At 38.4% G+C, this 144179-nt stretch overlaps 1 protein-coding gene across 1 annotated transcript; it reads left to right on the top strand.

Annotated features, from left to right (window-relative positions):
• The first annotated feature begins 43186 nt into the window (after positions 1 to 43186).
• Positions 43187 to 100795, top strand: LOC128662188 (aminopeptidase N). Its single transcript, XM_053716011.1, has 20 exons — positions 43187 to 43840; positions 58873 to 59015; positions 62752 to 62888; positions 64231 to 64360; positions 65183 to 65337; positions 65542 to 65655; positions 66114 to 66257; positions 69177 to 69242; positions 71263 to 71328; positions 72984 to 73156; positions 73494 to 73567; positions 73835 to 73968; positions 75424 to 75479; positions 81853 to 82000; positions 92686 to 92777; positions 93082 to 93189; positions 95099 to 95266; positions 98170 to 98310; positions 99960 to 100041; positions 100247 to 100795. Exons 1-20 carry the CDS (start codon positions 43188 to 43190, stop codon positions 100400 to 100402), a joined length of 2940 nt encoding a protein of 979 aa, XP_053571986.1. The 5' UTR covers position 43187; the 3' UTR covers positions 100403 to 100795.
• The last annotated feature ends 43384 nt before the right edge of the window (positions 100796 to 144179 follow it).

The raw sequence follows: 144179 nt of genomic DNA, 5'->3' as shown, positions 1-144179 counted from the left end.
TCAGCAACCAAATTATAACAATATGTAGATCTCATCAGTGAAGACAAGGTGGTCCAATAGGAAAGCATCTATTTCCAAGTAGGGAGGAAGACGTCATCCGAAAGGAGGGACTTGAAACCTTTTAAATAACCAGCAAGTGAGCGGCGCGCTCACCCTTTGAGAAAGCCGTTAGGGCGAAACATGTTAGGGACATTAGGGAATTGGTGAGGAGTCCTGGAGCTCCTGTATTTTTAGATTAGCCTTAGAATGCTGTATTACTAAACCTGTTCAAACTTAATTAATACACTAGCTCAAGTTGGTTATTATCTCTGTCATAATCCAATAATATTTGATCTTATATGCTCAATATTCAATAGACAGGCCCAAAGGGCAAATGATACTAGAGTAGTATACCTGGGAGTGGGGCTTAGTTGTAGCAATCATTTGACACAGACCGTGTACCGGAAACTCTATCTCACAAATTAGTAATTTAAATACAAAATACTGGCAGAGGATTTAACTAATACCGGGCAAGAGTGCACTTATTGTACCGGCAAAAAACTGAGCAGTGTGGTCAACAGTAACTCCAATCGAACTGCGGGAGCCTGTAATATGTATGTGTGCTGAAATTTGATAGCATCTGTGGTCGAGTCAGCTGCACTTAAAACTCTCTATTTAATTAATGAACATCTCTCTCACTTATCTGCAAATAACCGTTACGCTACAGTTATAAGCTTACAACCAACTTGTGGTATTATTAATGTTTTAAATTACAATACACCATATTAAAATCGATTGGCTCTAGTTGAGTAGTTATAGCTTGTATTTTGTATGTGTGCTGAGTTTCTACTTATGTTAATGGCCACTGCTCTAATACACGGTATACAAACTTTGCGCCATTAGCTCCAATTGAACTGCAGCAGCCTGCAATATGGATGTGTGCTGAAATTTGACAGCATATGTGATCGAGGTAGCAGCACTTAAACCCTCTATCAAACTAATGAATATCTTTCTCACTCATCTGAGAATAACTGTTACGCTACAAATATACGTTTAAAACTAGCCTGTGGTATGATAAATATTTTTAACTACAATGTGCTACATCAATTGACTAGCTCTACCTGAATAGCTATAGCTTGGAATCTGTATGTGTGCTGAGTTTTTACTTATGTTTATGGGCACTGCTCCAGTACATGATATACAAACTTTGCGCTAAACATATGAACCTACAACAAGTGTGCTGAACTTTGTCTGACTTGAGTTGACATGCTCCTGTACATGGTATACAAGTGTTGTGCCAAATATACAAGTTAATAAATAATGTGCTGAATTTGGATTTACTTTAGCGGGCACAGCTTTCAAATAGGGTACCCAAGTGTTATGCCAGACATATGATATTATAATAAGCATCCCAAGAGAGTGGGCACTGATCTAACATATGATATTTAAGTGTCATGCCAAACATACGAACCCATAACAAGTGTGCTGAACTTAGATTTATTTGAGTGGGTATTATCAATTCATAGTATACAAGAGTTACGCCAAAACACAAGAGCATATAATAAATCTATCAAGCTGTTTTAGCACACCCAACTCATCATAGTGCACAAGTGCTACGCCAAACATATGAGCCTATATTAATCCTATGAAGCTATTTCAGCATACCCAATTTACGGGTCACAACAGAATATTAAGAGCTTACAACTAATGTTTGTGAATCACAATATTGAATATTCCAAGCATAAACACGGAAGCCATCCAAACAAGTGTGGGTAATATTAAGAACACACTATTGGATAGAATATAGTAGGGGCTCCTCTTTACGTGGAGTACCAATCTGACATTTAAAGATTAACACATTAGGTTAAAAACCACCAGCTACAACAGTATTAATCTCTTTAACAGGATACATGGTACTCTTACCACCCTATTATAATATACAGAGTATGCTACCCATAAGTAGACAGTATTGAGTTGAATTAGAAGGATAGAGCTGTACTAATATATGGTCAATCTGTAACATACAGTGACAGTTGTGTATAATAAATTGATATTTCATCAATATTATTATTAGTAAAGATTACAGAGTATCTTACTCTGTTGTGTTTTTTACACATATATACACACAATTATTCTATAAGACTTCTGGCTATGAGTCTGTATCAGTTTATCAGTCTGTTGAGTTAGAGTTTCTCTCTACCAAAAAGTTTCAGAAATAAAAGTTATGTCTACACCTAACACCCTAAAATGAACCCTGAGTCTAAACACCCCTAATCTTACACTTATTAACCCGTAATCTGCCGCCCCCGACATAACTGACACCTACATTATATTATTAACCCTTAATCTGCCGCTCCGGATACTGCCCGCCACCTACATTATACTTATGAACCCCTAAACCTAAGTCTAACCCTAACCCTCCCTAACTTAAATATAATTTAAATAAATCTAAATAAAATTACTACAATTAACTAAATAATTCCTATTTAAAACTAAATACTTACCTATAAAATAAACCCTAAAATAGCTGCAATATAACTAATAGTTACACTGTAGCTAGCTTAGGGTTTATTTTTATTTTACAGTCAACTTTGTATTTATTTTAACTAGGTAGAATAGTTATTAAATAGTTATGAACTATTTAATAACTAGCTAGTTAAAATAAAGACAAATTTACCTGTAAAATAAAACCTAACCTAAGTTACAATTACACCTAACACTACACTACAATTAAATTAATTACCTAAATCAAATACAATTAATTACAATTAAATAAAATTATCTAAAGTACAAAAAAAAAAACCCACTAAATTACAGAAAATAATAAAGAAATTACAAGATTTTTAAACTAATTACACCTAATCTAATCCCCCTAACAAAATAAAAAAGCACCCCCAAAAAAAAAAGCCCTACCCTACACTAAATTACAAATAGCCTTTAAAAGGGCCTTTTTGCAGGCATTGCCCCAAAGTAATCAGCTCTTTTACCTGTAAAAAAAATTACAATTCCCCCCTCAACATTAAAACCCACAACCCACACAACCAACCCTACTCTAAAACCCACCCAATCCCCCTTTAAAAAAACCTAACACTAACCCCCTGAAGATCACCTTACCGGGAGACGTCTTTACCCAACCGGGCCAAAGTCCTCAACGAAGCCGGGAGAAGTCTTCATCCAAGCCGGGCGAAGAGGTCCTCCAGACGGGCAGAAGTCTTCATCCAGATAGCATCTTCTATCTTCATCCATCCGACGCGGAGCGGGTCCATCTTCAAGACATCCGACACGGAGCATCGTCTTCCTCCGACGGCTAAACACAGAATGAAGGTTCCTTTAAATGACGTCATCCAAGATAGTGTCCCTTCAATTCCGATTGGCTGATAGAATTCTATCAGCCAATCGGAATTAAGGTAGAATTAAGAATTAAGAAGAATTAATCAGAATTAAGGTAGAATCCTATTGGCTGATCCAATCAGCCAATAGGATTGAGCTCGCATTCTATTGGCTGTTCCAAGCAGCCAATAGAATGCAAGCTCAATCCTATTGGCTGATGCAATTTTTTTCTACCTTAATTCCGATTGGCTGATAGAATTCTATCAGCCAATCAGAATTGAAGGGACGCCATCTTGGATGATGTAATTTAAAGGAACCTTCATTCTGTGTTTAGCCGTCGGAAGAAGAGGATGCTCCGCATCGGATGTCTTGAAGATGGACACGCTCCGCGCCGGATGGATGAAGATAGAAGATGCTGTCTGGATGAAGACTTCTGCCCATCTGGAGGACCATTTTGCCCGGCTTGGATGAAGACTTCTCCCAGCTTCGTTGAGGGCTTCGGCCCGGTTGGGTGAAGACGTCTCCTGGTAAGGTGATCTTCAGGGGGTTAGTGTTAGGTTTTTTTAAGGGGGGATAGGGTGGGTTTTAGAGTAGGTTTGGGTGTGTGAGTGGTGGGTTTTAAAGTTGGGGGGGTAATTGTAATTTTTTTCAGGTAAAAGAGCTGATTACTTTGGGGCAATGCCCCGCAAAAGGCCCTTTTAAGGGCTTTTTTTAATTTAGTGTAGGGTAGGGCTTTTTTATTTTGAGGGGGATTTTTTTATTTTGTTAGGGGGATTAGATTATGTGTAATTAGTTTAAAAATCTTGTAATTTCTTTATTATTTTCTGTAATTTAGTGGGGTTTTTTTTTGTACTTTAGATAATTTTATTTAATTGTAATTAATTGTATTTAATTTAGGTAATTAATTTAATTATAGTGTAGTGTTAGGCGTAATTGTAACTTAGGTTAGGTTTTATTTTACAGGTAAATTTGTATTTATTTTAGCTAGGTAGTTATTAAATAGTTAATAACTATTTAATAACTATTGTACCTAGTTAAAATAAATACAAAGTTGCCTGTAAAATAAAAATAAACCCTAAGCTAGCTACAATGTAACTATTAGTTATATTGTAGCTAGCTTAGGGTTTATTTTATAAGTAAGTATTTAGTTTTAAATAGGAATAATTTAGTTAATTGTAGTAATTTAATTTATATTTAAGTTAGGGGTGTTAGGGTTAGGGTCAGACTTAGGTTTAGGGGTTAATAACCTTATTATAGTGGCGGCGATGTTGGGGTGGCAGATTAGGGGTTAATAAATGTAGGTAGGTGGCGGCAATGTTAGGGCCGGCAGATTAGGGGTTAATAATATTTAAATAGTGTTTGCGATGCGGGAGTGCGGCAGTTTAGGGGTTAATATATTTATTATAGTGGTGGCGATGTCCGGTTTGGCAGATTAGGGGTTAAAATATTTATTTTAGTGTTTGCGATGTGGGAGGGCCTCGGTTTAGGGGTTAATAGGTAGTTTATGGGTGTTAGTGTACTTTTTAGCACTTTAGTTAAGAGTTTTATGCTACAGCGTTGTAGTGTAAAACTCTTAACTACTGACTTTAAAATGTGGTACCAGTCTTGACAGGAGAGGGTTTACCGCTCACTTTTGGTCAGACTCGTAATACCGGCGATATGCAAGTCCCTTTGAAAATATAGGATACGCAATTAACGTAAGTGGATTTGCGTTATTTCCCAGTCTGGCCAAAAAAGTGAGCGGTACACCTGTACCTGCAATACTCGTAATACCAGCGGGCGTTAAAGAGCATTGGGACCGGCCAACGCTGCTTTTTAAGCCTAATTCAAGACTCATAATCTAGATGTAAAGTTACTATTAAATTTAAAAAAACTAACACTACTTTAAAAATACAAATAAACTAAGTATAAATTAAATGGACAGTCTAATCAAAATTCTGGAGTAGACTGTCCCTTTAAGCTTGAATTACAGAAAATAAAAAAATCTAAGATTACAGAAAATAATAAAGAAAATTACCAAATTTTACAAAAATTATACCTAATCCCTATGAAAATAAAAAAGCCCCCCTAAAATAAAAACACCCCATAATCTATTAAAATACCAGCAGCCCTTAAAATGGCTTTTTGCAGGGCATTGCCCCAAGATCATCAGCTCTTTTTCAAGAATATACACAACCCCCCCAACAGTAAAATCCCCCACCTAGGAGCTGATGACCGATGACCGCGGAGCTGAAGACCGGCAACCCTGGAACTGAAGACCGGCGAGCCTGGAACTGAAGACCGGTGACCACGGAGCCATGGAGCGTGGAGGATCCTCTTTATACGATCTCCACCGTACACTGAATAGGAATTCAAGGTACACAATTAAAAATGGTGTCTCTTGATGTTAAGGGGTATGTCAATGGAAGCGTGTATTTTTTTTCTGCAGGACCACTCAGTCTCACATCAAACTGTAGGTTCATAAGATTTAACAAGAACCTTGTTTTTGCTCATAGATCTGAGGGTCACTACTGCATGGAAACAGAGTGAGAGATAACATATATGAGAGGGTGGAATAATATAGAAATACTGGACAATGAAACCCCTGCAACTCTGAGGTGCAGATGGAATCAAGTAAATCTGCAGAGAGGCTAGAGGTCTGTACACAGGATTAAGCACAGTTTATACGGTAAACACAGCAGCAGCAGTTGAATAAACACTGATCACTGAGGAGCACACAGAAACCCACAAAAGCACAGAACTTAGCGTGTTATACACAGTCAGGTTTATATAGACAGCATGTGCAAGCAGGAATATGGTTAGTTTAGTAAGTTGGCAGCAGATCACATTAGAGCTTCACAGAAGAGTATAGACTACGGCAGGAGCAGTTCAATATACAGCTCTAAAGCTTATGTACGTTACCAATTTGATCGTCCTTGTAACAAGCAGCAAGATTCCGGGATCTGTAGTGGCAGTGTTGTTTGTAATCTGCTAGATAGGCTCCGGTGAGTCCGTGCAACCGGAGGTGGGGAGGATGACGTCAGGCACCGACAGCGTTTGCTGAGTGTGGCCGCTGACAGCTGTAGAGACAGGAAGGTAAGACAAGGTACTTATCTGCCAACGACGCTCTCAATAGTAATCCTAGAGATTACTGTCTGTCGCTCTATGGTCAAAGATGAGAACGAGTAGGGACTGAATCTGTAAGGCAGGGAGGAGTCATCTGAACAGGAAACTGGGCGAGGTCTCTTCACGGAAGGCTCAGGTAACACCTGAGTACTGTAGCAAATTACTAAGCACAGGTAATCTGAAGGAGGGAACTTAAGTAGGGAGAGAACTCATTGATGATGCCCAAATTAAAGGTACAGGAGTAGACAACCATGACACTTGAATTCCTATTGGCTGATTTGAGCCTTCAAATTCAAATCAGCCAATAGGATGAAAGCTACTGAAATCCTATTGGCTGTTCAAATCAGCCAATAGGATAAGAGCTACTGTAATTCTATTGGTTGATTTGAATAGCCAATAGAATTTTAGTAGCTCTTATCCTATTGACTGATTTGAATTTGAAGGCTCAAATCAGCCAATAGGAATTCAAGGGACGCCATTTTTAATCGTGTACTTTAATAGGTGTATTGAGTTGTGGGCTTTGTCGGTTTAGGGGTTAATACTTTAATAGGTTTATTGAAGATGTGGGGGTTGGCGGATGTAGGGGTTAATAATTTAGTTATTACTTGCAGTGTGGGTGTGATGGCGGATATAGGGGTTAATAGTTTAATTAGGCTTATTGCGTTGTGGGGGGTTGTCGGTCTAGGGGTTAATACATTTATTAATAGTAGTGAGAGGGGGAATTGCGGATATAGGGGTTTTTACATATCAGGCTTATTTTCGTGAGGCGTGTTAGACTTTTACGGTGATTTGTTATTTTCTTTACTTTTCTTAGGCGCCGGCAGTTTCTAAAGTGCCGTAAGTCACTGGCGACTCCAGAAATTTGTATTTCTGGACATCACTAGTTTATCCTACTTACAGCACTTTATGCGCTGCCTACGCCGTATATGTAATACCCTGATGTGCGAGGTGAAATTACGGGCGGCGCGGGTTGCATCGCTTGCACTGAAGCCTGCATTGTATATGTAATCACGCCCCATGTCTCTATTAAGGATCACAACCGCTGAAATATGTATTACCAATACGTTGTACAACTAAATGAAGTACATATAGTGAATGCGTACCAGAAAAGTTTTTACACTTCCTATGACTGGAATGTTTGTATATTCCAGTAGTAAGATAATGAGCTTTCAGGTAAGTTAATACGTAGGTGTTTTACCTTAATTGTTCTGTAAGCAGTTGCTTACTCTGCTTCAGCGAAGTTGGTCTGAAGTCTAAAGCACTAAGAGGCTGCAGCATACACAGACAGATGGAAGGAGATCTGTGCATGGCAGCTGTGTTCCAGTGCAGTGCAGTGCAGGAGCAAGAGTCAGGCTGGAGGCTGAGATCCTTTGCGATGTGAGGCTGTAGCATACACAGACAAATGATACGTGATCTGTGTATGGAGGCTGTGTTCCGGTGGGGTGTGGGGGCAAGAGTGAGGCTGGTCACTGTGATTCCATTGCCGTGTGAGGCCACACCCCCTAGGTACCTCCGGGAGCAGTGAACGGAACGGAGTTCTGTGAACAAGCAGGAACAGCTTCTTGCCGAAAGAAGACTCCAGGAGCTGAGAGGCTGTTTAGCTGGGAACAAGTAGATCAACAGGTATGATTTAGAAGTGTTGCTGTTTGCTAGACTACAGTATTTCAGTAGCGAGGCTCTCTATAGCAATCAGTAGAAAAGATTGAATACAAAGCAATGAGGTAACTGCTGGTGGAAGGATTTATAGGTGAATGTTTAATAGTCCCCTCCTCCAAGAGGCGTAGGTTAGTAGGTTTCTGCTCCGCGGATCAAGGCCAAGGGCGATCAGGATGCCTACGGTGAAAAAGGGAGACCAATCGTGGAGCTGATATATTAGTGGAAGGTTCCCATGAGTCATTTTTTGGAACGGTAACCAGACCAATGCACAAGGTATTGGAATACACCTTTGTACCAGCGAGAATCCAGAATACTGTCAACTTAATATTCTTCATCAAAATGTATAGTAGTGTTTGATGGCATGTTATCAGGAAGGGGTGCATGTGTGAAGCGATAGGGTTTAATCAGGGAGACGTGGAAGGTTGGATGTATCTTGTAAGAGGATGGTATGTCTAGGGTGACAGAATAAGGGTTAATTAGTCAGAGTATCCTGAACTGTCCAACAAACAGACTAGATAATTTTTGGCAGGGTGTGTGAAGATGTAGGTTTCTGGTGGATAACCAGACCAGATCCCCAATTGAGTAATTAGGAGGGGAGCGTCTTTTAGAATCGTAATAAATCTTTTGTCTGTGCTTTGCATCATCAATATTGCTTTGGATAGTCTTAAATATCTGAGACATGTTGTTGAAACGGTCTGGACTACGTTGTCCAGAAAAAGCCGTGCTGTTTGAGAAGGTGAGGGTAACCAATGGTAAGGGATAAAATGTACCACTTTGATGAAGAGATCCACAACCACCAGTATGGTGTTATTGTTTTCAGACTTTTGTAGTTTGACGATAAAGTCCATGGCAATCTCCTTCCATGGTTCTGTAGGAGTGTCTAGAGGTAGAAGCAAACTGAAGGGATATTGTCTATCAGATTTTGAAGTAGTGCAGGTGTGACATGATTGCACGTAACAGATGGTGTCATTAATGATAGTAGGCCAACAGAAGGTCCTTTCGAGTAGGTGTATAGTTTTTTTAGCTCCAGGGTGTCCTGCTAGAGGGTTGTCGTGAGTAAGTCAGAAAAGATCTTTACTCATTGATTGAGGGACATATAATCTGTTGTCATGGTAGAATAAGCCATCTTTCGCCTTTGTAAGTTGTTCCTTAGGTAGGGTGGAATCAGTAGTCAGTAGCCAACAACTCTTTCTCCCCTATGGGGTAATTAAATTCTGTGGGTGACAATACACGTGAGTAGTAAGCAATGGGGTGTATGGGTTCTTGTAGAGATTATTTCTGGGAGAGAACTGCCCCAATTGCATGTTCAGACACTTCCACCTCTAGAATGTATTGTTGAGTTGGATCTGGGAACTGGAGAATTGGTGCTGTAGTGAACCTTTTCTTAAGATAGTCGAAAGCGTCTTGTGCTTTAGTGGTCCAATGGTAGGGGTAATTTTGTTTAGTAAGATCGGTGAGAGATATGTGTAAATCCTTTAATAAACTTTCTGTAGAAGTTGGCAAACCCCATGAACTTTTGAACTTCTTTCTTAAAGGTGGGACTTGGCCAACGTAAAATTGTATTGATTTTTTCGTCTTCCATATGTATTCCTGTAGGAGTTATCCGATAACCAAGGAATGATACGTTGTTACTATAGAAAATGCACTTTTCAGCCTCTACATATAGACTATGTAGACGTAACCTTGTGAGGATGAGGACAGTTCTAACATGAACTATATGTTGCTGAAGATTCTCAGATTATATTAGTATGTCATCAAGGTAGATGAAGACGTCAAGCAGGTCAAGAAATATTTCATTGATGAAGTTCTGGAAGGTTGCAGGGGTATTACATAGATCAAATAGCATCACAGTATACTCAAAAAGGCTGTATCTTGTTCTGAAGGTGGTTAACCACTCATTCCCAGGTCTTATTCGGATAAGGTTTTAAGCTCCTCTGAGGTCAAGTTTAGTAAAGATTTTTGCTCCCTGCAACCTTTCCACAAGCTCCGGAATCAGAGGCAAGGGATGTCTGTTTTTCAAAGTTCTTTTGTTTAGCTCACGGTAGTCTTTGATTGGGCGTGGTAAAAGCAGTGTAGAGTGAGTGCACCTAAAATATTAATAAATTGCTCGACCCTAAAAGACAGTGGTTCCTTCAAACAACTGTTAGTAATTGGTTATGTGTAAGCAGGTAAGGGGAGCTGGACTGTGAATAAAAAATTATAATATGTGGTTTACATGAAAAATAAATATAGGCTATGCAAGATGGTTATAATAAATTGAAAAAAATTTTTGTAAGAGGGTGAAAATATTATAATATTTAATAATAACGCTAAAATATGATCAAATCACATCGAAAAGTACAATGTATAAAAATAAAAGAAACTATTAAAAACGGTAAAGAGCTCTATTACCTTGCTATCAATACATTTGAGTAAAATATGTTTAAGTAAAATATAGAAAAGAAACAGTGATATCTAGTGATGATCTAACAAGACAGTAGTACTAAAGTTCTTGTATATGATCGTATGTTTTTAAAGTCTAGTTTTTATGGAGCTCCGTTAGTGAGTATTTGCAAATAGAAGACACACTGAATGTGGTGTCATTTATGATATTGGGATCCGATAGTATATATGTTAGTACTCACAGTTAGGAGGAGTGTCCAATGATCAATTATTGGGTATCGAAATTCGAGGTACCTGATTGGTTGAAAAAGCTCAGCCTTTATATAGTGGAAATGATATTTATTCTTTGCCGTATTTTGTTCTAGCAGTAGCTAATATTTAGGAAACAAAAGTCCTGAAGTGTTGAGGGCAATCTTTCATGAGGTTGCTGAAACTTTTACCTTCGAAAAGGTTTGTAGGAATTTGCAGGAGTTTCAAATTACTAGATAAGATTGAAACGTTTTCCGTTGAGTTACTGAAACTGGATACCTTCAAAAGGTTTGCAGGAGTTTCAGGTTGCTAAATAGGGTGAAAATGTTTTCTGTAAAGTTGCTGAAACTGTGTACCTTCAAATGGTTTGCAGGAGTCTCAGATTGCCAAATTAGTAGAGGCGTTTTCCGTATAGTTTCTGAAACTATGTACCTTCAAAAGGTTTGCGGGAGTTTCAGGTTGCCAGATATGATGAAAGTGTTTTCCGTTAAGTAGCTGAAACTGTGTACCTTCAAATGGTTTGCAGGAGTTTCAGATTACCAAATTAGGTGGAGGCATTTTCCGTATAGTTGCTGAAACTATGTACCTTCAAAAAGGTTTGCAGGAGTTTCAGATCAAAAAGGTTTAAAGGCCACAACATTTTTTCTAGATAAAGATCATGATTTAAATAAAGAACAAAATGCATTCATTATAAACTGCATCAACTTCATATTATACAATAACTCCTTTCTTTTTAACAAAGATATTTATCTACAACATAAAGGTACCGCAATGGGCACAAGGTTCGCCCCCAGCTACGCCAATTTATTTATGGGATATTTTGAAAACTACTATATTAATTCCAGTCCCTGGGGGGCGAACCTTGTGCACTATTACTGATATATAGACGATTTGTTCATCATCTGGAAGGGGGAACCAGAATTACTAGAACTTTTCATAGAAGATATAAATAACAACACACTAGGCCTCAGTTTTACACATGAATCAAGTGCCAATATCATTCATTTCTTAGACATAGAGATAAAAATAATAGACAATGAGATCACTACAAAGACATTTTTCGAAAAAACAGTCGCAAATAAATATATTCACAATGACAGTTGCCACCTAACCAAATGGAAAACAAATATTCCCAAATCAATACATTAGAATTAGAAAAAACTGTTCAGACATAAATCAATATGCAATACAATCAGAAATATTAACACAAAGGTTCAAAGAAAAGAAATACGACCCACATTTTCTGGAAAAAAACAAAAATAGGAGTTCAAGAAATGAACAGAGATCTCATACTCAAGCCAAAATCAAAAACAATTCCTGTTAATATAACGGATGACCCCCTTTTTGTACCTTTCATAACACAATCCGACAGTGCGGATCAGGTCCGCCAGACCTTGCTGAATACAGCGAGCAATAAGCTCGCCGTATTAAGCATTGCACCAGCAACTCACAAGAGCTGCTGATGCAACGACACCCCCTGCAGACTCGCGGCCAATGGGCTGCCAGCAGGGGGTGTCAATCAACCGGATCGTACTCGATCGGGTTGATTTCCGGCGATGTCTGTCCGCCTGCTCCGAGCAGGCGGACAGGTTATGGAGCAGCGGCCTTTGTGACCGCTGCTTCATAAATGCTGTTTCTGGTGAGCCTGCAGGCCCGCCAGAAACACAGGGCATCAAGCTCCATTCGGAGCTTGATAGATAGGCCCCTAAGTCTCAATTAAGGTTCACAGCTGTTGAAATATGTATTACCAATACGTTGAACAATTAAATAAAGTACATGTAGTGAATGTGTACCAGAAAAGCTATTACACTTCCTATGACTGGAATGTTTGTATATTCCAGTAGTAAGGTAATGAGCTTTCAGGTAAGTTAATACATAGGTGTTTTATCTTAATTGTTTTGTAAGCAGTTGCTTACTCTGCTTCAGCGAAGTTGGTCTGAAGTCTGAAGCACTAAGAGGCTGCAGCATACACAGACAGATGGAAGGAAATCTGTTTATGGTGGCTGTGTTCCAGTGCAGTGCAGGATCAAGAGTCAGGCTGGAGGCTGAGATCCTTTGCGATGTGAGGCTGTAGCATACACAGACAAATGATACGTGATCTGTGTATGGAGGTTGTGTTTCGGTGGGGTATGGGGGCAAGAGTGAGGCTGGCCGCTGTTATCCCTTGTCGTGTGAGGCCACACCCCCTAGGTAGCTCCGGAAGCAGTGAATGGAATGGAGTTCTGTGAATAAGCAGGAACAGCTTCTTGCCAAAAGGAGACTCAAGGAGCTGAGAGGCTGTTTAGCTGGGAACAAGTAGGTCAACAGGTATGATTTAGAAGTGCTGCCGTTTGCTAGACTGCAGTATTTCAGTAGCGAGGCTCTCTATAGCAATCAGTAGAAAAGATTGAATACCAAGCAATGAGATAACCGCTGGTGGAAGGATTTATATGTAAATGTTTGATAGTCCCCTCCTCCAAGAGGTGTAGGCTAGTAGGTTTCTGACATAAGTTTCTGACAATTATAATAACAAGTTCTCAGAAACCACAATATCAGTGTTGGATAATTAGGTGATAATAAGTACCATGTATGTGGTCCCTACAAGTTAGTTTGTTAACATTAATATTTATTTCTTGGTCTAATCAAGACCTCTTCCTTCAAAATAAGAGATGCAAAAAGTTAACAATTCTCAGATAAAAATGGGTTTTTCATCCTAGAGTATGTGAATAGGGAACAGCATTTGCACTGGGAGCTCATTTGTGAACATATTTTATTTGGTATAGTAACAAAAATGCATTCAAGGTGTAGTATAGCCTACTGGTAAAGAAGAGCGCCAATGCCTCTAAGGCTGGATGCTCTTTAGTTTTGGCTCAGAGCTTATCCAAACAGGGATGTGGCAGTATTGCTACTGAAGGGGACTTGCAAGGGTTTCCAGATCCCTGTGTCGGGTAAGGTAAAGAGAGCTCAGCAGCATAGGAATCTGAAGTCTGCTCATGAGCATTCTCAGGTGGTCAGGGAAAAGTTGGAGAAGAAGCTATGTTTAGGCCGTATGGCTGGCCCCTTTTGGGAGCACCCTCTTATTGGTCTGGATATTTCACCTTTGGAAATAGTTCCTAAGAAGGAGACAGGGAAATTCTGTTTAATCCAACATTTGTCTTACCCAAAGGGTAGATCGGTTAATTACATTATTGACCCTGAAATTAGTTCTGTTCATTACCAGTCTTTTGACCAGACCATGGCCTTGGTCCGTGAGGCAGGGTGGGAGCTTTAATGGCAAAGTTAGACATAGACTCAGCCTTTCGTTTGCTCCCAATTCATCCGGCATCCTTTTACTTGATGGGTTGATGGTTTGAGGTTTCTTACTATGTTGATCATTGTCTATCTATGGGCTGTTTAGTTTCCTGTGCATTCTTTGAGAGGCTCAGTACATTTTTGCCCTTGACGACTTTCTTTTAGTAGGATGAGTGGGGTTGAACAAATGCATGAAACTCATGTCTGTAATGAGAGACCTGCTTCCCATTTTGGAGTTCTCTTAGCAGAGCAAAAAACCCAGGGCCTGGCCTTTTTGGGTATTGAAATCGATACTCCAGAAAAGTTAAATGTCGCTTGCCCAGGGAGAAGGTAGAATGCATGCTTGATGCGGCTACATTGGCTGAAGCGGCAAAATGGCTGCCGGTTAAGAAGTTACAGTCGCTTTTGGGTTTATTGAACTTTGCCTGCTATGTTATCCTAATGGGAAGGATGTTAAATCGCAGGTTGGAGCTCAGTTGAAAGGAGGAGGTAGAGAGCAAAAGAAATGTATGATTTCTGATGACATGAGGGAGGATTTGAAAGTTTGGGTTTTGTTTCTGTCTGTCTGGGTTTTTAAGGTATGTTGCTGTAGAGGGATCGGCCGGTGTCTAGTCAATCCTTGCACTTATTCCTTGATGCGGCAAGGGTGCATGGCTATGGTAGCGTACTTTGGAGGTGCTTGGAGCGCCGAGCCTTGGCCTCATTCATGGTCGGAGCGGGGCTTGACTAGAAACTTGACTTTGCTAGAACTGTTTCCTATAGTAGTAGCTATCAAGCTGTGGGGTGAACATTTAGGTAACAGATCAGCTAGTTTCTAGTGTGACAACATGAGTTTAGTTTTTGCTATCAATTATCTTTCTGCTTCCTCCCCAGTGGTTGTTAGATATTTGCAATGTTTTGTGCTACATTGTTTGCAGCACAATATTAACTTATCGGCTCATCATGTGCCTGAGGAAAGAGTGCTATAAGCACTTTGAAACGCATTGCAGATTATATTCAAGTTTTAAATATATTTTTTTTGCTCCAATAAATAGTCCTCTATGCATAGAGGTTATTTTGTTTTTTATCATAAACTGATTGTTTTTTTTACTTTTATTTCAACTGTGGATCTGGTACCTGTTTGCCTGAGTGAGCTAGCTGGTGGGATCATATTAACCCAGCTTGTTTGACTTGCACTACAATACAGTGCGCCACTTTTCAACCATTGATATATCCACGATCTGGAGTGAGCCAGCAGGTGGGCTCTGATCTATCCAGCTTGCCTGATTTGCACTGCCACATAGTGCTCCGCTTTTGTAAGTATCATTCTGTAGAGTGATGTATTGATACAAATTGTGATTTTCTGCACCATTGGAGCGCCTTTTTCTGTTTTTTTCATATTTGCATCTTCTTGCCCTTCATTTCTTTGGCAGGTGGCCAAGGGTGGCATGTGCTGAGTTCCCTGGCGAGGGCGTCGCTGGCTCCGGCTACTTAGCGTCAGGCACTGGGTGGATTGGAAGGCCTTTCGTGTGGGTAAGGGAGTTTCCCCATCAGTTAGTTCCGCTACAGTTTTGTTGGAGTGGATACAAAAGACAAAGGGGCGCCTCATGTTTAGATCAGAGATGTAACAAATCCCACACTGAATAGAAAGCCAAATGGATACTCACAATTAGCTGAAGCACACTTGTGTGCTTGTGGTAGCAGGCTAATAACTCAGGGTGTATCAGCTAACCCAGGCAGCAGGTAACACTCAGGAACACCAGATGCAGTACCCAGATAGAGTACTCAATGCAGTTCGCCCCAAAGAGCGATAGGGGTAAAAGTAAGGTGCCAACACTTGGCTTATGTAACACAAGGTTTATTAAAACTCACATAAAAACAAAAGCTTCAAGTGATAGGAGGGCATAGACATTTAGCCCCCCTAATGCAACTCGATTCTCGGCTATAAAATCGCTGTTTCCTCAGGCATATAGGCACCTTACTATCTCCTAAACCTTTATACAATGAATAACCAATTAGAACAAAGGATAAAACACACACCCTTGGAGGCATGATTAAACACATGTGTGTACAATTAAAGTTTATTTGTGAAACAGTACCTAATAACAATTACAATGTATAACACATATTTGAAATCTGATGGAACACTTACAGTATAGCACCCTAATCACACCTTTATGCAATATCTGATTGTAATATTGCGTTGTGTCCACAAAGTTAAGTTTTATGCAAAAATAAAAGCTATTTTTCAAAAATACCTAAATTGGGAGACCAGCCTCGATACTGCTTTATACTTAGTGGAATATATGGTATGTTTGCTTACTTTATTTTAAAATTGTTGTGTCATAGATCCATTGCTCTCTTTCATGAGTCCCTGATGTTTTATCTAATCTGCAGTGTGCAGCTTGTGTGGAATAGACCCCTATTGGATTGTTAAGGTGACATGTGTATAGAGACCAATCATAAAATCTTATAATTAAAACATCACTAGTTACTAGGCAGTTCTATTATTGTCCCCTATTGGACTGTTAAGGTCACATGTGTATAGAGACCAATCATAAAATCTCATATTTGCAACATCACTAGTTACTAGGCAGTTCTATTATTGAACCCTATTGGACTGTTAAGGTCACATGTGTATAGAGTCCAATCATAAAATCTCATATTTGCAACATCACTAGTTACTAGGCATTTCTATTACTAGGCTGTTCTATTATTGGCCCATATTTAACTATTAAGGTCACGTGTATAGAGACCAATCATAAAATCTCATATTTGCAACGTCACTAGTGACTAGGCAGTTCTATTATTGATGCTCATAACATCGCCAAACAAGTCTTTGCTCTTGTTAATGATGCCTAGTAGCTAAATGGTTAGATCTAAAAATATGTGTAGTATGTATATTATATTTAATCCATACTATTATGTATGCTATGTGACCCAAGCATATCTTCTTGATCCTTATATACACTCCATTATGTGCTTATAGGGCACCTGATTGGAGTCTTATTCTGCCATGTGATTAGCAATCGACCAATCAAAGAAAATCCTGTCAGGTTCGTCACTAGTTGCTAACCAGGAATATTTTCCAATACTCTAACCTGTCAAAATAATTGTCATCAGTTGTTAGGGGATTTGCCTGTTATAAAAAACATCATGGAGCCTTATATCTGACGTTAGCTATCATATATTAAACATAAGTATATAATCTAAATATATCCTCTTTGTGTGTGTTATAGGGTAATATTGTTTGAAATATAAATGTGTAGTAATACATACAGTAAGGTAATCTCTATGTAGTGGAAACATCATCCACATACATCTATCTACATGTGTTTATGTGTAAAATATAGTAAAAACCTAATTTGGGAATCTTGTGTGTAATCTCAAGTGTGTAGTGTAATCATCTAATGTGATTATCTATAAATGTGTGAAACATAATCAGTGTATATCTATATGTGCATATAGCTGAATGGTTGTGGAAAAAAATATTAAATGATAAAAAAAGAAATATATAATAAAAGTGCATTCTTCCTTGTTGTGTAATGATAGGTAGTGTTAATTCTATCTATATGTCTAGAACTCAAATATTGATATAGCTCGCTAACGGAACTATTAATACCCTAACAATAATATAAAATAAAAAAAGTAAAATTAATCACTATTATTGGTGCATATATGTGTGTAAAGGCATCATACTAAAAATATTCCATCCATATCTTATACAAATGGAAAACTATATAATCGCTCTCTCTAACTATATAAATATGTGTATCATTACAGTAACATATAAACAACATAAATATAACTTGGCTCTAAATGTGCTATCATCTCCTCACCTATAGTGCAAAAACTAAAAGGCAGCCAAATCTAATACTTCATTTAGGCCAGAGGGAAACAAGGATTGGAAACAATATATCCAAAAGGTTTCCCTCTGGCGTAAACGAGTGTATCTATTGTGTCCAGATGTTCGTGGAATACTCTCCAAAGGGGTAATTTCAAATGTATTATAATTTCGATTATGTTTGATTGTGCTATGTCTGGAGACACTGTGCTTCATGGAACATTTGTTTAGGTTGCGCAAATGTTCACTCCATCTTGTTCGCACCTTTCTACATGTGTGGCCCAAATATTGTGAACCACACTCACAGGTTAGAACATATATAACGAAGTCTGAGTTACAGCTAAGATGTGATTTGATGTTGATTGCCTCTCCTGTGGTGTTACATGTGATTGTTTTGTTCCCATGGGTGATGTATTTGCACATCAGGCATCTAGGTTTGTTACACTCAAAAGATCCCAACTTGCCTTGATGTATACCTAGATTTTTCTTTGTTCCATTGTGAATATTTTTCTTAGAGACTACCACCTTGCTAGGTGCAAGTTTTTGTTTCAATGTAGGTGCCCGTCTGAATACTAGTCTCTGGGTTTTTTCCAAAGTCCCCTTAAGGTAAGGGTCTTTGAGAATTATAGGCCAATGGGTGTTCATAATTTTCCTGATGTGTCTATGATCTGTATTGAATTGTGTAATGAATGCTGGTTTCTGCAAAGAAGAATTTTCCTGGTCATCTTTAAATTTGGCTCTAGGGGCTAAAATTGATGTTCTATTCAAGTTTTTTGCCTTATTATAACTATCCAGAATTATATGGTTAGGGTAGCCCTTCTCGCTAAATCTTTCAATCAAGATCTGAGATTGATTTTCATAGAGATCCATCGTACCACAATTTCTACGGATCCTTCTGAATTGGCTATAGTGGATGTTTGTCTTCCAACTATTCAAATGATTGCTCTCAAAATGCAAAAAGTTGTTAGTGTCAACACTCTTGATATAGGTGGAAGACAAAACACCCCTATTAGGACCCCACTCCAGGACCACATCCAAATATTCTATTCTTTCTGACTGTATATTGTGTGTGTGAATGACAGACCCATTGTATTATTATTAAGGCCATTTACAAATTGGACCGCAGTGTCCAGGGAGCCCTCTCAAATAAATAACAGGTCATCTATATAGCGACCATAGAATACCAGGTTTGCCCCCCAGTTCGAGTTATAGATAGATTGATCTTTGAACACTCCCATAAACAAGTTGGCAAAACTGGGGGCGAACCTGGTACCCATGGCCGTCCCCTTTGTCTGCAAATAAAACTCATCCAGAAACTGAAAATAGTTGTGAGATAAAATAAAAGAGATGTTGTAGTATGAAATCCTGTTGAACAATGGGTAAATAGATATCATTATCCAAAAAAGTATGTGTGGCCTCTATTCCTAGTTTATGATCAATATTGGAATAAAGGGCCCCAACATCACAAGTGATCCAAAAACATTCGTCTTTCTTTCGAATGTCTGATAGTTTATTTAATAGATCTGTTGTATCCCTTATATAAGATGTCAAATTAACAACATATTTTTGCAGAAAGAAATCAATATACTCTGATAGCTGATCTGTGAGGCTATTAATGCCCTCAATAATGGGCCTCCCTGGTGGATTTAAATGGTCGTTATGAACCTTAGGCGGGTGGTAATAGAAAGGTATGTTGGGATGATTGGGAAGTAAATATGCTCTCTCTTTTTTGCTTAAAATTCTCTTTACGAAACCTTGTTCTATAATACCTTTTAGAATCTTGCCAAAAGCCAGAGTGGGGTCATTATTTAATTTCATGTAATACTTATGATCTAATAAGATACGATTAGCCTGTTGTATATAGTCCTCGTAATTCTGCAGTACTATTCCCCCACCTTTTTCAGCCTGGCCTAGCACTAGGTTCCGATCGTTCATAAGGTTTTTTAATGCCCTTCGTTCATTTGGCCATAGATTCTTTATTTTACCAATCTTAGATGAATTTCTTCCTTTATTATTAACTAAGGTTTTTTTTAAAATCATCAAGTACTAGTTGCTGATAAAGATCAACATACGAATAGTCTTCCTTCTATTTCTATTTTTTGCTTTTTAAGCTGTTTGGCCACAAAATAACTTTGTAAGGCCAGCTTTCTAGTGAAAGCATTCAGAGCTACATATAAACTAAAAATGTCAGGCTTATTCGGGGGACAATAAGACAGACCTCTCCCCAAAATCCTCACTTCATCATCTGAAAGTTGGGAAGGATCTTTTTTTGGAATTCGCAGGGGTAGAGGGCCTGTTCCTGTTCCATAAGGGGGCTAATGGTCTCTCCCCTAAAAAATGATTCCCATTGTTAGAGTTTGATGTAGAGGGTCTTTCCTCTCTCAGATTCTGGGGTTCAGAAAAAACTTATGTGTTTCTGTTGTTAGATATATGTTCAGAGTGAGGTGGCTGTCTATTATATGTAAAGTTCTCTGTCGAAGGCTGATATTTATTCTGTGTTATGAACTGACGATTTTGATTATGTGAGTTACCCCCACTGAATGGTCTATTGGGCCCATATGTTTGTTGTTTCATTTGATAGGGTTGGCGATTATACCCCCAGTTGGATGATTTCATATTGCGCCAACCATTGTCATTGGGGTTAATATCTCTTACTCTCCAATTACCATTGCTATATATATCTTGATAATTACCATTGTCACTTTGTTGTCTGTGTTGATGTGAATGTGAGCTAACTGTATACTTTGATTCATTATTGCGATTATAATATTATGTCCTCTATTTTTATTTTTGTTCTTATTTTGTACTACTACCCAATCCTGTTCATTGTTGTCTACCACATTAATAGAGCCTTTCTTATTATAGGTATAAACAATGCCTTTGGCATATTCCATTTTTAAGTTTTTCTTTTCGATTATTTCCTTCTGAAAACTATCCGTCATTTTGTGTGATTATTCAATTTCAGATAATCTTCATGTTCCTTAAAGTTATGTAACTTCTTTTGTACTGTTTCAATCTCAATGGCAATCCCATCTACTGGTTTTTGCCTATGAGTAATTAGGAGATCAATTAACTTAAAGGAACAGTCATCTAATACAGAAAACCAATCCTTCAACAATTTGTCATCCTTTTTGAAAGAGCACTTTTTGAATACTCTCAGGTCTCTAGGGATTTGTTTTTTCTCTTTTATATTTCTTCAATGTATCAAGATCCCACCAGTGCCTGTGTTCAGTTTTAATTAACTCCTCCAAAGAGGAAAATAGACTACCAATTGATTTGTCTATAATAGGGCTAGGTAAATCTTGGTTTGGGCTATTATATGAGAGCCTTCTGGAGGATCTTTCTGTGGCTGACAACATAATGCTAGAAAAATTAGTTTAGCTGTCTCCCTTAATTTAAAGAACTAAAAAATCCAATAAACAGAATATAAAATTAACCAAGCTAGGGGGCACTCTCTACTACATAAATGAATATATGACCATCTAAAAGTAAAAAAAAAAAAACACAAAATAAATTAAAACAAATAAAATAAATAACATATAATCAATCACAAATGACTCAGATCAATTGCAAATGCATCAAAAGTAATATAAAATATTGCAACTACAGTACAAGTCCAATATATGAGAGGACAAGTCAGAGATATTCTTATCTCACAAAACGGTTAGTCCATAATTTCCAGATACAGGGCTGCTCTCCATCTTGCAGATCACTCTATGATCAGACTCTAGACAAGAGACCAGAGATGTAACAAATCCCACACTGAAAAGAAAGGCCAAATGGATACTCACATTTAGCTGAAACCACCCCTTGTCGTGCTTGTGGTAGAAGCTTATAACTCAGGGTGTATCAGCTAACCCAGCAGCAGGTAACACTCAGGAACACCAGATGCCAGTACCTAGATAGAAAACTGAATGCAGTTCGCCCCAAATGAGCGATAGGGGATAAAAGTAAGGTGCCAACCACTTGACTTATGTAAAACACAAGGTTTATTAAAACTCACATAAAAACAAAAGCTTCAAGTGATAGGAGGGCATAGACATGTAGCCCCCTAATGCAACACGTTTCTCGGCTATAAAATCGCCGTTTCCTCAGGCATATAGGCACCTTACTATCTCCTAGAACCTTTATACAATGAATACCAATTAGAACAAAGATAAAACACACCCATTTGGAGGCATGATTAAACACATGTGTGTACATTAAAGTTTATTTGTGAACACAGTACCTAATAACAATTACAATGATAACAACATATTTGTAATCTATGGAACACTTACAGTATAGCACCCTAATCACACCTTATGCAATATCTGATTGTAATATTGTGTTGTGTCCACAAAGTTAAGTTTTATGCAAAAATAAAAGCTATTTTTCAAAAATACCTATATTGGGTGACCAGCCTTGATACTGCTTTATACTTAGTGGAATATATGGTATGTTTGCTTACTTTATTTTAAAATTGTTGTGTCATAGATCCATTGCCTCTCTTTCATGAGTCCCCTGATGTTTTATTCAATCTGCAGTTTGCAGCTTGTGTGGAATAGACCCCTATTGGACTTTTAAGGTCACGTGTATAGAGACCATCATAAAATCTCATATTTGCAACATCACTAGTTACTAGGCAGTTCTATTATTGACCCCTATTGGACTGTTAAGGTCACATGTGTATAGAGACCAATCATAAAATCTCATATTTGCAACATCACTAGTTACTAGGCAGTTTCTATTATTGACCCCTATTGGACTGTTAAGGTCACATGTATATAGAGATCAATCATAAAATCTCATATTTGCAACATCACTAGTTACTAGGCAGTCTATTACTAGGCAGTTCTATCATTGACCCCTATTGGACTGTTAAGGTCACATGTGTATAGAGACCAAATCATAAAATGTTATAATTAAAACATCACTAGTTACTAGGCAGTTCTATTATTGACCCCTATTGGACTGTTAAGGTCACATGTGTATAGAGACCAATCATAAATCTCATATTTGCAACGTCACTAGTTACTAGGCAGTTCTATAATGATGCTCATAACAACGCCAAACAAGTCTTTGCTCTTGTTAATGATCTAGTAGCAAAATGGTTAGATCTAAAACATGTGTAGTATGTATATTATATTAATCCATACTATTATGTACGCTATGTGACCTAAACATATCTTCTTGATCCTTATACACTCCATTATGTGCTTATGGGGCACCTGATTGGAGTCTTATTCTGCCATGTGATTTGCGATGGTTTGTGCTACATTGTTTGCCATACAATATTAACTTATCGGCTCATCATGTGCCTGAGGAAAGAGTACCATAAGCACTTTGAAACGCATTGCAGATTATATTCAAGTTTTAAATATATTTTTTTGCTCCAATAAATAGTCCTCTATGCATAGAGGTTATTTTTGTTTTTTTCATAAACTGAGTGTTTTTTTTTTACTTTTATTTCAACTGTGGCTCTGGTACCTGTTTGCCTGAGTAAGCTAGCTGGTGGGCTCATATTAACCCAGCTGGTCTGACTTGCACTACAATATAGTGCGCCACTTTTCAACCATTGATATATCCACGATCTGGAGTGACCCAGTAGGTGGGCTCTGATCTATCCCAGCCTGCCTGACTTGCACTGCCACATAGTGCCACCGCTTTTGTGAGTATCATTCTGTAGAGTGATGTATTGATCTTCTGCACCATTGTAGTGCCTTTTTCTGTTTTTTTTTTCATATTTGCATTGTCGCTGGCTCCGGCTACTTAGCGTCAGGCACTGGGTGGATTGGAAGGCCTTTCGTGTGGGTAAGGGAGTTTCCCCAGCAGTTAGTTCCGCTGCAGTGTTGTTGGAGTGGTTGGTGTGCTTGAAGGAGAATGGGTGTAAAAAAAGGGAAGTTCTTATCCTTTTTCTGCAGGTTGCAAGGTTTCACAGACCATAAGAGCACCTTCCTAGTTCGTCAAGTAGTTATAGGTTGGGGCAGAATTGAGGTGCGTTCAGTGGATCATGGGGAGCTGATTACTGTACAGAGGTTATGTGTGCTGTTGGTGGTGTTGCTGAATGTGTGTGCTGATGAGTTTGAGATTAGTTTGTTTTGGGCTGTGTTTTCCCTGGCATTTTTTGGGGCCCTTAGAGTTCGTGAGTTGGTAATGCAGTCCAGAGTGTCTGTGGGAGCGGGAGTGAAAGTTCAGCATGGGAGATTTGATTTGGGTGCCCTGCTGTTGTATATTCCATTGTCCAAGATGGATCAGGAGAGCAAGGAGGGTGTGGGTGTCTATCCAGGAACAGGTTTGTCAGGAGTGTTGCCGAGTGAAATTAGTATGTGAGTACTTGAGCAAGCAACAGCTATTTCTTGTTCATGTAGATGGTTCCAATTTATCAAAATTTTATTTTAGGAAAGTCCAAAGCTGGGCAGCACAGAAAGATGGGCTTAACCCTGATTTCATTGCCCCACATTCATTTCAGATTGGCGCAGTTACTAGTGCAGTCACAGCAGGGTTGTCCGCTCAAGTGATTTAGAGATTAGGCATATGGAGATCAAGGAGATATAAGGTGTATATTGGGGCACTGGTCAGTGATAGTAGGTCACCGGCTAATGTCTAGGAGCAGTTTTCATTGGTTAAAGTTGTTATTTATTTCTTGTTTTGTTCTAGGTGTAAGGAACCCACTGGTTAGGGCGTGGATCATAGGACATGCATATGTCCATTGGGTGGCCATACACACATTTAAACGCCTTGGCGGCCAGCAGCTGGGACTTCAACCAGATGTGGTTTCCATTAGGTGGCTAGGGCATAGGGGAATGCTCTGGAAAGATCTGCTGGGGTGTCTTCACGAAGCCTTCCACTGTTGGGGCAGGCCCTCCATTATTGTCCTGCATTTGGGGAGCAATGATGTAGGGTCAGTTCCTGTGCTTGAGTTACCATCCATTAGGCAGTCTGTTGAGCATCTCCTAGTTGCATGGTTAAACACGATTGCTCATTTGCATTGGAGTAATGTGAGAGTTCATAGCTCTGCCTATAGAATTAGGAAGAAGCTCAATTGGGATGTTGGAAGGATGATCTTGGAGGAAGTTGGCTTTGAGATCAGGCAGAATAATATTTTTGGGAATTGCATATGCCTATATAGAGAAGACGGTGTGCATTTATCAGAGGAACATTTGGATTTGTTATTAGGTAATTTGAAAGAGGCCTTTGGTTATTATGTCCTCTGAGGCTTGGTGGCAGCAAGAGCTCCATTTAACTGCTAGGGGAATGTATCTCTTGTGGCGGGTTCTGGCTAAATTATTTTTTGTGGTCAAGCAGAAGGGGCAAGATGTTACAAGTCGTGGCTTGTAGGGCCTCTCTCCCCATGGGCCTGCTGACCTATAAACCCCTAGCGGTTATACCATCCAAAACATTAGCAGGAGCTTTGCAATCATCAAAATTGGGCCATTGACTTCTAAATGTTAGTTGTAATTTATTATTAATGTATTATTATTTATATTTAGGACCTCAGATGCTGCCACCTAGTGTTTCAAACCTTAAAAGTTTAGCAAAAATGTTATTGCCTAATTATCAATAAATGTGACCTTGTTTCATGGTCTTATTCTTCCAAATGTTGTCTGTGTGTTTATTGGGTTAAGGGAGGTAATGGCGATTTAACACGTATGTGCTGTAAAGTTGCATTAACAGTGCAGTTTAAACGATTGTTTAGTGTACCTTGAAGTATGTATAGTATACAGCAAGAAATGGAAAAAAAATCTGCATATGAAATAATACTTTAAAATAGGTAATTTTGTTAGCAAATTGTGCTGGGCTTTGTTATTGCAAAACAATCCAGGGATAGACCCCTTAAAAAAACATGTTAATTTGTGTGTTAATTTGCTTAGGGCAATGTGGACTTTGAGACTTGCTGTAGCATTGCCCTATATGCAAACAATAACACCAGCATGCACTGCAAAGTCTCCAGTCCTTACTAATAGAATGGAGAAGAACAATTAGCAGAGGAAAATTGCAATAATTGAAAGAAAATTAAATAATTAATGAGCATAGATATTTGTATGTCTTATTAAATAGTTTACAGGGGATTAATTTTGGGTTTATTAAGTTTTTGTTATATCATAATAACATGTTTATAAAGTTGTGGAATTTGTTTCAGGTGCTCAACATTTTTCTGACACCTTGTGGTCTATTGTGAGTATTGCATGTCATCAGCTATTTCTTTTAATGTACAACAGACATTAAACACTTTTTGTTTTTGTGCCACAATTGTGCTGATTCCATCCTTCCTAAAGAGGTCAAAAATTACATTTTTTAAAGTAGGTTTTTATCAAAATGCTTCTGCAGTATTGTGAAGAAAACCTTCGTTTCAAAATTTGCTTTTTGGCCAGGGAGTGTTGGACAAGCAGAAATTGTAAACAAAAGCAAAAAATGATCGTTTAATGCCCCTTTAAAGTATTTTACTATGTTAATGCTTCAGTCCCTAAAACCTACTTTTATTTAGCTTTGCAGCGGAGGAGAAGTGGAAGTCCGTGGAATCAGTGGATACTGGCTGCGGCTCTGAGATGGAGACCAGGAGCGGCATGGAGGTCATTGGTGACCTGGAGGAGGCCTGCGGTGATGGCGGAGCAACATGCTGTGAGACAACGGAGCAGCACCAGAAAGATGTGGATCTGATGTGCACAGAGACCGCAACTCGACATCCCTTTGCATTTTATGGGTATATTGCTCTTTACTGTCCGGTCAATATGATCAGTCAGCTTATTTTCCAGTTTTTATGGGGACAACAGCAGATATGGCAAAGTGTGGGGAACTTTAAGTCTGGGGTGGGATAATCTGCTCACTAGGCCCAACATTGCGCCTAAACAATGGTGCAGGACGTTATAAATGTTATCAGTCTGCAGTTTGTGTCAGGCAGTATTCTATGCTCTCCTGACTATTACACGGAATAGACTTTTACAGGCATTTTTCTTTATCTATTACAAGTTCATTGTTTATTATATGTAGATGTTTGTCTCCACGTTTGACCACTATATTTGTGTCTTTACTGGGGAATTATTTATATACACTTTCTTGCTTAAAGGGACAGTCTACACCAGATTTTGTATTGTTTTAAAAGATAGATAATGCCTTTATTACCCATTCCCCAATTTTGCATAACCAACACAGTTATATTTATATACTTTTTACCTCTGTGATTATCTTGTATCTAAGCCTTTGCAAACTGCCCCTTTATTTCAGTTCTTTTGACAGACTTGCAGTTTAGCCAATCAGTGATAGCTCCCAGATAACTTCACGTGCATGAGCACAGTGTTATCTATATGAAAAACATGAACTTACACCCTCTAGTGGTGAAAAACTGTTAAAATGCATTCTGAAAAGAGGTGGCCTTCAAGGTCTAAGAAATTAGTATATGAACATCCTAGGTTAAGCTTTCAACTAAGAATACCAAGAGAACAAAGCAAAATTGGTGATAAAAGTAAATTGGAAAATTGTTTAAAATTACATGCCCTATCTGAATCATGAAAGTTTATTTTGGACTAGACTGTCCCTTTAAGTTTGCCAGTTGTGAAATAAGTTTCTTGATAGTCATCTCTAATTGCTTTAACACTACCTTTATGGACCTAATCAGAGAATATATCTGTAGACCCCACTTACATGATTGTAACCATTCTATTTTCTCTGAGACCAGAGTAATAACACTAAGAATCATAGCCACCTTATTGTGTTAGAATTGAATGGAATTATCTCACTTTTTGGTATTCAACCCAAAAGTTACCCTCTCTACCTTATTCATCCACTTTGCTGTGCTTTCAGCAGCCGAGGTAGCATGGCATTTATACTATTTATTTGAGAGGAGTTTAATTTGAGCCATTAAGTGAGACTAACACCTGTTGTATTATATGACTTAATATTGGTTTGGTCACTACCCTGCTGTGATGCCTGGTCAAGATATATACATAACTGGGAAACTTTTACCCTATATTAACCCAACACCCAAAAAAAAACAAAAAACTTGATATCTAGTCTCCCATTAGTATATACTTCTATTAATTCCCATGAGTGTTGCTTGAACTCCTTCATATAGCACCTACTGGGCCCATCCCAAAATTAGCTTAAAGTGAAAGTAAATTTTTAACCTCTGCAACACCTAAATTTTATCTTTATCAATAATATATAAGTGTCGCTATGGTTTTTTTTTTGTTTGTTTTTTACAATTTGACGTAATTTTTTTATATCTTATTTCCCTACCGTGTTCGTCCTTGCTCCACCCATCCTCCTCTTCCTGTATTTTCTGGCTTTTACGTATAGAGTGGTCCGACCCGCTCTATACGTAGCTGAAATGCGCGTTCACGATCACCGAACGCATTGCGCATGCGCGAATCGGCGATCAGGGCTGCAATGCACATGTGATTTTGTTCTCACCCAGTCAGAATGAATGGCATTTTATCCAACACTTTCCGTATATCCAATGGAACCAGACAGAGGTGTCCTCAGTCCCCACTCTTATTTGCATGTGTAGTAGAAGCATTGGCCACAAAGATAAGGGCAAACAGGGACATAACCGGCATCACCGTTAATGGCATGGAACATAAAAATCTACTATATGCAGATGACATTCTTTTCTTTGTTACACACCCAGCAACATCGGCACCACAGATTATAAAAGAATTGGACCTTTTTCACGATGCCTCAAATTTCCTCATTAACAAACAGAAATCTAAAATGCTACCCTTACAATGCAACACCAATCCCACTTCACAGATACAAGCCATTTGCCCTTTTCAATTACAAAAGAATAATCTTTAATATCTAGGGATCATGTTAGCCCCCACACCTCAGGAAGTATTCTTGTTTAACTACAAAACCCTTCAAAAATCTATTATAACGAATATGTCCTCCTGGTGATCCCAACATATTACTTGGTTGGGAAAAATAAATACAATAAAGATGAATGTTCTCCAAACACTACCCATCCCACTTCCTCGAAATTTCTTACCTAACCTGCAAGACAACATTCTCGACTTTATTTGGGACAAACGCAAGGCTAGAATTAACAAGAGACTCATGAGCGTGCATATTAGGAGCGGTGGGTTGGGGGTTTCCAATCTTATAAAATATAGGCAGGCGATCTTCTTACAGAGGGTGGTGGATTGGTTCACAAGTTACTGCCAGAAGGCTTGGGTGAAACTGGAACATGATATATCAAATAGGAGGCACCTGGGGGATTATGTTGGCAGAGAAGAGCGGTATTGCCTTTAAATATAACACAAAGTGATTATTTCCGAGACATTCAAAGTTTTGGGATAGAACCCTTATAGAATACCCACATGTGTCTTCTAGATTCTCCCCCATGACCCCCTTGAGTGAAAACATTGACTTTATTCCAGGGCTCAGACTTTTGAAAGATCTTCAACCCTTAGAAAACTCTCGAGCTTTGATGATATTTCAAGTGGGAAATGACTAAATATTGTACTCTGCAGAGGAATTGTTTGACAGTGGGCTATCCATGCTAGGTGACTGGTTCCTTTTGTGACAATGCCACTCTTACATACAAAAACATAGCGACAGGAAGAATCTCTTACACTCACTAACCCCATTCAAAGTGTCATGCAAATCCCCGACCCCCTTGAAGAAGACTCTTGCGCTTACCTACTCCATATTACAAGCAAATATAAGCATTCCAAACTACATAGACAGTTGGGAAAAAGAACTCAATATAGAGTTGACACACAGAGATAGAACATGCATGTACTCTAATATAGCCAAGGTCTCAGCCTCTAGTAAGCTAATTGAGCTGAACCTTAAAATCTTCTAGAGATGGTACTTCACTCCAGCTAGAATTCATAAAATTTATCCAAACAGTAATGAGGGATGCTGGAGATGTGGTAAGTCACCAGGGGATATGGCCCACATATGGTGGAACTGTCCCCCACTAGCAAAAACATGAGAAATGGTAGTGAGGGAGACCTTGAATATACTGGAGGTGGCACTGCCACCAGACCCAACTGTTTGGCTATTTAATATCACTCCGCGCAGGTTACCAATTCATAAGAGGAACTTATTATTCATAGCCAGTAATAGTATAAAACTCCTAATTGCAAAGAAATGAAAACATAGGGAAACCCCTACTTTAGTTCAATGGAGGGACACATTTTGGCAAATACTAGACTTAGAGGAATATGTATACATTAAAAACAAAAGAAGGGACACATGTACAGATGGCGGTGATGTGGGACACGTATACAAATACAATAAGTTAGTACGAGATGGATCCAGGGTACAGACGTTATGCTTTAACAAATGAATGGGGGGGCAGGAGAGACCACTGTTACTTATTTTTAAAGATAATTGGGGGGAGACGCAGCTCCATTAATCTGACAAGTATCATACGTGTTTAAGGTTAACTGTTACGTTTTAATTTCTGTTAGTGTTTATATGTTTAAAAGAAAAAGAAAATTTGACAGCAGACTTCGAAATGTATATCATGCCCATGCTTTGTAAAGGTATACTTGTGGCTTGTTTATATACTGTACTTGAATTTAACTACAATAAAGCTGTCTTCGAAAAAAATAAAAATAAAGTAATGTCTCTATACTGCTAAAGTGGTTCAATAGAACATAGTAGCTGACTCAACTGCTTGAGAACCGTCACAGTACATAAACTGCTGTAAGGTTTTGTGCCTTGACGATGATTGAGTGTAAGCTGCTATTTAAAAAGACAGGGATGTTGAACCTGTTGCTATCAGTAGAGGTAAGAATAGCATCTGGCCCAAAATCTATTAAAATCATTTACATAGATCCTTAGACTTCTCTGTCTTCATCCTGCCTGATAGATAGATAGATAGATAGATAGATAGATAGATAGATAGATAATTAAGAGATGCTTTTCAAATAAATCTTGAAAATAGCACTGCTATTATTGTTATTAATAATAATACTAATAATAATTTAGGATTTATTGTTTACTTTAGATGAAACATATAAACAAAAACATACACTGTTTAGTTACTATAAATAATTGTAAAATTGACCAATCCACAAGAATGAAAAATCTGAAAACATAACATTGACAGCAAACTTTTACTGTATACTTGAATAATATATTTACGACACCATGCTGTGTGTTATCTGGATGAGCATTTGTAATTTTCCAGGAGTGTGAAAATATTTTGAAGATATATTAAAATAATTGTAATAGCTTTTCTTGCCTTCAGTATAGGCGATTCTGCAGGTAAAATATTTAACCCTTTTCTTATTGCAATGCCTAGTTGAATGAAATTGCATTAACAAATGGATTGTCAAAGTGAACACAGGACCCAACCATTTTCCACAGTAATAGAATATATTAACTTTAAAAAAATAGACACCCCCAACAGTAAAACCCACCACCCACACAACTAACCCTCCCAAATAAAAACCCTATCTAAAAAACCTAAGCTTTTTGTAACTTAGTGGGGGGGGTTGTAACTTAAAGGGACAGTAAACCTTAAAAATAATGTTATATAATTCTGCACAGAGCGGGTCTGTAAAAGCGCTGTCATTTTTACATTTTAAAAGGTAAAAAATTGTTTTATGGCTATAGCACCTAAATAATGTTATATAATTCTGCACTATGTGCAGAATTATATAACATTATTTTTAAGGTTTACTGTCCCTTTAAATAGATTTAAATAATTTGAGTAGGGTTAGTTTTTTTTTTAATATGTAATATAGATAATTTAATTGGTAGTTTAATGTAATTGTAGTATAATAGTTAGGGTAGGTTAATTAATAGTTTAATACAGTTTAATTTAATTCTACAGGTAAGTTTTAATTTATTATAAGATAAGGACGTTGTAGTTTTAATGTAAAGTTAGTGGGTTGTTAGGTTTAGGGGTTAATAGCTTAATTTAGTTTATGGCGATGTGGGGGCTGGTGGTTTAGGGGTTAATAGGTTTAGTTAATGGTAGTGACGTGGGAGGCCAGGGGTTTAGGGGTTAATACTTTTATTTAGTTGCGGTGGGGTCCGGGAGCGGCGGGATAGGGGTTAATACTTTTATTTAGTTGCGGTGGGGTCCGGGAGCGGCGGGATAGGGGTTAATACTTTTATTTAGTTGCAGTGGGGTCTGGGAGTGGCGAAATAGGGGTTAATACTTGTATTTATGTTACGGCGATGTCGGGCGGCAGATTAGGGGTGTATAGACTCGGGGTATATGTTAGTGTGTTAGGTGTAAACTTTACTGGTTTTCTACCTTAGAAATCAATGGGATATCTGGCAGCATCGAACATAAGTTTTCGCTGCTTTCAGACTCCCATTAATTCCTATGGCGTCCGCGGCCTCCAGGGTGGCGGATTGAAAACCAGGTATGCTGGGCCGGAATAGCCGCAAGCATATCTGTTAAAAATTTGATAACTTGGAAAAGTTGTCAAATAGAGCCGAATGTGTATTCGGAACATCTGTAATGACGTAAGCATCGATCTGTTTTGGATTGAGACCGGCGGATCGTATGTTACGTCACAGATTTCAAATTTTGCTGGTCTGTAGGCTTTAATAAATAGGTCGAATCAAGCTTGCCACAATTACGCTGCGAAATTCCGGCGTATTTGCAATTGACAGCTTGATAAATATCCCCCAATGTGTTCAACCAGCTCCCAGTAGTGCACTGCTGCTTCTTCAATAAAGGATATTAAGAGATTGAAGCAAATTAGATAAAACAAGTAAATTGGAAAGTTGTTAAAAATTGTATTCGCTATCTTAATCATGAAAGAAAAAATCTTGGGTTTCATGTCCCTTTAACAAAAACAGAAATTCCGATTATCCTAGTTTTATGAAGAAATAATCTGGATTTTATTAAAAAAAGACAGAGACAAATATTTGCTTAATCTTGTCTTTTGCTGCTCGTTCAGCAATTTAAAGCATGAGTTACATTAAACAAGAAAAACATAAACAATGGAAAACAAAGAGTGTAACAGAGAAAGTAGTCCCTAAATAATAATACCAATCCGGTATGTCCCATGAACCATATAGCGACCATACATCCAAAATCCTTCGTCTTTGCTCTTTGATGCTAAAGAAGGAGAACAAGTTTCAATCTGAGAAAACCTGAATAAAACAGAAACAAGTTTAAGAACAAACATCACGAAGAGAAACTTGAAACTGCAGAAGTTCTTCAAAACATCCAAAGGAGGAGATGGAGAAAAAACTTGAGAAGGAACTTGAAAATCCTCAGGAACTTTAGTTGATTGAAGTAGAGGTACTGTAACTGTTAATTGGAGGTTTTAGTAGGATCAGAAGTTTGGTGTAGAAGGATTAGGTGCTAAAATAAATAACACAATATTAAAATATATATAAAATATAAATAGAAAAAGGGAAGGTAAAGAAGGGTGGGAAATATCCGTCTCTGTCGTTTTAATAAAATCCAGATTATTCCGTCATAAAACTAGGATAATCTGATTTTTATTCCAAAAAACAGACACCTAGATTACGAGTTTTGCGTTAGGCTTAAAAAGCAGCGTTGGCCAGTCCTAACGCTGCTTTTTAACGCCTGCTTGTATTACGAGTCTTGCAGGTACAGGTGTACCGCTCAGTTTTTTGGCCAGATTTGGCAATACCGCAAATCCACTTACATAAATTGCGTATCCTCTTTTTTCAATGGGACTTGCATAGCGCCAGTATTACGAGTCTGCCAAAAAGTGAGCGGTACACCCTCTCCTGTCAAGACTGGTACCGCATTTTAAAGTCAGTAGTTAAGAGTTTTACATTACAAAGCCGTAGCATAAAAGTCTTAACTAAAGTGCTAAAAAGTACAGTAACACCCATAAACTACATATTAACCCCTAAACCTAGGCCCTCCCACATCGCAAACACTAAAATAAGATTTTTAACCCCTAATCTGCCAAACCGGACATCGCCGCCACTATAATAAATATATTAACCCCTAAACCGCCGCACTCCCGCCTCGCAAACAGTTAAATATTATTAACTCCTAATCTGCTGTCCCTAACATCGCCGACACCTACCTACATTTATTAACCCCTAATCTGCCGCCCCCAACATCGCCGCCACTATACTAAAGTTATTAACCCCTAAATCTAAGTCTAACCCTAACCTCCCTAACTTAAATATAATTAAAAGAAATCTAAATAAAAATTACTATCATTAAGCTAGCTAATAGTTACATTGTAGCTATCTTAGGGTTTATTTTTATTTTACAGGCAAGTTTGTATTTATTTTAACTAGGTAGAATAGTTACTAAATAGTTTTTAACTATTTAATAAATACCTAGCTAAAATAAATACAAATTGACCTGTAAAATAAAACCTAAGCTAAGTTACACTAACACCTAACACTACACTATAATTAAATTATTTCCCTGTAAATTTTGATGAATCAGTGCCCGGTTTTTAATAATCCTATTAAACACATGGGCACTTTCATACATCAAAATTTAAATTTCACTGCTTTTCTAAAAATACTTACCTTTTCTTTCTGCAAGCCGCTCCAGCACTTCCTCCGCCCGTCGCAAGCCTCTGCCGACGTCAGAAATGATGATTCCGGCCTTCCACCAATCCCGCCGTTGCTTTAGGCAATGATTCCCCTGGGGGGGAAGCTGTGATTGGAGGATGCCGGAATCGTCATTCCTGACGTAAGAAGAGGCTTACGACGGGCTGGAGAAGCGCTGGAGCGGCTTGCAGAAAGAAAAGGTAAGTATTTTAACAAAAGCAGTGTAATTTAAAGTTTGATGAATAAAAGTGCCCCTGTTTTTAAGAATCTCTTGAAGAGAAACGGAATTAGAAAAGGCTTTAGAAGCTGCTGCTCCTCTAATCAAATGAGCGGAAAAAGAATTCTCAATAACAGCCTTAGTAATGACTAACTTAACGCACTTAGCTATAGATGTAGAAGATACAGGGAGGTGGGGTAGAGTGAAAGAGATGAATAATTGCTTAGAAGTATTATTTCGGAAATTAGCCATTCTTATTTTATATTCTTTTAAATATAAAATAACACATAATTGGGGTTTCTTTAGGAATGTAAGGGTAAAAGAGGTTAGTGGAAGAAGTTTTAGTTCTGCGAGAAATAGGAAAGATAACCCCTTGGGTGGAAAACATTTTGGAGTCATAATCAATGCCCCAAACATCTGAAACTCTTCTACAGGATAGGAGGCATAATAAAGTAGCGAGTTTAGCAGATAACTGTTTCAATGAAAGGTTAGAATTAGATGGCCATGATCTAAACAAAGAATTGATGAGGTTAACATCCTAAATGCGTATATTTAGGTAAAGGGGGTCTTTTAAGGCTAATAGATTTCATTAATCTACAAACTTGTAAGTGTTGCCCAATGGGAGCATTAAGGAGGCGTTTATGGCTAGCCAATCTAGCTAAATTGATGGATCTGTATGCCAATCCATCCTCAAACAAGGAAGTAGAAAAATTAAGCACTTCACTCAGAGAGGCTGAAAAAGGATCCAGATTACTTTGATCGCACCAGCTAGATCACTTTTTCCAAGAAGAAATTTAGGATTTTCTGGTTCCTGGTGACCAGGAGTCCCGGAGGAGATATCTAGCTCCTGCCAAAACCGATTAAATTGTCCAAGCAACTAGTCTGAGAGAGCCTGAAAGAACGAGATTCTGAAAATCTCCTGATGGATTTGACAAAATGTCCTTCTAAAGGGGTAATAGGATTGGAAGAAGGTAGGATATCTCCAGAAGGCTGGGATACCAGGCCTGGGCAGTCCACCAAGGTGTTATCAAAAGAAGAGAAATCTGATCTCTCCTGACTCTGGCTATAGTCCTGGCGATCATGGAGAACAGGGGAAAGGCATAAGCTCCTTGAATTTACCATTTCTGGAGAAATGCATCTGTGGCTAGAGCTTTTGGATCCAATCTCCAACTGAAAAAATGTTGAAGTTGATGGTTGAGGCGAGACGCAAACAGGTTTATATGAAAAGGACCTCTGAGTGCAAACATTTTTAAAAAAATGTTGGGATTCAACATCCAATCGCTGGATTCTGTTAGGTACCTTGAACCCCAATCTGCAGCAATATTTGAAAAACCTGGTATGACTTCCACTAAAATAAAGATGTTTTGAGCTAAACAGAAGTGAATAAAGTGTTTGGTTAGATCGTATAAGATTCTTGGAATTCGTTCTCCTAATTTGTTGATGTACCTGACCACAGAAATGTTATCCATCCTTAGAAGGATAGATCAAGGAGAGGAATTTTTAGAGAAGCCCTTGACAGCAAAAGAACCTGCTATCAATTCTAAATTAATGATATGTAGTTGTGGTTCTGAATGGTTCAATTTGCCAAATTGCCACCTGTAATCAGAGAACCGCATCTGGCACCCCATCCTGTCTTGCTAGCATCTGATTCTATAATTATATTGGGGGAAGTTCCAAATATTGCTTTCCCATTACATGTCATAATATTGGTTAACCACCAGCGTAGTTCCTTCCTTGCTGAAGTATAACTTTTTACACAGGACTTATCTTCCTTTTTTACATAGAGATGCTCAGGTGATATTTTCCTGTCATCTTTTTACAGTTATACTGCATCAGTTTCAAGTGATTTAGCATATGAGTATTATGTCCCTTTAAGCAAATATGAAGTCTCTGTCTTTTGTAATAAAATCAACAACTACCTCTACCATTAAGAACCATAACAACTGCAGCATGAATTTTTTATAATTATGAGTAGAGTTGGAAGCCTTCCGCATTTGCCAGGTTCTTCCGTATTTTCATTATTTTTTTTCCTGTCTCCCTGCTCTCCTATTATGTCCCTCCTAAAGCTCAATCTTCCGTGCTATGTGAGGCAGGTCAGGCAGCGTCGCAATGAAGAAATATTAAGCAGCAGCCACAAAACTAAGCATAGTTACTTGCTAGATGCCAAACAAGCCGATGCTTCTTCTAAAGCGCTATTGCTGCCTACCTGATGTCAAAGTGGGAGGAATGAGAAGTGGGAGGAGGGGAGGTGCAGCCCATTCTCCTAAATAGGTCAGTGAAAGAGGGTTCAGTACCTATTTTTTTCATTGGGAACTTTTAAAAAAATATATTAATTGGTGGTGGGCCTACACCTACATGTCAGTCTGCAAAGAACATTTTCATACCTTCTAAGGCTCAGCTTATAAGGTAAGTGGGAAACATGGCTATCCAGATACAATGGGAGAAAAAATTATACTAACAGACAGCGTTTCTCCTGAGACTTTGGGGCCGAATTAACAATGCATATGCTGATGGAATTAAGCATTGCACAAGCAGTTATAGTGAACTGCTTGTGCCATGCTGCCCCCTGCAAATTCGCAGCCAATCGGCCGCTAGCAGGGGGTGTCAATAAGCCTGATCATATAGGATCGGGCAGATTGATGTCCTCCGTCTCAGGGGCGGCGGACCAGTTAAGGTGCAGCGGTCTTAAGACCGCTGCTTCTTAACTTCTGTTTCCAGGGAGCCTTAAGGCTCGCTCGGAAACAGGGGCATCAGGGGCCATTTGGCCTTTGATAAATCGGCCCCCATGTATTTTTTATAATGACCTTCAATTTAATTTCTACTCTACCTGGCAAGTAATGTTGTATAGGATATTTACCTTGCTCAGATCAACTCTAAAAAGTAATAGACTGTAAAATGATTAATCTTTATGGCCTCTAGCTCAGTACTAATTGCTGTTATCCTCATTCTGACATGCAACAAATGTTCTAAATAGTGTGTCTGTGTGGTTGTTAGCATGTCTGTGTGGTTGTTAGCATTTCTGTGTTAGCGTCTAAGTATTTCTGTGTGTTAGTGTCTATGTGTTAGTGTGTATCATTGTGTCTGTGTGGTTGTTAGGATGTCTGTGTGGTTGTTAACATGTCTGTGTGATTGTTAGCATGTATGTGTGGTTGTTAGCATGTCTGTGTGGTTGTTAGCATGTCTGTGTGGTAGTTAACATGTCTGTATTGTTGTTAGTGTGTATTTGTGGTTGTTAACATGTCTGCGTGGTTGTTAGCGTTTATGTGTGGTTGTTAGCAGGTCTGTGTGGTAGTTAACATGTCTGTATTGTTGTTAGTGTGCCTTTGTGGTTGTTAACATGTCTGCGTGGTTGTTAGCGTTTATGTGTGGTTGTTAACATGTCTGTGTGGTTGTTAGTGTTTATGTGTGGTTGTTAGCATGTCTGTGTGGTTGCTAGTGTGTCTGTGTTAGCATGTAAGACTTTATGTGTGTTAGTGTCTATGTGTTAGTGTGTATCAGTGTGTCTTTGTGGTTGTTTGCATGTCTGTGTGTTTGTTAGTGTGTCTGTGTTAGCCTATATGTATTTCTGTGTGTTAGTGTGTATTAATGTGTCTGTGTGGTTGTTAGCATGTCTGTGTGGTTGTTAGCATATCTGTGTGGTTGTTAGCATGTCTGTGTGGTTATTAGCATGTTAGTGTGGTTGTTAGTGTGTCAGTGTTAGCATGTAAGGCTTTCTGTGTGTTAGTGTCTATGTGTTAGTGTGTATCAGTATGTCTGTGTGGTTGTTTGCATGTCTGTGTGGTTGTTAGTGTGTCTGTGTTAGTGTATATATATTTCTTTGTGTTAGTGTGTCTGTGTGGCTGTTAGCGTGTCTGTGTGGTTGTTAGCATGTCTGTGTTAGCATTTAAGTCTTTCTGTGTGTTAGTGTCTATGTGTTAGTGTGTATTAGTGTGTCTGTGGTTTTAGCATGTCTGTGTGGTTGTTAGTGTGTCTGTGTTAGCGTATATGTATTTCTTTGTGTTAGTGTGTATTAGTGTGTCTGTGTGGTTGTTAGCGTGTCTGTGTAAGCGTGTAAATCTTTCTGTGTGTTAGTGTGTATTAGTGTGTCAATTTGTGTGTTAGTGTGTCTTTAGCACAATGTTAGACAAATTAATTTAAGAACAGAGTGTGTCATCTTCAGCTTCATTCTTCATGTAGAAACCTGGGAATCAATCAACCCAGAGTAAGTGGAGTGTATTTATCAGCAACTACTGGCGAGTTTGATGATTTCCTGAGAATTTTGTCAATTCCCAAGTTTCCCTTATTTTTTTCAACAAAAGTTGGAAACCTATTTATGAGTGCTATAATTTTAAATTCTTTTTTTTATAAAGATTTATTTCTAAATATATGTATATTTATATGAGCACATGCTGAATAAATACACTTATGAACCCTGCAGCACAAAATGGGGGCCTAGTTATCAACGTGTCTACTTTTCCTGCCTTCGCCGGCCCAATACGCCCGCCTAAGCTCGCCTCACATCGCCGCCGCGGACCTGCAAAAATTCGCCTAAGTTATCAAAAAAGCTGTCAAAAAGCTGCGCACCAAGTACGGGGCGATGAGCAGCGGACTGTGAGAGTTATCACTCATCCGATCTCGCTGCTCTTCGGCTTTTTTACAGCTTTTTTGCTAGCCTGTCACTAAGCACCCACACTAAACTACACTGTTCTACCCCCTATACCGGCGCCCCCGGAGCCCCCCGCAACTAAATAAAGTTAGTAACCCCTAAACCGCCGCTCCTAGACCCCGCCGCAACTCTTATAAATGCATTAACCCCTAAACCGCCGCTCCCGGACACCGCCGCAACCTATATTATACCTAGTAACCCCTATCCTGCCCCCCCTATACCGTCGCCCTCTATAATAAAGTTATTAACCCCTAAACCACCGCTCCTAGACGCTGCCGCAACTCTTATAAATGTATTAACCCCTAAACCACCGCTCCTAGACCCCGCCGCAACTCTTATAAATGTATTAACCCCTAAACCGCCACTCCTAGACCCCGCCGCAACTCTTATAAATGTATTAACCCCTAAACCGCCACTCCCGAACACCGCTGCCACCTACATTATACCTAGTAACCCCTATCCTGCCCCCCCTATACCGTCGCCCTCTATAATAAAGTTATTAACCCCTATCCTGCTGATCCCGCACCTCGCCGCAAATAAATAAATAGTTTAACCCCTAAACCACTGCTCCCTGAACCCGCCGCAAACTATATTAAATTTATTAACCCCTATCCTGCCCCCCTACACCGTCGCCACCTATAATAAATTTATTAACCCCTATCCTGCCCCCCCTAGACCGTGGCCACCTATAATACATTTATTAACCCCTATCCTGCCCCCCACTACACCGCCGCCACTGTAATAAAATTATTAACCCCTAAACCTAAGTCTAACACTAACCCTAACACCCCCCTAACTTAAATATTAATTAAATAAGTCTAAATAATATTTCTCTTATTAACTAAGTTAATCCTATTTAAAACTAAATACTTACCTTTAAAATAAACCCTAATATAGCTACAATATAAATAATAATTATATTATAGCTATTTTAGGATTTATTTTTATTTTACAGGCAAATTTCAATTTATTTTAACTAGGTAAAATAGCTATTAAATAGTTATTAACTATTTAATAGCTTACCTAGCTAAAATAAAGAGAAATTTACCTGTAAAATAAATCCTAACCTAAGTTACAATTACACCTAACACTACACTATACTTAAATAAATTATTCCTATTTAAAACTAAATACTTACCTGTAAAATAAACCCTAAGATAGCTACAATATAATTAATAATTACATTGTAGCTATTTTAGGATTTATATTTATTTTACAGGTAACTTTGTATTTATTTTAGCTAGTTAGAATAGTTATTAAATAGTTATTAACTATTTAATAACTACCTAGCTAAAAGAAATACAAAATTACCTGTAAAATAAATCCTAACTTAAGTTACAATTAAACCTATCACTACACTATCATTACATTAATTAAATAAATTAACTACAAATAACTACAATTAAATACAATTACATAAACTAACTAAAGTACAAAAAAATAAAAAAAGCTAAGTTACAAAAAATAAAAAAATAAGTTACAAACATTTTAAAAATATTACAACAATTTTAAGCTACTTACACCTAATCTAAGCCCCCTAATAAAATAACAAAGCCCCCCAAAATAAAAAAATGCCCTACCCTATTCTAAATTTAAAAAGTTCAAAGCTCTTTTACCTTACCAGCCCTTAAAAGGACCTTTTGTGGGGCATGCCCCAAAGAATTCAGCTCTTTTGCCTGTAAAAGAAAAATACAACCCCCCCAACATTAAAACCCACCACCCACATACCCCTAATCTAACCCAAACCCCCTTAAAATAACCTAACACTAATCCCCTGAAGATCATCCTACCTTGAGTCGTCTTCACTCAGCTGAGCAGCGATGGAACCGAAGTGGACATCCGGAGCGGCAGAAGTGATCATCCAAGGGGCGCTGAAGAAATCTTCCATCCGATGAAGTGATCCTCCAAGCGGCGCTGAAGAAGTCTTCGATCCGGGCGATGTCATCTTCCAAGAGGCGCTGAAGAAGTCTTCTATCCGGGCGCTGTCATCTTCCAAGCCGGGTCTTCAATCTTCATCCCGCCGACGCGGAACATCCTTCTTTACCGACGGACTACCGACGAATGAAGGCTCCTTTAAGGGACGTCATCCAAGATGGCGTCCCTTCAATTCCGATTGGCTGATAGGATTCTATCAGCCAATCGGAATTAAGGTAGATAAAATCTGATTGGCTGATGGAATCAGCCAATCAGATTGAGCTCACATTCTATTGGCTGTTCCGATCAGCCAATAGAATGCAAGCTCAATCTGATTGGCTAATTGGATCAGTCAATCGGATTGAACTTGAATCTGATTGGCTGATTCAATCAACCAATCAGATTTTTCCTACCTTAATTACGATTGGCTGATAGAATCCTATCAGCCAATCAGAATTGAAGGGACGCCATCTTGGATGACGTCCCTTAAAGGAGCCTTCATTCGTCGGTAGCCCATTGGTAAAGAAGGATGTTCCACGTCGGCGGGATGAAGATTGAAGACCCGGCTTGGAAGATGACATCGCCCGGATAAAAGACTTCTTCAGTGCCTCTTGGAAGATGACATCGCCCGGATCGAAGACTTCTTCAGCGCCGCTTGGATGATCACTTCTGCCGCTCCGGATGTCCACTTCGGTTCCATTGCTGCTCGGCTGAGTGAAGACGACTCAAGGTAGGATGATCTTCAGGGGATTAGTGTTAGGTTATTTTAAGGGGGGTTTGGGTTAGATTAGGGGTATGTGGGTGGTGGGTTTCAATGTTGGGGGGGGTTGTATTTTTCTTTTACAGGCAAAAGAGCTGAATTCTTTGGGGCATGCCCCACAAATGGCCCTTTTAAGGGCTGGTAAGGTAAAAGAGCTTTGAACTTTTTTAATTTAGAATAGGATAGGGCATTTTTTTATTTTGGGGGGATTTGTTATTTTATTAGGGGGCTTAGATTAGGTGTAAGTAGCTTAAAATTGTTGTAATATTTTTAAAATGTTTGTAACTTTAGTTAGTTTATGTAATTGTATTTAATTGTAGTTATTTGTAGTTTATTTATTTAATTAATGTAATGATAGTGTAGTGTTAGGTTTAATTGTAAATTAGGTTAGGATTTATTTTACAGTTAATTTTGTATTTCTTTTAGCTAGGTAGTTATTAATTAGTTAATAACTATTTAATAACTATTCTAACTAGCTAAAATAAATAAAGTCCGGCGGATCGAAGTTTACGTCACTAAATTCTACTTTTGCCGGTCTCTAGCCTTTGATATCTAAGGCGAATCAGCCTCGCCACAAATACGCTGGGGAATTCCAGTGTATTTGAGGTTGACGGCTTGATAACTAGGCCCCATGGGGTCATATGCGATTCCTCTAAAATTGAATGTGGTTTTACAATTAAAAGGTACCAACCACTAAAATACAGTACACTGTTAAAAATAATTACGTGCTACTAAATTTTTTAGTTAACTTACAAGAAAAAGGGGGGGGTAAGCACAATTAAACATTTGGGCTCGATTACAAGTGGATCAAAATCCAAAGCACAGGGTGGTATACTATTACATCTCTGTGGGGGGGGGGGAATGAAGAAAAAATACTGAGAATGGGTATGGCTGGTATGTAATTTTGGGAAAAGTTTAATTTATTGAGAAAACATTTCTTGAACTAATAATTAGTAATTTCATGATGAATTGCTGATCATTTTGGAGTCCAGTGTCAATCTTTGTATTATGGAATGACTTTTTAAATTATTTTCTTTTTAATGCATGTCCTTTCCCAGCACATGCTTGTAACCTAAATGTAAACATAAAGTAGTAGTAACTGTAAGAACACTAGGCTGGATTTATTCACTGACAATTTGTCAACAACTTTCATCTTTGTCATTTCTAAGTGCAAATAAAAAGTTCACCTAGGTAATATCTGAACAGCTCAGCCTGCTAATGTGTAAAACAGATGCTGGAGATTTGAACAGTTAATTGAGTTGATCAGCTTGCAACCTTTGCTCCATCTAGTTAATGTTTTACTAATTAAGAGCACAAGAACGACCCTTTCACATGGCCTCCTGACTCGAAAAAGTATAAATGAGAAAACTTGATATCAGTTAACTTAGTTCCACTTTCACCCAACAACATGGCAAAGGGGTTTTATGTCAGCAAGCTCATAGCAGTTGTTGGTATCTTGTTTTCTGTGGCTGCTGTGGCTACAATAATAGCTCTTGCAGTTGTTTATTCACAAGAAAAGGGCAAAAATGTTGTAGTGTCACCTTCAGAAACAAGGCCAACCGTGTTACCAACTAGCAGTATAACAAGTGCCCCTCAGAACTCAACTACTGGTTCCACATTGTCTTCTACAACTACAGCACCAGTGGGTAATGAAACTTGGCACAAATTTAGACTTCCAAAATCCCTAATACCACAGCACTATGATATTGAGCTCAAACCTTATCTAGAGGAGAATACAGAAGGACTCTACATCTTTGAGGGCAAAAGTGCTGCTTTCTTTTTGTGCAATGAGACCACCAATCTTGTTGTGATTCACAGCAAGAAACTCAATTATACCCTACAGTCTGGGCATCATGTTATCCTTAAGAATGAAGAAACTGGCTCAAATGTCCCTCTAACAAGGACATTTCTTGAGGTGCCAACACAGTATTTGGTTGTAGAGGTGGCTGAAAACTTGCAGCCTGGCAAACAGTACTCTCTTCACACTGTGTTTCAAGGGGAGCTGGCCGATGACCTGGCTGGATTCTACAGGAGCGAATACACAGAAGATGGTGTAAAAAAGTAAGATACAAACCATTCTGATATCACTATTTTTAACTTGAATTAAAAAAAAAAATATGAGTTCTGGTTGGCAGGTATACATTATTTAACCCGACAATTCAGTATATTAGCAGGCTGTCGATTAAAATCTTCACATGAGTGAAGTGAAGTGAGGGGCAGTCAACGGGATAAAATAATTACTTTTTATGTGTGTTACTGGCAAACAAACAGGTACAACTATTTATTTGTATGCTACTTACAGTCAAGGGGTAATATTACTGCTCAGTTGTGCTAAATGTACATGGCAGGATCATAAGTGGTGCCTAAAGAAGAGTTTTTGAGGGAGGGCATTGTATGACCCAGTCACCTGTAGATTGTCCAGTATTTTTTGTGGAAACTCTATCTATCACAGATAGGTAATATTTATTATTATTGACATCATTATTTTGTTGTCATTGGCTCATCCGATGAATTTAGCTAGCTCCTAGTAGAGCATTGCTGCTCCTTCAGCAAAGGATATCAAGAGAATAAAACAAATTTGATAGTACGGTATAACTAACTTGCAAAGTTGTTTAAAAGTGTAATATCTGAATTAGGAAATAAATGTTTTGGGTTTAATGTCGCTTTAAATAATTGTCCTGTGTGCTTAATGTTAGTATTAAGCACCATATGCTTTATAGTTTGTTAACTTGTTTCTATGGTAACTAAACATAATAGGAATACGTATGTTACCATGTAATTAAGTGTTGTAACTTTCACCAATTAAAACTCTGCTCAGGGTGTTCACAATTGCCTATAAGTTACAAACAAAGTTCTTTATAGCTGAAGAATAAAATTTTGAAAAAACACCAGGTGCACTATGGAATCCGATTGCTGTCAAACTGGCATATGTGTCTAATTCTTTATAATTGTACATAAATAGGGACAAACAAATGCAAATTGTAATTTACAAATATGTTTTGTTTATTGTCAGATTTTAACGGCATTACAAATGGTCAACTTGTTTCCCTTTAAAGGGCCATAAAACCTTTGGAAGTTGAAACTTTAAATTAACTGATGCCAAATGAACACAGCTCATTGTAGTGAAACAGGTGGAAATATAATTCCATTAGGTGAAATATCTTATTTTTAATTGTTTTTGTGAAATTAGCTGTGTAGTTTAAGTTCTTCTATATGTCCGGTGTGCAGCCTTGATATTAAGGGCACGTAGTACGCAAGAGATATTTATTGCTGTGCCAGTGGTATACGTGAATTGGGAGAGGAACAGAGTATCATATTTCATATGAAGTGATTTTTTTTTATGACAAATTATGTAAATAGAAAGGACTATTGTTTTAATTCACATTGGAGATCTCTTGCACTACGTCCTATAATCCTATTCTTGAAGATTGCGAGAGCAGCAATGCAGTAAGGGCAGAAGCGGCACTCAAGTTACTCTTTCCCTCTTATTTAGGGCAGATTGGATAGAGAGGGGATTACAAGTATTTAAGGTTCTGAGTGGCCCCAGGTAACTGTGGGGAACCTGGAGAATCTCCTAGTACATGTCATTTGGCATAGTATGGAGTTGGCTGCATTAGAGTGTGCCTGGGCACACCTGGCACATCCTGTGCGCACGCCTTTTAAAATCATTTACATTTTTCAACTTTTGTTGCATTTGTTCTAAAATGATAAATGTGAAGCCCTTTAAAAAAAATAATTATGCATCCAAGAAACTAGTGTTTGTAAAACTGTTGCTCTAAAGGTGGAAAAAGCTTTTCTATGGTGGGAAAGGTTTCAAAGAGTTCAGACTTACACTACTTGAAAATTAAAATTTACACTATTCAATAAAAATGTCCTTGTCAGTTGTTTGATTCCTGTGACAGCCAATAGGTATGTAAGCTTCATGTTTGTTCTTGGCCAATCCTCAACCCATTAAAAAAAAAAGTTTATTTTGTGTTGCTGCTGGCTTGTAGCAGTAACACTAGCTACGACTTTACGTTTTTTTTAAAGTTTAAACTGTTGACCATTTGCTCCTCTGCTGCTCTGATAAAATGTTCCATAGGAAAAAGCAGATATATAGATTTTCATTAGCAAAGAAATTACAAACAACCCTCTTAATAAATATTAGGGAAACCAAATAAAAAAAAATTCTTGGCAAAATATTAATCTGAAACATCATTTTCTATCTGTGCACATGGCTAATAGGGATGTTGCTCTACTACAGCTTTATATTACTGAAGTTTGTAATGGAGAATAGAGCATCATCCCTGCAGTTCCCCAACCTATGTAAATTTGTTGAATGCAAAAAAAAAAAAAAAGAGAGAATGCCAGCAGTAATGGTCTTTATACTGTACTGTACGTGTAGCATCTTGTTTCTTGGCATTAGCACACATATCACAGACAGCACTTTGTTTAAAATATATGTACCTAGGGCTAGATTACAAGTGGAGTGCTAATTTATCCCGTTTACGGACGCACAATAAATAACCAGTCATTGCAAGTGGCTGGTTATTGTTATTGCGAGCTCGCAATAGCAATAAGCGCTCCAAAAGTCAGACCTCTGATTAATTTTTAAAATATCCATAATTGCCCCAAAATAAAGTATTTGTTTTCCATTTTAGTAAAAAGCAATGTGTGCATCTTTCTTTCTTTTTTCTTTTTCTTTTTTAAAAACAGCTCAAAACAGTTTTATGGGGTTAAAGTGTGCGGGTGTGGGGTGTTAGAAAAAAAAAAAACACACTGAAAAGTAACTTTACATAGCGGTCTATGGGGACTGTGTAATTACTATAAATATATATGTATATGCTTATATACATATATATGTATTTGTTAATATGTGTATACTGTATACATATATACATATAAACACATATATATTCATATACATATATATTTATTTGTTAATATGTGTATACTGTATACATATATACATATAAACACATATATATTCATATACATATATATTTATTTGTTAATATGTGTATACTGTATACATATATACATATAAACACATATATATTCATATACATATATATTTATTTGTTAATATGTGTATACTGTATACATATATACATATAAACACATACAGTATATATTCATATACGTATATATTTATTTGTTAATATGTGTATACTGTATACATATATACATATAAACACATATATATTCATATACATATATATTTATTTGTTAATATGTGTATACTGTATACATATATACATATAAACACATACAGTATATATTCATATACATATATATTTATTTTTTGCTGCCCATCGCTGCGTGATTTACCCCCTTCGATGCGCTAGGTGCTGTGTCTGACAGCATGAGAATGAAGCTCCCATTGGAGCCTATGGAAGCTCGCTCTCGTAAGCGCAAAACCTCCCTGCAATGCAAACGCGAGGTGACTTTAGCATTGCGCCAAACTTGTAATACCAGCGTTCATTTTGTGCTCCACTCGTAATCTAGCCCTTAGTCTTTTTTGGGCTCCCCAAAACTAAGGTTTTTAATAGGATGGTAGTCATTACTTTAAAGAGGTTTATAACAGTTATAAATGAAAAGGGGGGAGGATTCTACACAAAATATAGTGGACTAGTAATTGTCTCAATCATTGACCCATACACTCAACAAACACTAAGAAGGAGAGAGTGTGTGTGTGTGTGTGTGGGGGGGGGGGAATATATTGTATCACTATTACTAACCAATATCTCAAAGAAAGAAAACAAGGATATCCCCGAAGGCAGTCACTCAATTAGACTGAGGGCGTTTAAGGAAGGCCACACTTTAAACATAACTTTTATTAAATTGTACTTAAAGAATAAAAATATAATACCAACAAGGTACTGAAGTAAAAACAAATAAAATGAAACAAAGATTTTCCCAAATAACACTGCCTGTGGCTCTGGTTAATGATACAAAAAAGTATCTCATATATCAAAATAAAGTAGTATAGTCACTATCGATCATAGGCTGCAGTAATACAAGTCTAGTTGGATAAAGAGGCCCACTGTGGAGTATTCAGCAAATAAAAAAGATTTCTATGCACGTACAAACTATGGCCCAGATTACGAGTTTTGCGTTAGAGGCTATGCAGTGCTAACGAGCAGTTTTCCCTCACCGCTCACTTACCTACAGCACTGGTATTACGAGTTTTCAGAAACCCGTCGTTAAAAGGCAAGAAGTGAGAATTGAGCAAAATTTTTCTCATTACCGCACTCCAATACCAGCGCTGCTTAAGTCAGCGGTGAGCTGGTCGTACGTGCTTGTTCACGATTTCCCAATAGGAATCAACGAAGAGAGCCGGCTGAGAAAAAGTCTAACACCTGCAAAAAAGCAGCATAAAACTCAGTAACGCAGCCCCATTGATTCCTATGGGGAAATAAATGTATGTCTACACCTAACACCCTAACATGAACCCCGAGTCTAAACACCCCTAATCTTACACTTATTAACCCCTAATCTGCCGCCCCCGATATCACGACACCTGCATTATACTTATTAACCCCTAATCTGCCGCTCCGGACACCGCCGCCACCTATATTATATGTATTAACCCCTAATCTGCTGCCCCCAATGTCACTGCAACCTACCTATACTTATTAACCCCTAATCTGCCGCCCCCAACGTCGCCGCCACTATAATGAACATATTAAACCCTAAACTGCCGCACTCCCGCCTCGCAAACATTAGTTAAATATTATTAACCCCTAATCTACTGTCCCTAACATCACCACCACATACATACATTTATTAACCCCTAATCTGCCGCCCCCAACATCGCCACCACTATACTAAATGTATTAACCCCTAAATCTAAGTCTAACACTAACCCTAACACCCCCTAACTTAAATATAATTACAATAAATCTAAATAAAATTACTATCATTAACTAAATTATTCCTATTTAAAACTAAATACTTACCTATAAAATAAACCCTAAACTAGCTACAATATAACTAATAGTTGCATTGTAGCTATTTTAGGGTTTATTTTTATTTTACAGGCAAGTTTGTATTTATTTTAACTAGGTAGAATAGTTATTACATAGATATTAACTATTTAATTGCTACCTAGCTAAAATAAATACAAAAGTACCTGTAAAATAAAACCTAACCTAAGTTACACTAACACCTAACACTACACTACAATAAAATAAATTGACTAAATTAAATATAATTACCTAAATTAAATTAAATTAGCTAAAGTACAAAAAACAAACAAACACTAAATTACAGAAAATAATAAACAAATTACAGATATTTAAACTAATTACACCTAATCTAATAGCCCTATCAAAATAAAAAAGCCCCCCCAAAATAAAAAAAAACCCTAGCCTAAACTAAACTACCAATAGCCCTTAAAAGGGCCTTTTGCAGGGCATTGCCCCAAAGTAATCTGCTCTTTTACCTGTAAAAAAAGATACAAACAACTGCCCCAGCAGTAAAACCCACCACCCACACAACCATCCCCCAAATAAAATACTATCTAAAAAAACCTAAGCTCCCCATTGCCCTGAAAAGGGCATTTGGATGGGCATTGCCCTTAAAAGGGCAGTTAGCTCTTTTGCAGGCCCAAAGTCCCTAACCTAAAAATAAAACCCACCCAATACACCCTTAAAAAAAACCTAACACTAACCCCCTGAAGATCGACTTACCGGGAGAAGTCTTCATCCAAGCCGGCCGAAGACCTCAACAAAGCCGGGAGAAGTCTTCATCCAAGCTGGGCGAAGTGGTCCTCCAGATGGGCAGAAGTCTTCATCCAGACGGCATCTTCTATCTTCATCCATCCGGCGCGGAGCAGGTCCATCTTCAAGACATCCGACACAGAGCATCCTCTTCATCCGACGACTAAAGATGAATGAAGGTAAGCTTGCATTCTATTGGCTGATTGGAACAGCTAATAGAATGCGAGCTCAATCCTATTGGCTGATTGGATCAGCCAGTAGCATTGAAGTTCAATCCTATTGGCTGATTGCATCAACCAATAGGATTTTTCTACCTTAATTCCGATTGGCTGATAGAATTCTATCAGCCAATCGGAATCTAAGGGACACCATCTTGGATGACGTCACTTAAAGGTACCTTCATTCATCTTTAGTCGTCGGATGAAGAGGATGCTCTGCGTTGGATGTCTTGAAGATGGACCCGCTCCGCGCCGGATGGATGAAGATAGAAGATTCTGTCTGGATGAAGACTTCTGCCCATCTGGAGGACCACTTCGCCCGGCTTGGATGAAGACTTCTCCCGGCTTCGTTGAGGACTTCGGGCCGGCTTGGATGAAGACTTCTCCCGGGAAGTCGATCTTCAGGGGGCTAGTGTTAGGATTTTTTAAGGGTGTATTGGGTGGGTTTTATTTTTAGGCTAGGGACTTTGGGCCTGCAAAAGAGCTAACTGCCCTTTTAAGGGCAATGCCCATCCAAATGCCCTTTTCAGGGCAATGGGGGGCTTAGGTTTTTTTTAGATAGTATTTTATTTGGGGGGTTGGTTGTGTGGGTTTTACTGTTGGGGGGTTGTTTGTATTTTTTTTTACAGGTAAAAGAGCTGATTACTTTGGGGCAATGCCCCGCAAAAGGCCCTTTTAAGGGATATTGGTAGTTTAGTTTAGGCTATGTTTTTTTTTATTTTGGGGGGGCTTTTTTATTTTGATAGGGCTATTAGATTAGGTGTAATTAGTTTAAATATCTGTAATTTGTTTATTATTTTCTGTAATTTAGTGAGGGGGTTTTGACATTGGGGGCGGCAGATTAGGGGTTAATAAATAGTATGTAGGTGTCGGCGATGTTGGTTAATAATATTTAACTAATGTTTGCGAGGCGGGAGTGCGGCGGTTTAGGGGTTAATATGTTTATTATAGTGGCGGCGACGTTGGGGGCGGCAGATTAGGGGTTAATAAGTGTAGGTAGGTTGCGGCGATGTTGGGGGCAGCAGATTAGGGGTTCATAAATATAATGTAGGTGGCAGCGGTGTCCGGAGCGGCAGATTAGGGGTTAAAAATTTTATTATAGTGTTTGCAATGCGGGAGGGCCTCGGTTTAGGGGTTAATAGGTAGTTTATGGGTGATAGTGTACTTTTTAGCACTTTAGTTATGAGTTTTATGTTATGGCGTTGTACCATAAAACTCTTAACTACTGACTTTTAAATGCATTAGGACTCTTGACGGGGTAGGGTGTACCACTCAGTTTTTGGCCTCCCAGGACAGACTTGTAATACCGGCGCTCAGGAAGTCCCATAGAAAAAAGACTTTACGAAGTTTACATAAGTTGTTTTGCGGTAAGGCCAAAGAAGTGTGCGGTGCCCCTAAACCTTCAAGACTCGTAATACCAGCGGGAGTAAAAAAGAAAGAGTTAGGACCTCTTAACGCTGCTTTTTTTCCCTAACGCACAACTCGTAATCTAGTTGTATGTTTTTTATGAGACACTACAACGGGGTGTGATTGGGAAATAATCTTAACGCTATATTCTGACGCTGAAAGTTTCCACGGTTGTTTCAAAAAGGTCAGGGCAATATCTACTGCATAACTGATCAAAAAAGTGCAGATAAGTCCCAAAGGACCCACAGTTAGCTAAAAGGCAGTGTTTGGGAATGTTTCATTTAAATTGTTTTTACTTCAGTACCTTGTGGGTACTATATTTTTATCCTTTAGGTACAATTTAATAAAAGTTATGTTTTTAAGTGTGTCCCTCCTTTAATGTCCTCAGTCTAATTGAGTGCCTTCAGGGATATCCTTGTTTTCTTTCTTTGAGATATTGGTAAGTGTATAACAGTATAGCTTTACAGTAATCTTTCTCATGCTGAAACAGGTAATTTAATTTGAAAACATACACTCTTCATTCTATAGTTAATTGGCTCTGTATATTAACAAAGGAGTTGGTGAGACTGAAGCAACTACAGAGAATGAAAAGGTTTAGGAGAATATTAATGAATCTATACCCATGATGGCTACACTGCAAGTAATGAAAGCAAATGCAGTACTGAAATCACTTATAAAATAAAGAAGCTAATGGATTAGTTGGTGTGTTAAAGTATAAATATGTATAGATTTACCCATATCTACAATTCAAAAGTACAGCTGTTCATGTCTAGATCCTGCTGGTCCTTGCTGCCCTGTCCTACCTGGTGTGTGTTACTGCCCTGTGGTACCTGGTGTGTATTACTGCCTTGTGGTACTTGGTGTGTATTACTGCCCTGTGGTACTTGGTGTGTATTACTGCCCTGTGGTACTTGGTGTGTATTACTGCCCTTATTACTGCCCTGTGGTACTTGGTGTGTATTACTGTCCTGTGGTACCTGGTTTGTATTACTGCCCTGTGGTACCTGTTGTGTATTACTGCCTTGTGGTACTTGGTGTGTATTACTGCCCTGTGGTACTTGGTGTGTATTACTGCCCTGTGGTACTTGGTGTGTATTACTGCCCTTATTACTGCCCTGTGGTACTTGGTGTGTATTACTGTCCTGTGGTACCTGGTTTGTACTACTGTCTTGCATTCCTACTGTCATTATTCCCCTGTATACCTTGTGTGTATTACTGTCTTGTGGTACTTGGTGTGTATTACTGCCCTGTGATACTTGGTGTGTATTACTGCCCTGTGGTACTTGGTGTGTATTACTGCCCTGTGGTACTTGGTGTGTATTACTGCCCTGTGGTACTTGGTGTGTATTACTGCCCTGTGGTACCTGGTTTGTACTACTGTCTTGCATTCCTACTGTCATTATTCCCCTGTATACCTTGTGTGTATTAATGCCTTGCATTTCTACTGCCATTATTACCCTGTATACCTTGTGTGTATTACTGCCTTGCATTCCTACTGCCGTTATTGCCTTGTACACCTTGTGTTTATTACGGCCTTGCATTCCTACTGCCGTTATTGCCCTGTATACCTTGTGTGTATTACTGCTTTGAATTCCTACTGTCATTACTGCCCCGTATACCTTGTGTATATATGTATACATATATAGACATATTTAAGTGTATTGGAGCCCTTTGCTGTCACTATGCATTTACTAAATATATTTCACATTCCAATGTTATTTACATAGCAGAATATGTTCTATGTATTCATAAATATATATATATATATATATATATATATATATATATATATATATATATATAAAATTATATATTTATATATTTTTATATATACAGTAGATAGATAGATAGATAGATAGATAGATATATATATAGATAGATAGATAGATAGATAGATAGATATGTATTTTACAAAATACCATTAGATATATGTAGAAATATGTATTTATGAATAATTAGAACATATTCTTCTATGTGAAGAACATTGGAATGTAAAATATTCATGTCGGGTTAGCACACTTGAGAATATGCAATCGGCTTTTTCACGTGAGTAGGTTGTTAGGTTTTTTTTCCAATTTTTGTTTTCCAATTTTTTTTTACTATTGACTATCGGGGAATATGTTATCGCAAGCGCGATATTCTAAGTTTGGCTTTTTACATGCATCAGGTTAGCGCCGAAGCGAAAGCTATTTACTTTCAACTTGTGAAACGAGTGTTACCCGATGCGCACAAAAAGCTTACTTTTAGCAGAGTTAGCGCTAGTTAGAGTAAGAGCTTCTACCAGAGTTAGCAATCCATTTTTAATCTGGCCCAATATTGGCCGAACAGTGTTTTTAGCATATGTGTATTGCATTTTGTCTAGTAATGATTCTTAAAACGTTTTTACTATTATATTTATTTATTTATTTTAGAATTGCTTATGTTGAGTGTTTTTTTTTATATTTGTAGCTTCAGATTCATTATGTTAAATAAACATAGTTTACTCACTTCTAAAATAAATTAAAAAATCTTCCGCATTCCTTGCTGCATATGAGTACCTGATTTCTTTTGAATATATTTTAATTAAAATACAAATAATTAGTCATAGATGTTTATAAAATAAAACTAGGAGATTACATGGCAATCAAACTATTTTAAATGGCCATTATAGTAAAAAAAATAAGATGATCTAGCCTCTAATTTGTAGTGTATGTAGTTTTAGCACTAACGACTCTGTGCCTCTATATGTTTAATACCCACAAACTAGTTAAAAACATTCGGCTAGATTTAGAGTTCTGCGGCCAAAGGGGTGCGTTAGCTATGCTTGCTTTTTTTCCCCCGCACCTTTTAAATACCGCTGGTATTTAGAGTTCACAGAAGGGCTGCGTTAGGCTCCAAAAAGGGAGCGTACAGGCATATTTACCGCCACTGCAACTCTAAATACCAGCGGTGCTTATGGACACGGCAAGCTTCAAAAATGTGCTCGTGCACGATTCCCCCATAGGAAACAATGGGGCAGTTTGAGCTGAAAAAAAACCTAACACCTGCAAAAAAGCAGCGTTCAGCTCCTAACGCAGCCCCATTGTTTCCTATGGGGAAACACTTCCTAAGTCTGCACCTAACACCCTAACATGTACCCCGAGTCTAAACACCCCTAACCTTACACTTAACCACTAATCTGCCGCCCCCGCTATTGCTGACCCCTGCATTATACTATTAACCCCTAATCTGCCGCTCCGTACACTGCCGCAACCTACATTATCCCAATGAACCCCTAATTTGCTGCCCCTAACCCCCCGACCCCTATATTATATTTATTACCCCCTAATCTGCCCCCCCCACGTCGCCACTACCTACCTACAATTATTAACCCCTAATCTGCCGACCGGACCTCCCCGCTACTTTAATAAATGTATTAACCACAAAAGCTAAGTCTAACCCTAACCCTAACACCCCCCTAAGTTAAATATAATTTTTATCTAACTAAATAAAATAAATCTTATTAAATAAATTAATCCTATTTAAAGCTAAATACTTACCTGTAAAATAAACCCTAATATAGCTACAATATAAATACTAATTATATTGTAGCTATTTTAGGATTAATATTTATTTTACAGGCAACTTTGTATTTATTTTAACCAGGTACAATAGCTATTAAATAGTTAATAACTATTTAATAGCTACCTAGTTAAAATAATTACAAAAGTACCTGTAAAATAAATCCTAGCCTAAGTTACAATTAAACCTAACACTACACTATCAATAAATTAATTAAATAAACTACCTACAATTATCTACAATTAAACCTAACACTACACTATCAATAAATAAATTAAATACAAATACCTACAAATAAATACAAATAAATACACTAACTAAAGTACAAAAAATAAAAAAAGAACTAAGTTACAAAAAATAAAAAAATAGTTTACAAACATTATAAAAATATTGCAACAATTTTAAGCTAATTACACCTACTCTAAGCCCCCTAATAAAATAACAAAGCCCCCGAAATAAAAAAATGCCCTACCCTATTCTAAAATAAAAATTTAAAAGCTCTTTTGCCTTACCAGCCCTTAAAAGGGCCTTTTGCGGGGCATGCCCCAAAGAATTCTGCTCTTTTGCCTGTAAAAAAACATACAATACCCCCCCAACATTACAACCCACTACCCACATACCCCTAATCTAACCCAAACCCCCCTTAAATAAACCTAACACTAAGCCCCTGAAGATCTTCCTACCTTGTCTTCACCACACCTGGTATCACTGATCCGTCCAGAAGAGGGTCCAAAATCTTCCTCCTATCCGGGGCTGAAGAGGTCCATCATCCGGCTGAAGTCTTCATCCAAGCGGGGGCTGAAGAGGTCCATCATCTGGCTGAAGTCTTCATCCAAGCGGGGGCTGAAAAGTTCCATCATCCGGCTGAAGTCTTCTATCAAGCGGCATCTTCAATCTTCTTTCTTCCGGCTCCATCTTCATCCCGCCGACGCGGAACATCCATCCTGGCCAACGACTTCCCGACGAATGACGGTTTCTTTAAGGGACGTCATCCATCTATCAGCCAATCGGAATTATGGTAGGAAAATTCTGATTGGCTGATGGAATTAGCCAATCAGATTCAAGTTCAATCTGATTGGCTGATCCAATCAGCCAATCAGATTGAGCTCACATTCTATTGGCTGATCAGAACAGCCAATAGAATGCAAGCTCAATCTGATTGGCTGATTGGATCAGCCAATCGGATTGAACTTGAATCTGATTGGCTGATTCCATCAGCCAATCAGAATTTTCCTACCTTAATTCCGATTGGCTGATAGAATCCCATCAGCCAATCGGAATTCGAGGGATGCCATCTTGGATGACGTCCCTTAAAGGAACCGTCATTCGTCGGGAAGTCGTCGGACAGGATTGATGTTCCGCGTCGGCGGGATGAAGATGGATCCGGAAGAAAGAAGATTGAAGATGCCTCTTGATAGAAGACTTCAGCCGGATGATGGACCTCTTCAGCCCCCGCTTGGATAAAGACTTCAGCCGGATGATGGACCTCTTCAGCCCCCGCTTGGATAAAGACTTCAGCCGGATGATGGACCTCTTCAGCCCCCGCTTGGATAAAGACTTCAGCCGGATGATGGACCTCTTCAGCCCCGGATAGGAGGAAGACTTCGGACCCTCTTCTCTATGGATCGGTGATACCCGGCGTGGTGAAGACAAGGTAGGAAGATCTTCAGGGGCATAGTGTTAGGTTTATTTAAGGGGGGTTTGGGTTAGATTAGGGGTATGTGGGTGGTGGGTTGTAATGTTAGGGGGGGTATTGTATGTTTTTTTACAGGCAAAAGAGCAGAATTCTTTGGGGCATGCCCCGCAAAAGGCCCTTTTAATGGCTGGTAAGGTAAAAGAGCTTTTCAATATTTATTTTAGAATAGGGTAGGGCATTTTTTTTATTTTGGGGGCTTTGTTATTTTATTAGGGGGCTTAGAGTAAGTGTAATTAGCTTAAAATTGTTGTAATATTTTTATAATGTTTGTAAACAATTTTTTTATTTTTTGTAACAGTTCTTTTTTTATTTTTTGTACTTTAGTTAGTTTATTTAATTGTATTTATTTGTAGGTATTTGTATTTAATTTATTTATTGATAGTGTAGTGTTAGGTTTAATTGTAGATCATTTTAGGTATTTTATTTAATTAATTTATTGATAGTGTAGTGTTAGGTTTAATTGTAACTTAGGTTAGGATTTATTTTACAGGTAATTTTGTATTTATTTTAACTAGGTAGCTAATAAATAGTTGGGGGGGCAGATTAGGGGTTAATAACTATTATGTAGGTGAGGCTGTGTTAGGGGCAGCAGATTAGGGGTACAAAAATTATTAGAGTGGCGGCGATGTGGGGGGGCCTCGGTTTAGGGGTACATAGGTAGTTTATGGGTGTTAGTGTACTTTAGAGCACAGTAGTTAAGAGCTTTATGAACCGGCGTTAGCCCAGAAAGCTCTTAACTCCTGGCTTTTCTCTGCGGCTGGAGTTTTGGCATTAGATTTCTAACGCTCACTTCAGCCAAGACTCTAAATACCGGCGTTAGAAAGATCCCATTGAAAAGATAGGCTACGCAATTGGCGTAGGGGGATCTGCAGTATGGAAAAGTCGCGGCTGGAAAGTGAGCGATAGACCCTTTCCTGACTGACTCTAAATACCAGCGGGCGGCCAAAACCAGCATTAGGACCCCCTAACGCTGGTTTTGACGGCTAACGCAGAACTCTAAATCTAGGCAATTGGTAATGTACCACTTGGGAACTGCAGAACAATGCTGGTCCTTAGAGAAAACTGATGCTTACCCAATCAGCAGCGCTAGTCACTCATCCCTGCTGTACGATTAGCACTGCCGATTGGCTCAGTGGTAGTTTCCCGTCAGGTTCTTATCTAGGCCTTTTTAATAACCATGTGCACAGACAAAAAAAAAATTGTTTGGACCAATTGTTTGGAATTTCTTAACAAAAATCTATTTCGCTGCTATTTCCTATTTTGGCAACTGTTTAAGGGAAGCAGAGGAATAGCTTGACAGAAGCTTAAACTTAAATTAAGTTAAATGAACCAATAATATGTATTTCATGATCTTTACTTCTAGTATCAAAATAAGCTTCATTCTCTTATTATCCTTTGCTGAAGGAACAGCATGCACTACTGAGAGCTAGCTGAACGAATGAGCCAATGAGAAGAGGCATATAATGCAGCCACCAATCAGCTCCCAGCTCCCAGTTGTGCTTTGCTTCTTATGAACCTAGGTGTGCTTTTCAACAAAGGATACCAAAGGAACAAAGTAAATGAGATAAAAGAAGAAATATGGAAAGTTGTTTAAAATTACATGCTCTATCTGAATCATGAAATGTAAATGTTGACTTTACCTTTCTTTTAAAGTAAAAGCTAGTGCTAGCACTACAAGTCAGCAGCACAAAAAATATATATTTTAATTTTATATTATTTATTCCGTTTTTTTATCTATTTAATGGCTTGAGGACTTGGCAAGGACACATACATCAATTTACTGCCAAGAACAATGCTAAATCTCTATTGAATAGTGTAAATTTATAATTTTGTAAACTTGAACTTTTAAAGGCTTTCTTGACTTTAGAGAAACGGTTTAAACTGTGATAAAATGTAATTTCACACTGCAGTTCCGGTACCATTTAATATAAAGATTGTATTATAATAATGATTTTAACCTCACAAGTGAACTAAAGTTTTTGGCCACATGCAGCCATTTATTAATTTTTAATTAAAGGGGCCAATTGTTTTAGCGTTTTTGGACGAATGCAACAAAAATGGAAAAACCATCTACTTTCTAATCTAAGAAAAGAAGTCCCAAAGTTTTATTCAAAGGGGTTTTTACTTGCAAAGGGATGGAGAAATTTAGTTACAAATTTTGCATTAATCGGCACTGCACTAATTTGTTTGGTCCCTGTGCCTGCCTTAAAACAATAATTACATTGTAAAACTGAACAAATTTATAACATTTTATCTTTTTTTTCTCTATAATTGGTGTGTAGTTCTGGTGTGTGTTATTCCACTGTTATGTGAAATAAAGAATTTATAATGAAGCACTGACTTATTAAATGGCACCACCAGCATCTTATCGAATATTCCTTTTAAATGTCCTCACTTTGGTTTGTGTTTTTAGTTCTCTGCAAGATCAGTGCATTACAATATCATACTAAAGAAAATCTCTGACTGCTGGTACTCAAATAACTGACATGACAGTGCGCTTTCAGACTTAAATATTATTTTTGTTCACAGGATTATCGCTACAACCCAGATGCAGGCTCCTGATGCAAGGAAAGCTTTCCCCTGCTTTGATGAGCCAGCAATGAAAGCTACCTTCAATATCACCTTGATACACAAGCCAGAATACAAGGCAATTTCAAACATGCCAGCAATCAGTAAGTGCTTTTCTTGCTGCAAACTTTTGTGATAATATAAATCAGGGTTATAGGTTATTGGTAAATACTTAGACCATAACCTCAATTAAAACAGAAATTTGTAAATACGGTTTTGCCATTTATATTCTGCACCACAATCAAGGGGCAGAACACAGTAAATTTACATGTCCAGTTTTGGGTAGTGCAGAATACACAAGATGTTACTAACAAATAAACTTCCATTTACTAAACTCTGGGGATCAATGTATGTGTTTGTTTTGTTTTATATCTTTCTGGGAATTTGAATATGAAATAGTCAATTTATAGTTGAACTTCTGAATAGCAGAGGAGTATCAAACGCAGACCTGCAAAGACACATTCATCTTAGCAATGTTTGTCCAATCATTAGATCAAACCCATGGGTACTCTCAACCATTTCAAGTTAGGGCACTTTTGTATCCTAAGGGATAGTTAGAATATATAAGGAGAAAATATCAATTATGTTCCTTAAAAGGTTCTAACTGGATATTAAATATCATGAATTAAAAATGATACAAATATTTTTGTATGAAAAAAGATTGTTGGGGGGCATTTCCAAGTAGCGGCTCTGAGCAGTCGCATGTTTCTTGAGCTCCGGGCGAGGTGACAATAATCCGCCGATTATAGCTCAGATTATACAGCATTCAACTACAAAAAGAGTGACTTATCTACTATAGCCTGCTGTGTTTATGACCCCTGGGTTGAAACTGGACAAAAGAGGCCTGCAGCGGCGGCAAAACTCGCAGGCAGCGTCCCCCCCCCCCCCCGGATCTCCGGGGTAATCTATCGAAGCTGGTCGCATCTTACAGATAAAGTTTCACCTTAGACTCTTCACAGCCTTTTCCATCTCACAGAGACAACGCATGTTAGCACAAGATATACTGGCGTCAAAGAGAACTCAGTTACAGAAGAATACTGCAATGGTGAGCAGAGAGCTTTGCGATATGTCAGATAATCGCTTTGCCAAATTAGAAGCTATGCTACAGGCTTTGATTGATAAAACACCCTCAGAGCGAGAATTGCAACTCCTCATCAATAGAGTGAGAGGAACTGACCATGTAGCATTACCAGACCAATTAGCTATAGCACAGGAGGATAAAGTGACTACGCAGCGTGGTGAGTCTGACCTAACCAATACACATATGCAGGGAAAGCCCACACTCCTATACCATAAGACTGCATCGATGCCTACACAACAGCAAACTAACATTAAATATATGGAACCTGCAATCGGATCGGGGACTGGTGATGGAAGCGCACCCCAATGGTTGATGCTGGAATCCTCAAGGCGGGAAAACTATACATGCCAATCCAAAATGGAGTTTACTCCACGCTACTGCCAGCAGTCAATCTCCGACACCACTATGATGCAGGATTACAGAGATGAGGGGGGACCCAGCTCTGTCAAGCAACAGAAACGGGAACGCATTGAAACTACGGGCTTAAACATACCTGGTAACTTGCTTCATACAAAACATCAGAGCGACACTCCAGACCCCGCATTCTATGATGGAGCACTTGATATGCTGCCTGGCACCACGCCCGATCTATACACAAAGATGGCCCTGAGTGAGCACCAGGATATGATCCATATTAATCAGGTGAAAAGATGTGCTGGTGATTTACCGCTCACTAGTCTGGTGGACACTAGAGTCGATTTCTCCTTATTGTTATGTTATGAAGGGGGCTAGATTTCCCATGAGTGTTGGGTATGGACAAGCAACGATTAAAGAAAATGACAACATAAATAATATTCAAGTTGGTTTTCTGTGTTTATATGTCTCATTTAAAATACAATTGTCACGAGTTGTTATGCATGTATTTATTTGCACATTAGATTTGAGGTTAATATTCAATGGCTTAATGCGCTAAAACTGATTGATATAGAAAATGGACCAAATGTATTATGACACAACACTCCATTTATTGTCCTCTGGGAAGCACTGAATGCTTGTAATACCTTTATGTACCCTTGAGAGCTCTTTGTGGGGGTTGGGGAGGCTCCCACAAAGACTCTAACAGTCAGAGAAGGATTACAAATACAGAACAAAGCCTTGGCTCCACAATGACAAGATAGGGCTTGGCTGGAATCCACTTGCGGCCTGCGGCCGGGGTTGCACCTGAGTTCTCAGTAACAAATTTTACATCTGCAGGGAAAGGAGCCTTACATTGACAGTACACTTAAGAAGGACTTTGAACGGTTTTGGTCTATTAGGAAACACCGTCTGGTATCTTGTTCCAGAAACAGAGCACAACTCTTCTTATGGAAAACATAAGTATAGCTAATTTAAAGTATTTAAAGCAGCATGATAAAGGAGAAGTGGGTACGGTCTTCTTATTGCTTATGTGTATATCGTAAGAAACTACAAACGCCATTTAAATGTTAATGTGTGAGTCTAGTTAAGTTGAGGAGATCAGCTTTGGTTTATGCATCTATAATATCAAAATACGTTATGCTTTATATTTTACTATTTTACGTTAGATGCATATTGTTTCTTGTTTGTTTTTGTTTTTGTTTTCAATATAAGCCCCTGGACATTTACAAAGATAGCAGAAAGATCCAAGAGCAGCCTGTAACAGTGTTTTTATGGGTAGAAAAATGAGGATTAGCATTACTCTTGTACATCAAATGATTGCTACATTGTTATCTTTATATGTACTGTGCACAATTACTTATTTATTCTTTCCTCAAAAAAATTGAAAAAAAAAAAAAAAAAAGATTGTCAAGAGCCAGTTACATTTATACTGAAACTAACAGGGTTTGCATGTTTGTGCACAACTGATTCATTCAATTGACTGGCTGGTAAGGACATGTATTACATTTGTGTTAATGGACATGCAAACATCTTAACACACATGAAAACAAAACAAAAAAAAGTCATTTTATTCATGGCAGGGACTTCCAGTTTTTAATTTAAATAAATTATCATTTTTCAAACTATTTTTAGATGCAACAGAGGAAAAAAATTTAAACTCCCTCTACTGAATCAGCTACTTAGGCTTTTGTTTTTGAAAATTTTATTTTTGCACAAATTCAAATGATAACCTATTATAGAACTACCAAAATTGTCAACAAGACCCAGCATAAAAACATGTTCAGATTCAAAAGGTTGTGCTAATACACTTAAATGATACATTAAAGGGACATTCTAGTCAAAATTAAACTTTCATGATTGTGCTTTGTTCTCTTAGTATTCTTTGTGGAAAGCTAAACCTAGTTAGGCTCAAATGCTAATTTCTAAGCCATTGAACTGCCTTGTATCTCAATGCATGTTGACAGCTTTTGACAGTTAGACACTTCTAGTTCATGTGTGTCATATAGATAACATTGTGCTCAGAGAGTCAGCCCTCACTGGCTAAAATGTATGTCTGTCAAAAGAACTGAAATAAGGGGGCAGTCTGCAGAAGCTTTTGTTGGTTATGCAAAACTGGGGAATGGGTAATAAAGGGATTATTTATCTTTTTAAACAATAAAAGTTCTGGAGTAGAGTGTCCCTTAAGTGTAACAAAATGTATATACAATGCTCAGTTAACCTAATGGCTCCACATGTACATAATCTCCATGGACTTCTCATAGTCTGGTTTACATTAATTAAGACTTTTTAACATAGTGACCTCTTGTGACATTTAACCTTATAGGCTGGATTCTCCCTGGTTTTATTAGTCTTCAAAATGTATTTATAAAACATCTTCTCTAATGAAGAATTTATATTTATAGGCAGTACGGCAGCTAATGTCGGTGGAGTAGCATGGAATACCACAATGTTTGCCAGAACCCCAAAGATGTCCACATATCTTTTGGCATTCATTGTTTCTGACTTTGACTACATTGAGGCTCCAAACAATGGCAGTCAGGTAGGTTTGGTGTTGGTTTACAGAAAGATTTTCATTGGTCATTGATAGCATATTAAATTTTACATTCCTGATGTCCCCGTCAATAATTCCCCTTCAACAAAACACACTTTTAACTTTTTAGCATTTATCCATTTAATAGCTGAAAATTATTTTCCATAGACATTAACAGAAGTGTTTTTTATTCTTAAATTCTTTATTCTTGTTTTATTAAAACCCTGGATTTGAAATGAAAGAGTGACTGACAATAGTGCAGTATGTCACTTTTAATTTGAGGGTATTTGCATGCTTAAAGTGACAGTCTAGTCAAAATTGAACTTTCATGATTCAGATAGGGTATGCCATTTTAAACTTTTCAATTTACTTTTATCATGAAATTTGCTTTGTTCTCTTGGTATTCTTTGTTGAAAGCTAAACCTAGGTAGTCTCATATAGTAATTTCTAAGCCCTTGAATGCTGCCTCTTATCTCAGTGCATTTTAAAAGTTTTTCACAGCTAGACAGAGCTAGTTCATATGTGCCATATAAATAACATTGTTCTCACTCCCATGGATTTATTGAGTCATCAGTGATTGGCTAAAATTTAAGTCTATCAAAAGAAGTGAAATAAGGGGGCAGTCTGCAGAGGCTTAGATGCAAGGTAATCGCAGAGGTAAAACGTATATTAATATAACTGTGTTGATTATGCAAAACTGGGGAATGGGTAATAAAAGGGATTATCTATCTTTTTAGTCATTGCACTTTAAACTTTTAGTCATTGTTTTATTTAAAATCCAAAGTGCTGGACTACCAAGTCAAAACAATAAACCTTGTGTCACTGTATAAATACTTATGAACTGAACTGTACATCAGAAAGAGGTAAAAAGCAATATGGCTGGATATAAAAAACATAGACAGAATGTGCAGCGGTGTGTGTGTCTGCAGCTGCCCCAAAAGGGACCAGTGGTATTGTTTTGGGTCTGGCAGGCTCTTGATTCACTGATATCAGGAAGAAACTGACACATAGCATTAAACAGTACATCCTATACATTCACTAAGAAAACAGCCTCTTCAACCCCCTCAAATTTTTATGTTCATGAAAGAATGAAAAGAGGACAAAGCTTTAGCAAATCTCTACAAATCCAGAGTTGTTTTGTGCAGCTTTTCACTAAAGTGCTTATCTTTTCTTTTTCTTTTCTTTTTTTTTGTGAGTTGTCTCCATAGACCAGCATAATTATAGAATAAACTAGAGAGGCCTTTGGTGTCTTTGGATATTGTGGACAAAGTGAGATGTAGCTTAATCCTGTTATAATCAATGTAGTCATTACATTTATTTATGTTTTCACATTTGTATTTATTTGTTTCAGGTTCAGGTTCAGATCTGGGGACGCAAAAAAATTATTAAAGATCAAGGACAGTATGCACTAAATGTCACAAGGCCAATTCTGGAATTCTTCGAGAAATATTATAGCACCCCGTACCCTCTGGTAAAATCAGGTGTGTATTAGGGATGGGCAAATTTGTTGGGTAGAACGATTAGTCCTGTGGACATTTGTTTTGGACAATCAAATGTTGATAAGAATGAAAATCCATTACAATTCGGTAATCAATTGTTATTTCTGATTTTGGAATGTTACTTTTTGTTTTTGAATGTTCATAATTAGATTGAATATCCAAGTTCAAAATCTTGATTGTAATATTCGATTTAACAAATAATATTCAGAAGTTCAATGGTTCAAGAGGTAGAGAATATAGTAAATTGACACATAATAGATTCAAATATATAAATTTGAATGTTTCTATTTCGAATATTGCATAATTCGATTACATTTAAAGAGAGCATTAGAAATACTATTGCAAATATATCAATTCAAATTTTTCAAATTAGAATATTGCATCATTCAAATTGAGTTATTAGAAAAATTTGAATTGAATATTACATTTAAAAACATGTTAGTAATGTTGTACAAACATTTGAAATTGGAAACAAACAATTATTAGTTTCATTTTTCGAAATATTGTAAAACATTTGCACATCCCTAGAATGTTTGTATAATTTTGTTAAATGCTATTTTACACCAGCATCAGCCATGATTTCTTAACACTGTGAAGATAAACAATAGACATTCTGCATTTATGTAGCATTAGGATGTTCAGACGTTTCTCAACAGAATACATACTGCATGATATACATGATTCTGAGAGAACAAGATACAGTAATATTACCTGAAGTAACAATTATATATTTCCTCTTCTAATACCTTTGCTAAGTGTATGATGTTTAACTACTAATTCTTTTGTTAAAATAAACTCTTGCAGATCAGATAGCACTACCTGATTTTAATGCGGGCGCTATGGAGAACTGGGGTCTGGTGACATACAGGGAAACTGCTCTGCTATTTGATCCTGCTGTATCATCCATTGGCAACAAGGAGAGAGTGGTCACAGTGATAGCCCATGAACTTGCCCATCAGGTACATTGTATCATTATAATTACACATATAGTAGCGTCATGTGATACATTATTATTGCACATGTATTGTTTAACAGAAGCTATAATACAATATTGTTGCCTTAATTGTAAATTTTTATTATTCTGATTTATTGACAAAAAAAAAGAAGGTAACAAAATGTTTCCATTGGTTTTAATCTCTCTCTTTATTTACTTTACATTTTAGTGGTTTGGAAACCTTGTGACTATAAGGTGGTGGAATGATCTGTGGCTGAATGAAGGTTTTGCTTCCTATGTAGAATACTTGGGAGCACACGAAGCAGAGAAGGAATGGAACATAGTAGGTCCTTTTCTTATAGTTATTTATCACAAACTCTAGAGCAATAATACTAAATCAGATTGTCTAAAGATGCCACGAAGAATTTAAGCCATACAGACCCTATACTGCGCCTACATTTTATGCTCCGTGATAAAAATCTTTTTTGGCGTATTGCTGATAGCATCTTCCTTTGGGCGATAACTTCCATATTTGTGGTATCTGTTACATAAAATTTGCTGTAGATTTTCTACAAATGTTTAGAATTCATAAAGGGAAATATCACAAGATAAAAAGCCAAATTCATTAAGACATTTAAAAAAATGTTACCTTAACCATAGTCATGCGGGTTTCTTTGTCTGATTTGGAAATCCAGACCTTTGTATAACTAAACATAAAGCTGTACAAAAAAAGAGCTTATTCTAAATGTGATATTAAGTTCCACACTAATGCTCTTTCCTTCTTTGTTACATCTTTTACAGAAAGACTTAACAGTGCTCAATGACGTCCACAGAGTAATGGCTGTTGATGCTCTGACGTCATCCCATCCACTCACATCAAGCGAAGATGAAGTGAACACTCCAGCTGAAATAAGTGAACTGTTTGACTCCATAGCTTACAGCAAGGTAAAATATATTCCATTACTTGTCGACTTCATTAGTGAATAACAGAGTAAAATTGTTTTCAGATAAAAATGTGTACGCATTTTCATTTGTTAGTTTCAATCTTTATTTTTTTACCAGGCCAAAATGTTTCTCGACACTTCTGATCCTACCCACTACCTGACCACACCACACCCACTACTCACCCCTCTTTGCATATGTTTAGCCATTGTGAAACACATTATTATGCAGTCATTTTTAATATTTTTTTATTTTATACCTTAACAAATTAAATAATGCTTCATACAGCAATAGATTTTCAAAATTAAGTGCATAGCAGTTATCAACATGAACTTGGTGGTTCTGGGTAAGACAATAGCTGGATAGAAATAGGAAGTTGTTGAAGTGAGAAAGAGAGGGCTGACAGGTATGGAAGGTCATAGCAGGATTTTTTAATAATTAGCATCTCTCCCTTCTATCTCTTAAAGGGAAAGTAAACACCAAAAATGTTATTGTTTAAAAAGATAGATAATCCCTTTATTTACCATTCCCCAGTTTTGCATAACTAACACTGTTATAGAAATATACTTGTTACCTCTGTGGTTACCTTGTATCTAAGCTTCTGCAGACTGCCTCCTTATCTTAGATCTTTTGATAGACTTACATTTCAGGCAATTAGTGCTGACTCTTAAATAATTCCACGTGCATGAGCCCAATGTTATTTATAGAAACACATGAACTAAGGCCCTCTAGCTGTGGAAAAAAGTCAAAAGCATTTAGATAAGAGATGGCCTTCAAGGGCTTAGAAATTTGCATATAAGACTACCTAGGTTTAGCTTTCAGCTAAGAATACCAAGAGAACAAAGCAAATGTCATGATAAAAGTAAATTAGAAAGTTAGAAAGAAATCGCGTGCCTATCTGAATCATGAAAGTTTAATTTGGACTTACTATCCCTTTAACTATCTTTCTCCCCTCCCTCCTCAATCTCTTTTTACTCTCTGTACAAGAGATACATCTTAGGATTCGAGAGTTGCAGAGCAATTTGCTATGGTATACTACTTCAAAAAACTCCTCTATAAACTCAATGAGCCAGTGCATCAATCTAACATTTAATATACACAAAAAAAGCCAGGCATATCATTTATAAATACCATATTTATGAAATATGAAAGGTTACAGGCAAACTTTATCGTACAAAGTAACAAACCAAATTAACATTTTGTCATTGGTTGGCATATGCCTGTTGTCATTGGTTGTCATTGGTTCACTGGATGTGTTTAGCTAGCTCCCAGTTGTGCATTGTTACTCTGGAGCTATCTTTAATATATGTTTAACCCTTTGGCAACCCGTTGAGACCCATTTCTTTATGCACGGTTATGGCCCTTTAACTCACTCACTGATAATATTTTGCCCAGTGCATAAGTTTTAAGGGGTAGATTTATTATCAGTCGAGAAGCGAATCATGTCCGCTCGACATCGCTTAATGCTGACATCATCCGCTGTCGTCATTTAACATTGCACAAGCATTTCTGGTGAAATGCTTGTGCAATGCCGCCCCCTGCTCACTGGCGGCCAATCGGCCTCTAGCAGGGGCCGTCAATCATCCTGATCGTATCGGAAGGATTTTAATCCGCCACCTAAAAGGTAGCGGACAGGTTAAGGAAACGCTGCTTCTTAACTTATGTTTCAGGCAAGCCTGAAATGATGGGACTCTGAAGTAGCATCCGCTGCTTCATAAATGGAGCCCTAAGAGTACTCGAATATACATTTTTGTCTAAATAATCACTTAAAAAATGAAAACATACAAGCGGAAAATAAAGAGAAAAAACATATATATACACATAAATAACCTAAAGGATACGCTGTAGTGGTCTTGTGAAGCTTCTAATAGTGTTGGTATAATATAATATACAAAGCAATTTCTTTGTGCCTCAAAAAATAAAATAAAAAACACAATAGTGTAATACTGCAAAAATGTTATTGAATTAATAGATGGCCAAATGTTCACTCACATAACAAGATCAGCTGGTCTGGCACCCAGTAAACTCCAAACATCATCAACTTCAAAGTGGATTTATTAAAAAAAAAAAAAATACAAACATAAAATGCCACATTGATTGGATTGACTACCACTTATCCAGATCAGTCTTTAGTTCATGGGCTCTAACCCCTTACATGACATCAGCGAGTAGAAGTTCATAGAGCTATTGTAGCTCTTGCTATGTGAGTAGCCATTTGGCCATCTAATAATTCAATATAATTTTTGCTATATTACACTATGGTTTTTTTTATTTTATCGTTTTATTTATTTATTTTTTAGAGGCACAAATAAATTGCTTTGTGTGTGTGTGTATATATTATTATTTATTTATTTTTATTATTTTATTTTTTTATTTTAATTTTCACTTACAGCCAGACATATCCTTAGATAGATCAAATCAATAGCTCAGGCTCTAAATGTCACCATTTTTTTCATCTGCAACATAATATAATCATGGTCATCCACATACTTTTTTTTTCTGGGGGGAGCAAGAAAATGCCCTGAACATAATAATATTACAGGCAGGATGAAGTGCAGGGGGAAATTGCTTGGTGTGCATAATTTTAAACATGGTGGGTTTGTAAGCTTAATTATAAGGAGGAAATGTGTCCTCCTCCCTAGACACCCATGACATATGCAGTCACATAGACATATTAATGGAAAAAGGAGACGAGAGGTAACGTTGTGTAAAGGGTCACCTTGCGTGGCAGAGTAGGTATTGTGGCTATAAATAATAGAGGTCTGTAGAGCTGAGGTCAACCATGGGTGGGATGCACAAAAAGACCAGACCACAAACGTAAGAAGACCACAAACTGTAGAACAACATTATTTTCAAATACAAAGATGAACGTGGTGATTTCCACTGTTTTATTAATGTTTTGCTAAATTGTTTCTCTTTTAGGGAGCTTCAGTTATTCGGATGTTGTCTGAATTTCTCACAGAGCCTATTTTTGTAAAAGGACTGGAGGTAAGTAGCCTCATTTTGACACTAGACAAATAGAATATTTAATGGTCAGAATATTAGACTGATATGGTCTAGAAAAATACCAAACCATTTAGTGTAGAGTGTTTGTTTTTCAACATTATTTTTTATTATTATTTAAATTAAACGAGCAAGAATACAATTTTTTATCAAGATATCAATTATACAATTCTGGTTACAGTTTCAATTATAGAACAGCATGCATAACATCTTTTATAAAGAATAAAGGGCTAGATTACAAATGGAGGGCAAAAGATTGCTGTCGCTTAAACGATATTTGAGCTCAACTTAGTAATAGCAGCACACACAACGCAAATGCGACTTTGCTCACTTTCATAGGCCCCAATAGGACATGGCTGAGAACCTAGCGCAGTGAAGGGGGTAAATCGGGCAGCGATGGGCAGCAAATGTTAAATATATGTATATGAATATATATTATATACATATATATGTATGTGTTTATATGTGTATATACACATAGAAAATCATAAATATATATGTATATAAGCATACATACATACATATATATATATATATATATATATATATATAAAAGCATGTATATAAGCATATACATATATATTTACAGGGAACACATACAATGGCAATTTTCTAACACCCCACACCTGCCAACTTTAATCCCTAAAAACTGCTTTGTGCATTTTATTAAAAAAAATACAATATACTTTACTTTTGGGGCAATTGGGGGATATTTTTAAAATTAACTAGAAATCAGATTTGATCACTTATAATGGCTGGTTATTTATCGAGCACTCATAAATATGTGAGTTTGCCCATTCACGGGTGTGCGATAAGTTAGCACTCCACTTGTAATCTAACCCAAAGCATCTAGACAAGATCCTCATTTTACCAATCCTATCTCCAATGATCAGGTAAATCAACTGTAGGTATTAGAAAAACATTCTAATTTTTAGACAATAAATAGACAGAGGGAGAATAATGTGCAGCCATCTAGTAATAAACTAATGTCACATTTTTCAAGAGTCATCCAGTCTCAGATAGAGTATTTTGAGTAAGACATTTCAAGGAAATATATTCCTCCCATAAAATGTTCATCTGATCACATATGTTAGTACATTTAAATTTAATATAAAAAGATTCTTCTAATTGTAGACTGTAATTACATTCTTGTATCCATTCTGATGTATTAGGGATAGCATTGCTTCTCCAATTATGAGTATTTTAATACTGTTGCAACCTATATTAAATCATTTTTTCTATGGGACTGTGATTTTTTTGGGGTGTTATTGAATAGCCAGATAAGAGGGTCTAGTGGTATAGTGAGTAAAAAATAATAAAAATAAGTTTGGAAAATTCTGAATTTTCTTCCAACCACAAAAGTGTTAATTTGGAGCATTGCCACCAAATGTGCCATATGTCCTACCGGTTCCCTGTATCGCCAACACTTTTCCTGATATAGCTCATAAATTGTTTTGCATCTTGCAGGAGTTAAGTATCCTCTTTGCAGAATTCTTTTATGTTTAGTTCTCACAACCAACCAGAAATCAACGATTTAGCAAATGCAGAAAAGATGTAACATGTATCAGTATAGGTTAAAACTATGTTGAGTTCAGTGCACCATCTATCTATATAGTATGGAATGTATCATGGTGTAACTTGTTGCAATAGTGTGTATGTAAAGAAAAAGAGTTGGGGGGGTTCTGCAGAGTGTTTCAAAATGTTCAATGATTGTAGCATATTTCTCTTGTTAACATGGGTATTTATATATATAAATGAGTAGCATTGATGGTATGCTAACCAGTTTTTAAAAAATTGGAATCCCGCTTCTATCAGCTCCTCCATTGAGGATAACTTATTTTCATAAGCTAGTTGACAAATCAAGAGCATTATGTGAGGTTAATTAGCCCATTTTCTATAGTAGAGTGTCTGTTTTTATTTAAGTAAAATGTTGAATCTATAGAAACGTTCCATGAAAAATAGTATAAACAATAGTTATCATAATTTTTCTTTATTTTGATTTTAGAAATACCTGAAAGCGTTCTCATACGACAACACTGTGTATAGTGATTTGTGGTTTCATTTACAAAATGTAAGTAACTGTATTCTTTGTCTTATTAAATTATTGCAATTCACCTAACATAACATTTAAAATACAAATCAAGGCCAGTTGGTTAGGGCAGTCTGAGGGCAGAGTATGGGTCACTGGGCGTGTTTAGCCAGTTCCCAGTAGTGCATTGCTGATCTGAAGCTAACTCCTACCAAGCACCTAAGGAACCTCCATGAAACAAAGTGCTTTAAAAATAGAAGGTATTACCTTATTGCATTTTACAGAGATGTATTGTATTTTTAATTAAAGCCCAGGGGGCATTTTATTAAACTCCATTTGGAGCTTGATGCCCCTTGTTTCCGGCGAGCCTTCAGTTTGAAGAAGTTATGAAGCAACGGTCTGAAGCTGCAAACAGAAAGCAACCGAATATGATCGGGTTGATTGACACCCCCTGCTAGGGGCCGATTGGCCGTAAATCTGCAGGGGGCGGCATTGCACCTGCAATGATATGCTGTCTGCATTTATCGATGTGCAGCGGACATGATACGCTACTTCATATCATATCCGCTCGCACATTGATACATATGTCCCCAGAACTCCATTTTTAGTTTCTTCCACAAAGTTATCCGCATCCTGTCACTGTAGAAGAAAACATGCATAAAGGACAGAGGCAGCAGCATCACTTGAAATAATCTCCAAATTTATTGGAAGTGCAACAGAATTAAAACAGCAACTGTTTTAACTTTGTTGTATTTCCAATACATTTGGAGGTTATTTCAAGTGGTGCTGCTGCCTCTGTCCTTTAGGTATGTTTTTGGGTCTTTGATGTGAGGCCTGGCAGTAAGCACACTACACTGGTGCTGAATTACTTTGGACAACTGTAGAAGAAAAGTCATTTATAGAGATTTTGAATATCCTTAACTGGTTAATCTCAAGTAAGCCTCTGAAAAATTACTTGACATATTAATTGCAGTTAGGTATTGATAAGGTTAATTATCTAATAAAAAATATGTCCATACAATATAGTTACCAGTGTTAATATGGAGGACCGTTTACAATTTGTAGACCTGCCTTGATGCTGATATTAATCACCAGGTCAACAGGTGGAAAACATTAAATATTTGGTTTTGATGCTAGAAAAAAAGGCCCTCAAAGCTTCTCTTAGAAATTTTGATTGTTTGTGAGTAATAATTGCTTTCATAGATTCCAGTATTTACCCACCCTGTTCTAATCAATCAGAGTTTCCCTCTTCTTTGTGCCAATTTGTTTTTTTCTCTAAAAAGTCACTTCCATCCCTTTATATTTTGTATTCTTTTATTTTTTGTCCCTGTGGACCTCTCTCAAATTAGAGCAACATTTGTATCATCTTAGTATGAGTAGAATTTGTATCATGTTAACTTTATTGCCCTAAATGAAAGAACAAATAAAATCAGCAAGGGCACCAAAGAAACAACCATAAAATGCAGGGTTGTTACTGGAGAACTCTCTCTGGACTACAAAATTAGTTTGACATTTCCCACAATCCTTTTTTTTTTTTTTTTTTTAAATAATGGATAAGAGGTATATGAAGGTTGTGTTAAATCTAGTAGCTGGGTTATTCAGAAAATTAAGTTGTATAATTATTTTTTTAACATTGGACTTTAAACATATTTATCTATAATATTACAAATTAATATAGTGTGACTTCTTTTTCACAGGCTGTGAATGAAGAGTCCGTAAATCTTCCACTAAATGTCAGCGAGATCATGGACACATGGGTGTTACAGATGGGCTTCCCAGTTGTTACAATAGATACAACAACTGGAAATATAAACCAGAAGCATTTCCTTTTGGATCCAGATGCAGTTGTTACTCGTCCATCACCTTATAAGTATGTATAAAATAATAATATGTAGAAGACAACTATTTGAGAGCTTTGAGATATATCTGAAATATGAAGTTATTCTGTTCATATGACAAATGTGAGACTGGGTTGTATCATGTAAATCAAAGTAAGAAGCTCATTTGAACAGTGCCTTAGGTATAAATAATGCTAGTGTTCTTTAAATGGAATCAAAAACGAAGTGGACTAGTAATAATGCTGTTATGGCAATGCTACAAATGGAAGAACAGTGATAAATAAATACCTTTTGTGAAAAGGAGAAACTTTTTGTATTGTAAAATGTGTCTTATTTATTTTTAATGAATTCTTACCAAATATTTTACAGTTACGTATGGAAAGTGCCAATTACCTTTACAAAAACTTCTTCAACAAACAATATCTGGCTCTTAAGTGCTACAGGTAAGACGAACCCTTTTCAAAGATTAGTAGATTTGGGGTTTATACATGTCAAGTGGTTGCCTGACAAAAATAATATATAGAATTATACAAGAGCAGAATTAAGTTTATTTGAAAGCCATTGGTATTTACATTTAGAGGCTTTTATACCTTATCTACACAGATTTTTTTATAGTACTAAGTCAACTATCAGCAGCCAAGTACTCTATACTTTTATCTTATTATGGAATTGTAACTGTCTATGCTTTCCCATTCTGACCACTTGACTAGACACAAACAGCATGTTGAAAACCAGTGGAAATGACTGGGTTCTTGCAAACATCAATGTTACTGGCTACTACAGGGTTAATTATGATGATGGAAACTGGAACAAACTTCTGCAGGAGCTACAGAATAACCATGAAGTAAGTGTTTTAAGAACAAATGTTTATTGCCTTTGCTCTCTTATAGATTAGACATTAAAGCCTAAAGGCATTAAAATACTGTTTGTGAAACTATTATCTTGAGGGAAAACTCACTGCAACATCGCAACTTAAATAAAGATTTGTAACCTCCAATGTCATGACACATGATGAATATGAAGGTGAATAAGACTTGTGATCTTTGTTAATTTACCAATTGTCTAGGGTAGGGGTCAGCAACCTTGGCTCCCCAGAAGACACTTAAGCACCATGGGAAATGTAGTTCTAAAACAAATGGAGAGCCAAGGTTGCTGACCCCTGGCTAAGTAACAGAATTTAGAGGAGGGCAGTGAATTCTGAAGGGTATGATTTCTCCTATGATCTCCAGGGGTTTCATTTATTAAAGAGACAGTTCACTGTAATCTTGTTTTTCCCTGAATGTGTTGCCCATGACTTGTTATTCCAGCTTCAGTGTATAAAATGTGTGAGAAATTGCACATTTATGCTTCTTTTTGCAAAATAAATAGGTGTCTTTGCTCTTTAGAACCACAGCCCATCAAAATAGGGTAAGCTTGCAGTGCGACCAGATCTTGTTATCTTATCACTCAAATGCTTCCCTTTCTTTTCTCTATCTCTGTACAATATTTAGAAAGAACAATTGAAAATGAACGTTTTAGAGCTTTATCTCTTCCACCTCCCACTGTTAGTGTAATTTCTTCTGCTGCCTATGTTTACATATTTTCTCAATAGCATATACCTAGGTATAGAACCTTTCGGTATATGTAGGGATACTACAGGCTAAATCAACTATTTCAAATGCCAATATAAAGGCTAAGGAGCTATTTGTAAACAATTTAATACACTCCAGCAGGTAAAATGGATCATTGGGAACAAATTAAAAAATAGAAAGTTTTTGGGTAAACTGTCCCTTTAATTTGATTACAAATAAATGATCCCTAGTTGTCTAGTGTGGGAGCATGACCCCTCCATGTATCCCTGGTCTCTGGCTGTGAGAAATATATGAGTAATTTCTAAACTAAAATCGTTGAGGATGGCTTGAATAAGTTAAAAAGATATGAAAAGAAATGAATGTGGATTTCAGGTTTTCTTTATTCTGGAACTAACTTTAATGTAATTATGGTAGATTTATTAAATGTTAATTGAAATGATTAGTGTGCATTTATTCCCTGTGCACTGCTGTAGTTCTTCCCATATAGAAATCAACCTTTTTAAATCATTGAAATTTAAGTGGAATAAATCTTAAAGCTATAGTGCTTTTATGTGGGCACATTATTGCATTTGTGCTTTAGTATAATGTAGTCTCTAATATACATTGGTCATCAGCCTGTATCATTTTCTGTTCATGTATTTTCCATAACTTTTTTATGCATTCTTATCACAAAATAAGATAAGTCAAGGGGACTGATACTTACTAATTTTTATTTATTTATTTTGCAGGTTATTCCTCTTATCAACCGTGCTCAGATTATCGATGATGCCTTTAATTTAGCAAGGTGAGAGCAAGAAAGTATGTTGTGCATATACTGTGCACAAGGCCTGTGATCAAGAATCTTTTTTCTGAGCCACATTTAGGTCTAGATTACAAGTGGAGCGCTAATTTATCTCGCACCAGCAAACGGACACATTCGCCAGTTGTGGGTGCGCAATAAATAACCAGCCATTACCAGTGACATTGCAATTAGTGCTCCGAAAATTGACTAGAGGCTAGCCCTCTGGTTAATTTTCAAAATATGGTCCAATTGCTCCCAAACTTTAGTGTGAGGTTGTGTTTAAATAATAAAAAAATAACATCTTTTTTTTTTTTTTCAAACTGCATGAAGCAGGTTTATGGGGTTAAATGTGGTGGGTGTGGGGTGTAAGAAAAAAAACCAGAACTGAAAAGTGCCTTGACATTGCGGTCTATGAGAACTGTGTGTTCCCTGTAAATATAAATGTATATGCTTATATACATATAGATTTATGTGTTATTATGTGTATATTGACACATAAATATATTGTCGGCCACTTAAAATACCAGCGCACAATTGCGTGGGCGGGTATACACGAGTGGAGCGCAAATATAATGCTAGCAAAAACGCAATTTTGTGCTCCACTCGTAATCTGGCCTTTTTGTAGTCAAAGTGTGTTTCACTTTCACAAGAATAAATGTGGAGCCAAATGCCACGAGCACCGCTTCCTTCATCCGCATCCAAAAAAAAGAAAAAAAAAAGGAGTAAAATATTGGTGAAGAGGTTAGAGTTTAGTTTGTCTTAAAGGGACAGTCTATTCCAGAATTGTTACTGTTTAAAAAGATAGATAATCCCTTTATTACCCATTTCCCAGTTTTGCACCAACATGGTTATATTAATATACTTTTTACCTTGTATCTAAGTCTCTTCAAACTGCCCCCTTATTTCAGTTCTTTTGACAGAGTTGCATTTTAGCCAATCAGTGCTGACTCATAAATAACCCCAATGGAGTGAGCACAGTGTTAGCTGTATGGCACACATGAACTAGAGCTGTCTAGCTGTTAAAAAATGTCAAAATGCACTAATATAAGAGGCGGCCTTCAAGGGCTTAGAAAATAGCATTTGAGCCTACCAAGGTTTTATTTTTCTACAAAGAAAACCAAGAGAACAAAGCAAATTTGATGATAAAAGTAAATTGAAAATTTGTTTAAAATCACATGTCCTATCTGAATCATAAAAGTATAAGTTTGACTAGACTGTCCCTTTACGGGAGTAGTATCACATAGAACTTGTTGAACAGACTGGAGAAAACCTTCAGCAAATTGTGCCCATTGTAATCCGTGTGAACCCCCATTCAGCATTGTAGAACCCTCAAAACTCAAAGCTCCCAGCTGCCTAAATTTGCAGGGTAGTGACTTTTTATACTGCCCGGCGTTCTATGTTGAGCAAGGAGAGAGGTAAAAGGAGATATATAAAAAGAAATAAAGGTTGGAATAAGTAGTTGAGGTACCATCTGCACCCCTGATATTTAGCTTTGCAATCAACTTTTTTAACTCAAAATGAAATACTCTAGAACCACCCCTAGTTGTGCTGATAACATAAATAAAATTGTCTTAAAGGGGCAGTCTAGTCAAAATTAAACTTTCATGATTCAGATAGGGCATGTAATTTTAAACAACTTTCCAATTTACTTATATTATCTAATTAAGTATTCAACTGGACAGTCCTCTACTTTAGCAGGCTGTGCAGTAAAGGGACAGATTACGAGTGGAGCGCTAACAGTTATGCGCAAGTGAAAAGGGGTTTATCATGGGTGTTTGCACACATTGGAAGTAGCGCTCATATTACAAGTTGAAAGTAAATGTGAGCACGTGATCACAATTGCAATTCACGCTGGAATGATTATAGTGTCCTTAGAGTTCTGGTGAAACAAAAAAGTTTTTTCAAAACAAATAAAAATAAATACATTAAAAAGTACAATTACACTTATAATAACACTATCTTAAAAAAAATATTCTAAAAAAATGCACAAAAAGTTATAAGAGCTCAAAGATATTAGGTCTTAGGGATTTGAAAAAAAGGCAGGCAAAGGGCTTTAACATACAGTCTAAATATATAAATATAATGGGCGCGATCCGATATACGGCGTAGTTTTCGGCAAAGTGAGGGAACCTGCGCCACCCGTAATTTCACCTCGCACAACGGGGTATTACATATACTGCGCCGTTAGATGCTAAACTGGCGTAAGTAGGACAAACTGGCGATCTTCCGGAAAGTGCGCAAATACACATTTTACTCGTTGCAAGTAACTTACGCCTGTATTTTGTCCACGTAAAGTCTCAATAAAGAATAATTTTTTGCAAATTAGACTAACACTTGTAAAAATCAACCGCGACTCCATCTAAAAATGCGCCACGTAATTACGCTATTCAAAAGTCATATATAAACCCATGCGCAGCCGCCATTTTCTTCAGTGTGTTTGGATGGTTCATTGAGCTACAGCACACTACAGTGGAGTGGAGGATTAGTCAGAGTAGAAAGAGCGGCGCAAACAGAGGAGTTAGTTAGGTCGCATTGTTGGTTGTTTAAGCTTGTACACTTACACATATTTTTACATATTGCACACATATTGCATACATACATATACAAAATACACAACACTTTTTTTTCTAACACCTCACACATTTTATTTCAATTTTACAGTGTGATAGGCTTGTGATTGTGTGTTTAGTTGTGATTGTGTGTGATTGAACTGGGATTGAGTGTGAGTGTGTGAGTGTATGTAGTGTGAGGATGGCAGGGAGAGGTAGGGCGGAGGGGAGGAGGGGAGAGGAGTGGCAGGGAGAGGAGTATTGTAGAGGACAGGAGGAGCAGTGGGGTCCCCGTCAGGGAGTAAGTGGAGTGGGGAGAGGGAGAGCTAGAAGGGATGATGGAAGGGGAGATGCCTGAGAGCCCCAGAGACCAGGCACATCTAGAAGAGGGACAGAGGGTGCACATGGGGACAGAAGGGGGGAGGAGGGAGAGGATAGGGAGGAACCCACACCAGGGACATCACAGGGAGCAAGCCAGGTGTCCACAGAGGATGAGAGGATGAGATGTCCAAACTTCTCATTCAATAAGAATGTTGCCCTAGTCCAGGCCATCATGGACAATCACAGTGCCCTCTTTGGCCAGGAGAAGAGCAAAGGTGTTGCCAAAAGGTGTAAAACAGCATGGTTGGTGGTAGAGGATGCCGTCAAAAGTGTGGCCCAGCAGAGGAGGACTGTTGAGGGCCTTAAAAAAAGGTGGAATGACTGTAAGAGGCGGGTGAAAGAAAAGATGGGGCAGGAAGCCATGCACCAGAGGGGAACAGGCGGTGGTCCACCCCTGGACACAGAATACAACACCTGGCAGGAGATGATACGCAGGTCCCTGAGTATCACAGTAGTCCGTGGACTTCCAGGGGCTCGTGACTCAGGGGCTGCAACCACAGCACATCATGCTGGTGAGTAACATCCCGCACACCAGTATGATATATATTTGAGATATAACATCCTATAATGTCACACATTCATGTACACAATGAGGAGCATGGTATTTGGCCTACTAACAAAAACATCTACAATTATATTTGACATTAATGCTACTTAACACAATGCAATTCATGATATGAGGTGGAATAGTGCAATACTAACATGTCTCAGAGTAACACAGGCCACAAGCCACATGTAGAGTTTTCAGTAAATGGACACTATAGCCATCACAATACTTTTAGCTCAGAAAGCAGGTTCTGTGCCTACATCAGGCTAAAGTAAATTGCGTGACCATAGTGTCACTTAAAGAATACATTTTTTCCATCATTGACATGTACACATAACTACTGTATGAAACACATACCTGTATACTGTGCAGATTAAAATCCCTCATATCACAAATCACAATGTGCACATGCATGTTATAGAGTTTGACATGAGAATGAGTATAGGCCCTAGCATGTATCAATGCACATTGTATGCCCACATGGACATATATATGACTGTACTAATCCCTCTCATCATTTAACTCCTCCACAGAACCTCCTGTCACCAGGATGCAAACAGGCATGCCGCCACCTCCACCACCACCACCAGTCACAGGCATGCAGCTACCACCACCAGTCTTCAGGCAACCACATGAACATTATGCTCCCAGGCATGAGCAGGGTTGGATGGCTTCAGTTGAGGACCCGGAAGTGATGCCACCACCATTGACATATGACCCCTGACAAGATCCCTGGCCAGAGGAATATTCTTCTTTTGGCTTTGAGGGGGAGCCAAGTCAGCCACAAAGGGTCCATGTATTTACCCCCCCAACACAATCTCAGGGCAGTCATGGCTTTTACACACAGGGTATGTCACAAGAAGTGCCATCTGGACAGGCTGAGTGGTCACACACTGGTCATCAGTGGGACTATCAATCCACCCTGAGAGCTCCACCATCCTCTTCACTTGGGAGAGCTCCACCATCCTCTTCACTTGGGAGAGCTCCACCATCTGCAGATGAACATATAGCTGAAAGTACTCAAGCACCAGCAGATGCAGCTGAAGATGTCCCACAAGCACCAGCAGATGCAGCTGAAGATGTCCCACAAGCACCAGCAGATGCAGCTGAAGATGTCCCACAAGCACCAGCAGATGCAGCTGAACCTGCACCTCAAGCACCTAGAAGCCCTGCTGCTCAAGAGCTTGTGGATGCATTGTATTCTCCCCTGGGTGAGGAATACATTTCACTCCAGAGGAGGCTCATAACATTGGCGGGTTTTTTAGGCTTCCTGTTGAGAGGTTATACTGTTTGGCACATTTGCAGGGGCAGGAATAATAAATGCTTAGAAGAAGTTTAACTGTTTGAGATCAAGCGGCTGATATGTATGTTATTGAGCATGCATTTGTTAGGCCTTCAGACAGTTCTGTTGTTTTTTTAGTCAGTGCAAGGGTTGCTGCGCCTGCAATTTGTGGCGAGATGAGAATGGAGTAGATTTTCTGAATTCTGCACGCTTAAATCCTTACGCTGTATATTGGATACCAAATTGCGCGTCTTTTCTATGTCAGTCTATGGGTAAAAAAAATACGGGCGAAGGCTGAAATATACGCGCGTAACTTGTATGCTACGCCGTATATGTGATACCAAACCCGTGCAAAAAATGGCGTCGCCGGCTTTTGCGGGCGAAGCTGCATATCGGATGGGGCCCACTGTATATGTACAGTATATGTATGTATTTAAATGTGTATATATGTATTTACAGACATATATAGACCTATGAACACATAAATACATATGTGTAAATATATACTGTATATATATATATATATATATATATGTGTGTGTGTGCTTTGCTGTCCTTTGCAGTCAAGTAGAGGAAAACATGAAAAATCATATTTATGCAATAGTCATATTTAATAAAGTGTTACACTATGTATTTACTGTAAATATGTCACATTCCAATGATCTGCACATAGCAGAATATGCTGTATGTATTTATAAATATCTACTGCTATATATATATATATATATATATATATATATATATATATATATATATATATATATATATCTGTTTATAGCTAAACCTATATACTGTATAATCATATATATGATTAGCTCGCAAGCAAAAACTTTTTACTTTCAACTTGTAATACAAGTGCTATCCAACATGCGCAAATTACTTCTAGCAGAGATGGGGGCCAATTTAAACAAAGTGCGGACTGACATGATCCGCTGTAGCATACACATACGCTGTTGACATTTATCATTGCACAAGCATTCCTTGTGAAATGCTTGTGGAATGTCGCTTCCTGCAGATTCACGGCTGCTAGCAGGGGGTGTCAATCAACCCGATCGTATGCGATTGGGTGTATTGCTGTCCGCTGCATCAGAGTATTTTTAAAGTCTCAGCTAAATGTAAGGATCTCCTCCTAAAGGTCTTTCTGACATTTCTAGGTAGTGTGGGAGAAAGTAATGTCCATTTAACTACTGCAGTCTATAGTAGTGCTTTATGATGTTTTATGTTGTATTTGTACTGCAGTAATCATTACCTTAAAGGAACATGAAACCCAATTTTTTTTCATGATTTAGAAAAATCATGCAATTTTAAACAACTTTCTAATTTACTTCTATTATCTAATTTGCTTCATTCTCTTGAGTTCCTTTGCTGAAAAGCATATCTAGATAGGCTTAGTAGCTGCTGATTGGTGGCTGCACATAGATGCCTTGTGTGATTGGCTCACCCATGGGCATCACTATTTCTTCAACAAAGAATATCTAAAAAAAATGGAGCAAATTAGATAATAGAAGTAAATTAGAATGTTGTTTAAAATTGTATTCTCTACCTGAAACATTTTGGGTTGAGTGTCCCTTTAAAATCTTGTTAAAATGGTCTAATGTGATTTTGTTTTTTTGACAGGGCAAAATATATCATCACAACCAAAGCACTTGATACAACAAAATTTCTTTCAAAGGAAGTGGAATACATGCCCTGGCAGGCAGCTCTTGGCAGTCTGAGCTATTTTGTCCAGATGTTTGATCGTACTGAAGTTTATGGTCCTATGAGGGTAACTGATAATCTGTTCATTTGTGGCCAAGATTTTTTTTCAAACTTTGTAGTTCTGTGGGGGTAAAATTTTAATGGAACATGAATAAAATAAGAGGACATGCTTAAAATTAAAGAATGCTTATCTTATACTAAAATGATCATATTTGCATAGTTGCCAACATTTCCAAAACATTTCCAGGGACCATTTGCAGTTAAGACAAGTAAGCGGTTACTGGAGTATTGACGGCCTACTGTTCATTTGCTTCACCCACTCAGTCCTGAGATCAAAACACACCCATTTGATAATAATAGTATCATTTAGACATACCCATAGCTTATTATATGGATCACAGCACCAAGCTCTTACACCTACCCCATAATATTGACAATACCAGTCTCTTGAACACATTCTGGGCATATGGTTATTGTTACAACACAGCATCACAATTAGGCAGACAAATAATACTGTGAGATTATGCACAGCGCTGGACTGGGTGCAAATTGATCTTTGTATTATTTAGCCTGACAGCAATTTTCATATTTTTGCACTGTGTGTAGGAAGTGGTGTATGTTTAAACTCACACTAAAATCAGTAAGATGCAGACTAAATAAAGTGCTAAAATATGAAGATTACTCTCAGACTAAATAATTCAGAGATGCAAACAATAAATTCTCTACAGTAGTAGCCAAGTAATCCCCCCGCAATTATCACAGCTTCTTACCTAGTGATGAGGAGCTGTTTGTCAGTGTTTTTTCTTCTGATTTGTGGCAGTTTTAACATTGATCACTCAGAGAAGGTGCAGCAAAGAGTCCCTGCCTAGGACCTGCTCTGAGTGATCAAGCAGAGTAATTGATGCACGCACAGCCTAACCGGCAGCTCCCCCCAGTAACTTAACTGCCACATATGCCCCAGCTCAGCTGCAACCCTTTATATCTCCTGGAGGGGACATTTTCAGGGACAAAAAAAAAAATCCAGGGACATACAACAAAATCAAGAGACTGTCCCCAGTCAATGCATAATTTGCATTGATTTGCAGTCCAGGGATACACCCATTGAGAAGTCTTTTGTTTATATTATCTATTTTGCTGTGGCTAATTAAGGGCATAAATAAATGAGCCTCTGCACTGATGTAAGCAATCACTATTTACACTGTTGCATTTTCCTGGAATCTGCAGGATGCAATGAAGCCAATTTCTGGATATAAATTAGAGGAAAATATGACAAAATAAATAGTGAAAGTAAATTCCAAAGTTGTTTTTTTTTCTTAAAAAAAAAAACAGTTTTAATAAGGAAAATATTAAGCAATACAATAAAAATATAGGAGGACGTAGCTTCACACAGACAAAGAAAGCCGGAAATTTTTCAAGCAAATAAACAAAAAGAATAAAACCAATGAGATAAAGCAGGGGAATTCCTGGTTTCAGCTTTTAAAGGGACATTATACACTAGATTTTTCTTTACATAAATGTTTTGTAGATGACCCATTTATATAGCCCATACAGCTTTTTTTAGTTTTGTTTATTTTTAAATAACATTGCACTGACTCCTAACCAAGCCCCAACGTTTTAGGAGAATACTGATGTATACCTACTCCAGCTTGCTCCTGTTTGTGTAAAGGGTCTTTTCATATGCAGAGGAAGGGGGCAGTATTTTTGCTATATAACCACTTGCAGTGGGTTTTCCAGCTAACCTTTTTAACAGTGCTAAACCGGGAGCTTCTAAGTAAGTTTTTAAACAGTTTTATACTGGATTTTTAGATCAGTATCTGTGCAGTCTTCTTTATAGTAATGTCTATTACATGCAGTTATATAAAAATGGTGTATACTGTCCGTATAAGGGAAAATCAAAACCTTAACTTTAATCTCCTGTCCAAAAAAAATGGTACTTTTTGTGGTTAAAGAAAAAAGCTCCTGCATAATGTTCTTGTTTTTTTGTTTTTTTTACTTTACTTAAACTCTGGCATTTTTTTTATTTTAATTTTCATAGCATTTCATAGCATTTTTAAAGAAATAAGATAAATGTATTTCTATTTTGGAAGATAAAAGACTGAAAAACAAATAGCATTAACTGCTAGCTTGAGGTCCTAAAGAAAAGGGTATTACCCTTTCTTGTATAGCTGTGCTATGAAATAATCCAGGGGTTTTCAACTCTGGTCCTCAGGGAACCTTTTAACCGACCAGACTTTAAGGGCCCCATTACATATGCAGCATCGCCCGCAAAAGCCGGCAACACCGGATTTTACGCGATTTTGGCATTACATATACGGCGTAGCATACAAGTTACGTGCATATATTTAACCTGTTGCCCGTAATTTTTTCTCCCATAAGCTAACATGGGGCCGCATCGTAAATCGGTATCCAATATTCAGCGCAAGGACTTACTTGGCGAAAATGGATAAATCTTACTCCATTTCACCTTGCCATACTAAGGCAGCCGCAGCAGACCTTGCGCTGAGTATGGGAGCACCGTAACTCCCGAACTTGCCTGCAAAAATAAACTAACACTTAACGCATGCGCAATATCTATCTACCTGCCAACCGCAATCCCACACCACAATAACTAATAAAATATATTAACCCCTATATCCACCATCAAACCCACACCGTAACTACAAATAAAGTATTAACCCCTATATCCGCCAACCCCAACATCGCAAACTACCTAATAAAACTATTAACCCCTAATCCACCATTAACCCACAACGCAAACTTAATTAAAATTAAAAAATCTAACACTACTTTAAAAATAAAAAATAAACTATGTATAAATTAAAGTGTAGGTAAATTTTGGTGAATGAAAAAAATGTTTTAAATACTATTAAAAACAGGGGCACTTTCATTCATCAAAGTTTAAAAAGCAGCCGTTTTGTTAAAAAATTACCTTTTTTTCTTTTCACTGCTACAGCAGCTTCCCCCACCTTGAGATCCTCTATTCACACGTCAGCAATGACTAATCCGGTTTCCTCCAATCACAGCATTGCCTCAGGCAATGACTACCCTGAGGGGAAAGCTGTGATTGGAGGAAGCAGGATTAGTCATTGCTAACGTGTGAATTGAGGATTTCTAGGTGGGGGAAGCTGCTGTAGCAGTGACAAGAAAAAAAGGTAATTTTTTTAACAAAACGGCTGCTTTGTAAACTTTGATGAATGAAAGTGCCCCTGTTTTATAATATTTTTTAAAAAATGGGCTTTCATTCACCAAAGTTTACCTTCACTTTAAAGGGACAGTCTAGTCAAAATTAAAATTCTGGTGTAGACTGTCCCTTTAAGCTACAATTACATAAAATAAAAAAATCTAAGATTACAGAAAATAAAAAACAAAATTACCAAATTTTAAAAAATTATACCTAATCCCTATGAAAATAAAAAAGCCCCCCCAAAATAAACACCCCCCCTACTCAAAGAATAAACTACCAGTAGCCCTTAAAAGCTCTTTTACATCAAAATACACAGACCCCCTAACAGTAAACCCCCCCACCCACCAAATAAAAGAACCTAACACTAAAAAACCTAAACTACCCATTGCCATTGACAATAGGATGAGAGCTACTGAAATTCCATTGGCTATTCAAATCAGCCAATTGAATTTCAGTAGCTCTCATCCTATTGGCTGATATGAATTTGAAGAATCAAATCAGCCAATATGAATTCAAGGGACGCCAATTTTTATCGCGTATCTTGAATTGACTATCCAGTGTACGGCGGCGATCCTACAAAGAGGATCCTCCACGCTCCATGGCTCCGCGATCGCCGGTATTCAGTTCCAGGATCGCCGGTCTTCAGTTCCAGGGTCGCCGGTCTTTAGTTCGAGGGTTACCGGTCTTCAGTTTCAGGGTCACCGGTTTTCAGCTCTGTGGTCATTGGTCTTCAGCTCCACCCTCCACTCTGCACTGGATTGTTCCTGGAAGAAGAGGTCGCCGCTTGGAAAAAGATTTCACTGCATGGGACAGGACCTTCTCCGCTGGACTTCAGGAATGGTGAGTATCAACCTGGGGTTAAGACAGGTTTTTTTTTTGTTTTTTTTTGTTTTTTCTTTAATTTAGATTAGGGTGGGCACTTTGTAAAAGAGCTAATCGCCCTTTTAAGGGCAATGCCCAAACAAATGCCCTTTTCAGGGCAATGGGTAGTTTCATTTTTTTAGTGTTAAGTTCTTTTATTTTGGGGGGTTTGGTGGGTGGGGGGGGTTTACCGTTAGGGGAGACTTTGTGTATTTTGATGTAAAAGAGCTGTTTATCTTGGGGCAATGCCCTGCAAAAAGCCCATTTAAGGGCTACTGGTAATTTATTCTTAGAGTAGGGGGTGTTTTTATTTTAAGAGGGGCTTTTTATTTTCATAGGTATTAGGCATAATTTTTAAAAATTTTGTAATTTTGTTTTTTATTTCCTGTAATCTTAGATTTTTTTATTTTATGTAATTGTATCTTAAAGGGACAGTCTACACCAGAATATTAATTAGTTTATTTTTTATTTTTAAAGTAGTATTAGATTTTTTTATTTTAATAGTTAGCAAGTTTAGTATTTTGTAACTTGGGTTCATTTAGGGGGTATTAGGTTAGGGGTGTTAGGTTTGGGGGTGTTAGGTTAGGGGGCTTAGTAATTTAATTGTTTGTGTTGTGGGCTTTGGCAGTTTAGGGGTTAATACTTTGATAGGTTTATTGCGGTGTGGGCTTTGGCGGTTTAGGGGTTAATACTTTAATAGGTAGTTTGCGTTGTGGGCTTTGGCGGTTTAGGGTTAATACTTTAATAGGTAGTTTGCGTTGTTGGCTTTGGTGGTTTAGGGGTTAATACTTTAGTTACTACTTGCGGTGTGGGTTTGATGGTTGATATAGGGGTTAGTAGTTTAATTAGGCTTATTGCATTGTGTGGGGGGGTTGTCAGTTTAGGAGTTAATACTTTTATTAGTTCCTATGTGGGTTTGATGGCGGATATAGGGGTTTTACGTGTAGGGCTTATTTTTGGGAGGCATGCTAGACTTTTACGGGAGATTTGATATTTTTTTTCTTTTTCTTAGGCACCGGCAGTTTCTTAAGTGCCGTAAGTCACTAGCGACTCCAGAAATGTGTATTTATTCTGGACATCGCTAGTAGTAAAGCTTACTTACGGCACTTTATGAACTGCCGGCAGGGTTTATTGGATACCCCGATGTGCGAGGTAAAATTACGGGCAGCTGAAACCTGCGCCGTATATGTAACTCGCCCTAAGTATTGTACTTCTTGTTTTTTTTAGTAGATACAGCTTAACAAATGATTGTTTCACCTATGATTATTTTGGGAACTCTTGTTGATTGTTCCCCTTAAGGAGTTAACTTCAAAGCTGGAGCAGGCATATGCCCTCCCCTCCCTAGACTTCTGCTCTTTATGTTCAAGAATAAGCATCCACTTGAGTTTCTTTTATAGCCAATAAACCATTACACTGTTGAGATCTCAGATTTTTTTTTATTAATCTGATAGGTCACATGATACTATAGATATCATATGGCATATTAGATGGGTCACATGATCCTATAGATATCATATGGCACAATAGATGGGTCACATGATCCTATAGATATCATATGGCACAATAGAGGGATGGTGTTAAAACTAGAAATATATATATAGTTCTATATTTTGATATTATGCTTAGGACATATTATTTACTTGCCTACCTAAATCCAGAAAATATCTGTAGATGCCAATGGCTAAAAACTATTATGTATTGAGCAATTATCTTTTCATCAATTCTAAACAAAATGATATACTATTAATTACCCAATACAATATCAATATCATTAAGAAATGAATGTTATGATTTTTTTTAGTGTGCATATAAAGAAAGCAATACAAAATAGCTGCAATTGCAAATTAGTACATATATAAACCATTTAATCTGTTACATGCAAACTGTATACAAGAACTGGGGGTGCATTGCCTGGGTGGCATGCATTGTTGCAGTGGCATAAGCTCACATTTCTGTAGTGAACTTTTTATAGGTACGTGAATAGTATCCCTGCTCATCTGCAACCTATTCACTACATTCTAGTGCTCTCTCCTCTCCTGTAACTCTCTTTTGGTACGTGAATAGTATCCTTGCTCATCTGCAACCTATTCACTGCATTCTAGTGCTCTCTCCTCTCTTGTAACTCGCTTTTGGTACGTGAATAGTATCCTTGTTCATCTGCAACCTATTCACTACATTCTAGTGCTCTCTCCTCTCCTGTAACTCTCTTTTGGTATGTGAATAGTATCCCTGCTCATCTGCAACCTATTCACTGCATTCTGGTGCTCTCTCCTCTCCTCTCCTGTAACTCTCTTTTGGTACGTGCATAGTATCCCTGCTCATCTGCAACCTATTCACTGAATTCTAGTGCTCTCTCCTCTCCTGTAACTCTCTTTTGGTATGTGAATAGTATCCATGCTCATCTGCAACCTATTCACTGCATTATAGTGCTCTCTCCTCTCCTGTAACTCTATTTTGGTACGTGAATAGTATCCATGCTCATCTGCAACATATTCACTGCATTATAGTGCTCTCCCCTGTAACTCTCTTTTAATATGTGTATATGTATATTGAGCAAATGATTTTAGGTTTTAATTTAGTCCTGCATTTATTGTGATGTTATCCCAATGTCTTACTTCTAATGTTTTGTTAATTGCCATGTGATTTCCAATCCTTATCAATACCTGCTATTATTCTTAAATTTATAGCTGTTATATGCCATTGCTCCCACCTCCTCAAAGTGTTACTGTCTTGTTTATCTTAACTTATCTCACCCTAACCTGACCAGAATCTAACTTTCAATTGGCCTTTTAAATTGTCTTTTGACTTAGCAATTAAGTAATTTAGTGGACCCAGCTGACTGCCCTGCCTATTTATTTAACACTAGCTTGGGCTGTGCATTGCACTGGGGGTGCATTGCCTGGGCAGTATGCATTGTTACAATAGCATATGTTCACATTTCTAAAGTGAACATTTTATAAGTGAGGCACTAAGATAAGAATTATACAAGAACTAAGTGAACATTTTATAAGTGAGGCACTAATATAAGAATTATACAAGAATTAAGTGAACATTTTATAAGTGCGGCACTAATATAAGAATTATACAAGAATTAAGTGAATATTTTATAAGTGAGGCACTTATATAAGAATTATGCAAGAATTGAACAAGGATTGGGCAAGGGGCAAGACACAAGGCAAGTACTTTGTAGTATTATACTTTATGTATCTCATTGTTTCCTTATGCAAGTGCTGCTGTAATACTGTGTCTTATGTGTTTAATTGGTTCCCACTTTTGTAAAAATGCTGAATATCTTTATATTCCTTTTCGCTACCTCTTGTCTCTATAACAAACTACTTTATTCAATTACATCTCCCCCTCACCACCTGCGCTGTTCATTAGCCCATCTCTCTTAAACTGACCTTACTTTTGTACTCATGAACTTTATCTATTCCTAAACACTCTCTCTCCCTCCTGCACCTTGCATCAAAAACAGTTTAATTACTGCTAATCTGTATCTCATCTCATGTCACTCTCCCTCTTACTTATACTAGCTGGCTGGTGACATCTCCCATAACCCTGGTCCCTAACAACTTCCTAGCCTTGCACATCCATGTGTATTGTTCCATAGACTCAGAAAACAAAACTCTGGTAACCTTACTATCGATGCTCCTGCATCTAAAGCCACTACCCCTTTCACGTGTGCACTTTGGAACTCTCGCTCTGTTTGCAACAAGCTCACTTCTATACATGACCACTTTATCTCCCGCTCCCTCAACCTTCTGGCCCTAACAGAAACCTGGCTCTCTCCCCTAGACACAGCATCCACTGCTGCTCTGTCACATGGGGATCTCCACTTCAGCCACACTCCTAGGTCTGATAATAGACAAGAAGGTGGTGTAGGTATTTTACTTTCCTCTCATTGCACCTTCCAACAAATACATCCCATCTCTTCCCTCACATTTTCCTAATTCAAAACCCACATGATTTGCTTATTCTCTCCCCTCTCTATACGGGTTACAGTCATATACCGACCCCCTGGATACTCAACTCAATTTCTAGATCACTTGGCTGCCTGGCTACCTTATTTCCTCTCCTCAAACACCCCTGCCTTCATTCTTGGCGATTTCAACATCCTTCTTGACAATCCCACTGCCTCCTCTGCAAAACAACGTCTGCAACTCACTTCCTCTTTCGGTTTGTCACAATGGACTGACTCTCCCACTCACAAAGATGGTCACTCCCTTAACCTGATCTTTAGCTATCAATGCACTATTTCAAACTTCACAAATGCTCCTTTTCCTCTTTCTGACCTCCATCTCCAAACTTGCAACATCTCATCCCTCCCTACAACTCTCCCTCCTTCTACCCCTCACACCAAACTTCACAGAAGCATTATGTCATTAGATCAGCAGCAGCTTGCTAATTCCCTGTAACCTCTCCTCTCATCCATATCCTTCTTCTCCTGCCCTGACCAATCTATCTGCCACTATAATTCCACCCTTACATTGGTCCTTGACAATCTGGCCCCTCTTACCATTGCTCAGAAATCACACACTCATCCTGAGCCCTGGCATACTCCTCTGACATGGTACCTATACAGATGTTACAGTACTACTGAGCGGCACTGGAGAAAATCTCGGAGTTCAGCTGATTTCCTTCATTACAAGTTCATTTTGAATTCCTACTATTCTGCCCTTAATCTCTATGAGCAAATATTACTTCTCTACTCTTATCTCTAATCTTTCTTCAAACCCAAAACATCTGTTCTCCACTTTCAATATTCTTCTCTGCCCACCTCACCCCGTAATACAACTTCTATGTCAGCTTAAGACTTTGCCAGCCACTTCAATAACAAAATCGACTCCATCATAAACAAAATCAGCTCCCAACATACTTCCATTCTCTCACTCCCTGAAACCCTCGCAATCAACCACAACCCACATAGACATAAATTTAGCTCTTTCTCTCCTGTTACTGAGGAATAAGTTTTGGCACTTATACTGAGCTCTCACCTCACTACTTGTCCTCTTGACCCTATCCCCTCAAAGCTGCTTCCCTCCCTCTCTTCTACCCTTACCCCTATACTCACACACATTTTCAATCTTTCCCTCAGCACCGGTATATTTCCCTCATCTCTGAAACATGCACTGGTCACACCTATCCTCAAAAAACCTTCTCTTGATCCAACCTCCCCATCCAACTACCACCCTATTTCCCTACTCACTCTTGCCTCAAAGCTTCTCAAAAAGCTAGTATATGCACGCCTATCCCATTTCCATACATTAAACTTCCTCCTTGACCCACTGCAATCTGTATTTCGTCCCCATCACTCCACAGAGACAGCAATCGTTAAGGTTATCAATGACCTACTTACAGCAAAAGCAAAAGGCCACTTCTCTCTCCTTATCCTCCTTGATCTGTTCGCAGCCTTTGATACTATTGACCACCCTCTTTTGCTCCAAACCCTCCAATCCTTCAGCATTTGTGACACAGCCCTCTTGTGGTTCTCTTCCTACCTGTCAAACAGTACCTTTAGTGTAGCCTTCTCTGGGGCCTTCTCTGCCCTGTCACCACTTTCTGTCCTTGGTCCCCTTCTCTTCTCAATCTACATGTCATCATTAGGTTCCCTTATAAGTCCCATGGGTTCCAATATCATTTGTATGCAGACGACACCCAAATCTACTTCTCTGCACCAGTCCTATCTCCTTCCTTGCTAACCCGTGTCACTAACTATCTTTCTCACATCTCTTCCTGGATGTCCTCTCACTATCTCAAGCTAAATCTCCCCAAAACTGAGCTCCTTATTTTCCCTCCTTCTTCCAAAATCTACACCCCCAATCTCTCTATAACTTTCGACAACTCTATCATTACCCCTACCCCGCATGCCCGATGTCTTGTGGTCACACTTGACTCAGATCTTTCTTTCACTCCTTACATTCAGTCCTTGGCTAAATCCTGCTGCTTCCACCTTAAAAACATCTCTAAAATTATACATTTCCTTCCACAAGACACAACTAAGATTTTAATCCACTCTCTAATCCTTTCCCGCCTTGAATGCTGCAACTCTGTCCTCTCTGTTCTCCCCAGCTGCCGCCTAGCTCCTTTACAATCTATAATGAATGCCTCTGCAAAGCTCATCTTCCTTTACATGTCACTCTTCATCTGCTGCACCTCTCTGCCAATCCCTTCACTGGCTTCCTCTTGCCTCCAGATTTAAACACAAAATTCTCACTCTGACATACAAAGCCTCAACTGTACTGCTTACCCTATATCTCAGACCTTGTCTCCAGATACTCTCCCTCCCGTCCCCTTCTCTCTGCTCATGACCTCCTACTTTCCTCCTCTATTGTTACCTCCTCACACTCCCACTTATAGGACTTCTCCAGACTAGCTCCCATCTTGTGGAACTCTCTGCCTCGCTCCACAAGACTCTCTCCTAGTTTTCAAGCACTCCCTAAAGACTCTACTGTTCAGGGATGCATACAACCTACACTAACCTTTCTTTATACCGTTTCCTCCCCTCCATTGTTATCCCCTTGAACCCCCTTAGCATGTAAGCCTAAGAACCATGCTGTTTGTAGATCACCTTCTTTAGAGCTGACTACAACAGTGCGACTCTTGGCAGGGCCCTCTACCCGTCTGATCCCTATAAATGCGGAATATGTTGGCGCTCTATAAATAACCGATAATAATAATAATTTTACTAAAACTTTATTTTCCTATAGCAATACATGAAGCAACAAGTCACACCATTGTTTAATTATTTTGAAAATAAAACCATGAATTGGACGGAACGACCAGTCACATTAATGGAACAGTAAGTATTACCCCAAATTCTCTTCTGTATCAGTTGACACAAAAGGGTTAAATAAAAATATTAACCTCATCCCATGGTCTTATCCATTGGTTGAACTAAAATGGAATTGATTTATGGTCCTGTTTAACCTTCAGTTTGTAAAATACAGGATCCTGCTGTATGCTGACACATAATTCTACTCAACTGTCTGACTTTGTCTAATACAAAGACAGGCAGCTTGTGCAAACATATAATTTTTATTGTTTTTTCTTCCATTTTCTATTTTTTTTCCTTTTTTCTTTATTTCTTTATTTATTTTTTGCAGATACAATGAAATTAATTCAATCAGCACTGCATGTGCCTATGGCGTTCCACAGTGTGGAAAATTAGCTTCTGATCTTTTAAGCCAATGGATGGCCACTTCAACAAATCGGTCAGTGGATACAATATTGTATTTAATACTATACAATGTTAAACTAAATCATTGCAAAAATAGAATATTATAAGATCCATGTGCAATTGTGCAAGTGAGAAGATATTAAATATAGTGAACTTTAAATGATAAGATAGCATTAAACTGTGACATGTTTTTTTTTTTTAATTTTAAAGGGACAGTCTAGTATAAATTAAACTTTCATTATTCAGATAGGACTTTTAATTTTAATCAACTTTTCAATTTACTTCTATCATCAAATTACCTTTTTTCTCTTGGTATTCTTAGTTTAAACTAAACATAGGTAGGCTCATATGCTAATTTCTAAGCCTTTGAGGGCTGCCTCTTATCACATGCTTTTTAAATCACTTTTCAACACAAAGAGACAGAAAGTACATGTGGGCCATATAGATAACACTGTGTTCAGGCACAGGGGGGTTATTTAAGATTTAGCCCAATACAATGCTAAATTTAAGACAATAGATAATAAACAGTCACAGTCATGTGATCAGGGGCTGGAAGAAGGTTCCTAGATACAAGGTAATCACAAAGGTAAAAAGTACATTAATATAACTGTGTTGGTTATGCAAAACTGGGGAATGGGTCATAAAGGGATTATCTATCTTTTAAAACAATAACAATTCTATGGTAGACTGTCCCTTTAAATATCAGGAAACAAACAGAAAAGGACTCTCACATTTTTAATTTTCTTTCTTTTTAAACCTATCATTGTTCTCTTTAAAGGCTTTTCGTTCCTGGTTCCTAAACGTTCTGTAGAGTTTACGCACATCCACAGGAATTTTTCCAGGGGGAGGGGCAAACAAACAAAAGTCTTATAATTATAATAATATCAATATAGATAAAAACAAATACAATATATACTAGTTTTCTAACAAAAGCATAGAGAAAATAAAATAATTGCCATTTTTAAATCAAGTGATATATTAGACTGTCATATGAGACATTATTTAAATATTTATATGTAAATTTGTTGTCTAGAGGTTAATATTCACCATTATTATGTCAATCATGCAGTCATGTTATGTGTTGTGTTGAGATACAGCACCATAAACAAAGGACAAATAGCCCCTAATTTGAAAGAGGAGATCATATATCCCATTAGGTTGCAAAGTTATGATTTTTTTATACTACATTTGGTAAGAAATTAGACAATAGATGTGTGAATGTTAGAGGGGCATTTGATCCCTGTTCCCTCTATGCACACCTATAAAAAGTTCATAAGGTGTTCACCCTTATATTATAAATAAAGCATAGTCTACATATTCCACAGTTTTCATCTAATGGTCTTTATTTGAAATTTGTGTTCACTACACAGGATCTTTGAAATATAACCAAGGAAAATATTAATAAAAACAAAAAAATGATGAAGCTATAGCGTTAATAATTCACTACTTAAATGTTAATAAGTCATTACTTAAAGGGACATTGAACTAAATGATGTCACCCATATGAAACAGAAGCAACTTAACATGTTGATTTTTGTCTTTTTGCATAACATTTTTTAAATTGAAAATACTCCAGAAGTACACACACACATTATAATGTATATCTATGTCAATGTGTGTGTGTGTATGATGTCTTTTAAAACCAGTAAGTGCATACATTTGCATAGCATTATAATACTTTCCATTCATTTTGGAGTTGTAGTCAAGTTTGTATAAATTATGCTGATGGCAAATGTAAAAAAAATGAAGAGTGGTTTAGTATTTTTCGATGCCTTGAGTTATTTGTTTTTTGTTTTGTTTAGCCATTTGATTTGAATTAAATAAAAAATGACTACATCAACAATTATATGTCTTCTTTACATCAATACTAAATATTAGTGATTGGTATAACATTTTAAATTCCTACTAAATTCCAAAATCCCTTTTTTTCCCCAACATAAAAGTATTCATCCAAATTTGAGGAGCACAATCTATTGCAATGCAGTAGCCCAAGGAGGAGAAGGGGAATGGAACTTTATATGGCAAGAGTTCAGTAAAGTAGATAATGCTCAAGAAGCAGACAAACTCAGAGCAGCTCTGTCCTGCAGCAAGGAACCATGGATACTCAACAGGTATGATGCACTATGGGTACATTACAAAATAAATGATTTAAGCAATTAGCATATCTGCCAACATAGGACAAGACATAAGGGGTTGTGGCCCAGGTGGCTGGGACATAGTGTTCCAGGAAATGTGTGGCCCTGGGTGAAGCTGAGAAACCTATCAACAGTTTTGGTGTTCTTGTGTAAGCAATTCTAGTTTTCTGTCAAAGAAACTAAAACATTAAAAGTAGAATGAGGGACAACAAATGGGGTCACAAAGATATACAAATGTCATGTGGACAGACTGATATGTAAAGACACACACATACATACATACACACATACGCACGCACGTGCAAACACAAATATGTATACATACATATGCGCACACACACACATATATATAACATATGCGCGCACATAAATACACACATACGCACGCACGTGCAAACACAAATATGTATACATACATATGCGCACACACACATATATATATATATATATAACATATGCGTGCACATAAATACACACATACGCACATGCACACACACATAAATATATATTTATACACAAACACATAGATACACACATGAACACATATGCATACACACATATATACAGTACATACACACATACGTATACATACACACATATATATATATTCACAGAGGCTGGTGCATTCGCACAAACAGGTGTCCAGTTGCCAAGGTGCTGAATGCAGGTAGAGATAAAGGTAATAGAAGACAGCACTCACTGGACTTAAGGATAAGCAATAGAAGCTTTTATTTACGTGACGTTTCGGGGACAGCTCCCCTTCATCAGACCAACAATAAAATGTGACAAGCAAACATTTATACCCTCTAAGACCCTCCCCCAGTGAACAGAAATTGTGCCAAAAACAGTTGTCAAGGCAACCATACACTGTTTACACCAAAATACATACGCACACAGATACAAGTTAATTAGTGTCAGATACAATGTAATGGTCTGATATGCATTTACATAAGAGCTACTTTATTCCATTTCCAATCCTATTAAAAGATTTATCTAAGCTTTGGAATAGAATTTGCATAAAATTATCTAGTTTATGGTTTGCAGCGGTGCCTATACAACAGGTAATCCAACTGAACTAGTAAAAAGTGCCAATGTTTGCATTGAATATACAGTTTCCATTTGATATTAATATTAATCCTGCTGCAAAAGGCCATTCTGATCCCTATATAGCACTCACTAGCAATACCTTTAGGAACAGCTTCTTGCAACCAAAGCCCTGTGTGTCGTAAACTAACTCATATATGGGCCCTATCACATTTGAGTCTCTTACAATGTTCCACACCTGCAATACAAATCTGGACAATGTAAAACCTACCCCTTGAAACTTTGACCCTCTACCTCATAGGTTCACAGTTATACAATTTTCCACCTGCCAAGGCCCCAGACCCAGCTCTTTAGGTCAAGATTCAGGACACCCATATTCCAGGAAAAAAAGTCCCCAGATTCACCCTCCCAGAATGGGTTTTCTCACTCTTCACTAAGAGCTGTTAGTTACTATCTTAACACCATAAAGAGGTCTTTAATCTTGATTGATGCTCATTTTGGACTTAATGGGATATGAAACCCAAATTTTTCCATTTCATGTTTCAGATAGAACACGCAATTTTAAAGAACTTTCCAGTTCACGTCTATTATAAATGTGTTTAATTCTCTATCTGAAAACCTTAATAAGCAAATGATAAGAGGTAAATATGTGCAGCAACCAATCAGCAGTGAGCTCAGCTGTAGCGTTGCGCCTACCTATGTTTGCTTTTTAATGAAGGATACCAAAAGAACAAAGCAAATAAGAGGATAGAAGAAAATTGTTTAAAATTGTATGCTCTGTCTGAATCATGAATAAAAAAATCCCCCTGATGATTTAAATAAGCCACAGCTGTGAAGTTGTCTGATAAGAAACATAGAAAAGACTACTTTTTCAACAGAGGCCAAGTCTAATGAGCTCTGAAAAGAGCATAGAGTCTTAGGATATTTATTAGCAACCTCGCCTCCCGGGGAGTGCAAACCTCTTGTGCTCTCAGACACCATGCCCCCTAACTGAGCCTCTGGATTGGGGCCGCACCTTCATGCAGACTTGGAAGTAGGGGTGGATTTTTTGTCTTGTTTAGGTCTGTTCCAATTAGACCAACAGACACTCAACTTCTAGTAAAAAAAGCAATAGAAAGCCAAACCAGTACTGAAACATATCACTAGAGGTTATGAAATAGGAGTATATTGTAGATCCATAAGAGGAGGCAAAAGACAAGACCATGACACCACTATGGAAAGTCTGTGACAAAATTTCCCATAAGGTGAAAAAAAGAGCCACTAACCATACCCAATATACATCACACTGACAAACACTGAACTCTGAGGGGAAAATGGGCCTTAACATAGACTGAAGCCTCTCTCACTGAAGAATCATATGAACATCTTCATTCTCAACTCCCTCCAGCAGAGGCAAAGACAAGACTAGTTTATGGTAAGGCGGGAGGGGTTTTATAGAGCTCTTGAGGTTTGTGAATCTTTGCCTCCTCCTAATGGTCAGGAAAGGTAATTCCCAGGAGTAATGAGTTGTGAACTCTCACCACCTGTATTAAAGAAAGAATTTATTGGGAAAAATACTTTCAAGGTGTCTGAGTAATTTATCTTATATACAATATTTCCAGTCTTTGGCACAATGTTAATTAGCAATTAGAAAAATTGATTAATGTTAATTATTTGGTTTCAGTGGTCCATTAGGAAGGAAGTCTTATTTTTAGGTTTTTCATACATAGATGTAAACATATAAATATTTGTGTAGCAATTACATAGTGTTAACTATGATTTGACACTCTCTGAAAACGAGTATGATTTTATAACAAGTGTAATTGAGTTCATAATTCTGACACATATTTCCCTAGACTCCTAGATTATTCTTTGGATTCATTAAAGATTCGTAGACAAGATTCAGTTTCCACAATAACCAATGTTGCCAGTAATGTGATCGGACAGAGCCTTGCCTGGGACTTTGTTAGAGCTAAATGGAAAATCATGGTAGAGAAGTAAGTACTGTGTGTTCCTTGCATACTCATTATATACACTATATTTCCACTAATACTACATTAGGTAATGACTCAGTAGTTGCTTGCACTTTATAATAATATATACATGACTGCTAACATAAAATTAATTAGTCTGCAATAAAATAGCTTGCCAATAGATTCTTCTTCTCAATAACTTCAATTGCCCTACGTTAAACAGGATCAGAGGAGCCTTTGCTTAATTTTTATCCATTAAAGGGATATTAAAGTAATTTTATGTAAATACACATTATATACCATCAATTAAAGTGCCATAAAACAGTTTGAGTTATGTGCATATTATAAGAGGGTTAACTGAGGTAAAACAGTGTGTGAAAAAAGTGTAAAAAAAAAAAGCTTATAAGTATTTTAATAAAATCTCCAAAAATCTGCAAAATGACTTACACTTTAGTGTTCCCAGTTGTAGCTGCTCCACCCGATTATCAGTGTCTTACTCCAAAACCTTAGGTATCATGTAACAGAGTGTGCATGTGAGGATAATTACTTATGCAAGTAAGGGGGGGGGGTTCAGAAGGGACAGCAGGTCCTGCTATTGTTTGTTGCCAAGAGGCTTGCTTGTTTCCATGAGGATAATATCACATGCTTTGTGAAATCTTCACCATTATACTGTGCACTGTTTTACTCAGGTGACATGTGACTATGCCCCCTTGCTGCAAACAAAACTATGCCTGAATTAAAGAGGTTAATGAGGGTTAAAAAATAAACCGTTTTGCATGTAAGCTTTGACTGCATTATATATTTAGAAACTTGTTAGCTCATACTGTTTTATGTCCCTTTAAGTACTGAACTATAAAAGTTCCACATACAAAAAATGTTTTGAAATCATTTCCACTTACCACTTTAATATTGATTTGCAAACTCTACATATTGTGCTGAAAAACCTGATGAGTATGCTTATTTTATCTCGCATGAGTCGCTGATAAGAGTTAGCTGTTAAATGAGTTTGTGCACTGCTCTGAGCAATCACTGTTTAGTATGTAGCTAGTTCAGGCAATTTGCAACATATTAAAGGAAACTTAGGTCATGGAATATGCAATATCCTTTCAGAATTTATTTTACACCCCTTTTTAAGCAACTATAAAAATTGTTTGTTTTCCAACTCTGATAATTGGAAGTGCACACTGCAGACTTCAGAAGTGTAACCCTGAAGCATATATGTTATTAATTGGCACCAGCACAGGTTATCAGATAAAGAACTACAAATCAATAAAGGTTTTGTTAATATAATGACCATGGTTAGTTTTGTCTATTCAAGTAAAAATCCAAATTGGCACTTTCAAAAAAGGTAAGTGTCGGTGCAATATGGCTACTGGAAAAAAAAACTGGAGAAAACAAGATGTTAATATGTTCTGAAAATGTTCACACTTTGCAGATACGCTAATTTATGGAGAGGCAACAGCATAGATTTACAAGGAGCTTTGTTTTGTGTCCGTTTAAGAAAATGTATTAATTTATGGGAAATTTTATTTTTTTGTTTAAGGTAGTGAAGGTACTTGGAATCTGAGTTCAGTTTGAAATGAGAAGTGTTTATTTACTGTAGCGCAAGTGAAACAGTAGATATTTGAAGAAATAAAGCTGGATGAAGTATTAATTGAGTTTTTCCTTTATAGTTTTGGTACATCCTCTTTCTCTTTTGGAAACTTGATCCAGGGTGTTACCCGGAGATTCTCCACTGAACTTGATTTGCGTCAGGTAAGTAAACATATATGCTTGTGAATATCATTGGTTAAGGTTTGTTAGGCTGCTGATTCTAGGAGAGCTCACACTGTTTGCAGAATGAGAGCTATCACTACCTTCTCTTTTTCTTATTTGAGTGGGAGGACTGTGTTTATTAAATGTGTCAAACAAACTGTAAGTAACAATCCCTCACTAGTCTCTTATACTCTTTTATTTGTAGCTTGAACAGTTTAAAATAGACAACCAGAATGTTGGTTTTGGAACAGCTACACGGGCACTGGAACAAGCCATAGAGAGAACCAAAGCTAACATAAAATGGGTAAATGAGAACAAGGAACCGGTGCAACAGTGGTTCAAGGATGCAGTTACCCCCTGAAGAATATTTCTCAAAGTCCCTACGCAACACCAGGAACAAGCCACTAGCATCTCCATGAGAACTGCATCTGGCTCATGGTTCTGTCTTAGTTTACAATTCAAACCTTTATGTCCTGAGGTGCAATAGGACCCTAAACACATCATTTCATTTTACATTTTAAGTATTGCGTATTTTTTTGAATATTCATTTTTTAGAACATCTGAGCAATGCATTACAGCTTAAATTTAACACCACTTGCAAGTTGCAATACATTACTGCCCTTTCTGAAACCTATAGCGTCATTGCTAAATTGAGGGATTTATCTGTATTGCTCCAGATTTAAAAATGTCTGGTATTGTTAAAAAATAAATAAATGTAATTGTATTTATATTTTTCTAATCATGGTGTATATAATACTTTTGGAATTGTATTAAATTTTTAAATTACAACATTAGTTCTTTAACTAACACAGTGTAAGTATGCATTTTATTTGTATAATAATGTAGGATTAAAATAATTTAAAGAAGTTATGTATTTTCTTCCTTTGGTGAGACTATCCTAGATGTTACATGAAAAAAGACCAGACATAAATATGGCAGCCACTTAGATGGTATTTTAAGGTTTTGGTCAAGGTAGATAATCAGCTATGGTAAAACTTTTTTCTAAATGTGTTGATATCTAATTATAAACAAAAGAGCATTTATAATCAGTCCTAACAGCTTTAGTTTCTGAGTATGCTGTGAAATTATGTATACAAATGTATTCAAATTAGCATTTCTATTTTTTTTTTTAAACAAGGGTGGCAACCTTAAATGCAAATTTAAAAAAAAAAGGTTTGAAACCAGCATGCGCACAAGAGGTTGACAATTGTCGCTAGTAATAGGATTAATAAATCTGCCATATTGACTATGACTACCATAGGCTGAACAAAACATTTCTTAAGTGTAGACCTTTCCACATAAATAATCATTTTCCTTTTGTGAGCTATGTTGTGCTACAAGAAAGTGGTGTATTCACATTTTATTAAGCTCTAGACATTGTTTTGCCTGTTTCATCCATGTTGTATACTCTTGGCTTCATATATATTTCTAAATGATTGAGCAGTGAATTACTAATTTTCCATCAAACACAGACATCTGTGTATAAATGTTTCCTACCACAAACACAGGTAACTGATTAACCACCGTCTGTCAAACACAGAACAGTAATTATCCCCCTCCTGTGACACACAGATTAGTGATTAAAGCATAGCATGCATACAAATAAAATTTAACAAGAAAGTGGCATCTATCTGGTTACCTACAATATATCCCCAAATACAGCAGATTCATCCAGGTAAGATTAAATTTAAGGTGTCAGTACCTCAAGCAGATTATTGTGGGATGTACTGGACACATGGTATAGGAGACCGCAGTAACTATAGTTATTTTTAATCAAATCTGAAGCTTAATAGAATAGGAAATTCCTTTGGGATTTGGGGACTGGAGTATGACACAAGTCACTGGAACAGGTACAGGTTAGACAGTTAGTTGCATTGTTTCTCTCCTTGAACATCTGTCCCAGTGGCTTGATTAGATTTTACAACCTTTACGCTTGAGATTACCCAGTTACATCAGAGATACTCAGCATATTTTGAATGTCCTGTCAGAAATAGTCTGGGAGGAGGGTTACTGTTGATTAACTATTGATGTAGTGTCAATGTACTCCTTGATTCCACACCATAGGACTTACAGGCTGCACAATATTTTTTGTCTAGATTCTCTCATTTTTCAGATGATTTCCAAATTTTTGTTTTACAGGTGACTGAATTTCTTTTAAGTCACACTTATTTTGAATTTGAGTTGTTTTTTTTTCCTGCAGAAGTGCGTAACAGCCATGGAGTCAAGATTGCCCTCTCATATGCTAACCTATTTATGAGTTGGGGGGCTGTCCCACATCTTTGTTGCGGAAAACTCCTTCAAAGACAAATCATACTTTATAGACATTGTATTGATGCTCTTTTGCTTATATGGGGTGGAACTGAGGAAGAAGGCAACAGTTTGATTAAATGCATGAATGATAATAATTTAGGTCTAAGATTCAGCTATTGTTGCGGTAGATATACAGTGAATTATCTTGATCACACTCTCAGACAACAGTGGTAAAATTAGATCTGATATGTACAGGAAACCAATATCGGGCAATACATGGCTGCATGCTAAAGGTTGTTATCCAAAACATGTACCCATTGCAGTCGCTAAGGGACAATTTATAGTGGAGAGAAAAATTGCTAAGATGAAGAACAATATAGCAAACATTCCCGACTCCTAGATGAGCAACTTAGAGAATTGTGTTACAGTGCGAACATTATTAGAAAAGCTTAGAATACAGTGTATAAATTGGATAGGTAGTCTATATTTGAGGTTAAGGTGAGTATTAAAATTCCAGTTTTGAGCGTGTTACTTTTGTTACATATTACTCAGAATAATATAGATAAATTTGTAACATTGTTCACAAACAATTCTATTTACTTGCAGTGGATAATATAATATTAGCTCAAAACTGTTGTAGATGTTCCTATAAAAGAAACTGGACCATTAGTAACTTCACAATTGAAATCTAAAAAAAAAAGGAATAATTCTTGGTTATTCTTTAAAGGTACATTTCAATGTATGATGAGGAATTGTAAAGCTTGTGAATATATTTCTTAAGTTCTTACTAGGCTTGCACATTTGTAATGAAAGCATGGATATTTGTTTAATTTTTACAAAACGAATGTGCAAACGAATGCACCAAATGAATTTAAAGAAAGAAAAAACAACAACATTTATTCTTACCTGATAAATTTCTTTCTTTCCAGATATGGTGAGTCCACAGTTTGAGTAATTACTATTGGGAATATCACTTCTTGCCAGCAGGAGGAGGCAAATAGCACCACAGTTAAACTGCTAAGTATCACTCCCTTACCCACAACCTCCAGTCATTCGACCAAAGGGAAATGGAGAAAAAGGAGTAACACAAGGTGTAGAGGTGCCTGAAGTTATAGTCAAAAGAACAAATGTCTTAAAATAAAGGGTGGGGCCGTGGACTCACCATATCCGGAAAGAAATACATTTATCAGGTAAGCAGGGAGTAAATAGGGAGGGACAAGACATGCAGTCCTAAACAGAAGGCACCACCGCTTGAAGAACCTTTCTCCCAAAAGAAGCCTCAGCCGAGGCAAAAGTATCAAATTTGGAAAATTTGGAAAAAGTATGTAGAGAAGAACAAGTTATAGCCTTGCAAATTTGTTCCACAGAAGCTTCATTTTTGAAAGCCCAAGAAGAGGAAACAGCTCTTGTGGAATGAGCCGTAATCCTCTCAGGAGGCTGCTGTCCAGCAGTCTCATAAGCCAAACGATTTATACTTCGTAACCAAAAATGAAGAGTAGTAGCAGTAGTTTTCTGACCTTTACGTTTCCCAGAGAAACAGACAAAGAGGGCAAATGACTGGCGAAAATCCTTAGTCGCCTGTAAGTAGAATTTAAGAGCACGTACAACATCCAAATTGTGTAACAAACGTTCTTTGGAAGAAGAAGGATTAGGACACAGAGAGGGAACAACAATTTCCTGATTGATATTTCTATTAGAAACAACCTTAGGAAGGAAACCTAACTTAGTACAAAGAACCGCCTTATCGGCATAAAAAATAAGATAAGGGGAATCATACTGCAGAAACAAGAAACAAAACCTTTCAAGATAACAACTTAATGTCTATGGAATGCAACGGCTCAAACTGAGCCAGTTGTAAAACTTTAAGAACAAGGTTAAGGCTCCAAGGAGGAGCAACAGACTTATAGATAGGCCTGATTTTGACCAAGGCCTGACAAAAAGATTGCACATCTGGCACATCCGCCAAACGTTTATGTAGTAAAACTGATAAAGCAGAACTCTGATCCTTCAGAGTACAGACTGGCAATCCCTTCTCCAGTCCTTCCTGAAGAAAAGATAAAATTCTAGGAATTCTAATTGTACTCCAAGAGTAGCCCTTGGATTAACACTAATAAAGATATTTACATCATATCTTATGGTAAATCTTTCTAGTAACAGGCTTGCAGGCCTGAATCATGGTCTTAATGACCAATTTAGAAAAACCACGCTTAGACAGAATTAAGCGTTCAATCTCCAAGCAGTAAGCTTCAGAGAAATGAGATTTGGATGAAGGAAAGAACACTGAATCAGGAGGTCCTTCCTCAGAAGTAGTCTCCAAGGTGGGAGAGATGACATCTCCACTAGGTCTGCAAACCAGATCCTGTGAGGCCATGCAGGGGCTATTATAATCACTGATGCCCTCTCCTGTTTGATATAAGCAATGAGTCGTGGAAGGAGAGCAAACAGAAGAAACAGGTATGCCAACTTCAAAACCCAAGGAACCGCCAGAGCATCTATCAGAACGGCCTGCGGCTCTCTTGACCTTGAACCGAACCTTGGAAGCTTGGCATTCTGATGGGACACCATCAGATCTAACTCCGGCACCCCCCATTTGAGGACTAATCTGGAAAACACCTCCGGATGGAGTTCCCACTGCCGGGATGAAAAGTCTGTCTGCTCAGAAAATCTGCTTCCCAGTTGTGTACTCCTGGAATGTGGATGGCAGACAGACAGGAATTGTGGGTCTCTACCCACTAAAGAATCCGAGTAACCTTCTTCATGGCTAAGGAACTTCCTTGTGATTGATGTAAGCCACAGAGGTTATGTTGTCTGACTGGAACCTGATAAACTGGGCTGAGGAAAACTGAGGCCAAGCCAATAGAGCATTGTAAATTGCCCTTTACTCCAAGATGTTGATGGGAAGAGCAGACTCCTCCCGAGTCGAAAGTGCCTGAGCTTTAATGAGTTCCAGACTGCTCCCCCGCCCAGCAGACTGGCGTTCGTGGTCACAATCACCCAGGAAGGTCTCCGAAAGCATATGCCCAGAGACAGATGTTCCTGAGAAATCCACCACGGGAGAGAGTCCCTTGATGACTGATCTAACTCTATTCTCTGAGATAGATCCGCATGGTTGCCATTCCTTTGTCTGAGCATGCACAACTGGAGAGCTCTCATATGGAATTGAGCAAAAGGAAGGATGTCCATGGAAGCCACTGAAGGATGAGCAGTAGCCTGAAGAGAGAAAAATCTTCATTAATAGAGTATCTATTATGGTCCCTAAGAACACTACTCTTGTAGCAAGAGAAAGGGAGCTTTTTTCCAGATTCACATTCCATCCGTGGGAACGAAGAAAAGACAACAAAATCTTTGTGTGAGATTTTTCTTGTTGAAAAGATGGCGCCTGAACCAATATGTCGTCCAGGTAGGGTGGCACAGCAATTCCACGAGAACGGATCACTGCCAGAAGAGCCCCCAGAACCTTTAAAAACATTCTGGGAGCTGTGGCTAGACCAAATGGAAGGGTCACAAACTGGAAATGTTTGTCCTGAAAGGCAAATCTCAGGGATCTGTGATGGTCCCTGTGAATAGGAACATGAAGACATGCATCCTTTAGGTCTATGGCTGTCATGAACTGACCCTCTTGTACTAAAGGAAGAATGGAGCGTATAGTCTCCATCTTGAAGGATGGAACTTTGAGAAACTTGTTTAGACACTTCAGGTCTAGAATAGGATGGAAAGTTACCTATTTTTTGGGAACCACAAATAGGTTGGAGTAGAACCCAAGACCCTGTTCCTGCACTGAAACTGGAACTATCACTCCCAGGGAGGAAAGATGTTGTATACATTTCAAGAACGCTCTCTTTATCTGGTCTGCAGATAATTTTGAGAGATGGAATCAGCCTCTGGGAGGAAACGTCTTGAATTCCAATTTGTAACCCTTGGATACTATGTCCACAGTCCAGGGATCTGGGACATCTCATGTCCAGGCTTGAGAAAACTGAGAAGATCTGCCCCCCACCTGATACGATCCAGGATCAGGGGCAAACCCTTCATGCTGATTTGGAATCAGCTGCGGGTTTCTTTGGTTGTTTCCCCTTGTTCCAAGACTGATTGGGTTTCCAAGAAGACTTGCATTGTTCCTGCTTGGAAGAAGAAGGGAAAGGCTTTCCTCTGAAGTTAAAAAAGGAACGAAAATTACTCTGATGTCCTTTAGGCCTATTCTTCTTATCTTGAGGTAGAAAAGACCCTTTTCCACCAGTAATATCAGAGATAATTTCTGCCAAACCGGGTCCAAACAAGGTTTGACTTTAGAGGAAACGTCCACAGACCAGGATTTCAACCATAATGCCCTGCAGGCTAGGACAGCAAAACTAGAAGTTTAACTCCTAGTCTAAAATGGCATCGGCAATAAAGGAATTGGCCAATTTAAGAGCTTTAATCCTATGTTGAATTTCATCCAAGGAAGTCTCTACTTGAAAAGAATCAGACAAGGCGTCGAACCAATAAGATGACGCACTAATCACGGTGGCAATATGAACATAAATCTTTTTCAAATAAGCCTCCAGCTTCTTGTCCATCTGATCCTTAAAACAACAGCTATCCTCAATAGGAATAGTGGTTCTCTTAGCCAGAGTGGAAATGGCCCCTTCAACTTTGGGTACAGTATATGAAGGTCTTTAATGGAGTCCTCGATGGGAAACATTTTCTTAAAAATGGGAGAGGGGGAAAAAGACACCCCTGGTTTCTCCCATTCCTGTGAGATAATCTCCCTAGCACTGTCCAGCACAGAAAAAATCTCTGAAGTGGAAGGCTCATCAAAGAAACTATTAAGTTTACTAGTTTTTTTAGGAGTGACAATGACAGGGGTATCGGAGTCATCTAAAGTAGCTAAAACGTCCATTAACAATACACAAAGGTGTTCAAGCTTAAATCTGAAGGATACCACCTCAGTCTCAGAAGAAGGGATTATACTGTCCGAATCTGAGATTTCACCGACAGAAAGTCCAGATGTATTTTCCTCATCAGAATTATGAAAAAGAGCAACTTGGGAAGCAGAACTGAGGACAGGAACCATACTTTCGGAAATTCTAGATTTCCTCTTGCATTTTCCCTGTAATCTGGGAATGGCAGCTAATGCTGCAGATACAGCTGAAGATACCTGGGCAGCAATTTCTGCTTTTAAATAAACTCCACTAGGAGTTAAAAGAGGAACAGCAAGGCACTGCATGTGATGCCATTGAGGCTTAGGACGTAGCTGGAGAAAGCTGAGATATTATTTTAACAGCATTATCCTGAGAGACATTAGGCTCAAAAATGTTACCTTTATTTTGCAAGGTTTTCTTGAAACATGAAGAACAAAATTTCATAGGAGCTGCAATTTGTGCATCTAAACATAATAAGCATGAATTCATGAGCGCAGGCTCTTGATCCATATAAGACATGTTGTGAAACAGTAAATAAACTTGAAAAGATAAGTTTCAAAAATTTTAATATTTTTATTAATAAATTCAATTAAAATAAGCCAAGGGAAAAATACACTTTAAAATACATTTAAAATTTTATCACAAATTTGTATCGATCCCCAGCTAAAATTATGTGAGAAAAGTTAAGAAGAAAACATTTAATAAACATCAAATAACCTTCTAAAATACCCCTCAGGCAACTCCACATCTCAATTACTGAGGTGCCTTACCGCTACCAATTAAGACCGGATCATCCAGAAAAACAACTTTTTCCTCAGAAACATTATGAAGTAAAGCCGGTCATGTGACCGCAACTGCCGAGCTAAAATTACTACTGCGACACAGAGAGGCACTAAAAATAGCTTCCTGGTACACTGAGTACCAGAAATATCCAGTTTTTCAAACCTGATAGTTTAAAATGTTGCATCATTTTATTTTAAAGCAAAGGGGAAATGAATAAGCTTCAGCCTTACTTTCAGTTTATACTTGTATTGTTTTATCAAGTAAATATGTGTCAGAAAATAAAGCCTAATAAAAACATTTTACCCTTTCTTTTTAAAAGAATTTAAATGTTAGTCTCACACATGCTACAGTGCCTGCTTCATGCCCAAGTGTAACCCATAAAACAGGATTATCTATGTCCCAATAAAAATGCAGTGTTTTTAATTTATTAAGTGCATGGTCGCTCCAACTGGGAAAAAAGCACTTACCTGCTCCGCTGTCCGTTACAAGGTAAGAGAAGACACCGTTCTTCACATAGACCTTTGAAAAAGAGTAGCCAACTCTGGCTTTCTAAACTAGGGCAGCAACTAGGGCAGGAATTTGAACTTCACAAGTTCCTAAGTTGCTAATTGCTTTAAAGCCATCCCTACCCTTCTGCAAGGAATGATGTGGAATACGGCTATACCCCAAAACTTGCTTGTAGATGAAATCTAATTTTTTTTTCCAGACACCTAAAATTTACCTCCTCCATGCACCAAAGGAAAACAGTGGGTAAGGGAGTGATACTTAGTTTATCTGTGGTGCTCTTTGCCTGCTCCTGCTGGCCAGGAGTGATATTCCCAACAGTAATCACTCAAGCCAAGCCGTGGACTAACCATATCTTAGGAAATTCATCAGTATTAATTTGTTTCCTTTAAACTACCTATAGGGTTTAATACTTACCACTTGCGTGCTGGAGAGCCTCACTAATCCTGACACTTCTGCACAGAGCCCCCGTGCCGAGGCTTAGCGGGGCAGATCTCAGAGCCTGCATTAAAGGAGAAGGTTCATTTAGCACAGGTCCTGGGATCTGCCGCGCTAAGGGGGATATTTATCAAAGCCTCAACTATGCTGCATTCTCCGGCACCAATACACTCATCTAACATCTCCTAACATCGCAGTCGTGGACCTGAATACGCTCTCCATATTTATAAAAAAGAGCCGCACACCAAGTACGGGGCGATGAGCATCGGACTGTTGTTAACTAACAGTCATCAATCTTGCTGCTGTTCGGCTTTTTACCAACTTTATTTATACCCTGTCACTAAACGCCGCCACTATACTAAAATGTTTAACCCCTATCCCGCCGCTCTTGGACCCCGCCGCCACTGTGATAAAGTTATTAACCCCTATCCCGCCACCACTAAATAAACGTATTAACCCCTAAACCTCTGGCCTCCCACATCACTACCATTAGCTAAACCTATTAACCCCTAAATTGCCAGCCCCCACATCGCCATAAACCAAATTAAGCTATTAACCCCTAAACCTAACAACCCGCTAACTTTACATTAAAATTACCACATCCCTATCTTAAAATAAATTTAAACTTACCTGTAGAAATAAAATAAACTATTTTTAAATGATTAATTAACCTACCCTAACTATTATACTACACTTAAATTAAACTAGCAATTAAATTATCTATATTACATATTAAAAAGCCCTAACCCTACTCAAATTATTTAAATCTACTATTAAAAATGACTAAATTACAAAAAAAATAAACGCTAAGTTACAAAAAATAAAAACACTAATTTACGAAAACAAACAAACTACAGTATCAAAAATAAAAACAAATTAAACCTAATCTAATAGCCCTATAAAAATAAAAAAGCCCCCCCAAAATAAAAAAGCCCTGGCCTACAATAAACTACCAATGGTCCTTAAAAGGGCCTTTTATGGGGCATTGCCCCAAAGAAATCAGCTGTAAAAAAAAATACAAACACCCCCAACAGTAAAACCCACCACCCAATCAACCAACCCCCCAAATAAAAAGCCTATCTAAAAAACCTAAGCTCCCCATTGCCATGAAAAGGGCATTTGTATGGCCATTGCACTTAAACGGGCATTTAGCACTTTTACCTGCCCAGAGCCTACTCTAAAAAATAAAACCCACCCAAAAAACCCTTAAATAAACCTAACACTAACCTCCGATGATCCACTTACAGTTTTTGAAGTTCGGCTTGAAGGATCCATCCAGCCGGCAAGAAGTCTTTATCCAGAAGGCCTCTACTATCTTCATCCATCCGGCACGGAGCGGGTCCATCCTGAAGACATCCGGTGCGGAGCTCCTCTTCAATACGGTCGCCGCCATAAACTGGAACTTGAATGCAAGTGATGTCATCCAAGATGGAACAGCCAATAGGATGAGAGCTGCTCAAATCCTATTGGCTGATTGGAACAGCCAATAGGATTTTAGCAGCTCTAATCCTATTGGCTGATTGGAACCTTTCAGCCAATAGGAATGCAAGGGACGCCATCTTGTATAACGTCACTTGCATTCAAGTTCCATTTTACGGTGGCGACTGTATTGAAGAGGAGCTCTGCGCCGGATGTCTTCAGGATGGACCCGCTCCGCACCGGATGGATGAAGATAGAAGAGGCCGCATGGATGAAGACTTCGCCGGATGGATGAAGATCGAAGAGGCCGCATGGATGAAGACTTCTTGCCACCCGGATGAAGACTTCTTGCCACCCGGATGAAGACTTCTTGCCGGCTGGATGGATCCTTCAAGCGGAACTTCAAAAACTGTAAGTGGATCGTCAGGGGTTAGTGTTAGTGTTAGTAGAGTAGGGTCTGGACAGTTAAAATAGCTAAATGCCCTTTTAAGGGCAATGCCCATACAAATGCCCTTTTCAGGGCAATGGGGAGCTTAGGATTTTTAGATAGGCTTTTTATTTGGGGGTTAGTTGGTTGGGTGGTAGGTTTTACTGTTGGGGGGTGTTTGTATTTTTTTTACAGGTAAAAGAGCTGATTTCTTTGGGGCAAGGGGTAGTTTATTGTAGGCTAGGTTTTTTTTTATTTTGGGGGGCTTTTATATTTTGATAGGGCTATTAGATTAGGTGTAATTTGTTTTTATTTTTGATACTGTGTTTTTTTTTTGTAATTTAGTGTTTTTTATTTTTTTTTAAACTTAGCGGGTTTTTTTGTTATTTAGTCATTTTTAATAGTAGATTTAACTAATTTGAGTAGGGTTAGGGTTTTTTAATATGTAATATAGTTAATTTAATTGCTAGTTTAATGTAATTTTAGTATAATAGTTAGGGTAGATTAATTAAAAGTTTAATTTAGTTTATTTTAATTCTACAGGTAAGTTTTAATTTATTATAAGATAGGGATGTTGTAATTTTAAGTTAAAGTTAGCGGGTTAGGTTTAGGGGCTAACAGCTTAATTTAGTTTATGGCGATGTGGGGGGCTGGTGGTTTAGGGGTTATTATGTTTAGTTAATGGTAGTGATGTGGGAGGCCAGAGGTTTAGTGGTTAATAACTTTATTTAGGTTGCGGTGGGGGCTGGGAGCAGTGGGATAGGGGTTAATAACTTTATTTAGGTTGCGGTGGTGTCCGGGAGCGGCGGGATAGGGGTTAATACTTTTATTTAGTTGCGGCAGTGTTGGGGAGAGGCAGAATAGGGGTTAATACTTTTTATTTAGGTTGTGGAGATGTCAGGGCGGCAGATTAGGGGTGTTTAGACTCGGGGCTTATGTTAGGGTATAAGGTGTAAACTTTACTGGTTTTCTACCATTTAAATCAATGGGATATCTGGCAGCGTACCAGTTAACTATTTGATAACTTTGAAAAAGTGTCAAATAGTGCCGAATGTGTATTCGGAACATCTGTAATGAAGTAAGCATCGATCTGTGTCGGATTGAGACTGGCGGATGTTACATCACAGATTTCATCTTTTGCCGGTCTGTAGGGTTTGATAACTAGGTCGAATCAAACTCGCCACAATTATGCTGCAGAATTCCAGCGTATTTGCGGTTCACGGCTTGATAAATATCCCCCTAAGCCTCTTTTTTTTTTTACCTGTAGCAAAGGAATATTTACATATGTTTAATGAAATGAATATAAATGTTTCCCGAATATTCAGTATTCGTTTAGTTTCAAACTAAATGAATATCGAATAGTGCAGCAGACAAATATTCTTGAAAACTAATTTTTCAGAATATTTGTTCCAAAAGATTTGTCCAAAAATTGCCCAAGTCTAGTTATTACTCATAGGTGTGCACAGTCTATTGTATTAGGGTGTGAACCCAAAAGCACACACAGAGATAATATATATATATATATATATATATATATATATATATATATATATATATATATATATATATATATATATATACTGTATATACACACACACACACAAACAAAAAGGTATTGCTGCACATCCATTTTCAAAAGCACAACATATATTTTGAACTGCTGCAAAAAATTGCCTGCAAACAACATCAAGAGACAACTATTCTTTTTAAATAAATTGAGATCTTGGTCACACAATATGGCCATATTTTGCTTAGCCAGTCACCACTTACAAGGTGCCCCAATATAGACTGGTCCAAACACTACAGTCCTTTTGCTACAGAGAGCTGAATCATTGCTGCTTTTACTCTTTAAAATAGAATGAGACTACCTGGCTTAATATTCACAACTCTATTACACTGTCATGAGCACACCTGAGCTTGGTTGGGGTGCTTAAACCAATGGGAGATGTTCAGTCTCCGTGATTATTTTTCAATACAAATACAAAATTTTGTTTTTGTATTTAAAAAATAATCAGCGAGTAATAGAGTTGTGAATATTAAGCCAGGGAGTCTCATTCTATTATGAAGAGTAAAAGCAGGTATGATTCAGCCCTCTGTGGCAAAAGGACTGTAGTGTTAGGACCAGTGTATATTGGGGCACCTTGTAAGTGGTGACTGGCTAAGCAAAATATGGCCATATTGTGTGACTAATAGTGATGTCGCGAACCTAAAAATTTGGATTTGCGAACTGCGAACGCGAACTCCCGCAAAAGTTTGCGAACCGGCGAACCGGGCGAACCCCCATTGACTTCAATGGGCAGGCAAATTTTAAAACCCACAGGGACTCTTTCTGGCCACAATAGTGATGGGAAAGTTGTTTCAAGGGGACTAACACCTGGACTGTCGCGTGCCGGAGGGGGATCCATGGCAAAACTCCCATGGAAAATTACATAGTTGATGCAGAGTCTGGTTTTAATCCATAAAGGGCATAAATCACCTAACATTCCTAAATTGTTTGGAATAACGTGCTTTAAAAAATTAGGTATGATGTTGTATTGATCAGGTAGTTTAAGGGTTACGCCCGCTTCACAGTGACAGACCAAATACCCGCAGCGGGTACAACATCATCATCATCACACCGTATGTCCATGTGTGTAATGCTGCCTGACTGAGACATATCCCTGTTATCTACATCCTCTGGCAATAATGGTTGCGCATCACTCATTTCTTCCAACTGATGTGTAAATAACTCCTCTGACAGATCAAGTGAAGCGGCTGTGGTGCTAGTGTTGGTGGTGGTGGCAGGCAGGCGAGTGGTAACTTGAGAGGTGCTTCCCGAAGCTAAGCTGGAGGAGGATGGTGCATCAAGGCTCGGAGCGGAAGCTATAGAAGATTGGGCGTCCTGTGTTAAAAAGTCAACTATGTCCTCAGAACTTTTCGAGTTCATGGTACGTGGCCTCTGAATACTGGGCATTATTCTAGGGCCAAAGGGAATCACAGCACCACGACCACGACGGCACCTGCGGGGTGGCTTGCCTCTGCCTGTCATTTCTTTTTAAAATGTACACTTACACTACTATTAAAAGCAGACTGATGTTTCACAGTCCAAAAAGTTTTTATTTTTTTAAATGTACACTTACACTACTATTAAACAAGATATGAGTGGTGGCACTGGGCAAGTGGGCACAGTATACGCTGTGAGCCTGACACAAAAAAGCAGACTGATGTTTCACAGTCCAAAAAGTTTTTTTTTTTTTAAATGTACACTTACACTACTATTAAACAAGATATGAATGGTGGCACTGGGCAGGTGGGCACAGTATACGCTGTGAGCCTGGCACACACGCTGGCAGGCAGGCAATTAGATTACACTAGCAGACTGATGTTTCACAGTCAAAAAAGTTTTTTTAAAAAAATTTACATTACTTTTACACCAGATATAAGTGGTGGCACTGGGCAAGTGGGCCTGGCACACAAGCTGGCAAGCAGGCAACTGCAATTAGATTACACTAGCAGACTGATGTTTCAAAGTCAAAAAAGTTTTTTTTTTTTAAATTTACACTACTGTTACACCAGATATGAGTGGTGGCACTGGGCAAGTGGGCCTGGCACACACGCTGGCAGGCAGGCAGGCAACTGCAATTAGATTACACAAGCAGACTGATGTTTCACAGTCAAAAAAGTTTTTTTTTTTTAAATTTACACTACTGTTACACCAGATATGAGTGGTGGCACTGGGCAAGTGGGCCTGGCACACACGCTGGCAGGCAGGCAACTGCAATTAGATTACACTAGCAGACTGATGTTTCACAGTCAAAAAATTTGGTGGCACTGGGCAAGTGGCTTGGCAGGCAGGCAACTGCAATTAGATTACACAGGGGGAAAAAAAACAGACTGATGTTCTAGCCCTAAAAAGGGCTTTTTGGGGTGCTGTCCTTACAGCAGAGATCAGATGAGTCCTTCAGGACTGTAGTGGACACTGAATACACTAGCCTAGCTATCAATTTCCCTATTAAATCAACAGCAGCTACACTGTCCCTCCTCTCACTAAGAATGCAGCTTCCAAATGAATCTAAAATGGATGCTGTCCAGGAGGTGGGAGGGTCTGGGAGGGAGTGTCTGCCGCTGATTGGCTGTAATGTGTCTGCTGACTGTGAGGTAAAGGGTCAAAGTTTACTCAATGATGAAGAATGGGGGGCGGATCGAACATCGCATATGTTCGCTCGCTGCGGCGAACGCGAACATGCTATGTTCGCTGGGAACTATTCGCCGGCAAACTATTCGCGACATCACTAGTGACTAAGATCCCAATTTTATTTAAAAAGAATGATTGTATCTTGATGTTGTTTGCAGGCAATTTTTTGCAGCAGTTCAAAAAATATGTTGTGCTTTTGAAAATGGATGTGCGCCCTTACCTTTTTGTTTGTGTAATTACTGGGTCAAATTGGCAGCACTCCCAAAGATGTGTATATAAACTTTTTGTAAGGTGTGCTAAAAAAAAAAAAACACTCCCTTCATTCAGACCTACTCATTTGCATATCCTGATTACTATAGTATCTATCAGGAAATACTGTGCTTGAAGGGATCAATTTATTAAATATTAACACTGAAAAGAAGATATGTGGGCCCTGACGGACCCACACCAAAGTTCCCTTTGGCCAGCACCAGAGTATCTGGTTACTACTTAAAGGGACACTGAACCCAAATTTTTTCTTTTTGTGATTCGGATAGAGCAAGAAATTTTAAGCAACTTTCTAATTTACTCCTATTATCAATTTTTCTTCATTCTCTGGGTATCTTTATTTAAAAAAGAAGGCATCTAAGCTTTTTTTTGGGTTCAGAACTCTGAGCAGCACTTTTTTATTGGTGGATGAATGTATCCACCAATCAGCAATGACAACCCAGGTTGTTCACCAAAAATGGGCCGGCATCTAAACTTACATTCTTGCATTTCAGATAAAGATACCAAGCAAATGAAGAAAATTTGATAATAGGAGTAATCTAGAAAGTTGCTTAAAATGTCATGCTCTATCTGAATCACAAAAGAAAAAATTTGGGTTCAGTGTCCCTTTAACTAACTAGTACAATAGATGTTAGAAAGCTCGCACTGAAGCATCCAATTATAACACACAGAAAAAAAACTTAACAATTCACACCTTAAATAGGTTATAATTTTATACTAAGTAATACTTTAATCCACCTAAGAATACACAGATAAAATATACGAATGTGGGCCCACTTATAAAAATATTGAAAAAGATCTTCAGATAATGAAACTATGTTGCCAAAAAGTGCTGTCTACAGAGTCACAGGCAGTTAATCCCAGACAAGCCTAGGTGCAAGTCCCATAGGGAAAATTACAAATTAAATTAATACAACACACAGAGAAAGTCCAGCACTCGCTTACAAGCTCTCAGCTAAGATTTAAAGCAAAACTGGAAGAGTTAGTTACCGCATCTTGCCAAATGGGACAAGCCCAGGTACCACGTCAAGGTCTCTTCCAAAACCTGGGTCCCTAATACAGCCATACAAATGCAAGCTCTCAATCAAACAAACTGCGAACAAGTCAGGGTTCACAGACTTATGTAATCACCCTAGATATGTGGTACCTTGGCTTGTCCCATTTGGCCAGATGCGGTAACTAACTCTTCCAGTTTTGCTTTTAATCTTAGCTGAGAGCTTGTAAGCGAGTGCTGGACTTTCTCTGTGTGTTGTATGATTTATTTTGTAGTTTCCTGATGGGCCTTGCACCCAGGCTTGTCTGGGATTAACTGCCTGTGACTCTGGAGACAGCACATCTTTATGAGAGTGCTATAGCACCCAGGGCTGAGCATGTTGCAGGGTCAAGGGATGTGTACCCAGTCCAGTCTGAGAGTGCAGTCCCCTTCCATGTTTGTATATGTCTAGGGTGATTACATAAGTCTGTGAACCATGACTTGTTCCCAGTTTGTTTGATTGAGAGCTTGCATTTGTATGGTTGTATTAGGGACCCAGGTTTTGGAAGAGACCTTGACGTGGTACCTGGGCTTGTTCCATTTGGCCAGATACGGTAACTAACTCTTCCTGTTTTGCTTTTAATCTTAGCTGAGCGCTTGTTAGCGAGTTCTGGACTTTCTCTGTGTGTCATATTAATTTATTTTGTAATTTTCCCTATGGGACTTGCACCCAGGCTTGTCTGGGGTTAACTGACTGTGACTCTGTAGACAGCACAGCTTCCTGAGAGTGCTATAGCACCCAGGGCTGAGCATGTTGCAGGGTCAAGGGATGTGTAACCAGTCCAGTCTGAGAGTGCAGTACCCTTCCGTGTTTTGTATATATATATATATATATATATATATATATATACGCTGTGAGCCTGGCACACACGCTGGCAGGCAGGCAGGCAATTAGATTACACTAGCAGACTGATGTTTCACAGTCAAAAAAGTTTATATATATATATATATATATATATATATGTATATATATGTATGTATATACTATACACAGACAAAACATTATTTTAATCAAGTCTGCATAATGTTTGTTTTCCATCTCTAGGGAGGGAGGATAGAGAGAGACATAAGTGAGAGGAAGGATGAGGAAAAGAGTGAAGATGTAATGGAAGGATAAAGGGGAGGCAGAGATGAGAGCATGATATTGGTGAAATTAAAGGAAAAGAAGGGAGAAATGAGAGACAAAAGAGAGAAAAGAGAGAAGATTGAGAGAAGGGGAGACAGAGAGAAGAGAGATAAGAGGTGAGAGAGAGGGAGACGTGAGAAAGTAGAGAGTTAGCAGAGAGAGAAAAGATAGAGAAGAAATAGAGAAGGGAGAAAGAATGGAGACAGATAAAAAGAGAAGATAGAAAGAGGGGGGAAGGAAAGAGGGAGATTGAGGAGAGAGTAAAGAGAGAGACAGAGAGAAGATACTGGAGAGAGAAAGAGGGGAGAGTTGAGTGAGGAGAAAAAGAGTAGAATTAATAGAGAAAAGATAATGTTTCCCCCTTTCCTGTCACACAGTTGAATTCCTAAGCACAGTATTCACTCTTTTCTTTTCTTTAACTGGGCAGCTTGGTGGCACAAGCTGAGGGGAAATGTTATGTGTGCAGGCCATAGGCGACACATGCTTAGGGGAGAACTGGGCTGCACAGGCTAAGGGGGATTTGAGTTCAGGTCAGGGGTGGCACAGGCTTCCTTGAAAAATAAATAGGCATTAGTTAAAGTTGACCGGTTCTTTTCCATCTTACCTTGGTTCTCTATGTTGACTTGCCTGAAAATTCACCTTCATGCAATGTCCTGGCTCTAGCTGTAAGCACTGCTCCACGCTCAGGTAGGGAGAAGGTGGGGGGGGGGGGGTCAGTACATATGACAAAGTAACTCAGCAATGCGTGTAGGACTAGGATTGAGGGAGAAAAATCACTCATTACAACAACTGGGAAAATTGCTACGGTCATGGTGAGGAAGTGCATACTACACTGGGAGTGCATATAGCCAAGCTCTGCTTACAGTCAGCACCTTGTATGGAGCACTGAGTGAACAAAGCAACTCTGCACTTGATGCTACAGCTGCTACATGAATAACAAAATGTATGCTTACCTGATAAATTTCTTTTTTTCCGGATATGGAGAGCCCAAATGTCATTCCAATTACTGGCCAGCAGGAGGAGGCAAAGAGCACCACAGCAAAGCTGTTAATTGTCACTTCCCTACCCATAATCCCGAAGGGAAATGGCAAAAGGATTAACACAAAGGTGTAGAGGTGCCTGAGGTTTAGTAAATTAAGGGGGGGGCGTGGACTCTCCATATCCGTAAAGAAAGAAATTTATCAGGTAAGCATAAATTTTGTTTTCTTTCCTAAGATATGAAGAGTCCACAACATCATTCTAATTACTAGTGGGAACCAATACCCAAGTTAGAGGACACGGAATGAATAGGGAGGGAGAACAAGACAGGCAGACCTAAACAGAAGGCACCACCACTTGAAGAACCTTTTTCCCAAAAGAGGACTCAGCCAAGGCAAAAGTATGCAGAGAAGATCAAGTTGCAGCCTTGCAAATCTGTTCCACTGAAGCTTCATTTTTGAAAGCCCAAGAAGAGAAGACAGCCCTAGTGGAATGAGCTGTAATTCTCTCAGGAGGCTTCTGACCAGCAGTCTCATAAGTAAAACAAATTATACTTCTCAACCAGAGGGAAAGAGAAGTAGTGGTAGCCTTCTGACCCTTACAATTTCCTGAGAAACAAACAAACAGGAGAGAAGACTGGCGAAAATCCTTAGTTGCCTGAAGGCAGAATTTTAGAGCACTCACAACATCCAAGTTGTGCAACAGACGTTCCTTATGAGAGGAAGGATTGGGACAGAGAGAAGGAACAACAATTTTCTGATTAATATTTCTATCCCAAACCACTTTCAGAAGAAAACACAATTATATATGAAGAACCGCCTTATCTGCATGAAAGATAAGGTAATGTGAATCACACTGCAAAGCTGAGAGTTCTGAAGCAGAGTTCTCCGAGCAGAAGAGATAGCAATAAGAAACAAATCCTTCCAAGATAAAAACTTAATATCTATAGAATTCATTTGCTCAAACGGAGCCTGCGGCAAAACTTTAAGAACAAGGTTAAGGCTCCAAGGAGGAGCAACAGGTTTAAACGCAGGACTGATTCTGACCAGGGCCTGACAAAAAGATTGAACATCTGGCACATATGCCAGACACTTATGTAAAAGAATAGATAAAGCCTTTCAGAGAACTGACTGACAACCCTTTCTCCAGACCTTCCTGGAGAAAAGACAAAATCCTAGGAATCCTGACCCTACTCCAAGAGTAGCCTTTGGATTCACACCAATAAAGGTATTTACGCCATACCTTATGGTAAATTTTATGAGTAACAGGCTTGCGAGTCTATAGCATGGTCACAATGACCAACTCAGAAACCCCACGCTTAGGCAGAGCTAAGCATTCAATCTCCAAGCAGTCAGCTTCAGAGAAACGAGATTTGGATGGAGGAATAGACCCTGAGTTAGAAGGTCCTTCCTCAGAGGCAACACCCAAGGTGGCAAAGATGACATCTTTACTAGGTCTGCATACCAGATCCTGCGAGGCCATGCAGGAGCTATTAGAATTACCTACGCTCTCTCCTTTTTTATACGAGCAATGACTCGTGGAAGGAGCATAAACAGAGGAAACAGGTTTGCTAGACTGAAAACCCAAGGAACTGCCAGAGCATCTATCAAAGTGGCCTGCGGATCTCTTGACCTTGAACCGTACCTTGGAAGCTTGGCGTTCTGCCGAGACTCCATCAGATCCTACTCCGGCACCCCCCACTTGAGGGTTAACCTGGAGAATACCTCCCGATGGAGAGCCCACTCTCCTGGGGGAAATGTCTGTCTGCTCAAGAACACCAGTTCCCAGTTGTCTACCAATGGAATGTGGATGGTAGATAGACAACAATTGTGAGCTTCCACCCACTGAATAATCTGAGCCACTTCTTTCATGGCTAAGGAACTCCGAGTTCCTCCCTGGAACAAGGTTAAGGTTCCAAGGAGGAGCAACAGGTTTAAACACAGGCCTGATTTTGACCAGGGCCTGACAAAAAGATTGAACATCTGGCACATATGCCAGACGCTTATGTAAAAGAATAGATAAAGCAGAAATCTGACCTTTCAGAGAACTGACTGACAACCCTTTCTCTAGACCTTCCTGGAGAAAAGACAAAATCCTAGGAATCCTGACCCTACTCCAAGTGTAGCCTTTGAATTCACACCAATAAAGGTATTTACGCCATACATTATGGTAAATTTTATGAGTAACAGGCTTGCGAGTCTGTAGCATGGTCTCAATGACTGTCTCAGAAACCCCATGCTTAGCCAGAAGTACGCATTCAATCTCCAAGCAGTCAGCTTCAGAGAAATGAGATTTGGATGGAGGAATGGACCCTGAGTTAGAAGGTCCTTCCTCAGAGGCAACCCCCAAGGTGGCAGAGACGCCATTAGATCCAATTCCAGCACCCCCCACTTGAGGGTTAACAAGGAGAACACCTCCCAGTGGAGAGCTCACTCCCCGGGAGGAAATGTCTGTCTGCTCAGGAACACCGCTTCCCAGTTGTGCACTCCTGGAATGTGGATGGCAGATAGACAACAATTCTGAGCTTCTGCCCACTGAATAATCCGAGCCACCTCCTTCATGGCCAAGGAACTCCGAGTTCCGCCCTGGAATAAGGTTAAGGCTCCAAGAAAAAGCAACAGGTTTAAACACAGGCCTGATTCTGACCAGTGCCTGACAAAAAGATTGAACATCTGGCACATATGCCAGACGCTTATGTAAAAGAATAGATAAAGCAGAAATCTGACCTTTCACCAGACCTTCCTGGAGAAAAGACAAAATCCTAGGAATCCTGACCAGGGCCACCACTAGAAATGTTGGGGCCCCTGACTTAACCATTTATCAGGGCCCCCCCCCCCATTTCCCCCAACCAAGAGCACCACTTCAAATATAGCGTACAAATGTTCCCATATGTCAGCTGTACTTGTGGATTTTGAAAATGCTGTACTCTATATGGTCTTGGTGGAACCATAAGCTGTGGTACTCATACCATTAGATCTGGTTAAATGCAGGATTTAAGCTTGTTGGTATGCATTTCAAAATTAAGTCAGCTGTAGAGTAAACTGAACAGTTTTAAGTTAACCTGTCTCATTTCCAACACTGAGCAATCTAAATCTGAGAGTATAACATGTTATGCAGATGTAAAAATCTTAGATAAAATGCCTCCTTGTATCTGGAAAGTCCTTGCATAAAGGGGAAGTAAACTGGAATGTAATATATATCATTTGTGTATTGAGGAGGAAACATTTATGCATGGTTTTAAATATAGAATTTCTACAGCATTGTCAAATAATCATAAATACACTGCTGCTAAAAAAAATGTGTTTTTATGGACCCCTGGCCCCACCATACAACTACTACCACACTAAAGTTACAATCTTAAATTGCACAAAGAAATAAAAAACATTTGCTAAGTAATTCCTACCTCCTCTGCAAATGAAAGTGATCAGCCGTTCTGACTCAGGCACACACTCTACAAACAAAGTGCCAAGTCTGTCTCACACTGTGCATAGCGGTTTAGTGCACACTCAGAAATCCTCTCAAATGCTAATACTTTACTCCTTGTAATAACATTTCCCATGCTCAATTAGTACTCTGCTGTAGTACCCACTGGTGGCTGCCAAAATTTTTTTTAGTTCCTGTCTCATGGGGCCCCCCTAGCCCATTGGGCCCCTGACAGGAGTCACCCCTGTCACCCCCTGATGGTGGCCCTGATCCTGACCCTACTCTAAGAGTAGCCTTTGGATTCACACCAATAAAGGTATTTACGCCATACCTTATGGTAAATTTTATGAGTAACAGGCTTGCAAGTCTGTAGCATGGTCTCAATGACCGACTCAGAAACCCCACGCTTAGTCAGAACTAAGCGTTTAAGAGAAATGAGATTTAGATGGAGGAATGGACCCTGAGTTAGAAGGTCCTTCCTCAGAGGCAACCCCCAAGGTTGCAGAGATGACATCTTTATTAGGTCTGCATAACAGATCCTGCAAGGTTATGCAGGAGCTATTAGAATTACCAACACTCTCTCCTGTTTGAGATGAGCAATGACTGGTGGAAGGAGCGCAAATAAAGGAACCAGGTTTCCAAGACCGAAAACCCAAGGAACTGCCAGAGCATCTATCAGAGGGGCCTGCAGATCTCTTGACCTTAAACCATACCTTGGAAGCTTGGCGTTCTGCCGAGACGCCATCAGATCCAATTTCAGCACACCCGACTTGAGGGTTAACCTGGAGAACACCTCCGGATAGAGAGCCCACTCCCCAGAATGAAATGCCTGTCTGCTCAGGAAATCTGGTTCCCAGTTGTCCATTCCTGGAATGTGGATGTCAGATAGATGACAATTGTGAGCTTCCGCCCACTAAATAATCTGAGTCACCTTCTTCATGGCTAAGGAATTCAGAGTTCCTCCCTGGTGGTTTATAGCTACTGAGGTGATGTTGTCCGACTGGAACCGAATAAACCAGGCTAAGGACAATTGAGGCCAAGCCATCAGAGCAATGTAAATCACTCTCAACTCCAAGATGTTTATGGGAAGAGTAGACTCCTCCAGAGTCCATAGTCCCTGAGCCTTTAACAAATCCCAGACTGCTCTCCAGCCTAGCAGACTGGTTTCCATGGTCACTATCACCCAGGAAGGTCTCCAGAAGCATGTGCCCTGAGACAAATGCTCCTAAGCAAGCCACCACAGGAGAGAGTCTCTTGTAGACTGGTCTAGATCTATCCTCTGAGACAAATCCGAATGGTCTCCGTTCCATTGTCTGAGCATGCACAACTGCAGAGTTCTCAAATGGAATCAAGCAAAGGGAATGATGTCCATGGAAGCGACCATCAGACCAATTACCTCCATACATTGAGCTAATGACGGCCGAACAGAAGACTCAAAGAGAGAGGCAAGAGGAAAGAATCTGACCTCCGTCAGAAAGTTTTTCATAGATAGGGAATCTATTATGATTCCTAAGAAAACCACCCTTGTAGCTGGAACAAGGGAACTCTTTTCCAGATTCACTTTCCATCTGTAGGAACGTAGAAAAGACAACAAGATCTCTGTATGAGAATTTGCTTGTTGAAAAGATGGCGCCTGAACCAATATGTTGTCCAGATATGGCGTTACTGCAATTCCCTGAGACCTGATCATTGCTAAGAGAGCCCCCAGAACCTTTGAGAAAATTCTGGGAACTATGGCAAGGCCAAATGGAAGAGCCACAAACTGAAAGTGTTTGTCTAGAAAGACAAATCTCAGGAACCTTTGATGACCCCTGTGGATAGGAACATGAAGATATGAATCCTTCAGGGCTACGGTTGACATGAACTGACCATCTTGAAACAAAGGAAGAATGGAACGAATGGTTTCCATTTTGAAAGATAGTACCCTGAGAAACTTGTTCTCTCTTCTTTGGGAACCACAAACAGATTTGAATAGAATCCTAGACCCTGTTCTCTTACTGTAACTGGAACAATCACTCACAGGGAGGAAAGGTCGTGAACGCAGTTCAAGATTACCTCTCTTTTTACCTGGTCTGCAGATAATCTCAAGAGGTGGAATCTGCCCCTGGGAGGGAAAGTTTTAAATTCTATTTTGTAACCCTGAGATACTATGTCCACAGCCCAAGGGTTTGAGACATCTCGTATCTACACTTGACAAAACAGGGAAGTCTTTCCCCCACTTGATCCGATCCTGGATTGGGGCTGATCCTTCATGCTGACTTAGACTCAGCTGAGGGTTTCTTTGATTGCTTCCCCTTATTCCAAGATTGATTGGGCTTCCAAGAAGACTTGGACTGTTCCTGCCTGGAAGAGGGAGAGAAAGATTTTTGACCTTTGAAGTTATGAAAGGAATGAAAATTACTTTGACGTCCTTTAGGTCTGTTGTTCTTGTTTTGTGGTAGAAAATACCCTTTTCCACCTGTAATATGAGAAATTATTTCTGTCAGACCAGGTCCAAACAAGGTCCTACCATTTTAAGGGTTTGCCAGAAGCTTGGACTTGGAGGTAACATCTGACCAAGATTTCAGCCACAAAGCCCTACGGCTAAGACAGTGAAGCCAGACATCTTGGTTTTCAGTCTAATAGCGTGCATGTTAGCATCAGAAATAAAGGGATTGGCTAGTTTGAGAGCCTTAATCCTATATTGCATCTCCTCCAATGGAGTCTCTACTAAAATTGATTCAGACAAGGCGTTGCACCAATAAGATGCCGTACTTGCTACTGTGGCAATACAAACTGCAGGTTGTCATTGAAGACCTTGATGAACATACATCTTTTTCAAATAAGCCTCCAGATTTTTGTCCATGGGATCCTTAAAGAAGCAGCAATCCTCTATAGGAATCGTAGTTCTCTTAGACAAAGTAGAAATAGCCCCTTCTACTTTAGGCATCGTGTGCCATGAATCTTTAATGGAGTCAGCAACAGGAAACATCTTTTTTAAGATGGGGAGAAAGGTATCCCTGGCTTCTCCAATTCCTGTGAAATAATCTCTGTCACACAGTCTGGAACAGAAAACACTTTCACAGAGGAAGGAACATCATAGTATTTATTAAGTTGACTAGACTTCTTAGGGTTGACAACGACAGAAGTATCAGAGTCATCCAAAGTAGCCAACACCTCCTTTAACAGTATTTGAAGGTGTTCAAGCTTAAATCTGAAGTTTACTTCTTCAGTATCAGGTGAAGTAATTATACTGTCAGAATCTGAGATTTCACCCTCAGAGGCTACCAGCGTATGCTCCTCATCAGACCTATGAGGGAGGGCAACCTGCGTAGCAGCAGATGGGACAGATACCTTACTATCTGACATTTTTTTCATTTTCCTCTTGTGTTTCCCAACATAGGAAAAGCAGATAATGCCGCAGATATCGCAGAAGATACCTGTGCAGCAAAATCTGCAGGCAAATAAACTCCTTCAGGAGGCTGAGAGGAAATGCAGGGCACTGTATGTGATGCCATAGAGGCTTAGGACATTTGAGGATAAAGCTGTGGCATTGCCTGAACAGCACCATTCTGAGAGACATTGGGCTCAGAGGGCAACAAATTATCTTTACATTGAAGTGTTATAGCTAAGCATGCAGCACAGAATTGCATAGGCAAAACAATTTGTGCTTCTAGGCATAACAAGCATTAGTCAAAAGACACAGAGTCTTGGTCCATGTCCATAATACTAAATAAAAACTCCCCAAATTGTAGAATATTTTTAAATACACTGTCACTTTAAGAATTTTTAATATCACAGGCGTTTGACGTTATGCAAAACGTTATGGCTGCCAGAAGTCTCCAAAACGATCATATAATAGATTGACACTGAAGAGACTGAAATTTAAAACAAACACTCAAGATGTCTGTCAGTTAGTCTGTTCTAGCTAAGCAAGCAGAGAAAACCAACTGCCAAATTTTAAGTTTATACATAAATCCCTGTATAAAACATAAGTCACACACATACTAATAAAGTATTTCAACAAAATTAGCCCAAAGAGGAAAAAAGTCCCAATAAAGGGAAGATTAACCCCTAGGGGTCTATTTATGAAGCAGCGAATGCTGCCTCCGACCCACTCTGCTTCAGTTCGGGCTGAAGCGGAAGTTATGAAGCAGCAGTCCTAAAATCGCTGCTCCTTAACTCGTCGGCCACCTCTGAGGTGGCGGACAGCAATCCGCCTGATCGAATATGATCGGGGTGATTGACACCCCCTGCTAGCGAATCTGCAGGGGCTGGTGTTGCACCAGCAGTTCACAAGAACTGCTGATGTAATGATAAATACAGACAGCGTATGCTGACGGCATTTATCGATGTGCGGCGGACATGATCCGCTATATCGGATCATGTCCGTCCACACATTAATAAATGGACCCCCTAGTCTCAACATACATAATGTGCCTGACCACTGCCAAAGAAAATCCTGTATAAAGGATTTTAAAAATGTGTCCATCTACTGCATATGAAATATTTTTCTGAAGTGCAAGTCTCCAAGACCTAGAAGACAAAAGCACTTACCTGCAGTCTAGCTGTCTGGTAGGAAGACAGATCACAAGGCATGAAAGGACACATACTCCTTATAGAGACCTGTAGAAAAAGAAAGAACAGAGTAACCAACTGTGGCTTTCTGTACCATGGGCAGCAATGTGTTGGGAAACAAAGTAAGGACTAACCTCACAACTTGGTAATTGCTTAAAAGCCACCACTACTCTACTGAAGAGATTGACGTGGACTCAGCTAAACTCAAATCCTTGCTTGCAGGGAAAAGTATCCGAAAAAGGAATTAATTTCTTCAGACACCAAACTTCACCTCCTCCATTGACAGAGGCAAAGAGAATGACTGGGGATTATGGGTAGGGGAGTGACACTTAACAGCTTTGCTGTGGTGCTCTTTGCCTCCTCCTGCTGGCCCGGAGTGATATTCCCATTAGTAATTGAAATGACATTGTGGACTCTCCAAACCTTAGGAAAGAAAAAAATGTTTTTGCTTCGGACTGCAACAGGGCTGTAGGCATGTGCAAAAGGGGCGATTAGGGTGTGCCCAGGTGTATTCAACATCCCATATACACGACTATGTTCTTAATAATGAGATTTTTTCAATATCAAAAGTTGTTTTTGTTACAAACTGCTATTTGTAACTGGCCCTTTAAATGAAAAGTTGCCCTGCTTCCATGGATCGTGGAGAAGCCTATTTGCCAGCCTCCTTCCTCATGACTATGGCCCCTGGAAGATTGTGCCCCTGAAAACCTATTAACTTTTATTGGGTGTGTATGGCCCTTTAAGAACTGTCTGGGGACATATTGTGACTTTGGTGAACAATGCCCCTTTAAGACTATGTCCCCAGACCTGTAAAATAACTTGTCCCTGGCTTTCTCCCACTTGGTTCAGTAAATAGGACTTACTGAACCAAGTACCACACAGGCAGAGTGTTCCACAGAAAGGGAGCACTGTTACAAAAACATTAGTTTTCATTGTGTGCCATTAAGAGTTAATTCTGTGGAATTCTAAATGCAAGTTTGCTGGGATCAGCTCTAATTAAGTTTAGTGATAAACATTCCCATTGTCTAATCAGACTGCTAGTGATAAGGTGGACTGCATTGTTTTATTGTGTGTAACTTGTTATCTGCTGAAGTAATGTTGTGGCCTGTCAAAGGGCATTGTCTCTATCTAAATGTATCAAATGTGTGATTGGGGATTTTATGCCTCCCCCTGGGAGTGTCTTTTTTTTGCATGTAACCTCAATAAAAAGCAGGCTGTGTGTTCCAGCACATCAGACCTCTTCTGACCCTCTAACTTGCAGCCTTGACTCATGTTTGTAGGGGACAGCTATAATCACTACAGGGATTGCTATGCTCTTCATACTCCCTTAGCTACTGAGCTCTTGTAAGAGCTCTTGTTCCTGATCCTGCTTCACACTACAGAAGGAAGAGGTTCACCTACTGGAGCCTGGTCGTAGGTCCAGGGTGCAGAGCAGACGGCGAGATACCAGCCCAGCAGCGGTGGTTCATAGAGTCTGCATTACTGATGGTGGCTACGCAGTAGTTATAGTGTCTACGGTGCTAATGATCCTTGGGTGAGCGCTAGGAGCATCCTTTTCTACGGTCCAACTTCCAGCCAGCCTGGAGGCAACCGTAACATTTGGCGGCAGCGGTGGGATAGCGTCCTAGCGCAAAGAGCAGCACCCCAACAGCACTGGTAACGTAGGAGAGTTATTGAGGGCAACGCTAGCCACTGTGCAGCGTCCCTACCTACAGCAGCATGGAGCTGACAAGACACTGGTCAGAACCCTGTGAAGAGCACCTCAACCGGATCCGTCGCTATGAGGGCGCTGATTTCGTTCCAGAGGTAAAGAGGCGGCTAGTCCGATATGGTCCAGACCCTGCGCAGGAGGTAGTCAGTCGCATCATCCGGGAATTGGATACTGAGAACGAAGCGGCACGAGCCTTTGAGCGCCAACTGTGGAGTTTGAGGGTATGGACACCTGGTCTCCAGCGAGAAAGTGAGTTACAGGGAGAGGAGAGCAGCGACCTCCCTCCCCAGCGGCAGTATACCGTGCAGAGGGAAGAGACAACCGGTCTCCTTCCCCAACCCCAACCAGAGATACCAGAGGCAGCAGGCCTCATAGACTGGTCCTGGGAGGACCCCCAGCAGGCAGGTGGAGATGGGACCGCAGTCTCTCTACCGACCCTACAGGGATGCTGGGCAGGCGGCCCAGATCCCCAGCGACAGACCCAGCTACAGGGAGGGGAGAGCATCGACCTCCCTCCCCAGCCGGAGTGTGCCTTCCAGGGAGAGGAGACAACCGGTCTCTATCCCCAGCCGCAGCATGTTCCACAGGAAGCGGAGAGCATCGACCTCCCTTCCCAACGGCCGCCGGAGTATCAGGAGGAGGAGGTAAGCCAATCTCCCCCTCCCCAGCTAACTCCTAACTTGGGCCCAGGGTTAACAGTGGAGATGTTAACCCCCACTGACCCCCACGTTCCCTTTGCCACCGGGTAGGACTATGCCCCAATTCCCCCAGCAGAAGAGCGGGCATCAGGACAGAGCGCTGCTGGCCTCTGCCCTACAGACCCCCTTGTTACAGGACTGGCCTGCAAACCCCTCACCCCAGCAGAAGCGCGGGCACCAGGGCAGAGTGCCGCTGGCCTCTGCCCCCCAAGTACCACCAGCTATTTGCCCAGCTGCGCCAGGAAGGCCGAGGATGCTACCCTTTCATCCTACAACCTGGAACCTACAGGCCAGTACTACTTATTGTGGGGGGGCTACTTTGCTGCTAATGTTTATTTGTGGGTGGGTTGCGAGACTAACTTAGGCACTGACCGACAGAAGGTCAGGTGCCTGGTTAGTCTCCCTCCAAAAGGGGAGATATGTTACAAACTGCTATTTGTAACTGGCCCTTTAAATGAAAAGTTGCCCTGCTTCCATGGATCGTGGAGAAGCCTATTTGCCAGCCTCATTCCTCATGACTATGGCCCTTGGAAGATTGTGCCCCTGAAAACCTATTAACTTTTATTGGGTGTGTATGGCCCTTTAAGAACCGTCTGGGGACATATTGTGACTTTGGTGAACAATGCCCCTTTAAGACTATGTCCCCAGACCTGTAAAATAACTTGTCCCTGGCTTTCTCCCACTTGGTTCAGTAAATAGGACTTACTGAACCAAGTACCACACAGGCAGAGTGTTCCACAGAAAGGGAGCACTGTTACAAAATATTAGTTTTCATTGTGTGCCATTAAGAGTTAATTCTGTGGAATTCTAAATGCAAGTTTGCTGGGATCAGCTCTAATTAAGTTTAGTGATAAACATTCCCATTGTCTAATCAGACTGCTAGTGATAAGGTGGACTGCATTGTTTTATTGTGTGTAACTTGTTATCTGCTGAAGTAATGTTGTGGCCTGTCAAAGGGCGTTGTCTCTATCTAAATGTATCAAATGTGTGATTGGGGATTGTATGCCTCCCCCTGAGAGTGTCTTTTTTTTGCATGTAACCTCAATAAAAAGCAGGCTGTGTGTTCCAGCACATCAGACCTCTTCTGACCCTCTAACTTGCAGCCTTGACTCATGTTTGTAGGGGACAGCTATAATCACTACAGGGATTGCTATGCTCTTCATACTCCCTTAGCTACTGAGCTCTTGTAAGAGCTCTTGTTCCTGATCCTGCTTCACGCTACAGAAGGAAGAGGTTCACCTACTGGAGCCTGGTCGTAGGTCCAGGGCGCAGAGCAGACGGCGAGATACCAGCCCAGCAGCCGTGGTTCATAGAGTCTGCATTACTGATGGTGGCTACGCAGTAGTTATAGTGTCTACGGTGCTGATGATCCTTGGGTGAGCGCTAGGAGCATCCTTTTCTACGGTCCAACTTCCAGCCAGCCTGGAGGCAACCGTAACAGTTTTAAAGTGTAGATTTTTGTAGCGTACCAAATTACTTTAATTTAATGCAAGTTGCAATATGTTGGACTCACCACAAAGGAGGTTCGTTCAAAGATACGTGAACATCTGTCTACTTACACCACACCTTTGGTGCAACATTTTGTGAAGGTACACAACAAAGATGTTTCTACATTTAAGTTGGGGTCATAAGTTTAAATTATTTGGAAAGCAAGAAATGTTCACAGGTCTAAACATGTGCAAGGGATTTACAGAATATACGTATATGCATTTGTGATTGTCTGATGGCTGTCACATGATACAGGGAGAGTGTGAATAGAAATAACTTTAAAATTTGTCAGAAAAAAATCTACTTACCATTTGAATTTCAGACTAAGTTCTATTGAATTGTCTTTGTATCGTGTATTTGCTGATGATGCAAATCTACTGTATTTACTGGTCCTTTAAAAATTGAACGAAACCAAAAAATGTGTATCAGAAAATAAATAATTTATTCATAAATTCAATGGCTGAAATTACATATACGGCATAGGCGCAACTGCTGAAACCCACGCCGCCCGTAAATTTACCTCACACATCGGGTTTAACATATACAGCACTGTCAGATGATAAACTGCTGTAAGTCGGATAAACTGGCGATGTTCACAAATGTGCGGAAAAAAAACATTTCTGGAGTCGCCAGTGACTTACGGCAGTTTATGAACTGCCAGCGGGTAAAAAAAAACGTCTGTGCCGTCTTCACTCCTGATGAAGATGATGTCCCCACGCTGGATGAAGATGGAGCAACCTGGAAGAAGACCTTCACTGCTGGACTTCAGGAATGGTGGGTACCTATTTCAGGGTAAGAGTTAGTTTTTTGGGGGGTGTTTTTTTTTTAGATTAGGGCTTTTTTATTTTAATGGGCAGCAAAAGAGCTGATTGCCCATACAAATGCCCCTTTAGGGGCTATGGGTAGCATAGTTTTTTTTTAGAGTTAGGTTTTTTTATTTTGGGGGATTTGGTTTTAGGGGTAATTTGTCATTTTTTTAACAGTAAAAGAGCTGAACGCTTTAGGGCAATGCCCTACAAAAGGCCCTTTTAAGTTTTATTTTTTGGGGGGGTTATTTGTATAGGGGTATTAGATTAGGTTTAATTTTTTTATTTTGGATCATTTCTTTTATTTTTTTCTGTAATTTTAGATATTTTTATTTTAATTTTAAGTTATTTTTTTAACTTTTTAATTAATTTATTAGTAAGGTAGTCTTTTTTATTTTATGTAATTATGGTTAACTTAGGGGGTGTTAGGCTAGGGGGCATAGTGATTAGATTAATTATTTGCATTGTGGGGGGCTGGCGGTTTAGGGGTTAATAGTGTAATTAGGTAGTTGGCGTTCTGGGGGGTTGGCGGTTTAGGGGCTAATAGTGTAATTAGGTAGTTGGCATTGTGGGAGGTTTGTGGTTTAGGAGTTAATAATGTAGTTAGGTATTTGGCATTGTGGGGGGTTGGCGGTTAAGGGGTTAATACTTCAATTAGCTTATTTGCATTGTGGGTGAATGGCGGATTAGGGGTTAATCACTTTATTAGGTAGATTGCGATGTAAGGGTTGGCGGATTAGGGGTTAATACATTTTATTTAATTATTGCGGTGGGGGATGGTGGTTGACAGATAGATATTGTGCATGTGACTTGTGACGCCGGTTCTATGTTGGTTTATGGGTCTAAAATTTGCTAGCGACAGTGAAATATACGTGCCGCACTACGCTATATCTGACTAAAAACAGCCGACGCCGGCATTTGCGGGCGATGCCGCATATGTAATCTTATAATATGTTTATCTTGTGACCTACATAACTCCTGTGTCTTTCTCTCTAGAGGCGATCACAGGTAAGGACTGAAGGTGTTAAATGTAACTTTATTAATGTGATGTCGAGTTACCATAGCAACAAACTTATTATGGCCCGATTTTTAAGAAATCCGATGTAGGATGGAAGCCTACACACAACGTTAACTTGCACATACACAAAAAGACCGACAGCACACACTGTGCAAAATATTTAAACGGAAACCAGGTATTATAGCCATAAACTACTTTTATCTGTCTCCAATTTTGGTAGCTTACGGCTTCATTTTAAATGACTTAATGGAAATCAGCCCCATGTTGGTAAAAAAAATACTAGGCTGGGTGGGAAAGAAAGAAAGAAAGAAAGAAAGAAAGAAAGAAAGAAAGAAAGAAAGAAAGAAGGAAAGAAAGAAAGAAAGAAAGAAGGAAAGAAAGAAAGAAAGAAAGAAAGAAAGAAAGAAAGAAAGAAAGAAAGAAAGAAAGAAAGAAAGAAAGAAAGAAAGAAAGAAAGAAAGAAAGAAAGAAAGAAAGAAAGAAAGAAAGAAAGAATTTTAATGAATTTTTAAAATTCCCTACTTTTGTCTCTTTAAGACTATGGGCATTATCAGCATTATTGGGAACATGTTTTGTCATGTTTTAGATATCTAATAGAGTTCTAACCTATTAGACTTTAATAGTCATTATAATTACTGCAGCTGCAGTCAGACATATTAGTAACTTGCTGCCATCTAGTGCTAATCTAACATTAATACATGCAAAGCAACTAAGAACCAGATGGTAAAAGATTCTCCTGCTTGGAGAAAATTTGTAGTGCAGACTTCTTGGGGACTAAACTCACTGAATGCTAAAAGAAAAAAAAGAGGCGATCCTGGAAGTTCCAGTAAGATGAGAAATACTTCCCATAAAGCGCTTTGCTCAGATGAGATGATTTAAAATGATCCTCCATTACTGCAAGATCTCTCACAAGATTCTAGACAGGCAAATTGTGCTATACTTGTCTAAGGAGTGTTCTCTGCATTTCTGTATGTGAAGAAGAAACAAGCCCAGTGCAATATAATACTTCATGATGTGAGAGTTGTGTTACATTAACACTTTGTGCTTTTGTATTTTATATTACTTTGCACTTAAGATTGGGTCCTTTCACTATCATTATTATATTTAAGCTTTGCCCTTTCTCTTTGATATTTTAATATATTTAGATTTAGATCCAGCAGTGATTTTACAAATTCTGATTATGTTTTGAAAGTCACTGTGTTACTTTACCAAGTTAGAATCATACTTTGTATATTTCTGTTTACATCTCACCTTGTATTTCCTGTATTGTAAAATAAAGACAGCTTTAGAAAGTGGTAAGAACAGGGGAGTTCCCAGCGTATTACTGAAGCTCTCTCACAATACTTGTGAAATGCTGCAAGCATTTTACACAAGATGGTCTCACTGAATTACCTTGCCAGTTGTATGCAGGGCAAGTTTGCTCAAAGTTCACCATACATTTATACTGACAGAACGGTAATATATACTAAACTATAGACAAAAACAACTTAAATTGTAGTGAATACATTTCAGTTTCATTTTTATTTGCTGCAAAGACTTTAAATCACTTCTAAGTGTTCTCACTCCCCTCATTACATTCTATGTAAGAGCCTCATTATATTCTATGTAAGACATCTCCCATCTCTCTGGGATTTTCAGGCTCAGCCCCTTTTCTTATAGAATTCAGTGAGTTCAGCCCCTGGGATTTACTATTGAAACAAATAAAGGGCACTTTCATTCATGAAGTATAAGATACTTCATGTAGAAAGCTCCTTTATTTGATTCAATCAATCGCCGCTCTTAGCTCCTACAGCAGCGCATGGCTAAAAAACATTTTGACTAAGAGGTGATGTTTTCACCTCTTAGCCAATAGCCATGTGGTAAATCCGGCTCCCATGGGAGCCAAGCCGGATTTGGGCTGCTGTAGGAGTTAAGAGCGGCGATCGATTGAATCAAATAAAGGAGCTTTCTACATGAAGTATCTTATACTTCATGAATGAAAGTCCCCTTTATTTGTTTGAATGAGAGTTCCTTTAAGGGACGTCATCCAAAATGGCGTCCCTTTAATTCCGATTGGCTGATAGAATTCTATCAGCCAATCGGAATTAAAGTTGAAAAAATCCTATTGGCTGATACAATCAGCCAATAGGATTGAGCTCACATTCTATTGGCTGATTGGAACAGCCAATAGAATGCGAGCTCAATCCTATTGGCTTATTGGATCAGGCAATAGGATTGAAGCTCAATCCTATTGGCTAATTGCATCAGCCAATAGGATCTTTTTAACTTTAATTCCGATTGGCTGAATTCTATCAGCCAATCGGAATTCAAGGGATGCCACCTTGGATGACGTCCCTTAAAGGAACCTTCATTCTTCAGTAGCCGTCAAAAGAATAGGATGCTCCGCAGCGGATGTTTTGAAGATGGAGCAGCTCCATGTCGGAAGGATGAAGATAGAAGATGCCGCCTGGATGAAGCCATCTGGATGATGCCGTTCTGCCCGTCTGGAGGACCACTTCTTGCTGCTTGGATGATGACTTCTCCCGGCTTCGTTGAGGACTTCTTGCCGCTTGGATGAAGACTTCTCCTGGCTTCATTGAGGTTGGATGTCTGGTCATCAAAAACTGTAAGTGGATCTTCAGGGTTAGTGTTAAGTTTTTTTAAGGGTTTATTGGGTGGGTTTTATTTTTAGCTTAGGGTTTGGGCTGAAAAAGTGCTAAATGCCCTTTTAAGGGCAATGCCCATCCAAATGCCCTTGACAGGGCAATGGGGAGCTTAGTTTTTTTAGATAGGATTTTATTTGGTGGGTTTGGTTGTGTGGGTCGTGGGTTTTACTGTTGGGGGGTTGTTTGTATTTTTTTTTTTACAGGTAAAAGAGCTGATTTCTTTGGGTCAATGCCCCGCAAAAGGCCCTTTTAAGGGCCATTGGCAGTTTAGTTTAGTTTTTATTTTGGAGGGGGGGCTTTTATATTTTGATAGGGCTATTAGATTAGGTGTAATTAGTTTAAATATTTGATAATTTCTTTTTTATTTTGTGGTAATTTATAGGTAAGTATTTAGTTTTAAATAGGAATTATTTAGTTAATGATAGTAATTTTTATTTAGATTTATTTAAATTATATTAAAGTTTGTGGGTGTAAGGGTTACACTTAGGGTTAGGTTTAGGGGTTAATAAGTGTAGGTAGGTAGCGACAACATTGGGGCGGCAGATTAGGGATTAATAGGTGTAGGTAGGTAGCGATGACATTGGGGGCGGTAGATTAGGGGTTAATAAATTTAGGTAAGTGGCAGCAGATTAGGGGTTAATAAGTGTAATGTAGGTGGCGGCGACATTGGGGGCAGCAGATTAGGGGTTCATAAGTGTAATGTAGGTGTCGGCGATGTCGGGGCGGCAGATTAGGGGTGTTTAGAGTCAGGGTTTATGTTAGGGTGTTAGGTGTAAACATACCTTTTCTTTTCCCATAGGAATCAATGGTGCTGCATTACAGAGCTTTACGCTCCTTTATTGCAGGTGTTAAGCTTTTTTTAGCTGGCTCTCCCCATTGATGTCTATGGGGAAATCGTGCATGAGCACGTAAAACCAGCTCAAAGCAGTGCTGATATTTGGGTGCGGTATGGAGCTCAATGCTGCTATATTGCCTGCTAACGCCGTTTTTTTGAAAACTTGTAATAGCAGCGCTATAGGGAGATGAGTGGTGGAAATAACTTGCAAGTTAGTAGCGAGCCACTCATAACGCAAAACTCGTAATCTAGCCGAATGTTATTTAAAAAATAAAATTATATATATATATATATATATATATATATATATATATATATATATATATATATATATATATATATATACTGTATATATATTTATACAGGGATCAAAATTTCGACTCGCCTACTAGCCATTGGCGAGTAGAAATTGAACTGTGGCGAGTAGATATCCCAGTTAGGTTGCAAAGTAGGGGAATGTGCTTAAAACATTCATTTAAAGGTATATTGTGGGACATAATAAATGCTCTGTACCCATAGAACAGTTATTATTTTTAGCAGATAACTACCTTATCAGCAAACAGGTGATAGGTTTTTTGTATTCAAAGTAACTGCAGTGACACTTTTTCTTCTCCCCCACTGTCACTACCTCTTGTTTACTAAGGTTTGCTATAACAAATACTGCAGTATTGACAAGATCACTATAGGTGGCAGTTTCCACAGGCAAAATCAGCTATTTCAAATCGTTGTCCCATTTATCAAGATAAAGGCCACTCTGATTGTTAGCTGGTTACTACCCTTGCAAAATTACAAAAAGCAAATTGGACTCATGTCCCTGCAGCCTTAGATTAAACCTGCCCTGGTTTTCATAACTTTACATCATGTGAGAGGGAGATAAATGCTGTTTATATACTGTGCCAAATGGGCAGTTTAATAACTGTATTAAAAGGTCTTCATTGGTTATAGTTTAAAATTAAAACAAAAATAAAATTGACTACACAATAGGGTGTTTCACAATGGCTAAGCATATGCAAAGAGAGTGTGGGGCAGTGGGTGTGGTGTGGATAGGGTTGACGGGTGCAAAGTATTTAACTGGACAGTCGAGTATTTTAGCAGGCTATCTAGTGAAATCTGCACAAAAATAATGGACACTTAAAGATCATTGTCAACTAAATGAAAAGGGCCTCCTAGGCCTTTATGCATTACAAATATGGCTCAAAAAGAAGTTACACTGGGCATTTTCTATTATATGTGTTACAGACAAACATGGGGGTGTTTAATCATTGCTGGGTGTATTACGTCTGGCAGCCAAGGGGGTCACATCACTTCTCTAAACATGTGCTACTGGGAACCAAGGGGATAAAATGACTGCTTAGTTGTGAAAAATATATGTGGTGGGATCAAGGTTGGGGTCTAAGGTTGAGCTTTTGTGGAGACATTGTGTGAAACCCAGCTACGTCCCTATAGGTCGTCCGGTATTTTTATGAAGCACAGCTGGCAACCCTACATACAAATACCAGCTATGGGCTAGATTACAAGTGGAGCAGTAGTTTGCAATCACTTTCAAGCATTAAAACTGCTAGAAGTAATTATTTGCGCTCAGAGATTCACTCTCATATTACGAGTAGAAAGTAAAAAGTTTGCTCTCTCATGTTTGTAACGTCAGTAAAAAATAGACTTTGAGAAGTTGCGAATGCAAAATCGCATTCCCTATAGACTTCAAAGGAGCCAAAAAAGTTGAAAAAATACTTAGCACTCACAAGTTGCACAAACACGATCGCGGTTATTTAAAAGCGTAACATAAGAAGATAATATTGCATCTTTCATAATCTAATGTTTTGCTCCTAGCAAAATATGTTCAATTTATTCTTAAAGAGATATTTAAATATATATCTGATGGATATTAGCACAAATATATATTTATATATATATTTATATATGTATATATATACATATATATATAATCAGTATATATAAAAATTATTACATATATATATATATATATATTTATATATATATATAAAGTATATATATATATAGGTCTAGACACCAATTTAACAAGAAAAGAGAGAACAGCTCTGAAAGAAATTGCAGAAAATGATAACATAGTCATTAAAAAATCGGACAAGGGGAGTAGCATAGTGGTACTAAATAAGACAGACTATGATAAAGAAATAAAAAGACAACTCAATGACACAAATAACTATCAAATATTAAGAGGAGATCCAAAATCAAACTATATGCTCCAACTCTCCCACTTATTGGATGAGGGCCTAGCCAATGGTTTTATAAATAAAGAGACACATGATTATATGGTAAATAAACATCCAAAGACACCATTATTTCATATATTCCCAAAAGTACATAAAAGTACAGAAAATGTTCAGGGGCGACCCATAGTGTCAGGGATGGGATCACTACTAGAACCGGTATCAGAATGGGTAGATTCCATCCTACAGCCATTAGTTCTAAATCTAACCAGCTATCTCAGGGACTCCACACATTTAATACAAAAATTGAAAAATATAACATGGACCACCAAAAGCAGATGGTTATCCCTAGACGTAGTGTCACTCTACAGTAACATTCCACATGTACTAGGTATAGAAGCAGTTAAGTACTTCTTACAAACACGTAGCAATTTGGAGGAGAATTTTCAGGAATTTCTCTTAAGAATCATAGAATACCTTCTAACACATAATTATTTTTCTTATGGAGGGGTGTTCTATCTGCAGAGATGTGGCACAGCTATGGGGGCAAAGTTTGCCCCCACTTACGCCAACTTATTTATGGGCTGGTGGGAGCTGTGCCACATCTATGCGGATGGAAGCCCCTTCAGGGAAAATATCAAGCTTTACCATAGATTCATAGATGACCTGATTCTAATATGGGAGGGGGATGACGCCTCAATAGAAAATTTCCTGCAATACATAGGAAATAATAAGATGGGAATAAGATTCACACATGAGTTAAAAAATAAGGAAATTAATTATTTGGACCTCACACTGCGAGGTAATTACTTTAATGGCGAAATTGAAACCACAATATATAAAAAACCAATAACTAGGAATGCACTTTTACACGCAAGGAGCGAACACCCCAAAGAAACCTTCAGAGCTATAGCAAAGGGTCAACACATTAGAATAAAAAGAAACTGCTCTAATGACGAAGACTATTTAAAAGAAGCAAATCTTCTAGATAAACAACTTAAAGTGAGGGGCTATAACAAACAAACTATAAAGAATGCACGCATGGCAGTGTCCACTAAGGCACAGGGAGATTTGATTGTAACTAAACCCAAAAAGAAACCCAGATTTGACACAAATAGAATCAAGTTTGTCACACAATATTCACCCCAATATAACCAAATATGTAATATAATAAAGAAACACCTACCTATTTTGAAGGCAGATAATAGTCTAGCAAAGATAATAGACAGTAATTGTCTTTTTTCATATAGAAGAGGCAGGACTATAGGGAATATAGTCTCCCCAACTAATCTAAAAGTGAACAAAAGAACAACTTGGTTACAATCTAAAGGCCTCTACAAATGTGGTTACAGTGACTGTAAAGCTTGTAAACATGCAGATATAGGAAACATCTTCAAATCGACCAAGACAGGAGAAATACTCCAGATAAATAAACACTTAAATTGCAGAGACAAAGGGGTAGTGTACCTCATAGAGTGCAATATTTGCAAACTTCAGTATATTGGAAAAACGGTGAGAGAAATAAGAAATAGAATTAGGGAGCACTTATCCAGTATCACAGTAGACACTGAAAAGAGCAGACAAAGAGAGGACAAACTGCTACCAATAACTAAACATTTTATAGAGGTACACAATAGGAACACCACATCACTCAGATGGACAATAGTAGAAAAAATAACCCTAGACTCAAGGGGGGGAGATCTGGACAGTATACTCAGTAAAAAAGAGGTATACTGGATGTTCCGCATGAAAACAAATGTACCCTATGGATTTAATTCCAGGTTTGAGCTTATAAATTTTTGGAAATAAACCTATTATGTAAGGAATTCTAGTCAAGAAAGTAAAGGATTAAGATATATTCAAGTAACTAGATAACCAAGGGTTTAACCTAGAGCTCTGAATTTAAACAAAATAAAATTAAATAAAATAAAATACATACAAATGAAATTTAAATTCTGTAAATAACAATTTCGAGATGACACTAATATTTAAACCAATGACAATGATTTTGCTAAACTCGAATTAATGTTATATTTTAAACAACATTAGACTCCAGAAGCCTACAATTAAAAAAGCATATACTCACAATAAAAGTTTCAGGTACCCCATACCATATAATATAATAGAGAGGATACTATACACATTATAACACTCAGGGGTTAACTGTCTGAAACAAATTGGGCAAGACTGTTTTTAATTAACCTCATTATGAAATGTATATAGTTGTGCAATTACTGCACCAGATCAGAGGTCTATGAGTACGGCTCAGTAGAGCTGAAACGCGTAAGACCTGACCTGATCTGATGCCCTTTTATCTCCCCCATGTTTTGGATATGCTTTTAAATATATTTCAATAAACTTCAAGTTTTAATCTACTCACGGCTGGAAATTCCTTTGCTTGTATTTGGATAGGTCTAGATATATACAGATATATGTAAGAATATCTATTTAAAAATACATAGAACATATTCCCCTTTGTGCGGAACATTGGAATGTGAGATATTTATAGTAAAGATACAGTTAAACACTTATGAATATTGCATAACCCTCACTCTCTGCCTAGTGTCATAGTTGGATTTACAAAAATTGACTCTCGCTAAAAACGCTGGAGTGGATTAAACTGATCAAAACATAATAAAATTTAGAATGAGACAAGAATAGACAATATTCTAAAAACACATGTACAATGTATTCTCTTGATGTATAAATAAGAGATGTGCACAATCTCAAACACACTATGGCTATCCGATATAAAACAGTAATAAAACAGTTATAAAACACAAAAAAGTAAAAAAGCATTCTAGGATACGTGTGACAGGTAAAAAAATTTACACCTATGTGCAAAAAAGTCAATACTGATAAAGGAGATAAAGATGACTCATTTCCATATGAGTTAATGTGCAAAGATGTCTAAAAGTACTGAACTCAAAATGGTTGACAATGTGATATCTCCTACCAGATAGATATCCGGTGTACTACTCTGTAAAGAAACTACTGGGAACAAGCAGGGTACGTGCCAGGGTCGGCTCGAACGAATGAAATGGGGGGGGGGGGCATTTTTTTTTTCACAAGGGGGCACGCATTTAAAAAGCATGTATGAGAGTCAAAATAAGAGCAGACCTACTGTGGCAGTCCAGGGGTTACATTTATCAGATCTCTGGCTGTGCAGGAGTTAGATTTGTTTATATTTCTGGAAGTGCAGCGGTTACATGTTTCATATCTCAAGGAGTATAGGGGTTACATTTATAAGATGTATGGCAGTGCCGCAGCAGTTACATTTACCAGAATTATGGCAGTGCAGGGGTTACATTTGTCATATCTCAGGAATGTCTCCCACATATGACACAGCCAGTGGACACTGTTTGCATGTGTAGCTCTACCAATGACCCTACTAATGATCAAATAAGCTTTTATGACAATAAGTTTGAGTGCCAAGCAGTACATTACTTGTACAGATATTATTAATGATATTTACCTGCACACACACAGTATATACAGTATGTATATACACACACATTATATATATATATATATATATATATATATATATATATCTATATATATATATATATATATATATATATATATACACGCATACATATACACACACATATATATATATATATATATATATATACACACACACACAGTATATATATATATATATATATATACATACATACACACACACACTGTGTGTATGTATGTATATACATATATGTATGTATGTATATATATATATATATAGTATATATATATATATATATATATATATATACACACACACACACACACACAAAAGGTATATCTCAGTAAATGAAAGCACTCTCAGGACTTCTCAATAGTGGGTAAAAAAGAACAGTGTTTATTAACGTTTCAGGGTTCACACAGACCCCTTCATCAGATGAAGGGGTCTGTGTGAACCCCAAAACGTTAATAAACACTGGGTTTTTTGACCCACTATTGAGAAGTCCTGAGAGTGCTTTCATTTACTGAGATATACCTTTTGCTAGCACCCAGTCTGTTGACCCAGGAGGATGGATTTACTTACAGGAGTAGTATATATATATATATATATATATATATATATACACACACACATACACACAGTATATATGTATATACACACACACACACACATATATATATATATATATATATATATACACAAACAATATATATTTATATACAGTGTGTGTATTGTGTGTATGTATGTATGTATGTGTGTGTGTGTATGTATATATAATAAAACAACCTTGGGGACAAATAGTAGATGTTTTGAAACGTAAATAATAAACATAAGGCTATTTCACTCATTGTCCCACAGCTACATTTGAAGTGTGTGTATTTGAGAACCTATAATCTGACACACATTTTACACTGATCACTGCAGATAAAGCAGGCACAATGCACACTTGTTTTGTGTGACCTGCAGTGGGGAAACCAAGGAATTCCCAATTTGCTTCTTTATCTGTGGCTGTCAGGATATAAAGCACAATAGGGAAGGGATACTACTCTCTCACACACACATTGGTTATACGGCTGTGTTTTCACAAAATTACTACTGCCTTCCCTCTCACTGACTGTTAGCTTCTCCCAGCACTTCCTGCAGAGGTCTGATGATGTCATCATCTCACTTCAGCTCCCTAGTAAGTGGGCTAGCAGGAGGAGGGGAATTGCAAGCCCTAGGTTAACTGCAAGAGCACCAGCAGGGAAATGCAACTTTATTTGTTATCTGGTTGTAAATAGAGGAGAGTAAAGAGATTAGCTGGGCCCTCCTAAGTGGCGGATATCCAGGGTCCAGTGGCCGCAAATCGTTTATGCGACATTTTGGACCATGGGGGACCCGTCACTTTTAAAATGTAAAAAAAAATCACTTTTTTTTTTGCCCTGGGGGGCACAGCATACCATTTGGGTGGGCATTGCCCCCCAATGCTCCCCCTTGGAGCCAACCCTGGTACGTGCGTGCCTCACCTAGATGGCTCCAATTCTAGGCAGATTAGGGATCCTGGCATCTGACGTCAAAGGTGTTGAGGATCATTGCAGGTCATGTGACTTCGGAACTAACGTCACTGATGTTTGAACTAGGGGATTCCCTGTTAAACAGACGATGTGAGAAATAATGCCAATACCAATGGCAGAAAACAAAGTCTGATTGTTAGCTGTAAATCTTGAGCCTTCGAAAGTGAAAGCTTCACCTAGGCTAAAGTAATGTTGGTGTTGTCTCTCCATACAGGAGAGCTTCTTAGTAGATAGTTGTTTGCACAACTCCTTTAATCAATGCGTTACACCCGTAAGGGCTTTTTCAAGATATGAAGGAGACAGGTTACTGCAGTTTTTTAAATACAATCCCTTGTTCATTGATTGGAGGGACTAGAATTTAATTTGTGTTTTTAAAGTGATATCACCCTATTCAACTGTACATATATCCAGGTCAATTAAATTAGTAAAATATTATAAAATCCAGTCCAGCAGTGGGTATCATTTGGTGGAAGTATGTGTTTAGGATCAGAAATAAATGTAACATAAGTAAATATCAAGAGTGAATGTCTAACTGGATGTCAGTGGTACAATCAGATAAAAATCAGAGAAAACTATTAAAATACATCAAGTGAGACATATACTGACATGTAAAGGACATAATAATATTACATCAGTAATATGTGTGAGTGGAGGGGTGGTATAAATGTGTAATGAAAACAAAAAATTACACAAATATATATAAAAATATGTATATAATTTTAAAAATATATATTATTATTAGTATTATCAGTTATTTGTAGAGCGCCAACAGATTCCGCAGCGCTATAAACAAAGGGGGAGTACAACAAAACAATTATAGGGATCAAATGGGTAGAGGGCCCTGCCAAGAGTTGCACTGTTGTAGTCAGCTCTTAAGAAGGTGATATACAAACAGCTGGACTCTTAGGCTTACATACTAAGGGGGTTCAGGGGATAGCAATGGAGGAGTGGAACTGATATGAAGAAAGCTTAGCGTAGGTTGTATGTATCCCTGAACAGTAGAGTCTTTAGGGAGCACTTGAAGCTTTCAAAACTAGGGGAGAGTCTTGTGGAGCGAGGCAGAGAGTTCCAAAAGATGGGAGCCAGTCTGGAGAAGTCCTGTAAACGGGAGTGCAATGAGGTAACCAGAGAGGAGGAGAGTAGGAGGTCATTAACAGAGTGAAGGGGACGGGAGGGAGAGTATCTGGAGACAAGGTCTGTGATATGGGGGGAGCAGTGCAGTTGAGGGCTTTGTATGTCAGAGTGAGAAATTTGTGTTTGATCCTAGAGGCAAGAGGAAGCCAGTGAAGGGATTGGCAGAGAGGTGCAGCAGATGAAGAGTGACGTGTAAAGGAAGATGAGTCTGGCAGAGGCATTCATTATGGATTGTAAAGGAGCTAGGTGGCAGGTGGTGAGACCAGAGAGGACAGAGTTGCAGTAATCAAGGTGGGAAAGAATAAGAGAGTG

The sequence above is a fragment of the Bombina bombina genome, chromosome 6 (genome assembly GCF_027579735.1).
Source record: "Bombina bombina isolate aBomBom1 chromosome 6, aBomBom1.pri, whole genome shotgun sequence".
NCBI lineage: Eukaryota > Metazoa > Chordata > Amphibia > Anura > Bombinatoridae > Bombina > Bombina bombina.
The sequence above is the reverse complement of the archived record's forward strand: the minus strand, read 5'-3'. Positions and strand labels throughout refer to the sequence as shown.

What these genes read in the sequence shown, in the direction of transcription:
- LOC128662188 (XM_053716011.1), top strand. Translation starts at nt 43,188, where the DNA reads ATGGCAAAGGGGTTTTATGTCAGCAAGCTCATAGCAGTTGTTGGTATC. An exon ending in ACAGAAGATGGTGTAAAAAA is followed by an intron (nt 43,841 to 58,872) that starts GTAAGATACAAA and finishes TTTTGTTCACAG; the next exon opens with GATTATCGCTACAACCCAGA. An exon ending in CCAGTCACATTAATGGAACA is followed by an intron (nt 92,778 to 93,081) that starts GTAAGTATTACC and finishes TATTTTTTGCAG; the next exon opens with ATACAATGAAATTAATTCAA.